General features: G+C 41.6%; 6 protein-coding genes across 7 annotated transcripts; 2 read left to right on the forward strand and 4 right to left on the reverse strand.

Annotated features, from left to right (window-relative positions):
* Nucleotides 1-20,886: 20,886 nt before the first annotated feature.
* Nucleotides 20,887-30,156, reverse strand: mfsd8l1 (major facilitator superfamily domain containing 8-like 1). Its single transcript, XM_084547914.1, has 12 exons — nt 29,877-30,156; nt 27,543-27,728; nt 27,261-27,323; nt 26,677-26,796; nt 26,438-26,517; nt 25,758-26,340; nt 25,545-25,618; nt 25,229-25,442; nt 24,804-24,926; nt 24,456-24,586; nt 22,283-22,402; nt 20,887-22,088 (listed from the first exon to the last, which is right to left on the reverse strand). Exons 1-11 carry the CDS (start codon nt 29,950-29,952, stop codon nt 22,322-22,324), a joined length of 1,731 nt encoding a protein of 576 aa, XP_084404040.1. The 5' UTR covers nt 29,953-30,156; the 3' UTR covers nt 20,887-22,088; nt 22,283-22,321.
* Nucleotides 30,157-32,167: 2,011 nt separating this feature from the next.
* polr2h (RNA polymerase II, I and III subunit H) lies at nt 32,168-34,276 on the reverse strand. Its single transcript, XM_084547615.1, has 6 exons — nt 34,104-34,276; nt 33,783-33,874; nt 33,280-33,363; nt 32,925-33,018; nt 32,705-32,788; nt 32,168-32,554 (listed from the first exon to the last, which is right to left on the reverse strand). The coding sequence occupies exons 2-6, from the start codon at nt 33,853-33,855 to the stop codon at nt 32,437-32,439; spliced, it is 453 nt and encodes a 150-aa protein (XP_084403741.1). The 5' UTR covers nt 33,856-33,874; nt 34,104-34,276; the 3' UTR covers nt 32,168-32,436.
* A 423-nt stretch (nt 34,277-34,699) lies between these two features.
* Nucleotides 34,700-57,877, forward strand: armc9 (armadillo repeat containing 9). Of its 2 annotated transcripts, XM_084548774.1 has the most exons (25): nt 34,700-35,265; nt 35,454-35,579; nt 35,999-36,169; nt 36,459-36,614; nt 36,728-36,820; nt 37,422-37,446; nt 38,065-38,222; nt 38,355-38,453; nt 39,074-39,109; nt 41,178-41,212; nt 41,307-41,418; nt 41,940-42,032; nt 43,533-43,623; nt 44,265-44,388; nt 44,855-44,994; nt 45,400-45,476; nt 45,914-45,988; nt 46,419-46,509; nt 46,766-46,818; nt 47,646-47,744; nt 49,790-49,905; nt 50,589-50,758; nt 51,400-51,505; nt 53,911-54,095; nt 56,763-57,877. In XM_084548774.1, exons 1-25 carry the CDS (start codon nt 35,191-35,193, stop codon nt 56,783-56,785), a joined length of 2,529 nt encoding a protein of 842 aa, XP_084404900.1. In that variant the 5' UTR covers nt 34,700-35,190; the 3' UTR covers nt 56,786-57,877. The 2 variants fall into 2 exon arrangements, with proteins under 2 accessions (XP_084404900.1, XP_084404899.1); XM_084548773.1 differs by lacking the exon at nt 56,763-57,877 and having other exon boundaries at nt 53,911-54,689.
* Nucleotides 57,878-65,220: 7,343 nt separating this feature from the next.
* On the forward strand, nt 65,221-69,733 carry b3gnt7 (UDP-GlcNAc:betaGal beta-1,3-N-acetylglucosaminyltransferase 7). Its single transcript, XM_084547505.1, has 2 exons — nt 65,221-65,438; nt 66,801-69,733. The coding sequence occupies exon 2, from the start codon at nt 66,802-66,804 to the stop codon at nt 68,053-68,055; it is 1,254 nt and encodes a 417-aa protein (XP_084403631.1). The 5' UTR covers nt 65,221-65,438; nt 66,801; the 3' UTR covers nt 68,056-69,733.
* Nucleotides 69,734-81,071: 11,338 nt separating this feature from the next.
* ncl (nucleolin) lies at nt 81,072-87,547 on the reverse strand. Its single transcript, XM_084547985.1, has 16 exons — nt 87,421-87,547; nt 86,286-86,384; nt 86,054-86,177; nt 85,593-85,718; nt 85,030-85,278; nt 84,657-84,794; nt 84,386-84,466; nt 84,079-84,202; nt 83,803-83,939; nt 83,596-83,722; nt 83,345-83,481; nt 83,071-83,203; nt 82,594-82,736; nt 82,333-82,459; nt 81,916-82,211; nt 81,072-81,837 (listed from the first exon to the last, which is right to left on the reverse strand). Exons 1-16 carry the CDS (start codon nt 87,436-87,438, stop codon nt 81,773-81,775), a joined length of 2,124 nt encoding a protein of 707 aa, XP_084404111.1. The 5' UTR covers nt 87,439-87,547; the 3' UTR covers nt 81,072-81,772.
* Nucleotides 87,548-93,692: 6,145 nt separating this feature from the next.
* nppc (natriuretic peptide C) lies at nt 93,693-97,219 on the reverse strand. Its single transcript, XM_084548049.1, has 3 exons — nt 96,745-97,219; nt 95,385-95,678; nt 93,693-94,128 (listed from the first exon to the last, which is right to left on the reverse strand). The coding sequence occupies exons 1-2, from the start codon at nt 96,835-96,837 to the stop codon at nt 95,406-95,408; spliced, it is 366 nt and encodes a 121-aa protein (XP_084404175.1). The 5' UTR covers nt 96,838-97,219; the 3' UTR covers nt 93,693-94,128; nt 95,385-95,405.
* Nucleotides 97,220-144,179: the final 46,960 nt, after the last annotated feature.

Consider the following 144,179-nt stretch of genomic DNA (forward strand, 5'->3'; position numbering starts at 1 on the left):
ACATGCGCTCAGACATATGTTCATACTCCAGAAACCTCACGCAGACATCTGTTCAGCTCCACGCGCTCGCCCAGGACACCACCACCATCTTTCCGCCCACAGACTGTAACATGCCCGCTGCATTTGTCAATCACTCTGTCGGTTATGCCGGGGTGTCAATCACCGCGCTAGCTGACCAGCCGTCGCGGTGTGCAGCCGGAGCGAACACTGGCCCCCCTGCCGCACTCCAGCCTGAACTCCTCACCCCAACCATAATGCATTTGGCCTCCCTCCAGGCTTCCTTCAGCCTCCCAGCTTTTACCTTTCTCTCTCTATTCACAACACCAGCATTTACGGACCCACGGATCCATCACTCAGGGTACTTTATGTACCCTCTGCCCTCCCCCCCTTTTGTACCCTCCCTGCATCCTTGTTTAGGCTCTTATCCAACTATTCCTGGTATTTAGCCTGAGTGACAGTGTTTAATAATGTGTTCAAGAATAAAAGGGCATTATTAAATGGGTGAAGGGGGAGGGAGGCTGCTAAAAGGCCAGCTTTGAGGGCGGCCAGGTGAGGAAGCGTGTTTGTATTATAGGCGCTCGTTGGAGGGTTGCAAATGGGTCACGCCGGTAGTAATGTATGCCAGCAAGCGTGTGCGGACGTATAATTACGAAGAAAGCGCACAGGAAGGTGTAATAGCTCGATGAATTATTAGAGAGCAGTTATCGCAACGAATGCCCCCCCAGTGTGCTCTGACAGACGGGTCCGCCATTGATGAATGCAAAGAGTAGCGCATGAACACGCTCCAGCTGCAATTCGGTGTGTAATTCTACGTGAAGTTAGCATTAAGCGAACATCACAAAAGGCATTACCGGCATGTCTAGGAATGTGCGCTGCGCGGCCGATCCTGGCCAATGATAAGACACCATCTGTTACCCATGAGTGGAAGTGGTGGGCCGTCCACGTACACAGATGCATATACACACAGCAGTCTCGTCACATCCAACGGCCTCCCTCTGCAGATTATGAAAGGGTCGGTTGGTTTTCGTTCTGTTATTGTAACATCTTTCGGCGTCAGACGCTGCCCTTTCTTCCTCTCTTCGGTTTCTACCGGGGATTATGAGAGGTAATCGGGGTGAAGGGATGGCTTTAAACCCCCCCCATCTTCGCTCCCTCTGTCTTCTATGGGCCCCGTAACAGCAGTTCCTTTCTCCACCCTCCAGTTTTAATTTGATTGGATGTGCTAGCAGGGAAGTGGGAGAGGCGTACAATGGGAGCGGAGGAGGAATGACAAGGAAAAAAGAAAGAAAGATCATGTTATATCATTTTTTTCTTCATGCTGTGTACGGTCCCCGTTGTTGTGCTTGGACGAGGTTCAGAGTGCGAGAGGGCTGCCATGGGGCACAGCAGCGAGGATAAGGTGACTCCGGCTTAGTAAAACGGTCACAGGATTGTATTTCCACAGAAAGCTTTTAAAAAGTGGCACTGCAATCTTTCTGACCTCACTACGGTTTAATTAAAGAGCAGGCGAGATGAATATCAGTCAAAACAAATGAAAGCGATACATTTTGAAAGCCATACATTTCGCCGGCCACACGAAAGTGCAGCGGGGAAAGCGTCCCTTCCAATAAAAGTCACTGATTTGTATTGTTCTGTTATCTGATAGTGGGCCAGAGTGAAAGTCTGTCGACAAACGGCTGGCCAATACCAGTCTGCGGCGGGTTTCTGTTGGAAGTAACCATATGACTCATATCTGTACTCGCTGCTGATATTTAAAAAGGCCTGCCTGCCAAACATGAGGATGGAGATGAAATATGAAAACAAATTAGGTTTCCATTCTTGGGCAGCCACATGTGAGAACATTAAACATAATACTAATAATGTATCACTGAAAGCCATATAAAACAAAGGTTTATTCTTTTTTGTAACTTTCTCTTTCTAATAGCGAAGTACGTATATATATATATACGATATAATGTACATTTAAAGGAGAACTATTGTTTTTTACAACCTGGACCTTATTTCTGGCATAAAATACGATCGTTTACTCACCCATATAACTTTTGTGTAATTTGTAGTCCTTCGGGAGATAATTAGATCAGCGTATATCCATATAGTGGGAGTGACTGGGGCACCGAAATGCAGCCTCTAAATTAATAATGCTATGGTTCGTCCACAACCTCAGAATCGGAAAAATACTCAGCCATGTTGCAAAAAACTAGCAGTAGCAAATTACAGGTAAACAAGCCGACTGTCGTGGGTGCGTGTGGTGCTCTGAGATGACATCATCCAGGTCAGCAGACATTATCCGGGGTTGTAGGTCAATCTATAGACCACGGATGATGATAACAGGTAACTCCGGACTCAACGGGGAATAGCACTAGCGTACAATAATAAAATATTGGTGAAATGAACGAGTTTCGCGGCAGATAATGCGTAATTTAGAGGCTGCGTTTCGGTGCCCCAGTCACTCCCACTATATGGATATACGCTGCTCTAATTATCTCCCGAAGGAATACAAATTACACAAAAGTTATATGGGTGAGTAAACGATCGCATTTTATGTCAGAAATAAGATCCAGGTGGGAAAAACAGCAGTTCCCCTTTAATAGTGCAAGAGATCTTTGTGTGTCTTGTCTTCACTTCAGATCTTTTCTCTGCTGTCTGCTTTCAGATGGAGTTTTTGATCCAAATGTTTCTGAACTCTCCATTATTGCTGTCCACAAATGTTTTTTTTCTCACTAGATTTTATGTTCAACCATCAGCGCTCATCAATCAATCTCGGGATTTCTAAACCATCTTCACCTGAAAGTTGCTTCCAAGTCTTCTCCCATTACACGGAACTTCCCATTTCCAACTTCTGCTCCCCAGGGTGGCGGCTGCCATCGCCTTCTGACAGAGGCAGCTATGAGTAGGTGGAGCAACAGGAAGCTGGCTGAAAACTCCACCAGGAGGTCGGTGGGGAAGCAGCGGGAGTCTCACGCAGACAGTACCCGTGAGAAAGCGGTGCAGAAGCAGGGAAGCAGTCAGAGGTCTTCAGATTTGTGGAACGATGCCAGGAGAGCCCTAGCGGGGGGTGTAATGAGAGAAGTCTGAGATGAGATATTTAACAAGGAAGATGTCAGGTCTACTCATCCAGCCAACTCAAAAGATCTGCGGAATGAATAAGTAATGTAGTCTGCTCTCATGAGTGAACGTTAAGTTATTTATGATGGTTATCAACCACTACTGAACTGCAACCACGGTAGAACTTTTTTTTTTCATGACCTGCTTAAGTCTCTGACACAACTTAGCCTCTCGTTTCACCTTCATTATCATTCATGGCAGTTGCGTTTCTAAACACAATAACACACTAAGCAGTTGGCCAACTAATCAAGTAAGTACGCTCTTTGGACATGCAATGGAGGGTTGCCTGCTTTTTTCTTGCTCAGTGGTTGGATTTTAAGAAGACGCAGCGGTGCAGTGTGCCTCGTAGTTACAACAGCACAGCCGTGTGTCCAGCTATCCCCCTTGTAATCTTCTACCCAAGGCCTTTGTCCTAAACAAACACGTGTTCCCGGTGAACTTGTCAGGTTAAATAATGGGTAAATCAAAAGAGAGGTGGGCTGAAACTGCCAAGTGTTTGACGCTGAAGCGTTGTCAGACTGTTGGCAGAAAACCCCATATGGCTGTCTCATATGCAGTGGCAACCTCCCAAGTGTTTGCTGCCGGTGAAGCCTGTGTGCTGTAGCGGGCACGCTATCGCTCCACTAGCCTAATGCCCACAAACCATCCTTCAGCCTCTGACAACAAGCTTCGTGGTGCGGTGATGTCCCTTGGGTAAAGGATCACACATTGTGTCCTCACATTTTTCTTGTTCTGTTTCTGCTACTGCTTTTTTTTTCATTCTCGTTGGACGCCATTATCTGTCTATCCAGCCCCAGCCCACTGCGCTGCCTCCGCAGTTTACCAGCTCATGCCACTTTGATAAAGTCGAAACAAACAGCTGCTCAGTCTGATCATAAAATTCTTCACTCATTTCACCAAACACACAGAAAACATGCTGCACACTGACAGAGTGCATTAATAGTGACACGTACAATTGTGTGTCTGGGTTTTATGTTTTTTTTTTTTTTTGCTTTGCGTGAGTCCGTGTACGTCAGTTTCTGTTTCTGGAGACCTTGAACGGAGGAAATAGAGCAGACCCGGCTCCATAATCCCCATGTCCACCCCGTTGCCCGTTAACCGCTGCTTTCTGTCCGAGCTGGTTGGTTCTTTCCGTCACACTGCAGACATCTCAGCTGTCCTGCTCCTTCACTGTCAAGGTGCTAACAAACCATGAAAGGTGTCAATACGGAGGTCCTCTGATCAGACTTTGGCTCGCACATGAAAGCTGTCGTACATGTGTGCGCTTGGAGCTCGTCTCGGCCCTGGAGCGCTGTGCGTGACGGCCGGCCCACGACTCTGCGAGGGGAAACTGATGGTGGGCCAAACAACTCGACGCACTCAGGTTCTCAACGCACAGATGTGAGCAATGCTTTGGCTCCGGCCAGCACCGTGCCGATCCAAACCTGTGAATCTGATACCAATTAGTGGCGGCCTAATCATGTGCCTGCCGGCCCTGGCTTTTGTTAGGAAACGAAATAAAGAGATGGAGAAAAGTAAAAGAGAGAGCCAAAAAGCAGGGGAGCTGAAATAGAAAAAAAAAAAAAAAGGCCAGAAAGTGCAGCGAGAACAGCGGGGCCAAGAGATTGTTTGGAGAAGTGATCTGGCAGCAAGGGGTTTAAATAGTCTTAATTTAATCTGTGAGGAAAATGCTCGCTGGCCTTCATCTGCAGGAATGAGTATGGGTATAACACAGTGGACACATCTGAAATGTTGGACGTGGAAGACTTCGTGTTTACGGCTCCGCTGCCCACATGTTAGCATGATTAACCACACCCGAAAAACTCACCAAATTCTTCTCTAGGGCCCCAACAGACAAATGCAGACACACACAAATGGGCACAGAGACTCACAGCCACTGACACGCATACAGATGCATCATTGTCATTGTTCTCTTCTCGCAGGTGGAGCGTTGGCATTTAACCAGTGAGCGCTGCCCTGCTGAGCTCCCGGCAGATTTGCAGTTCATCAGAGGGTCATATCTCTCTCACTCTCTTCCCTCTATCCATTCATTACTCCGCTCCTAACAGCAGCTTCTGCCAAACCGAGGGCGCACACTGCCCCCTAGTGGTGCTTCCCTGTAACATAACAAATAGCATCAGTCTGCCCTGACAATCTTTCAGCTAATTTGAACCAATAACCTCTCTGTGAACCCTGTGTCATTCAGAGTTCAGTGTGTCTGAGTTAACAGCTAAGCTTCTTTCCATTCTCTGATCGTGCAGCTTGCACACGGTGCCCGATACTCTAATTGATTTGAAAGCTTTTGTTTGTTCGTTTCAAAGCATCCCATCCTTTAGTGATGATGTCAGTGGAAGAAACAGGACACTGGTCCATGTATTTAGTACGTATTTTGTATTTTTCTAAAGGGATATTTCTATCTTTTTTTTTTACTGTTCTACTCTATTCAGTCTTGTCAGTCTGAGTGCAGCTGAATTATCTGATGCATTCAAGAGCATCAATAAAATTTGCTTTGTTTTAAATCTTTTATCAAAATATGGTCCTTTAAAACATGTGAATTTGTGTCATCATATATATATATATATTTCTTTGGCGTGTCAACTCTAGCTTTACTTTTAGTTATCTATGGTTTTTAAAGAGTGTGGTTACTGGTTCACTGGTGTATTGGGTAGATGTGTGATATACAGAGACTGGAGGAATCTGTATGGATTCATGCAGTATTTAAGTTGTGCAAAGTGACTGTATTATATTATTATTATTAATATTATTAACAATGTCACATGTACATTCTTAACGTGGTATTTCCTAGTTTTTAAAAATATATGTATTTAATCTACATATTCATTTTAGGCAAACCAAATCTTAAAGTTTATTTTGAAATAAACCAATATGTGTAATACATGAGAAATAATCAGAACAGGCCTCTGAGAATGCAGGAAAATAAAATTAATTTCGCTTTTAAGTCAATTTAAGAATCAAATTTGTTCTCTCTGCTTTTAAATTCCTGGAAGGCTCCCTGTGCCATCGGGGCAGCTGTCAGGTTGTGTAACGTACCAGAAAAATGACAGAGTGAGTGCACTCTTCGGAAATGCAACTCAACATGCATCTTTACATGACACATATTTCCACCGTGAGTCATGCATTCATTTATCATCTCGCACACAGAAGTTTATGTTTCTGCATCCCTGTAGGCAACTTTAATTTGCAACACTTGACATCAGAGTCGGTCCTTTTGGCCCATAATCTTTTTTTTTTAAATCCATGGGGGTCAATGCAAAAACTGATCGTTGTTTCTAACAAGTGGTTTTGGGTTTTATTACTTTTGCAAATGTTTACTCTTTTAAATGTAACATACATTTGCCAAACACTATTTTAAACCCTGACGAGGTAACTTTATTTTGGGGGGAAATAATAATTTGCTATTCAGCATGTATTAATATTTTATTTCCTATGTCATAAAAAAAAACAAGGGTGATTTAGATTATTTAAATTCTACTACTGCTTCAAAACTACATGTACATGCAGATGAATACACATGACATTTGTGAAAAAAGTACTACTTCTAAAAAAATATTTTTTCATTTTCATAACTGTTTAAAAAAAAAAAGAACATTTTACAGTACGTAACACTAATCTGGGCTAATAAAAATAAAAATAAATAAAAAGGATTTTAAATTATGATGTAGGCAAAACAAAAAATGCAATAATTATTAAATAGGAATATTCTAAAATAAAAATAAAAAGTCCAAAGACAATGAGCAACATAACGAGCTAACAAAAGTATGTTGATATTTACAAATTAGCCACACTGCAGGGTTTTTGTTTTTTTTCTCTATTTCTTTTTCAAATTTTAATGAGTGAGCTGACCCAGAAAACAGAACTTCTGTTTTCTACCTTCGAATTTGCAGGAACAGGTGTTTTTGGGAGTAGTTTGCTCTTCACACCCCATGTGTTATTTATGCTCTGGCACATCGGAACACAACAGCCCGGGCCTGTGTGTCAGTGTTTATCATTGTTTTGTTACTCCTGACATATACACACATGACCGGCAGCAATCCGTAGTAGCAGAAACGAATGATGCACTGGAAAGGCACACGGCTATTTACAGACAAAGAGAGAGAGGGAGGAAAAAAAAAAAATATGGGCCATTGCCTCTCGGCGGCCTCCCTGACAGCATGCTCACATCACAACTGGTCTCCTTTCGTGGACACTCTTATCTTAATGAGGCCCAATCCTTTGTTTAGCCCACAGTGGATCCACAGATAGGATTGTTTTTAAATAGGTCCACCCCCCCTTCCTCCCCTCCTACCCCACCCCACGTTCTTCTTGTACCTCTGTTGGCTTGCTGCCTACACTGCATCAAGCCCGGGCAAGGCCGCCTTCCCCCGTCTGAACTTCTAAAGGCAGGATACATCAGTGTCAAAGTTGTCATCTATTCTTGGACTCAGACGCTGTTAGGGAAGATCTCGCTGCTTGTCTTGAGGGATTGACAAAGAGATTTGGCACGACTGTCCCCCTCGGCCATCCCGATACATATTCAGGGAAAAGAAGGCAAGCGAACAGTGCAGCGAATGCTCCGTGAAACACCAATGAAGCCAAGTCTATAAGTCGTTCATGATGTTCCACATGAAGAGGAGTTTGTCAAATGCTATGTCTGTCTGCGTTGTGGGCTGATAAAAAGAGACTGCGGGGGCTGAAGATCAAGAGACCAGTGAACACTGCGCAGAATGGTAGAGGTCAGGAAAAGGCTACAGAGGCTCTGCCGACTTTTATTGTGACTCCAAAGGCCTGGAGGAGTTCCTCAGTGGCTGCACAAAGATCACCGATGTAACTAGGTCACAGAGTCATGCATAAGAAAAGCAGGGAGCTCAGTGTCATTGCTTGTGCATATGCTGAAAGTCACCACTAAGACTATGACCCCACTGCCCACTGATCCCAGACCTCTACAGAGCACCTTTATCTGTAAATTCTGGCAGAGGGTGGCTTAACCACTGAGAAAGCAGGGTGATGAGGTCACTCCATGTGCGGCACTGCTAACACGTAGTGAAGGTCGCAGCGAACAGTGCCGTAAACCAACTCCTCCTGTTAGTTCGAAGGCACTGCAGCACAGCAACAGATTTTAATCTAGTCACAAGGGGATACATAAATATCTGTTTGTGCAAGGAGAGCACACAGCGATACGTCAGGAGCCTCGCTGTAAGCGGAGGTTGCCTGTCTTGTACGGGGGCGGTCAAGTCCAAGGGTGGGAGCAGCACTTGACTTTCTACTTGCACAGCTCCGTTTTCAAAACTTCACGGCTAAATGATCAGGCTGCACGTAAAGTGTACCGCATTAAAAAGTTTGAATCTGAGGGAACTTCTCTCCGTTAACTGCGGATTGAGTTATGAGTACAGTAAAATAATGGAAAGTCTATATTCAAAGCTCGGTACATAATCCTGTAATGAGAACTCCCAACGTTTTAATGCACAGTGGGGATAATGCATATAAAAAGTTGGGTAGTTAAGATACACGTACTGCTATGAGTAGCACTGGTGTGTGTAATAGTATACCTTATAAAATACAAATGAATGTGACAAACATTATACAAATATAAATACTGACATACACCATTGCATTTAATGGGAATCTACAGTATTTAATCATTTCATTAATCTTATATTTATATATTCATTTATAAAATATTCTTTTTATTATTATTCCTATTGTGGGTTTTGAACCAGATTGCCTTACCATACATTATTAATTAGTTATGTAGTTGTTCATGCTAACAAAATATGTTGTAGAAAACCTATATAAAAGCCTCAAATTAAAAAAAAGCCTTCCTCTGCAGCTGTAAATATAAAAATTATAATATGTAATGTAGTTCTCAAAGTTACCATTTTTGAAGCCATGTTTTATGAATGTATTTAAAGCCCGACTTTTATTTCAGTTTAAATATTTTACTGTTTATTTAAATGCTAACAGAATACTGTATGTGTGTATTTTCATTTTACAGCTAATTATGATCAGTTGCCCTCAACCATCAATCTTTTATTTACATTTATTACACATTAAGTTCGCACATTACATTTATAATAGGTATACATTAGTTGTAATGTTAGTTTAAATCAATCAAATAGACCAAAACCTTCTTTGTTAATTCACTTTAACCTGGCTTCCAGAGAGGTCTGGAGAGAAACTAAAAGAATTTCTTCCAGCAGTAATTCGGTCTGACCTCAGGGACAGATAACCAAAGCAGCTCCTGAGGCCATAAAAAGTAATTTCAACCCAGGATTTTAACAATATATGGACTCCTATAATCTTCATATATGCACAGAAGGAACTAGTAAATGTCTACATAAAGTGAATACAAGAAGACACATGAGAACCAAAGGTAAAAACCAAGAGTTCGTGTTTTACAGTCTGTGATTAACATAACAGAAACGCCAAGATTGGAATGCAGATAATATAAAATTTACCTCTGTACATTAAATAGAAGGGCAACTAAAGGCAAATTTGATAAATGAAAACCAGACTCAGCATGGCCTGCATTCCAAGTTTGCATGTGCTTTCAAGATTTTTTTAATAAAATCAGTTAAATGAAGCCAATGCCATGTCAAATATGTATACTGTTTAATATCTAAGTGGAGACGAAGACCATTAATGGATCACAATATTTAATACAATAAATACCTTTCATTTATTGCACACTAACATAACACTTTGATAAGAATTTAAAGTTTAACTTGTACAACGGCAACTTCAAATGAATAATTAAAAACATTTTTTTAAGATTATCAAAACAACGGTGTGTTCGTTTTGCAGAGGAGCAGTTTCTATCACAGGCCTAACCTCTAAACTTATTCTCAGTTAAATAGTCTCCTTGCCTCGGAGTTCACTTTATATCAGCCTCGGTGTGTGTCTTAGCCTTGTTCCACTCCATTTAATTGAAAAAATCTGCAACCTGACAGATTCCCTATTAAATATTTACAAAGACGCTCAGAGGAACATGTTTCTAGCGTTAGACAAAAATGGATTTTCTGCAGGAGTTTGGGTTTATAACTTCTGCTATTATGGACATTATAATTACACTCTTAATTCAAGAGATTCCTCAGGAAGTTAACTGTTTGTATAATGTGAGTCTAGCCATCAGACTCTAAGAAGACACCATTCATTTAGCCAACATGAAGAAGGCCTACATGTTATAGAGCAACAACAATAAAGGAACTTGCAGGCATACGTGTAATTTAACTGTAATTTAAACTTGTGCCTGCATGACAATCTTCCCTCTCCCCAAGCACTGAGAGAAAAAGAAAACAGCTGGGGAGGGACTCTGCAGTTGATTAAATTTTTTATAGAGCAGCCACACAGCTAGTAGAAAATTAATCAGACAAAAAGTTTACAAAGTGCAATTTCAAATGTACAGTTAGCTTGTGAGCAATGACGCAGTCTAACACATGGGGAGCTAAGGTTAGCAGAAATGAATTTGGTGCTAGGTGTCTGCTTTTTTCCTTCTGTTAGATCTTATTAATGATCTTTAATTACATTTAATGCAGTTAATTTATCAACGAGTTATTTAAACATTTAAAAATTCTAACAAAAAGACGATTACTCTCACATTTGATACCACGTAAGGCTGTTTGCTATGGTGCACTGTAGCTCATAACTAAAGCTAGCTAAAATTTATTTGGCACTAATAAAGCAGACATTCATTTCAGTGTGTGTGCTCTTTATTTTCCCCTAATGAAATATTTTGTTAGTTATATAGGTATTTTATGACTTAGTAATGTGTACAGCAAATTCAGTGTTGTATATTAATTGGCTAGCTTTTTAAACATTTAAAAATACAAACGTCCAAGCTGTTTACCCGTCCGGTTGATACCTAGCTGTTGGCTGTTAGAAATGTTGCATGTTATACAATAACTACATATAATGCAGTTTAATGGTTGACTTTTTGTTTTTTTAAAAATGCGAATATCATGATGTTTACGCCTGCTCTTAATAGCTAGCTAGGTTGTTAGCAGTCATGCTAACCCTTTACCAATGGCCTGCGACACACTGAAACTCATGTATATATTCATTTGGCTCTAATTTTGCATTAATATTGACATTAATTTCAGTGTGTGTGTGTGTGTGTGTGTGTGTGTGTGTTTCTTCTTGTGAACAGCTTAGTGCTGTTGGTAATTTGTGTATTGATTATGTGCACAGAATTCCCATGCAATGTAGTTTACTGACTGACTAGTTATTTAAACGTGTACTGTATACAATAATGACACGTGATGCAGATTAATGATTTGCTTGTTATTAAAACATTTAAAAATGCACACGTTAAGATGTTTACTCTCATAGCTCGGAGTTAGCTAGGTTGTTAGCAATGATGCTTAGCTGTAACGCACCATAACTGATAGGTAGCTATGGGTATTATTCATTTCACATTCACATAGTGCATTAATTATTATTGTTTTATATATATATATACATATAGTTTACTGATTTATTATTTATTATTATTTAACCATTTGAAAATACTAACCTCAAGATGATTACTGTCAGAAGTAACTCAGGTTAGCTAGCATTTGATACCAAGATTCCCAAATGGAATACCTCAGGTTTAAAACTACAAACATACAAATATGTCACTCTCACAGATGTAGGCTAGCTAGTCTGTTGGTATTTTTTTGTATTAATAATGGATGCAATAATAACCTTGTTATTTAAACATTTAAAAATACAAATGCCAACAAAATTACTCTGTTAGCTATGGTGCACTGTAGTTCATAGCTAGTTCATAGTTCAAGTCTAGCTGAAATTCATTTGACAGTAATTTAGCCGATGTTAATTTCGGAGTGCATGTTTTTAACCATAATAAAATACTTTGTTAGCGATCAGGTATTTTTGCTTTAATAATGTTATTAGTTATTTAAACATTTAAAAATGCTAACAACAACATGATTAGTCACAGTTGATACCCACTCAGATTGTTAGCTATAATGCACTGTAACCCATAGCTAAGGTTAGCTCTTAATTAATTCAACACTAATACAGCAGCCATTAATTTCAGTATGTGTGCTCTTTATTTTCTCCTAAAGAAACACTTACAGTTAGTGATATTTTACGGCTTAGTATTATGTGCAATAACTACATTCAATCTATTTAAACATTTAAAAATACAAACATTGAGATGTTTACTGTCACAGCTGATAGCTAGCTAGGCTGTAAGTGATTTTGTGTGTTAATAGTGTGTACAATAACCGCACATAATGCAGCTTATTAATTGACTTATTTAAACATTTTAAAAAAAAACATACAGATGTTAACTCTTAACAATTTTGTTCTTCTGAAAAAGATACATTTCCACTGGGATTTTGTGTGTTCATAATGTGTATAAAACCTACGTGTACTACAGTTTTTTGAATGACTACTTATTTAAACATTAATCTCTCAAGCTAGCTGGCTGTTGGCAATGATGTTCTGTATAGATAGCTAATGTTAGCTAAAATTAATCTGGCACCGATATAGTAGACATTCATTTCCGGGTGTCTGCTTTTTTTGCCCTCTCTTATGAAATACTTAAAACTAGTCATCCACTATATTTATTTGGTATTTTGGGGGGTCAATAATGTGCACAATAACTACACATAATGCAGCTTATTAACTGACTTGTTATTTAAACATTTAAAAATGAAAAGATTCAGATGTTTACTCTAACAGCTGTTAGCTAGCTAGGCTGTTAGCAAAGATGCTAAGCCATGACGCAATGTAGCTCATAGGTAGCTCACTTGAAGAATATTTTTTTGTGCCATTGGTATTTCGTGTGTTTATAATGTGTAGAATAACTACATGTAATAGATTGACTAGTTATATAAACATTTAAAATTACAAACACCAAGCTAATTACTCTTTCAAGCTAGCTAGGCTGCTGGCAATGCTCTGCATAGGTAGCTAATGTTAGCAAAAATGAATTTGGCACTGATGTACACTTCTGGATGTCTGCCTTTTTTTACTCTCTTATGAAATACTTAAAACTGGCAACCCACTATATTTATTTGGTATTTTGGGGGTCAATAATGCGTACAATAACTACATTTAATGCAGTTTATTCATTAAATAAAGCATTATACAAGATGGATAGTCCATTCTTGCCAACAGTAAAGACTTATTTGGCCATTTTTACTAGTCTATACCTCATCAGCATACCGCAAGATATCACTATTTATTTTTTATTTATTAATCAGTATTTTTTTAAGAGAAGAAAAAGTATATAGATATATAAATACAGCCACCCTCCAAGTTGAATAGTTAAATTGAATTAGATTCCTTAAATAAACTGTGGCAGTGCCAACAGCTTTTGATTAAATAAAAAATAATTAATAATTGCTCTCTTGCATAATTTAAACTGTAAGGTTTGCTAAAAGTTTATTTCTGAAATCCTGACCATAGCCCTGATTCCAAGAAGATTTTGCCAGACAAACAGTAAGCTGTCCAAATGAACTGTAAAGTCCATAGACAATTACAAATAAACAGATTACCAGAGAATTTTTTGATTACAAGGGATCAACTTTCCCTATTTCCTGGATTTAGTAGGTAGCACACTGATGTCATAAGCCTTGCACTTATCAGTGTTCAACTGTTGCACCATGTAACTCGTATACAAAATTAGTAGATGTCCGAGAGTATTAATTTTTTTCATATTTTACCCAGTGTTATACAAGCAGTAATTTTTCAAACTGAGATCCCTGCAAAGACGGAAAAATACCTTTAACAAAGGGGCAGAAGATTGGGATTGGAAAGGACAGGCCATGCAGAGATGTGGCGCATGAGTCATAGATAAGGGACAAACAGTGGAATAAGAGTTGGGACAACAACCATGTTCACTGGAGCAGCAGTGTTGTGACAGTTTGAGAAGTAAACAAGGATGAACTCACAGATCCAAATGAGATTTCATGGGAAGAAAGTCGTCAAAGTCTCTTATAATCCATCCTTGTTTGTTTGTGCCTAAAACCACTGCACTAAATTCCTGAGACAAAATCCTTACAGAGCATGAAAACTGGAGAGAAATATTAAGTTGGGAAGAAAGAGAAATGGAGAGTGGGAGAAATTGCTGATGTTTTATTAAAGCATTTGTCTATGGTAAATTTGTCTGTCAAAGTTTAGAGAGAGGTTACTGAGAGGCCACAGCAGGGTGGTGTTACGCTGTTTAATTGGGTGGCATTTGTCTTGGCACTGCTCTGGTGTCACTACAGTGTCCCGGCACCACATGAGAACAACACTCAGACTGTAGTGTTTTTTAATTTGACAAGACATTAATTGGCTTGACAGTGAATTCTCCATGTAAGGCTGTTCAAACCAATTGCCCTTTGCTGCATCAGCTGCGTCGCTGAGCGTCCAGCACCCTTCACACCTCTGTGGCCGTACAAAGGCAGAGAGGTCGCAGGTGAAAGCTGTGAGTGGGCAGGCGGGAAAGAACAAGGGAGAGGAGGGGGGTGGAAAGAAGCGAAGAAGTGGGGAGTCCCACGGCTAGGTCAGGAGTTCAGAGCTGGAGTTTGTCACCTGCTCGGCTTGGCAAGCATTCCTCCTGAGGAGAAGCAAGACGAAAGCTCCTCTGGCCCCCTCCCGCCCCCTACACACCCCAGTTCTGTCTCCATCTACCTCCCTCTAATTGGATTTAATGAGCGATTTAACAACACAGCTCTGCCCAATCAAATCAAACTGCTACTGTCTTCTGTGGTTAATCCTGGGTCACTCCTTTGCAATGCAAGCATGTTTCAGGGCCCACATTTCAGCCGTCTTGCTGCCTCACACATTTTTTTTCTCCCTCACCCTCTTGTCTCTTTTTCTTAATGTTTACCACGTCTAACCCAGAATAAGCTGAGAGACGCCTTATCCAAAAGGTTGGTTGCACTTGAAAAATTACGTCCTCGGGTGTTTGATGTTGAGATCAGTGTCGTACACCTGCAGGTAAAAAGAACTCTGTTCTCTGGCACTGCAACTAAACTCAGCATGTTGAGGTTTCTGTGATCTTTTCTTTGTCTAATTTTGTTGAGAGCAACTTTTTTTAAAAAAATAATCCTTAGTTCATTATGCCATACTGAAGCAATAACAGGGTGAGAAACATGTTCCTATGAGACTCTTAACTTCTCTTGCCCTCGTTTATAAATCTGTTTCTTATACAGAGGGTTTAGATTTCGTTCTCAATCCTAATTAACCAGCATGTTCGTTCAACTCTTCAGAGTTTTGGACACTTTCAAATAAATCTGTTTCGACTTACACAAATGCACAGACCTCTCCCTGTAAATTGTGTGTTCCCATAAAAAACATTTAATATTTCTGTGGTCTGCAGCGGACTGCGAGAGCATTTAAAGCCAGAATAAATAGAAATGGAAATGTGAAACATTACAACCTGATTTGCACCAAGGTTAGCCGTAATACAAAGAATATGCGAGCTGAAGTAGATGGGCTGAAACATGCTCAAATAAAGGTATTGTCCGTTAAGCACAAAAAGCTTGTAGACACACAGTCCAATCATTGGGTTGTCAATCGTACATGTTGTTCTTCATCTGCAATTACTCCACATTTGATGACCTTTCAGTACATACAAATCTGACATCGCCAAAGCTGTAATTTTGCATAATTAAAATTACTCATTTATGACACAAATTCAAAAAGGGCTCATGAAACATGCGTAGCATTTGGACGTTGTCGTTTTCAGAGTTTAACTGGAGAGCTAGATAGCATCCATGCTTTGCAGGTGGTGGCCCCCACAAAGAACCGATCCGGCTGAGAGAGATTTGTCAGCGCAGGTTGGCAAAGCTGCTTCTCAACTTATAATGCCAGAAGCAGCTTAATTATTAGGTCAAAGGAGAAAGGTCTAGGAGCTAAGGGGGTGGAGGAGTCTGTTGAGGTCATTACAGCGCCTTTGTTTGGGGGTGTCACTGCGCATACACAAAGTATTATTGTCGTAAAGCGTCCTAATCCACAGCAACAACACTACGCGCAGGCAGTACCACAAAGCGATTTTTACACCTCTCATTTTATACAAGTATTTTTTTATTTAAAATGTTTTGGCTTATAAATTTATTAAAGGTTGTATAGAAACGACAATCTCACCCTGCTTTGAATGTACGGCACTGAGTATGACTTGACCTTTCAAACCGAGACGTTCGCAGTGGTGCAATTCTACGTACGTTTTTTGCAAATGCGTCTTGATATGTAAACAAGTAATGATTTCAGGTTCGTTTATGAGGAATACCCCCAAAGATTGACGAGCTGAAAAAAAAAAAGCACAGGATAGAACATAACCCATGCTGACGGGCTTACGAAACCCTCTACGTACAAATATGTCAGAATAAATGAGGATGTACCATTTTACGTGAAAAGCCTTGAGAAGCTGAGTTTCTTGCCAGACTAAAAGTCAAAGCAGAAGAAGTATACAGTAAATCTATTGTGCCTCGAGGATAAAACATGAATGACCTCTTAACTTATGGAGAAATGTGTATGCAGTTCCATATGTTCCCATCTTTAAACTATGCTCCAGTTCATGCTATGAAGCAAACATCTGCCCTGTCTCCTCTGTGTGATTATAATCTCACTGTAGTGGTTATGACTGAATCTTTAATGCCCTCTCTTGCAGCCAGTGCGTCAACAGAAGTCAATCTCATCGGCATGGAAAGTCATACCAATGTATGCTTTACTGCAGGAGCCTTCATTGTAACTGACATCCAGCTGCACTAATAAATAGAATGATATTTGTGCGCACATACATGTTCCCGTAAGATCTCTGGTAGAAGCTTTAATCTTCATGCCATCCCCAGTATCTCTCATTTTATTCTGTTTCCACTCATCTCTCTTTTTTTCCAAACTCCTGTTCCCATCCACCCTCCCCAAGTTTGCCCAATTCCGCCTCGGTTCAGCGGCAGGGCACTGGGTCACGGCACTGGCTTGATTTTCACACTGTTCCCTCAACTGAGCGCCACATCAAGTTAATCAGGGTTAACAATTGCGGCGGTGCCTTGCTGAGCAGGGCTCCCACCGGCTTAGCGTGGCCAGGCTCTGGTGATACAGATGGGCTAGTAATCTCTTCTTCTAAGAGCATGAGGGGACACATCGAGGGCGGAGGTAGGTTGTTGGGTGAGCGTGGGTGTGCGGCAATTCCGGCCAGAACGCAGGACTCGCACCAAGTTGGAGATAAAGTCTTAAAAACGTCCCATTTTTAAGATGCGGTTGTATTTCTCTGAGGCAGGGATGCGGAAACATAATGAAACCTGAACAGATATTGACCCAGAAAGAGTAATGTTTGAAAACCGACCAAATGAAAGTGCCTGACATGCACAGATCAGGCATAATATTATCACCAACTTCCTAATATTGTGTAGGTCTTCCTTGTGCCTCCAAAACAGTTGTGACTCATCAGAGAATGGACATGGGCCTTCTGATGGTGTCCTGTGGTGTCTGGCAATGTTGTTAGAGAGGGCCGTTGGGTCCAATGGATTGAGGTGAAGGGTCTCTGTGGATCGGGCTTGTTCCAGTGCATCCCACAGATATTTGATCAGTTTGAGATCTTGGGAAGTTGGATGCCAGGTCAACACTTTGTGCTGTTTGTCATGATTTTTGAGTTGTCCCTAAACCATTTTTGTGTGTGTGTCTGTGTCAGGCTGCATCCTGCTGGGGATTTTTGCTACCATCAAGGAGTGTCATTGCTATGGGGTGGGGTTGCCTGGTCTAGTCTTGGTGGCTGGTACATGTCTAAGTAACATCCACATGAATGCCAGGTCCAAACCCCAACCCAAACGCAAGATGGTCAATGTTATTTACTTCTCCAGTCAGTGGTTTTAATGTTGTGGTTGACTGCTGTGCGGAGCTCTGCTCTCATCGTCCACACAGGTCACGGCTTGAGAACTGAACTGGTTATGAAACCAGATCAAAAAGACCATCAGAATTACAAAACCAAAGTTTGTGTGTGATGTTTTAGGATCTAAGAGAGGATGTTAGAATAAAAGCTGCAGTACTGAGGATGACTGAAGCGTGACCCATTTGGAAAAAACAGAACTCTGTATGATAGCAGCTGGCTAGCTTGCACAACACAGCCCAGGGTGCCCCAGCTATAGGCTACGCAGACTTAATTATTCATTCAGTCAGAAGAAGTGTTACACAACCATGCTTTTCCGATAGAGCCAATGAAGAAGAAAAAACAGTCCCTTCCTGTCACACGGCCCCAGGTGACAGAAGTGGAGCTCAATTCTATAAAGGAGTGCAGTTTCTTACGGCAGCCAAATAAAATAGAAGTCTCCACATGACCTTTTAAACTAAAGAAACTAGGTTAAAGTCCAACTCTGGCATGAGCTTGTCTTGCATTTTACCCTTTGCTAAGGCAGACCTTCTGTCGCAGTTCATCCGTTTTTTTCCTCCGTGATACCGCTGCCCTAGCACTTTGCTTCCCCCATTTCTTTCTATAACCGTCGTGCGTTCGCAGTGTCGCACCTCTTCGGAGTGACACATGTATTATTAACACAGGATTCAAGTGCTATCCCTGCAGGGACACTCAGTGACTTTCACAGGTTTCTGTTAGTGCCACCATTTTGATTTGGCCGTGGCCGGGACAGTTTTTTTGTGCAAACATTAGGAATCCATGACACCAGTGCAGAAAGTAAATATTACATGCGCTTGGCAACTCTAAAGTTACCAAGCTGGAGCGTGAGAGCACTCCCATCCATTTATTGCCTATCTCAACCAGCCTCATGAAAGTCTCAACATCACGTTGAGTGTATTATTCTTTAAATACAAAGTTGTCACATGACGCGGGAAAGAGTCTTGTAAAGTGCACGTTAAAGGACAACAAAAAAGAGATGTGGGGGGAAAAATGGTCGCTGATGCTGCACTGTGGCTTTGTCCACGCTACCACACGTAAAATATTTAAATTGAACTAAGCTGCAGTGACCCACCAAGACTCCTGAGTCACAGTGCACGGCCTCAACACCATGCCAACCCAGTTTGTAATCAGGAAGACTCAGGAATGAAGGAAAACCAACAAGCAGTAATGCTCTACTAAACTCCACTTGCCCTCGTTGTCATTTTAGGTCGAGGGAAATACAGTTCACCAAAAGTTCATGTCCATTATCATCGTTGAATTCGGCTTTATATGCCTCAAACCCCCTGCAACTGGTGTGGAAAGAGGAGGAGCGATCTTACCGAATTTACCCCGACAATTGTTGATATGACACACAACGTGATCTGCACTTCTGACCCTGATACGCAGGGTCGTTGTTCGGTCAGACTGCCGCTGCAGGCCAACTGTGTTTGGGGATTGTGTGTGTGTGTGAGATAGATGGGGTGGACGGGGGGTGCAGTTAAGTTGGAAAAAAACTCAAAATATCTCCCGACGCTGTGTCATAACATTTCCGAGCCGACCCCGCCCGACGCCAAAACGGGTTCAGCTAGAGTTCACAGAAGAAGCCACGCCCCTTCGCCACCACGTCACCAGCCAGACAAACACGGTCGGTTTGGTTTCTGGTGATGCCAAGGTCACAGCGACCCCCAGTGGGGTCAAGACCACTTGCTATAAGCTTCAGCTTCAAAAAATGCTCTGGTTTAAAGTTGGTATTGGTGTAAAATCTGTAAGTAATTAACAATCTTGTCGATTTAACTAGTGGGATACCTTAATTGTCGGTATTTTTGTTTTTAAGAGATGCATATATCTGGAAAAAAAAAATCACTGCTGCCCATAAAGTTGAAATAATTCATTTTTTTACATCTTCTCATGAAATGAAAACAATGCGATTTGTATAAATAAGAATAAAAGGAGGAATGTGTCTGAAAACAAAATTATTCCAACTACATGGACAAAAGTGTAGTTTAACTGAACTTGAAGAGTTGACTAATAAGTTCTTTATTAGTTCATCAAAAAACATTGTTTTATCTATGTGAAATTATGGAAAAACTCAAAGGAAAATAATATTAAAATATTGTATTGTGTTCGTGTTCTTCATGTGTGATTTAGATATTTGTATGGACTTTCTATTTTATTTATTGATTTTTTTTTTTTATTTATTTTGTATGTTAAATTGTGGTGCATGAGAGAAGTAATATTTTGCAGCAATTTGAGCTTTATTTGATTTGTAAGACATGATCCTTATACCAGTTTGGTTATTTTCATTTCCCATGAACACAAAAAAAAAAAAAAAAAAATGAAAATGTTAACATTTCATTTTAGTAACACAACTATATTTAAATCCAACAATATTTTCCACATTAGTTGCGGAAAAATTGGGTTTATTTATTTTATGAAACACATGAATAAATATGAAAATCTGCAACTACACATGTACTGAGTTAATAATGTGTCAAACTGTATAAATAATATTGTATAGTCATTCATAAATTGAGTATTTTTTTTAATAAAATAAATCAGTTTATTAATCAGTTAAGTCAATGTAAAACTATTAAATGAATTTAATTAAAATGGACTAAAATAATTTGTTTGTTGGGCTTAATGAAAAGAAGGATTATTATATAATTTTTTACTTTTAAGTAATTTCACCAAAACATTGACAGTAGCACTTCTCTAAAAACATTCATAGGAGCTACGCTGGTTTGGTTTAATTACATTTGTGATAAATTTTCAATGTGAGGTCAGATTTATTAATTTGTTTCAGTCTGTAGGCCTCAAATGTGATATAATGCGTACATGAAATGAAATGAAATGTATAAAATGTATATTTGTATAGGGTATGGGGCATTTTTGAACTGCTTTCATATTTGCAGTGCACACACACTCACTGATTCTTGAGAGGATAAAATGAAACACAAGCCAATGGATAGAGTGGAGGTTTATCTTTCATGTTTAGAGACAAGAAATACAAAAAGTGATAATGTACATGTTAGAAAACGACAAAAATTGAATAAATACATGCATAATAAATACAGAATAAATAAGTCTTAGTGTACTGTGTAGTTTTGGTATTTGTCAGTGTAAAACCTGAACACATAATTAAAATACAACAGACAATTTGACTGTTAAACAAAAATTAAACAAAACGGTTTCAGTATTGCCACCTAAAGCATTAAAAGAAACTGTGTGACAAAGTTGTCAATAAAGCCAATTTTCCCTCAATGTGTTTCTGTACTGAGATCAAGTTGCAGCAAACATTGGGCTCATAAGCAATGAGGACCGATCACTTCAGAAAAAAGACCAAGGGCGCCCACGTGTGGTGAAAATGGAGATCACAATCAAACGTGTGTATTTCACTGTTTTCTTTTAAAAGCAGGAAACATTTTATTGCTTCGACTAAATGTAAAGCCAATTAGAAATTCTAACAGTGAACTTTAGTTAGCGTTTGACGAATACGCAAGATGTTTTCTTCTGAATTTAAGTGTTTGTAGAATCTATCAGCTGAGACGTGATGCTGTGAAAAAAATTTTAATCTTAAAATGTGACAATTTTATACTAAAAATGACACATATTCCGTGTTTCCCTGAGAAGTTTTTTCAGGTTGAATATGGCATTAAAACAACACTTTCATCAATTTGGTTCCACCTGCAAGTCAGATGCGTTCAAGGTCTGCTACCTAAAGGCCTGTGACAACTCTGCCTCTCGACAGACACAGAGATCCCCCTCTCCCACGGCAGGGTTGTCAAAAAAAAGAGGTCAACAGAGAGTCCGTGTTTGCAACGGTTTGCCTTGAAAAAATATTGTCAGCCAATAGCACGACAGCTTAACGATAGAAGTAAACTGAATCGACGAACATTTGGTTATACTGCATGCGCAAGTAGAGTTCACAATAAACCGTGTGGGTAAAGAGGATGGAATTAACTTCCTTCCAACTATTACTTATCCGTTATCAGCCGGATTCTATATTTCCATGGGAAATATACCTTACATATAGTACGTTGTAGCAGTCCTTTGATCAGCCTCTCCCTGGAAGAGTCCAACTTTTGGAAGTGAGTTGACAATGACACACAGACACTGGTCCAAATGCAGAAAAAGGCGACTTTTGAAGGACTGAAGGTGCAGGACGGGGAACTCCTATTGAGCTCTGACAATGACAGAAAAATGGAGAATTGCATGTAAAACCAATATTTACTTTCTGTTACACCTGCTAAAAGCTCCTAAATTTAAAGTTACCAAATTCTCTCAAATTAATAAAGAAGCCCGGACCTACAATAGTTTTGCATGAATATGGCAAAAGTAAACATGTATTACACACATCATGTTTGATCATCATTGTACCTTGAACACTTCTTTCTCCTGCGTCAGCCACCTGCAGTTTTAACCCCGGTGGACCGACTCGTCCATTTGCTCCTCTGCAGCGGGTTCCACCAGGCGGTTATATGAGAAAGCAAGCATCATCTGTAGCAGACGCAGATAATATTTGGTCCATGTTAATATTAAGGGCGAGGCAGGCAAATAATGGACTCTGATCTTGTATTTCATGTTCGTTGTTGTTCATCGCTACTTATATCAAAGATTGGTTTTCCTCTGGCAAACAACCACACATAAAATACTATTGAAACGTGAAAATAAGATGAAGATAACGTCTGGTTGTGATTGCCAGTAAGTTATATCTGGTGGCCTACAGTCTGTGTGCTTTTCTTTACAATGGCTCATCTGATCTGCTTCACTCTTGGCAGGGGAATTTCTAAGGACTCAATTAAACATCGCATCTGAAGTCGTTTGGATTAGTTGTCATCTGGCTAAAGTTTAGAGTATTTTCTTATTTAACGCTGCAACTGGCCCAAACTGATACGGTTTGGGATATTGCCTTATTTGCGGGAAATATGGCACATTGTCAGCGGGACACAGCTCAGTGGATGCTAAATCTTATGCAGGTTGTTTCAGTTTGGTTTTCCAGAAATCTGCAAGCGGCAATCGACAAGCCCATTTTCAACAGGGAGAGCTATTCAACTGAAAGGTAGGTATACCCTTTACAGATAAAGCACTATTTACTCAGTTGCAATCTGGATCCTGAAAACTGACTCGGGAGTGCGGTAATTGTTTAAACCTTTTTAAACAGTTGTATACTGTGAGCACTGAAAGCCCATATCATAGCTTTGAGAAATAAATAGCAATCCACGTAGCAAAAATAATGAAATGTCTGAGGAAAGGTTCCTAGTCGTGCAAGATGTATTTTGTATCCCCTGTTTGGACGTACACTCCCTGCATCATTCTCTCAAAGGCACATACCCAGGTTCTGTTTTCGTCTGTTTCCGTGATAGTGGAAACATTTGTTTGCCGTGCTCTGGTTTGCCCACGCTTCATTACAGGCATTACAAGCATTTTGTTATGCCTGTTTGTTCTCGAATCCAAAATGAGCTGCTGGCTATAGATGTCTACTTGAATCTCCTTTTCCCTTATTTGAAACCTTTTTTGTGGTTTGTTTGTTTCTTATTAGTTCCAATTAGATTATTACTGCAAATAAAAAAAACTATTTTTTTTCCCCCTGTGGACGCACAATGAAATGCAAAATGACACAAATTGTGGGGTCCAGTTTTAACCGCAGGATGTGCAGTGTCTTGAGCAATGAGGGCAAATCAAAACATATGCACTATTGTTATCCATTTAGGCACAAACACAAAACTGCTGGGTGACAGAAAGTGTCACATGTTAAAAATTAGTCAAATTTCAAATAAAGTTCTGAGATACTAAAGTTGAGCATGACCAAGAGTTTGTCTCCTTCACTCAACTACAGACTTGACGGCATGGCATAGACTGTAAATAAAGATGGACAAAGGAACAGCTCCTCTAAAGTGAATCCAAAGCATGTAGAGCTCCCCCTACTGGCTGGCTGCAGCATAGGTCATAAACTCCGCCTCCTTCATGTTAGTGGATGGGACTTGGGCCAAATTAAGACACTGAAGTACACATCAAATAAATGTAGGTAGTTAATATACAGCTGATGCCTGTTCAAGTGTCCATTTGTCTGATTAGTTTTAGTTAGTTATTTGACTCTATAGAAACAGGATGTGACATCATGATGAGTAACAGTTGCAATGCCAACCGCTCCATAAAGCGGTCGTGTAGGACCATGAAAGAAAGAAAGAAAGAAAGAAAGAAAGAAAAAAAAAAAGAAGAAGAAAGTGTACAAGCCAACATTTCTTTGCAACTGTTGGAGGTAGAGCAGAGCGCAGTATTAACGAGACAAAAATGCAAATGAGTCTGGCGGAAGTGTGGGAGGGTCATCAATAACGGTGCTCCATATGGCTCCACTCTCGGACCATACTGCGCAGAGTACGGCTCCAAACTCGCAAAATGGCACCGCCCATAACTTTGAAATTCTAGCCTCAACTTGACCAATGCAAGGGAGCTGGGACGCTTTGTCCATATTTATATACAGTCTATGTGACATAGAGATAAGATTAATTTTTTTGTCTTTTCTCTCACGGTCTCATTTCCTTTAACTTACCGTCAACAGCGCCAGCAGTCCCATCATCACCCCCATCATGATGTACATGTTATCTGTAAGACCGCCGGCCCACAGGGGGCCCAGGATGGTAGCTAGTCCGCCGACTGAGCGGCGTACTCCTTGACTGAAACCTGCAGTACCAATAGGAGACAGATGTGAGAGGTGGACACACAAAACACGACAGGGTACAGGGATTAAAATGTGAAGTGCATATCAGCAACAAAAAAAAAAAAAGACAAGCAAAACTGCTCATGAAACAACCCAAACAAGCTGCAAGAAAACAAAAAATAAATTAAAAAAATCCAATGTAGAGCATTGGCTTTTCCACTAGATGGTGCCATTTCTCACCTTGAGTTTTCTCAGACGTGACTTTAGAGAAAAGGGAAACCTGAGCAACAGCTACAAACGGCAAACCCAAAACCTGCAGAAATACTCCAATGATGAATTCTGTCAGCTCCCATGCATAACCACCTACACAAAACACAGAAAACAGAAAATTAAAAACACTGTGTTGATAAGCAAGATACAATTTCCGAGGATGCCTATATCCATTAGTTTGCTTGTCATATACTTCATACATTTTTATGCAGACTTCAGTATACTATATACTAGGCAGAACTGCTTACCTACTCATTAGAATAGATCCTACATTACCTCACTTCTGAAAAACGCACTCCCAGGAGCTAGACCCTGTCTTTGATTATAGAGTGCTTTATGTGGCAGCTACCGTTACTGTTAACTTTACACAGAGCTGGTTGTGAAAGGGCTCTGACCTAGCGGGTTTGCCAGAAAGATGAGGCACCAGACACAGGAGACGTTGCAGATGCTCAGACCAATGGCAAGGACCACCCGTTCCGCCACGTGGCCGCTCAGCCAGCGCACAAACAGGAAGCCGGCGATCACCACCACGCCGCCGAGACAGTACATCACGCTGTTCTCCAGTTCTCCGAAGTTGAAATATTTCTGAGTCAGCGGGGTCACCATGGTCTAAGGAGGTTGAAGAGACAGACAGTAAACATCATAATCCTCATCCTGATATGGTTTCACCAGTTGTATGTGCGTGTTTGTGTCGGTGTGCCTTTAGTGCACCTCCAGAGCTGTCTGATTGAAGAGGGTGATGAACTGAGCCGCCAGCAGCACAACCACCTCTTCTCTCAGGAACTCTGATAGAGAAAATGACAAAATGAGATAAAATAAGTCCACCATTTTTGCACAAATGTATTCTTTTCACTGCGAGATAAAATATCAAGATGAGTTCAGGATGAATTTAAAAGCCCACACTAGTCTGTACATAGCACCTACCTCGGGATATGCTGGAATTCTTAAAGGGACTGGAAGACTCCTGGGTTTCTTCTGTCACGGGAGAGGACGGTGGAGAGACATGATTCTGGATGCTGTTAGAGGCAGCAGAGAAGTGGTTCTTGGATGCCACCACTGAGCCGTAGGACCCCACCAGCTCCTGGGTTTCTTCTGTCACGGGAGAGGACGGTGGAGAGACATGATTCTGGATGCTGTTAGAGGCAGCAGAGGAGTGGTTCTTGGATGCCACCACTGAGCCGTAGGACCCCACCAGCTCCTGGGTTTCTTCTGTCACGGGAGAGGACGGTGGAGAGACATGATTCTGGATGCTGTTAGAGGCAGCAGAGGAGTGGTTCTTGGATGCCACCACTGAGCCGTAGGACCCCACCAGCTCCTGGGAACCCATTAGCGGCTTTTCTTCTTCGTCGCTCTCTTCTTCACCTTCCACTAGCCCTTGCACATTCTCCTCTTCCCTGCTCTTGCTGGCCAAACTATTCTTGGCTTTCCCTTTCTCCAGGGACGGGAGGTCCCAGTACATAAAGACCACCGCCAGTTGAAGGAGAATCCACAGAAGACACATAAACAACTGCAAAGAGTGGAAGATGTGTGTTACAGCTTTAGTTTGGAGGAGAAGAAGTTGAAATGTCTTCTTACTGTGCACAATGACATATTTCGATCCTTACCCCAGGGGCAGTGTATTTGTTGACCACAAAGGGACCCATGTGGAAATCAAACAACCTCAGAAAGATGTTAAATGCTGGACCTAAACACAGAGTTAAAACATGTATTTTAATCAATCATCCAATCTTTATACATAATATGGCTACAGTAAGGAGTAGATCAAAGTAATTTGATTAATGCATATAAAATTATTATGACTCAAATTAAATCATAGACATCAGAATGTCTTAAGAGCACAGACCAATCAGAAGGCCAGCTTGTCTGCATGCCATAACAGCAGCAAATACAGTGGCACGGTCGTCTGGGGCAGTGATTCTGGTCAGGAAGCCAAAGATGGAGGAGCTGGCGCCTGCACCAATGCCTACAAAAAAAATATATCACGTGAGCAGATTAAATTAAGCTATAACCCAGAGCTCTGCATCCAAGTTAGAGAGGAAGCAAATTCGTATAGTATCACACATACACCGATCAGTCACAACATTACAACCACTTACAGTAGACAAGGTAAATACCATTGACCATCTTGTGAGAATACAATGTCCAACTTTTGGACCTGGCATTTGTGTGGATATCCATGTTTTCAGATGAATTTATGGGTGCTATTGGGAACTAAGACACGGTGTGTATCTTCAAGGAAATCTTATGTTTTCCAACTCTAAATGTATATTTCCTTCTAATCATGAAAATATACATTTATATATTTGTTTTCGGTTTAAAACCTTGTGGCAATTAAAATATACCAAAGAGCATTTCCAGGATTCCAATTCATTCATTTTGTCAGAGTATGTCACCTTCTATTTTCTTCAGTATGACAGTGTTACTCACCTGCAACCAATCTGCTTGAGAGTAGGAGCCATTTGGAGTAGCCCATGAAGTACATTAAATTACCTGGACGGCAAAAAATAAGTAGAAAAACAATGCAGTTATGATAATCATATACTGTAAATATACACACAAATTCACATCAAAATTTAAAATAGTGTTTAGGGCATTTTGGGGGACACTGGAGAAGCTGAGTATTCAACGTGATTAGGGCTTAAACTTGAAAGTTTCTTGTTTGAAGGCAAGAATGAGCATGAGTATAAAACGTGAGAAGGGTAGGCTCACCAACTATCTCAAAAACGTTGGACAACAAGATGATCTTCTTCGTGGTCCTCGTTCTGTCGGACCAGTGGCCAAACAGCGGCCCTGACAGCAGCCCACTCAGACTGAACGCTGACAGGGTCAAGCCCAGGAAGTAAGGTGCTGCTTCTAAGGTCTGCAGGTACCTCCATATCGTGGGTAATATCACAGCTGGGTAGAAAAAAAATGAGTGAAGGAAATTCATTTTAAGTTTATTCCTGGTGTACTCTTGTCTGTCATCATATCAGCTGGTGAGCAGATACATTATTATTATTATTGCATAATAACAGACTTGAAAACTGGAAAGCTGCATACAAACCCCATCCATGTCTAACTTAAATACACAACATGCATGATGTGAAGATTGTCAATCTGTCGTTGTAAACCCAGTGATGATTGTCAGAGAAAGAGCTAAACATACTTCAACTCTGCTGAACTGCGTGTATGTAAGCATAATCACCTTGGCTGCGTTACTATGTCACCATTGTTTATTGCAGCCCTGTGACTCCTGAGAGGTGACATTTATCACATGCTCAATAAAAATGGTGCAATATCTCTAGTGGAAAATTTTGACTCAAGCTGTTAATATCCACCTCGATGACCAGACGTGTATGGTAAACTAAACTATATAGATCAACTATAATAGCACCCCTATAACAAATAGCTTATGTGCTTATGGTCTGCAGACATATGATTTAACTACGTTAAAACTGTAAGTAGTCATGTTGCATCTTGATTCGAATGAAGATCCAGAGACAGGGTGAGCTGAAGAGGAGAAAGGACGTGTTGTGATTGCAAATTTAAACCTTATCACGTCAAATGCTGTGAGATACCGACTGACTTTTAGCTTTGGCTGCAGCCACAGCTCTATCTCCCCGCCCCTGCTTTTCGGCGTCAGTATCTCGTAGACAAAGGATAGCACTGACCAAACACAATCTAAATTCAATAATTTGGTCAGATGACACACAAAACAGCACAGTTTCACAGAATTCCAGAGGAAATGTCTTCCCGGATTATCTTGTCATCTGGGAGAGTAGTTTAATCACCCTGGTAGTGTTAGTTGTGTTACAGGGATAAAACTGTTCTCTTGCCTTTTTGTGACAGTGTCTAAAAAATTACACCAACTAATGGATACAGCCCTCCTGTAACAAACACTCCATTTCAGTTTGAGAAATTAGTGATATTGGTCGATTGTATCCTATAGCCTCAAATTCACTTCCAGAGAACTGTGTCAAACTTGCAAGAACAACTACAGTTTAACTATACTCCTTCAGGATTATTTTACTGCATTTTACTGGTGTGTTTAGTGACCAATGTTTCCTTTTGCAGGTATTTTAAAAGTGGTTGTAATCCTGTAAGTGGTATTGCCAAAAAAAAGACTTAAACAATGTGTTCCTTTCAATTAAATATTAACCACCACGACTACAGCAGGATTCAGGTGAGCACCTGAGAGATTAGCTTATTTGGTTACTGGCCACAACCAAGGTAACCAGGTCTCCATTTAAACACAGCTGCATATCAGCTTATGGTACCTCATATATTCATAAATCATGCCAGCCTGCTCACCTTCAATGCAACTATATTCACTGACAGAGTCTTCGGCGTTGGTGCTCATTTTCATTCTCAACAGTAATGTAGCTTAATTGCTGGCTCTATCCATCCTTTATATTTGTCAGTAACATGCATCACCTAGCATTACGCATATGCTTGTGTTTATACTTTATCCAGATGCATGCATGACTTTATTTGTTTGCTCCTTTTTTTTTTATGTCCTTTTACCCGACAGTCCTAATTCACAAGTTTTAGGCTCTGGTTTCTGTCACACATCTTTAGATAGTTTGCATCGTTATTGATGCATTAGGCTATAAGTAATTCTAAAGCATTTCCATCCTTCAATAATGCAGTTTTCTAAACATGAGTAACAGTTCAACGGCCATGATTTAGGCAGATTCAATTAAGTAAACATGCAATGGAGGCCTTAAATAGTTTTTTTTTTTCTCCAATATGGGACGCTTGACTTAAAGTCTTGGTCAGATATTATTTCCTACATACTAGATCTTCTACAAAGAAATAGAAAACAAAACATATATAACACACTCTAAAATCAGTCATCTCGTCAAGAAGCCTATGTGACACAAAGAAGTGTTGAGGACAATCAGTGGTGAAATTCACTCTATTTCCCTTTCTTGTTTTGTGAAGTAATACAAAAGCTCACCTAAGACTAGTTTATCTGCAACAGCATGCAATGGAATGTGTCTGCAGCCCCACAGTCCTCACACTGATTTAGACTGTCAACAACAACAAAAAACAAGATCTCACCGTATTCCACACCGCTGAGAAGAAAAATGAGTCCGATGGTGAAGAATGTCAGCTTCTTTTTTCGCCGATAATCCATAATGTTTGTCTGTTTTAACCTTTATAACTTTTCACTGGTCATTCTTCCACACGCATTCCCATCCTCCCAGTCTTCTCTACGAGCTGAAGTAATCCCGAGTGCGGTGCTTCCAATTAGAGCCGATCATGCAGCCACATAACGAGAATGTCAGCGAGCAGTTGGAAAATATCTCAAGGAAGTGGCGCATATTCTTGCACCAAACTAAACAGGATGTGTGCACAGCGCCAGTTTGGATTAGCTGTTTACTCACCGGAGCAGGTATTTCTTGCAGCCGGAGACAGTTGCTCCAGCTAAACGTACCGGGGCTGCTCCTGCGCAGTTCAACCCAGCCTACATCACTTCCGGTGGTCCTCTTTAACACCTTGCCAAACCCTGGTCCCCACTCGGTCATACATTTATAAATGGATGTTACACTCTGACTTGTCAGATTGTGTATTCTGATGCATGACGACGTAATAATTGTGTCATTTTAAAAAAGCCACAGGTATTTGGAGTTTAACATTCAATAATAATACTTATTATTATTATCCCTTAGTTCTGCTGCGATAGGCCTAGGCTGTTGGGGGACGATGCACTGAGCACGTCCCTCTCTCCCATTCCTCCTGCTGTTCTCTTCTCTCTTTTCTGTCTCTACCCGGCCGGCTTAAGGCAGATGGGTCCCTCCATATGACCTGGGTTCTGCTCAAGGTTTCTTCCTGTTAAAAGAGTTTTTCCTTGCCACTGTCGCCTTCAGGCTTGCTCTGGGGGTTTCAGGTCGGGTTTCAGACCGGATGTTGTAAAGCGTCTTGAGACAATTTGTATTGTTATTGATGCTATATAAATAAAATTGAATTTAACAATAATAATTAGCTTTGTACTAATCCTAGAGTCAATAAACCTTTACAAATATGGCTTAGCCTCTATATAGACTAATAACACAGAAGGTGTCCTGGGGTGTCTGGTACTAGGACATTGGTATTGGGAGTCTTTGGGTCCTGTATGTTGATGGGAGGGACCTCTGTGGACCAGGCTTGTTACACGATATCCCACATATGCTCAGTCACTTTGGGTTATCTAGGAAGTTGGAGGCCATGGACTATTTTCCATGTTTTTGGGGTGTGGCAGGACTTATAAGCACGGTGAAAGGCTTTTACACTCAAGCGCAACCAAAAACCAAACACTAAAAACTGTTTTTAGATATCGTCACCCTGTTAAAATAATCACCTAACTCATTTTTTCAAGTTTTTCAGGAAACACGAAAAACTTCACCAAAAGGCTCACACACTTGCCATAGGCCATCATCTTAAAGGGGTAAAATCACATGAACTGATCAACTGAGGATGTTGGCGATTTTACCATAGGTGGCCGGCGTCATGAGGAGATGATTTCGGCAAAAAAAACAATTTTGACAAAAAATGACTTAGGCAATTATTTTAACAGTGTGACGATATGTCAAAAAATCTAACAAAAACTACAGAAGCTGCAGCTGCAATACTAAATCACTGCTACTGACTTATTAATAACACACAGCATGTCATGCTGGTCCTGGTGGGACTTCCAGCACTCAGCTGGTTCATTCGTCACTACATTCTAATGTATTTAAGGCTTTCTGTTCACGTATCAGCAGTCTTTGAGAGTCTCTGGCACTGTTCGTGCCCATCCTGTGACAGGAATTACCACTGACACTGAGAAGCCTGTTTTGCGTACAAAAGCTATCTCTTTGCCCTTTAATTCTGTTATCCGCCTCCTGAGTGTTCACATTTTAGTTTGCAGCTATGTTGAATAGTTGCTTATGGCATGCTGAGTAACGAAGTCCTAAGTATTTACACTTTCTAAAATGCCTGGAAGACTGTACAGTCAACACCTCAAACTAAAAATGTTGCGTTACATCTCAGAGGCTCACGCAAGCAAAACTGTAAAAAAAAAAAAAAAAAAATTCTTAAAAATAAATTATCATCAGTGTAAAAAGTTTTCATTGAAAATGTAATCAAAACACCAGAGACCAAGACCACTACTTAGAAAGTTGCAGCAGCTTCTTTAAAAATCTCTCAAAGCCTCTTTATACAGCACACAGCTACGGTGCAATATTGTTACAGCCTCTTCATTATTGCCGACAGCGACTAAACTTAAACCTAACTTACCATGTTTGAAAGCTGCTCAGAAATACAGTTAAAAAAAGAAGAATACACATGTCAAAAGAAAGCATGATTCAACATGACTGACCATTTATGAATCATGTCGTATAAAAGAATTCTTTATTTACAGTTTGCCAGCAGTTGCAGCAGTTCTTGCGTGTTACAGTCTTTAGTCCATCTCCTTTGAGGAAACTTTTTGAATCAAATAGAATAAAAAACTAAATACGTTTTCTACTGTCCTCATGTTCTTTGTGTCTGTTTGTGCTCCAGATTTGGGAATTGGACTATTTTCGGTACCCAGTTCAGTGTGACTTTAAGGTTGACTGCAGCAGTGGTAGAAACCAGGTGGGTGGGTGAGCACAGCTGGGTTTTAGAAAGCCAGCTTCTTCATGAGAAGGTAGACTCTGGAGTCCACCTCAAAGCCGTGAAGGTTGTTGGCATCTCCCTGCAGCCTCATGAGGAGGCCTCCGTAAGACACATAGGCTGAGCTGCAAGGAAGAGCACATTGATGGAGTACTTTTTAAAGTCTGATCACCAACACACAGATTTGCTCCAGCATTTTATGAAGTTCTTTAAATATAGTATACAAGTCATGTGAGCATTTGCTGAGAACTGTGCAGTGATGATAATTCACTTACAGACGTGTGGCAGCTTCAGTTGAAGTCTCATCGCCCTCAATCTTGTAAACCTTCCCATACATCACATAATCAAACTGGTCTGCTCTGGAAATTTAAACAAAGTGAAATGAGAAAACAAATCAGCCAAAAAAAATAATAAATTAGATAATTTAATAAATATGTCCAAGAGCCTGCTTTGCAAAAGTTATCTACATATAAATGTCAAGTGAAAATGTCTTACCTTGACGGCCGATCATCCTGAGGATTGTACTCTCCATCATCTGGTGTTCCATCTTCATATAACGTGCTGGCAATGACCAGTCTGAATTTGTCACCTTGATGAATGGACATATTAAAAAAAACACACAAGAGTTATCACTGTGCACTAGCTTTAGCAAACCAAAGTGAAGAAACATTCAAAACCATTATGCAACCATTTCACAAGTGTCTTAGATATTAACTTTACTTTTGAATAGTGCACATTTATTATAATGAAGTATTAAAAATAAATGATAACGGCCAAAATCATTCATTACATCCAATATTTTAGATGAAGTGCACAAAGACACAAAAGTACAAAAAGGTTATTTTCTTACCAAGATCAACAGGATAGATCTGAATGTTCACATCCAAGATGAGGTCCATCTTGAAAGATTCACTTTCACAATGTAGACGAGAGACTGCAGCAAATAAACAGGCATTGCCCAGTTTGTCTTTGTTAAATTACAATTTAAAACTTAAGGGCATTACATGAAAACCATACTGGATACATAAACAAATGTATATAAGCACATCACTCACAAGACAAAATCAATGACAACAACAAAAATGTAGATAACTGTAGCTACACTGATAAATGATAGCCTCCAAGCAATATTAGGCATCTACTTGAAGTCATGTTCACTCTGTACAATATTCACTCTGCTTTATCGGCTGCTTGGATTTCCAATAAGAAAAGCAACGTTTAGTTTGATGAATGCTAACCTGCACTTGACAACTGCAGCAGAAGAAATCAGAAACTATTGCAATCACAGACTGTATGATTAAAATATACAAGGGCTGGCTGTTCCAGCTTTATCAGTAACTACATTTCACACACCTCTGTCAAACTTCTTGCCGTCTGGATCGATGTCCTTTACATCAAAGATATCCTCAAACAGGATGCCAGCCATCTCTGTGCCAGTCTATGAACTTAAAAAAAGGTTCAAACATACGAGTTAACAAATACAAATAGGTGAAATAATTCACATACAATAAACTTCATGACCAATTGAATGTTTCTTGCACCGCACTGGCAATCTAACAAAGCTGCTACTAGAGTTTGCTGAAGTTATAAGATCTTGTCATTACATTAACTACAACCTATGCAGCCTATTCGGGCTAGCTGTTAGCTTTAGCACGACACATCGTTAGAGCTTACCTCAAATAAGATGAAGTTCTTTATATTATACTGTGAACACAATGGCGCCGCGGTCACTCAGTTTCACTCCGGGATAACGAAAGTTTAGTGTAAAGGCAGGAGATCTTATTCGCGTTAAAGTTCATTCATTATTATTTGAAAGCAACCATACCGCGCAGGAACAATGTGCTCAACCTCTGACAAAACAAGTACTTCCGGTTGAAAATGCGAAAGCCGTAGTTATTAAAGTAAAAGTTAAATATGGAAAAACTAGACGGATAAAATGTTAAATATCTGACTATGTAAAAAGTAAACAGAAAATAAACAACAATAAAATATTATAGCGGTATATTTGTAATGTTTAAAAACATTATTATGCTACACATATTACATATGAACATAATAATAAAAAAAATCACAATTTTGTGTTTCCAGTCTCTATGAAATAAGAATAAATAAACAACAACAACAACAACAAATTGTCACTTGGTGTGTAGAGTTTTAAGGACAAGCTAATTATTTACGACATTTGCCTCTACTTTCCATCCTGCTTTTCCCATCGGTTCGGTTGCTAGGTGTTTTTTAGCGTCCTCTCTGTGTACGGTTGCTAGCTAATGGTTAGCTACCAGACACAAAGTGTAAATTAACACCACAAATCATGCCGAAAAATGGACTTTATGACTTTCAGCTGCGGATAAATACACGGGAATGTTCATAGGGATATTTTCACCAAGTAAATGGTGTACGAATGGGGTAAGGATGTTGCTTATTGCCTCTCTTATTGCCACAAACGTTAGCCGTTGAGCTAGCTTATAAGCTATAAGCTAGTACTGTACTTGCTTGGCACATCTTCGCTTATGTTAATGTTGGCGGTTGACCTGTATTGCTACGTTACTTGAATTTTAGGCGAAGAAAATACTTGTAAAATCAACTACACCGTAGTAACCCTTTGTAATTCCGAGTGCAATAATTGCATATGACAATTTGTTGTCCCATGTGCTATTCTGTCCTTGCAGAGTGCAGAATGCTCACTGGAAGTACAAACTTTAATGTATGAAAGAAGAAGTCTTTGCAGTAAGTGGGTGTTTAAAAGGTTTTGGGCTCTCACATGAATTCCAGGGAGGCAGCCAAGATGGGAGACATCTTGGCAACTGAGGCCGATCTTCTGGGGATGATCAAGGAGGTAACAGATTCAAATTTCGTTGAATGATTAACAAATGCCCATTACATATTTTATTTTTAAAATATTGCAATAAACTGTCTGTCGGTGGTTTAGCATGTTATGGAGAAATATGTCAACACAATATGAGCAGAAAAGTTGCATTCTGTTCCGGTTAAGGTGAAGTTCACTTGTACTTCTGTCTTTTGTAGTATCTTAAGTTTGAGGAATTTGAAGAGACTGTACACAGTTTTGACAAGGAGTGCAAAAACAAAGGCAAGCTCGTCTCAAAGCCCAGAGGAAGTACCCTCAGAGACTCAAAGACTCGTGTCATAGAGGTAAATAATACAGTTTCTAAAACCTGTTGTTCCTATAGATTGGTTCATTATTTGTGGTGGTGGCAAGTGGGGATGGGTATGAAAAGAAGTAAAAAGTGGCAACCATTTTGCCCACACAATACTAGTGAGTCTGCAGTTGATACAACCTGAAGTTTTTGTCTGAAGATTCTCAGTCACCCAGTTTATGAATACAAATGGTTTTAGTACTGTGAAACCTTTCATTGCACAAAAAAACAATCATTTCTCTATGAAATTAGGATTTTCGCAGTTTATAAGTGTCATTTATTATAATGTAATAATTGTACAGTAAGTTTGTAGTAAATTATCCTTGAGTGATTTGTTATTGATGGTGGACGACGTATTTCCAGAGTTTGTATTTTTCTGCTATGCGCACTCCTCTGTAAATGTGACTTCTCTAGAAAGACCTCCTTAGCTCGTTTGATGACGGGGACCACAAGGTTTTCTTTGAACTGTGGGCAGAGAACATTCCCACCGAGGTAAAAGATACAGACACTGAGGCCCAGAGCTTGGAGTTCTACCTTCACATCCACTTTACCATCTACCCACTAAGGAGGCACCCAGGAAGACATGTAAGTAGATCCCAGGCTTCTTTCTTTCTTGAACAAAAAACAATTAAACTAAATCAATAAAAAAAAATCATTGCCTGCAGTTTTTTAAAATGTCCACTAAGCTGCGCCACAGGGTTTGTTTGACTATCAGATCTTGTCCTTGCGCTACTGAAGTAATGATTTCTAACCTCAGTGCTGTATTGATTACTGTGTAGGCCATTGCAAATTCAGTACATATATTAATATGGATGTAAAAGTTTTTCTATTGATTTGAAATAAAAACTTTTATTTATCCCAACTCTGTCTCCAGGACCGAGCTGAGTTTGAGGAGAGGATTTCCTTCTTCAAGCAGTACCTGGAAACTCGGGGGGCAGCACTGTGCCAGACCACAGAGTTTTTGCCTTACTATGCCTTGCCTTTTGTTCCCAACCCCACCGTCCACCCCTCTTTTAAAGATCTTTTCCAGGTGCTCAGATGTCACGTATTAGTTACATATGCAAAAATATCACTGAATACCATTATCAATGTGAATGTTGCCTTATTTCCTTTTTTCCCCCAATGTACGTGATGGGTATTTAGGATTCCTGGATGCCACGGTTGAAAGCGCAGCTGGAACAGTTCTTGTCAGTGGCACTAAAGCCATCCAACAGTCCAAGATTGATGACTTTATATGTATCCTTTTTTTTATGACTCGCTCACACGTCAATACTGAGCGCCAAAACCATCCATGTGCAATTGTACAAAGTATTATTTTCTTTATTGCTTTGCTCTTGCACAAGTAGCAAATCTAACAGGGCATTCATCTCTAACACTACAAGGCTTCCCAAAAGTTTCCCAGCAGAACACTGAATTGTCACAAGATGGTCAATGTTATTTACTTCTCCTGTCAGTGGTTTTAATGTTGTGGCTGATCAATTTTAGTGCATGTAGGCACACTGGATGACAGTTTTGCAAACACCACGGACTTGGTTAATGAGACTTTTTTTTGAAAAAATTCCCTCCTTTAAAACAAACATATGTTGAGTCTATACCCTCACTTATAGATTATCATACAATACAAGAGCTCAGCTTTTAGTCCTACACAAATAACTGTGACAGATTGACCCACTTCAAACAGGATGTTTGTCTTACGTCCTCTCAAACTTAAGACGTAGAATTTATACGTAAGGTTCCATTGTATGTATGTAACTCTAAAGTAAATCATCAGATAGGTGAACAAATACAGTAGAAATGTCTAAGTTCAAGTATATGTGCTTTAACATGCATCATACAGAAGGAAGGCGGGCGGAGTACTAAAGGTAAATATCTATCCTGTTTCAGTGTACTGCAGTTAAATCTGTCTCTCCATCAAACTACAATAATTGTCAAATTAGTCAGTGCCAGGTACTCAGTGGCTTCCTAAATAGGTGTTGTAAATATTTGTTTTCATTTCACGCTTCATTCTGTAATCTCGAAAGGCTCGAAAGCGTCCAGCACATAGAATAATTATTCATTAAGTGTTGTTGTGGTGGTGGACAAATATTCCGGATAAAGAAATATCTCTGTCTGTTGCCAATAACACAGTTGACAAAGTTGTAATGTTTATTTACGCTATCTGTTGCTATAATGAAATGTCTCATTAACACTGCATATATAATGAGTAAACCAAACAGTCAGTTTCTTATGAGTATGTAATGATGGAGGAATAATGGACAGAAGAAAAAAGGGGTTTTGCCAAAGATAAGCATTGGAAATGAGTTTTTGTCACTGTTTTGAACTGTTGCAAACATAAGATGGTGTGGGTTAGTTATTACCCAGTGAGCCCTTTTTAATTTTCCAACAAAGCATTTCAGATATTATAACAAACATTTTATCTCACTTGGCATGAGTGTAAGTTTATGCAACCTCGGCCCGTGTGTGTTTTTGTTGCCGTGCAGAGGCCATGCAGCAGCTCCAGCTCCAGCTGGCTGAATCGGACCGCCGCATCACCAGCTACGTACGGAAGTTCAGCAAGATGCAGGCCGACTACCACAACTTGATTGGGATCACGGCTGAGCTGGTCGACTCTTTGGAGGCCACCGTCAGCGGAAAAATGGTAGGCCGGGCTGACGGTGGGACAAACAAACACACACATTCTAATGTACAAATTACAGGTACAAACTGTCCTGCTCTTCCCCCCACACACAATCTTAAATCCCAAGGGGCATGCTGTGTTTTTTTCTCGCAGATCTCCCCTGAGTACCTGCAGAGCGTGTGTGTTCGCCTGTTTAGCAGCCAGATGAGGCAGAGCGTGGTGCACAGCACTGACTTCACCAGGCCTGGCACTGTGAGTTAGACCACACAGCCATCTCTCTTCTCCTGCCTCTCTTTCTTTCTCTCGCTTTCCTGCACACCTCAGTAACAGAAGAATACCGACACAAGCCTTCCAGGCAAGGTGATTTCAGTCACGGTACAGTCAATGTCAAGTAGAGGATAGCTGACAGGAGCGAGGGCCAGTCAGGGAAAACTTCACATTTAAATGACGCAGGTGTCCCTTTGTTAACTGTGCATTGTTCGGCCAACTTTAAGCCTTGCAGTAAAATTGAGTATCCTGGAAATAGCTGACCGGATCCTGGTGTTCTATTAACATTAAGTTAGCAATACACACAAGTGGAAAGTTAAATACACAAGGTACAATTCTGAGCAGAGATTACTGCGTCAGCGGCCGCACATATTCAGCCACCTTTGTAACTCTTACTGGTTAAAATCATCATGTTTTATACCAAAAAAAAAAAAACTGTACAAGTACTCTAAAGTGACACAAAAACTGCCCACAGCTTCGCTATCACGCTTGTTGTCAGTGGCCTTCATTGTGACGTTGAACTCTGTGCTCTTTTCTTTCTGTTTTGAACTGAACAAGCTTTTTTTCTGTGTTTTTTTGTGTGTGTGATGCTTTTGTCCACAAAGGGTTATTACTCTATGAGTCCCTATGATGATGGCTATGTAAGTTTTCATCTTTACTTCTCGTCATCGCTCAGGTCCCCACCGCTCATCATGCTTGTGCCTCACCCTGTCTCCTTCTCTTGTTGTCACAACGTACGCCCGCCCCAACATATGCTATATATGGCTTTTCTGTCCTTTCTTCCCTCTTTTTTTTTTTCCGTCCCTATTAGATTGTCCTAGTTTAACGAGATGCTTGGCCTCGTTTGTAGCATGAGTGACCCCTTTTGTCAGGCCACTTATGAAGTCAAACTAGAGCGTCTTTCAGGCCTTACCTCAACGTTAAATTCACTTGTTCCCAAAGACCCCCGTCATTGTTCTTCCTCTTAACTCTCAGTTTTGGCTATCTGTCCTTTTTACAGTCATCTGTCAGTTTCAGTTTTCTCCCTTTATGTTTAACGGTATAGCTTTAGCCAGACACCATGACAGGACAAGAATAGCCAACACAAGGCGCTTTGATGGAGAAGCATTTCTCTCACGCTCAGGTTGTCAAACGGGGTGGGTTAGGTTACAATCATTTGAAAAGAGGCAACCAGAACACTTTATACAGTTGTTATGGTTCTTAGCACTATTGTTTATAATACGCTATTATATTATTTAGCAGGCACTCATGTTAAAATAATAATTTGGATAAATGTCAGGTCAGGCCTTTTGACTTCTGAATGAGGAAAAGCAGCAAATGATAACAAATGGAAAAGCTACAATCGGAGTCTGCCTTGAATTTAATAATGATGGTTATTAGTAATTTGCCACTCTGATTGCAAAGAGCTGGTAGACAGTGGTTAACAATCTCGGTAGCTTGAATAAAACATTTGTCGGGATCATATTTGCCCTCACACAGGCAAGCACCTTTTCACTTCTCACAGTCTAATTCTGTAATTGACAATAATTATCAGGCTCTTTGTGTCCACATAATATTGAAATGGCTCTTGACAGTCGTTTCTTTTTTTTTTTATTATTACTTTATTCTGTGGTTTATTTAGCTCCAAGGGACAACCCTAGATGAGAACAGGGAGTAGAGCCTCCCAGTCAGACAATAGATGGTCTTCTGTAGTTGTCCCCGTGGTCAAGTGTAAATGGTGAGAATCCAAGCTAACGAGGTGAAACGAGTATCTCTTATGTAAACACTGTATTGTCAGAGAATCCGGGTCTTGCTCTTGCTTTGTGTAGGTGTCCAGCTGAACCATTAGAGTATGAATGAGAGATTCATATTCCTTCAGGCGTTGCTGCGGACCATTAGTTTTAGCTTCACCCCGCTGTTTGAACAATAGGCACAGCTTTATGCTTGTTAATAGATGGCGATGGTAAATAATTATTTTCTGCCTGTAACATAGCGCATGTGCAAATCCCTGGTTGGATGTCATTCTTAATCAGGCCTTCCAGGTCAAGACCCGCAAGTGTCAAATGACACAAGGAACATATTATCTACCACGCACCAAAGCAAATATTTGGCAGTACCAACCGATACCACAGACGACACGGATCACTTCCCCCTGACCTTAAGCTGCCACCGCTATAGGTCCAACCTCCCAGGCTTCAGATTGGATTTCAGGGCTCAAAATCCCCTTTCAAAAGAAAAAAAGAACAAATAATTAGTTTCACCCTTTCTCTACAAAAACACAACAACCGCCCCTCAATGGATTATTTCTCTTTTCCAAAGACTCCGTTTCGTTTTGTCTCAAACGCCTATGTTCAGGAGTTGTAACAAATGCAGAGGTACTAACCCACCTTTCCTGGTTCTTCTGGTAGTTGTCTTTTACTGCATGGATGATTTTACCAAACGGTACACTGTGTGTCCCGGTGTACAGCATGTACAAGCATGAGGTTTGCATGTCTCTACCATATACATTTGACTAATGACCTATTAAGACGGTAGCTAACATGAATGCTTTAAATGGAGGACTCTACTGCTTCGTAGGGGAACTGGACAGCAAGAATGATGAACAGGATTCATTTAAACACTAACTACTTTATATACTGTACTACTTAAATGTAGTATCACGTGATGAACGTAGGCTGAAATAAATTGTGAAATATATGTCCTTTTTTCTTGACTGTGCTTCTGTTGTAGGCCTCTTCCATGCTACGAGCATCTATTGCACCACAGTAAGTCTCACGTTTGGGGGGAAAAAAAAGTTCTACTGATCTGGTTTGTTATACAATAAAACATGGCCGACATATCATTGTTATTTATCTCCAGGAGGCCTAAGGACGTGCCAATGCTGCCCTCATTAGACTATGAGAAGCTGAAGAAAGACCTAGTTGAAGGTTCAGATAGACTCAGGTCTCTGCTGCTTCAGGCACTGCGCTGGGTACGACTACTACTTCCATCATTTCTAGTATTCCTATTTCCCTCATTGATGACATACAGTATGTCATGCCCTCAGTTGTCCCTAACTTGTACAGTCACTGTCATTGTCATCTCTGAGAACGCAACAAACCATTTTTTGCAAACTTTGGTGTTTGCTACTAATGTGACCCAACTTCCCTTGAGGGCTGATTAAAGTATAGCCTTACATTTGTTGCTAAATTCTGTCAGAGTATCAGACTCCCTTAATAGCCATTATATAATAAGTGTATCATAGATACTGAGATCCATGCAATTCTTAATCCTTAGTCAAGCCTTTGTGAATGATCGCTTCTATTCAGACTTCTATAGTTTAACATCTGTTTGACCCGAGAAGCTTCAGGCTAGTTTTATATGCAGCATAATTTGATATACTTTAAGATTGGCTGATAGGTAGAATAATAGAAATGCGATTTTATATTGGGGCATCCAGTAAGTAGAGTAAGAGCTCACTGTGAATACTATATCTGTTTCTAATGTCTTTAGAGGCTCACACGCTCACTTCCTGGTGAACAGAGAGACACTGTGCTTCAGGCCTACATCAGCAACGATCTTTTGGAGCGCTACAGTTCTAAAAAGGTGGGTGATTGTATTATATGATGTTCTCAGGACACTACAGAGTAATTACTAATGCAGATTTAGTGTTTTTCACAGTCTCATTCAAAGTGAAGTAAGTCTTTATCCTTTTGCCACTTGCCACTAATTAATCCCAAGACACTAACTCCATGCAGGACTGAGCTAATGAACTTCTCACCGCTGACTTAATGCTAAAGAAGTGGGTGAAGAGCATAGCCTGCAAGCACACATTTTATATATTTATTTTTTGTATTTATTGGTTGACCTGTCCGTATGATCCATACGGCTTGAATAAGCATTTCAGCTAGATACTTCCCCAACACAGGGCCTATTTATTTTATTATTTACAAATATGTTTATAGCAATATTGACAAGAGACATTTAGTATATATTTTCATATTTATTTTGGGTACTCATTGCATGTCTGCCATTTTTATATTTTCCGAGCTCATGATGTACTGGAATAGACAGAGCACAAACTGAAACCACATGTGTACCATAGTTAAGTCATAAGTTAAACTGTACTGACACATGATTTCCAGAAATATGATCTATATTAGTATATAGATTGATATATTTTAATAACTTTATTTTAATCTGACTGTATGCAGTTTATGAAATATTCCCAGCCCCAGATTAGGCATCGCTCTCTCGAGTAATTTCCCGTCTTCGCATAACAAAAAAGGCCGGAGCAGGAACTTCAGATTGTATTCTAAGCTTTCGTAAGGGGTTTGTTACACACTTTTTTCTTTTGTTCATGCAATCCCCTCAGCTTTCCTTTAGCTGTAGGCGCCAAATAAAAGACAGTCTCTTAAGAAGAAAGTAAACGATCCTGTCCTCACTGCTGGTCTCTTTTGTCTGTACTTGCCCCAGCGCCACAATACACCTCTTAAGTAATTTACTCTAAAGAGCCACAATAATAGTGGTTTGGTGTTGATTTCTCGTAATAAAACAAACATGAATGTTCTGTGTATGACAATGGCAAAAAGTGTAAATGATGAGAAGTGAGCTTTTCCAGGGTGCTGGTCACTCAACGTTCTCTCAACACAGATTTTTTTTCTCATTATAAAGGAACCTTTACGCAGAGTTCATAAACATTAGCCTTCATCCTTCTAAGTCTCATCTATGTATTCTAGTATCTGTATAAAGTCTCCAAATAAAGACTCCAAATGCACAATGTATTTCTAGCTGATCACAACATTGCATACTGTACCTACTGATTATTTTCTAAAAAAAAAGGGTTGGTCATGTGTGTAACCTTAGCAACGGTATAATTTACTGTCTGACATATACTGTATAATTCAAGCAATGCATCAATTGCAATTAACTGTGTATAGAGACAGGAAAGCCTTAAAACAGGGCTTTTTAAAAAAAACATATATATCTCAATCATCAGCAGTACTTACAATACATTTGATTCCTTTTCCAAATACCATGTTACTAAGTAACCCGAAAGCAATAGGTATCATTTTAAACTGCCCTACATTGTGTTTTTCTCCACAGAAAACTGTGCTTCACTTAATGAGGTCGGCGAACGAGGTCGTCCGCCAATACATGGCTCGTCTCATCAATGCATTTGCTTCTCTAGCAGAGGGTAAGCTCTCAGCTGCCATTAGATTTGGTTAAGCATTTGTATTACTTTGTAAGATGAGTCACTGGATGTCGGACTGGATGCACTTGGAGACGTGGATTGCGAGCCAAACTCAGTGGCTTTTCATTCTGGATGAAAACCGCTAATGATGCTATGCAGCAGCATGCCGGTAACTATGGCGGTCATTTTGTATATAGGCAAAAATTGTTTGTGCTGACACAGACGCTTGTGTATTAAGTGGTAAGAAACTGTGGTAAAAAAAATTTATAAGCGCAAGAAAACAAGAAAAACTCTTAAGTGGTGGTATCATTGAAACGTCTCTACCTGGGGTGCAGGTAAATTTTTGTGTTCCTTGGAACTCTACCTTTAAGGCTCATATAGGCGTGTATTTCTCTATCAAGATTAGCCGTTGCTGTGTGTCCAGTCAGTTTTTGATTTAGTTTAGTTTTATGCTTCATAATTATTTGTATTGTACTGTTCTCACTAGGGGTCTGTTGTACGTAAAATTAATTGATAATTTATGAGTTTTCATTTTAGGAACTGCTGCTTTAAATTAGGTAAAGCAGCCAAATATTAATGTTGTATGTGTAAGATGATCAATCAAGTGACACTTTAAAACTCCCTTGTCTTGTTAATGCTTACAGGTCGGATTTACCTCTCCCAGATTCCCATTCTTCTAAAACTTCTCACAGAGGCGCTCAGGAAGGAGGAAAAGGACTCCCTGACCAGAGAGCATGTGCTAGTGGCCCTTCAAAAACTCAGCCTCAGGTAAACTTTGTGTCACACGCAGGTAGGCGGTCAGGGCCGCCTACCTGCAACAAAGATTACGAGCAAGGAGCAGGCAAAAAAGGCAAAGTCTAAAAGAACTGGTTAGACATCCAAAAATAGAAACTTACTGTGGGAATAAAAAAAATAAAGTCAGGAAGAAAAAAAATCCAAACTTGCAATAATAAGAAAATAAGAGTGACTGGAATGCATGACCTCGGATACTACAAATACAATATGGTACCAAAGTGGTCAACAAAGTCAGGAAGTAAAAGAGACATGAGTGCATGTAGGACGTCAGACTTACAGTAACATGGATAAAGAACCTAATAGTGTTATCTTAAGTAGGAAACAGATTATTGAAACCACACGGTGGAGAATTTTCAATGTGAATTCTTATCCCGCTGAGAAGCATACGTGTTTGTGCTTATGTGTTTTTAAGCCATCATTTATTCTCATGTCTTGTTAGGAGGAGCCAGCAGACTGCCATGATAGCTGATGATCTGATCGGCTGGCTGGTGGATGAGCTGCAGGACTCGGACTGCCTCAGTGACTACACCCTGGAGTACTCTGCAGCTCTGCTTATGAATCTGTGCCTGCGTACGAAAGGTAACCGAGGCACACGTTGACACAGAAGTCATAAGTCATATAAATAAAATGTAGCCATATAGATACTCTCATCCCGGTTTATGAATTTTTTATGGGTAAAGGAAAGGAATTCACTGATCGGTTTGACCTTCAATATACAATTTCTTATCGTTTTTTTTTTACTGCTTTAGTTTCACATCATTATCTAGTCTGTATATTTGTCACCACCTTTACCGCACACGCACACCCCATGAGCAAAGATACACTCCCTTTTTGTCAGAGGCCGGCTTTTCACGACGATTTATTAACCAGCGATTGCGTTATTGTGATAAGAATTATTGATCTGAGTGATACACTAAAGCAAAGTCACAAGACATGGAAAAGTGTTGCTAAGTGTCTGTGTCTCGTATGTCTGACTTTATACAGGAAAAAGGAAGTGCGCAGAGAACGGCAAGCATGTGTTAAAGGTTTTGACTGACCTCCTTGGACACGAGAACCACGAGGTGATAAACACATCTGTCAGCAACTGGACGACGCATCCATTAATAAATAGCAGCATACATGAATATAGCTCTCCTATCTGTGGATATGTTGAATACAAATGTCAGCACCACTCTAATCCAAGCAGACACATCCAGGCTTGTCAAGAGGCTAAGTTTAGTTAAACCTTCCTGAATGTTTGTCAGCCTGAAGCTATGATAGAGGAATGTCTATAAAGCATAAGCAACACTGACTTTATTAATTCAAACTAAAGCTGCTGCGTCACTTTTATGAGCTTCCAAGTCATAAAAGCGTGTTCACTGTCATGTGTAAGCATTCTTTGATCTTTGAATCCATACTTCGTAATTGCACTGCATGTTCACACAAGCGCGTTTCCATTTGCACCAAGATCATAAAGATAGACGCATTGTCTGTGTCCGTGTCGATTTGCTTTCCACAGATTCGACCGTATGTGAATGGAGCCCTGTACAGTATCCTGTGTATTCCCTCTGTGCGACAGGAAGCCAAAGAGATGGTGAGATAGCAGAAATGTCTTCACCTGCTAGGAGGAAACAGACGCTGTTTGTGTTTTGCGCTGCATTTGTCTTCCTTTATGTCAGCACACAGCCAGCGTTTGGACAGGAAACAACAGGTGTCCAGTTATAAGACACAGAACCTCTGGTCACTGATACCAGTGAGTCAGTGAGTTGTGTTTCTGTCAGAGCATCATACCCTCTGGAAAAGGAAGTATAATAATCACTCATGGCACGAAATCTTGAGCCAATGTAGAGTTTAGTTGGAGCCGAACATATTCTACATTGCACTAGGATAACTCAGCAGCACAAATACGACCATATAACTACTAATTTTGGACAAACACTCAACGTTTCATATTGGTTTTGGCAACGTGTTCGCTGTCATGTCAGCTGTGCCCGGAAGTGAATGTGTTGTCCTCATGTGTGCAGAGCGTAGAGGAGATTCTCCGCTGCTACAGCAAAGAGGAAAACCCAGACCTCAACAGACAGATTGAGTTCATCATTAAACAACTAAACTCAGGTTAGTGAAGTCAAATTTACTGCCACAATAGAAAGATAATCCACTGGTGGTATGAAACAAAATGCTTTTATAGCCGAATAACCATAAAAATGAAGCTTGGTGTTTTCCTCAAATGTCAGTTCCATTTAGCTGTTTTCAGTTTCTTCAAATCAAATTATTCTTCCATCAGTTCTTCAGAATTATAGTCCATTATAGAGGAATAAGTGACCTTTGTTTTATGAAGTTGCTTTTAATCCTTCTGCTGTATCCCATCCAGCTGAGGAGGAGGGGCCTGAGTCAGATGATGAAGAAGAAGACGACGACAATGATGTAAGGCCCCCTTTTGGCCCGTTAGAAACTGATACGCTGAACTGCCCTGCTCCACATTAATTCAGCACAACCACAAAATATATTAACGAATCAAAACAGGCAGATGGAAAAAACAAGGGGGAAAGGCAGCATGACCAAACGTTATATTTGACACCTTTCTAAAAACCTGTAGATTGCAATCGCTACATGACACAGATATTGGGTGTCTCTCTCTTGTGTGTGTGTGTGTGTGTATAGGTGGTAGATGGGATTGAAAGATTGTAAACTATGGGAAAATGGGTTATCAAGATAAGGTATATGGTAATAAGTATTCATGAGTGGGGTCTCCTAGCTGTGTGTACAGTATGTGTGTACCCTATTCCCGACGTGGCCACATAAGAATTCCTTGAGTATTCGTGCCCTTGTTCCATTGCCTGTGATCTCGGGTTTGGTGTTATTTTTCACAGCTGCTATCCATTTACCATGTCCATAACGGTGAATCAATAAATGTTGCCAAAAAGTTCCAGAGAGGGCAGACTAAACTAGGCGCTTGTCGGAACCTTGTGGATTGGTGCCAGGCACTGTTTTACTGTTAACCCACTTTGCAGACTCACATCCATGTTTAATGGGAACAAACTCATGTTTATTATATGTGAGCGATTTTCACCTGATCAATATAGTCATTTATATGTTCATATTTAATGCAGGAAGGGTTTAATTAGTAATATGCAGAAACAAGGCAGAGGTTGTGTTAGCTATGTTTACTTAGTAATTTAGGTCCATGGTTCATATTCATCTTGTGTCAATTATTATGTTTTCACTGATATGTCACTATTATCTCATTACAGGAAGATTTAATGGAGACGGACCTTGATAAAGAGGAAGTACTCCAACCGCAGCACAGGGAGCTGTCTGGAGAGAGTCTTCTCACCACTGAGTATCTGGGAGTAAGTGCAAAATACACATTTTCACAGTGCATAACCAAAAAAAAAAAGCCACCACAAACAAAAAAGATTACACACTCTAATATTTCGGTGGACCGCCTTTAGCTTTGATTACAGCACGCATTCCCTGTAACAATGTTTCCATAAGCTTCTGTAATGTCACAAGATTTATTTCCATCCACTGTTGCATTCATTTTTCACCAAGATCTTGTATTGATGATGGGAGAGTCTGACCACTGTGCAAAGCCTTCTCCAGCACATCCCAAAGATTCTCAGTGGGGTAAAGGTCTGGACTCTGCGGTGACCAATCCATGTATGAAAATTATGTCTCATGCTGACCTCATTCTTTGGACAGATAATGTTGCTGAACCTAGACCTAACCAACTGCAGCAACCCCAGATCATAGCACTGCCTCCACAGGCTTGTACAGTAGACACTAGGCATGATGGGTGCATCACTTAATCTGCCTCTCTTCTTACCCTGATGCCCCCATCATTCTGGAACAGGGTAAATCTGGACTCATCAGACCACATGACCTTCTTCCATTGCTCCAGAGTCCAATCTTTATGCTCCCTAGCAAACTGAAACCTTTTTTTTTCTGGTTAGTCTCACTGATTAGTGGTTTTCTTAAGGCTACACAGCTGTTCAGTCCCAATCCTTTGAGTTCTCTTCACATTGTTCGTGTGGAAATGCTCTTACTTTCACTATTAAACATAGCCCTCAGTTCTACTGTTGTTTTTCTTCCATTTGAATTCACCAAACGTTTAAGGGATCGCCGATCACGATCAGTCAGGACCTCATTTCTTCCTCAAAGACGATGGTTCCCCACTATCCTTCCAATTTTTAATAATGCGTTGGACATTTCTTAACCCAATTTTAGTAGTTTCTATAATCTCCTTAGATGTTTTCTCTGCTTGATGCATGCCAATGATTTGACCCTTCTCAAACAGACTAACATCTTTTCCACGACCACAGGATGCATCTTTCGACATGATTGTTTAAGAAATGAGAAGCTGCTCATTCCATCAGTTGTGGTTAAATAACTTGTTGCCAGCTGAAAGATAATCACCCATGCAGTAATTATCCAATAGGAGGCTCGTACCTATTTGCTCAGTTAAATCCAGGTGGCAAGTTTTTTTGGGGTTTTTTTGGCCAGGCATTGTAGATACACATGTTGCCAGGAGCTGAGAAGGCAACAAGCTGAAATTTCAGCGCCATGCAGAGAACAATTTATATCACTCACACAATAAGGTTGCTAGTTTTTTTTTTGCTGAGGTCTGTCAGACAGTAGACAAGGTTGATGCAACAACAGAAAACGATACTTGAGATAAGCCAAACTGAACATTTTTGGCACTCCTGCGAATGCTTCTGTTACATTAGACATTCAATTTAAGCCCATAGATAAGTGCAATTTTGTTGAGTGGACCATTTCTGACATTTATAGGAATATCCTCCAAGGTATATGTTGGAGTGATGTTAATTTTCAAGAACATCCAGTAAAATATCTAGTAGTATCGAACCATTAATGGACACTAGTCGTGCCAGTTTTTGGCCTCAGCCATAGTGATAGGTTGAGGAACTTGGACATTCAGAGGGCTGCTGCTCCTTTCCCCAGAAAGCTACCAGTTGAGGTGGTATGGGCATCTGGAGGGATTCCTCCTGGCTGCATCCCCTTGGTAGCTCTGAGAGGAGGTCTAGTGTAAAGTCTATTTGCTGGAAGGATTATATATCTGGTCAGTCCTGGGAATGACTCTCAGTAACAGGAAACACTGTAAGGGAGAGGGTGCCTATAATACCTTGCTTAGTCTTATGTCACCACAAACTGACTTTGAATAAGCGGACAAAAATGGATTGATGGATGTGTATTTTTGTGTGTTGCTGTGATCGAAAGGGGCCAGCCGCCGGACACGAGACAATACAATACATAAGTAGTGTTGCACAAATTCAGCAAACACAGATTTGTAAAATAATGTAAAATGTGCTGCACATGCAATCTCATTTTTACTGTCCGCATGCTACTAATCCTGTGTGTGTCTGTGGTTACCTAGATTATGACCAACATGGCAAAAGTGAAAAGGAAATCAACCCCTCTTCCACAGCCAAGTGTTGATGAGCCCCTACAACGCCCAGTCACGCCTAGTTCACATCGTAATGTCACTGCAGGGTAAGTTAAATATCGTTAAAACCAAACTGGAGCTCTTACGATATGTATCCGATTCTACGGTAAGCAGTCATTTGCGAATCATTTGGAAGTACATTTTCAAAAGAACTCCTGATGTCTGGCCTATTTCCTCTCAGGGCTGATCAGTTTACAACATCATAAATAGCTCACTGTTGGAAATATAGATTATTTTTACACTGATTCTGATGCACCCTTTGATTAACCACAAGGATAATAATGTCTCAGTAGCCGTTTAAACTGGCACAGAGGTACAAGGCAAAAATGGTTTTCAGTATCATAACAAAGCCTGAATTGCAAAGGAATGAGTCAGCAGAAGCAGAATGGAAATGGAAACGCTTAGAACTGAAAGTAGACTATTGTCAATACGAACTGTGAGCTACACCACAGGGATAAAAGGAGGAATATTTTAAAGTAATGAATATGACAACTACCAGGTCTCTTATTCATGACCTGGCCCTGGAAATAATAGAGTATCTTGTCACAGCAAGTTATTGACACCATAGTCTTATTATTAAATAACCACAAACAATGGTAACACTAACTTTTATTTATACAACCATGGCAATATACAAAAGAAGAGCATTGTACAACCATGAAAGGTCAGTAAAATGAACAAGGTTAAGGTTTTAAGATTTAAGAAAACGAGTTGTGTTGTTTGTGTGTAGTGATTATCGAGGTAACAGCCAGGGAGGTGAGAATCGTGGCGACAGGGAATACCCTCTGAGCAGACAGAAGAGCGAGGAAGGAAGCCTGCCTCCTTCCCGATACAACTCCCGACCTCCCACGCGCTCTGGCAGCCGCCCCAGCACTGCTGATTCCCTGCGCCACAGCATCGGTGGGTAGTTTATCTTTGGTGATGTTTCTAAAAGAACTGTATTTATCACTAGTAATTATAAATCACACTTATTTTAACCCTAGCAGTACAAAGCACTACAAATGTTTTTCATTCACACACAAACACTCTCATTCTTATGCATGTACGCTGATGTAATATACATTTGATAACAATAGAATAATGCACCTTTGACCTAAATTCTGTGGCTGTTCATGTCTGCAGTCAGATTACTTAATACACACGTCTCATATTGAAAGTCAACTGCATTTTTGTGGAATGATTTCATTTCCCTTCCACCTGCTGCTCTTTATTTGGTTTCCTTATGATTTATCTGAACTGATGCCCAGCGTTCACAAGAAACATGAGGCGCTTACAGGCAAGGAAGCTCCAGCAACGTCCTCAAAAATCATTAGGGATAAAAATGAGCACCAAATATCTAATGAGCAATTTTAGCTTTCCATAAAAATGAAGTCAGCATGGCATCAGGGTATGCCATGTCTTTGTAAATGTTTAACAGTGCGGCTTGTTCATTTGGTTTTGTTGTATTCAAGTTTTGACTTCCTTGAAAGCCAGACGTTCTGGAATAATTCCAAATTCAGTGCCGTGAAGCTCTCAATTCACCTTCTGTCACACACATTCAGACTCAGAGTGCGGACGGTTGTCCCAGGAGTCAGAGTTGGACGGGCCGTATGAAGGAAGAGCCAGGAAAGGACGCTCCCAGGAGGAACGCAATGGACACTCTGCCAGGTAAACCGGCACACAAATGAATGTATAATGCGGCTCTGAGAGTGATAAGATAAGATAAGGTAAGGTAAGGTAAGGTATGATAAGATAAGATAAGATAAGGTAAGATAAGATGATCCTTTGTTTATTCTACTGCAGGTTGGTAAGTAAAATATCAGGTTGCGTAATTCCATTTATTTATGCCTTACCGTTTGGGTCCACACAGAATCACAATCACAGAGGGATTGTGTAAATCAGTTAGACAAATAAAATGGGTGCGGAGGCAGGAATAATGAAACAATAATGAAAGAGGCAAAGCAATAAAATGTATTTAACGGCAACATTGTTCAATGTACGTCAGCTGTAGGAACGAAAATACAAAAAGCACGTTGGCCAGATTAACTAGACCGGCTGACAATCCTTCCGTGTCTGCAATAAATGGAAGAGTGAAGTTCTTCAACTGGAGGCATGCTCCATGTTTCATGCTTACTATCACATGCATTACTAGTGCATTTAAGTTCAGTCTTGTGGCCACTGCCTCCTGCTGACACTTGACATTAAATGTACAATATACATGTAGGATTCAATGCTCATTGTAACTGGCATCGCAAGTGGAAGCACTGTCACTTCTGAGGAGGAGAGAATGCCCGCCTTGACCGCAGGCTGAAAGAAGTTGGTTGGAAAGTTACAGTGCAGTGGCTATACAGCCATTCTGAAAGAGGATTATGCAGACTGGCCATCATTCCATCAGAACCGCTAGTTTCAGTCAAGGAACAGTAGAAGGAGAAAAGATGTATTAAAGTATTGACAGAGTGTTTCTATCGACAAACGGTCACCCTTTTTATATGGGAGTTAATCGGAGCCAGGAATAATTTAGAGCTAACATCTAACTGTCATGAATGGTGTTGCAGGTTAAGATACATCCATGTTGGCAACAGGTTCAAACCGGGATAGTTGCGGTTTGAATAATCATTTATTTGGTAGGGACTGCATCTCATAAAATGAATCAGAGTTAAGAATGATGCTAACGAACAACATGCTTTTGCAGAGGTTCCTTTAAAACCCCGAGGTGTGTGACGGTGACGGTGCATGTGTTTGTCTGTGGAGGGAGTTGGCAGCGGCGTTGTTGGACACCGATGGGTGACTCAGCACTGCCAAGCTGGTCGGTGAGACTGTGACATGCGTTTAAACGAGCAGCTCCCACAAAGAGGCCCATTCAATCAAAACTCCCCTGCTTCTCCTCTCCTTTAAATCCCAGGGGAACTTGACTCCTGAACAGTAATAAGTCCCAGGAAACTGCTTCAGTTATCCCTCCACCCCCCCCCATCCACCAAGAACGTAAAACACCTCCACAATACAACCTGGCTGAGTCTGACCGCAGTAGCCTCATTTCACCCCAGTTTGGAAGACAAGACTTTTATAATGAGGTGAAAAAGTATTTGTACTGAGGTGAATGGCATCTTAGCAACATAGCAATTTGGCAAATGCCAAATGAGCACATGTACATTACTGCAATTGTTTTAAGGCCAATGAACACATTTTCTTCATCGTTTACTGGGACACAGTCTGGCCGTTTTCCCTTTGAACATTTTCCAGACATCGGTGTGAAAGACTAAAGTCCTGTCACGGTGTTCTTTCTTGAGTTGAGTTGTATTTGTTGGTAGGATTTTGGGGACCGAAGGCAATTTATGCAACGTGTGTGCCGAGTTCCCTCCAATGCTCCACAAGGCTTTTGCGTGCAAATATAGTGACTCCACCCAAGTTTACAGAAATACACCCAGTTACGGCTATACCAGACGAAATCAGAGATGTTCGGTACTACCCAGAGCAGAAAAACAATGAAATCCATCCATTTGATAAGGTTTAGGATTGCCTCACAGGATGTAGGTCATTTGGCGCTTGTCTGATAAGGTTATTTGCAGAGTTTGTGTGATTTGAGGCAGGAGAGCCCTTCATTCACTGCGATACTGTTTTTTCGGACTCACAGACACATATTGCCATCTCTGTTTTACAAAATGTTGTAAGTTTAAAAGCACCCACAGTGGTGGACATAATGATACTCTAATTAAGTCAATTTTAACCTCTTGCCTTATATGCATTTTATTTTGAAGAAACTGAATCTTGGGAAGGCAATCAAACACTAAATGTGGTATCTATAACAAAATGCTGTCAGCTCTCACACTGTAGCCAGAAATGGATGATATTGACTGAAATGGATACTATTAAATGTCAAGGTCAAGAGGCTTCCGCAAGGTTGATCTTGTACGAGACAGCCACGATTTCTTTGTGTATGAAACTCTTGTGACATTAGATCTCTCCATTTCTGCAGTATCTCCTGACGACTGAATAGCTTATGAGATAAAAAGATGACCCCTCTCCGAATGATCCGTCTAACCGTAACCTCTCCTTTTTTTTTCTCCTTCCGTCAGAGGTGATTATATCCCAGCATTTGTAAGCCACTCCGAGATTCCCCGTACGCCTGACCCAGGAGTCAACCAGCACAGCGCTCACCGCGGTCGAGGCCCGTCCCTGGCACCTCAGTTTTCACAGTCGGAGCCACAGCAGAGCAGCCGGCCTGGCTCTGCCGGTTCCACAGGAGGAGGGGGAAGCGGAAGTAAGCATATGTTAAGGGTGGAAAATCACCACCAGCCACAAGCCACCAGAACAGTGCTGGCAGATTTTGGCTCCAGTTGGTTACTTTGACGACTCTGCCAGCCGCATTGTGCGATTGCCAGCTATGATTTAGAGGTTCAGTGCCAAAAATCAAAACTAAGCAGTTTGAGTAGACAACTTTTTGGTACCTGTGTTGACCACTTTCCTGCATATATTTTGAATTTATTAAGGAAACTAATTTGCAGATCTCATAGAGGAAATGCCGGACAGTCTAACGCAGGGCTAACACAGATCGACAGACAACCATTCACACGCACACCTATGGCCAATTTAGAATCACCAATTAACCTAATGTCTCTGGATGGTGGGAGGAAGCCGGAGTACCCGGAGAGAACCCACACAGACACAGGGAGAACATGCAAACTCCCCACAGAAATGCCCCAGATGCAATCGAACCCAGAACCTTCTTGCACATACACTCACTTGACAAAACATTAGGTACACTAGTGAAAACAAGTGTACACTGTTTTCAAGTGCCTAGCCCACTGACTAAAATGGGGTTGTCAAAATAATAGAAACATGTGTCAGTACAACACAATACGATTCAATAGTGCTACAAACCACAGCCTCCAAAATGAAAACACAGTTGAGTCAACAGCTCTCTCAGCTTTTCTAAACAGATGCTGAACACAATAACCTTCATGAAGCTCTGTCTGTAAAACTAAACAATGTGTGGGAGGTACATTTTTGTTATTTTTAGGGCATTTACTACCAGCTCGAACCGCCTTCTTTCCCACTCTGCCTCACACGCATTTAAATTTTACATTTCCCGTTCTTTACCAACATTTTACCATAACCGTTGTCTCTATTGCAAAATATAACACAACAACAAAAGTGGACTTTACTGTAAAATGACAAAAATCGTGCTCAGGTTACCGTGAGCCCGTGTCTTCGGTTACACAGAAGAATTTCAACAGTGGAAGGCTGTAACAAAATCTGCCATTACTTGTTTTTCTGAGCTTTTACATAACTCTGTGTTTATAGAGTTTTGCCCGTGATGACACTCAGTTGTCAGGCAACGCAAAGTAGCACTTCAGGCTCTCTTTTTCGTTCATTCACTCACATTTGACTGAGCCAAAGATGAGATATCTTACTTTGGCTACACTGTGTTTCTACATATATTGCCAGTTTTTATATACCCCTGTGCCTTGTTTACTTTCTTCACAATTGTAGAGAAAATAATATGCAAAAAGTGCCCTGAGTCACAAAGATAGACAAGGAACTTTTGGAACAGTGGTAAGTACAAGGCTGGTTCTGATGTCTGCCTAGGTTGGGGAGAGGACCATTCTACGTAGAACTGAAGATAGAAGATAAAGATTTTACTAGATAGCTGCTAAATTAGCTAAATAAGACACATGGCAATTTCTATAAACCACATAAGACACGAGGCACTTACCAGATACAAAAAGTTGTTTAAAAAAATGAGAAAAGCAAATTGTGTTTTGTGTTCATTTTCACCGAACAAATGCCACTCCGTATTTATTTACTGTCAGTTTCACATCTTCCGCACAGAACTTGAGCCGCTGCAGAGAAGATCTGGTGCTCTTAGTTGGACGATAACATCTCTCCATGCGCTCATGCATCTTAATTGCATTTGATGAGCGATCACCTCCGGCTCTTATCCCGACCGCCCTTACCGTAAAGCTTATAATAGCATGTAATGGTCACTCAAAGCTACCACATCCTCTTGTGAGTGTGTTGCACTCTTAAGGTCTGGCAAGTGTCCGACCATCTATTGCCTCGTAAGGAAGTCACTTAATCATTGCTTAGCCTAAAGGCCATTAAGGAGACACACATGGCTTGGAAAACAAATGCAGTTGTAGCGTAGCTTTCATTTCTATCCAAGCAAGCAAATGCTTGTTCTTAAAAAAAGTCCCCTTAGTTCCCACTTTTGGTTATCGCTTTGGCTGAAAAAGATGCTCCCTTGGCGAGGGAGAGATAGAGGAGGCATTTGTGTCACTCACCGAGTGACCACTCATCCAGGGCAAACAAGGCCCCGTCACGTTGAGAGGGTGGAAAATGCTGCATTATCCTACCAAAGTCAGATCGGTCACGCTGGTTTCAGGTGATGACTGATCCCTGTTATGTTGCCATGCAACCAGAGAAGGCGAAGGAAGTGCATCAGTATCTCTGAGGACTCTCGCTCCAGTCCTCAGTGATAAATCTGATGAGGAAATCTGATTTTTTTCCTCTTAGGATGGGTCTTTTTCCTTTTCTTTTCCCACATGGTGGAAACTTGACGCCTCAATTGCCTCAATAACACAACTAATGGGCTTTTAGGTCAGTGGGAAGTATTGTGTCCGGCATGTAAAACTTTTGAGACCTAGAATTTTGTTTTCAGATTCAGGAATTTACAATAAGGCTGGAAGGATAGATGTCTTATTCAATTTTCATTTATTTTAGGTAATTCAACAGTTTTGCTTTTTATTTTAATCAGAGACTTTTAAATGTCTGGAGGAGAATGAATACATGTGTGATGGGAAACTTTCCTTCACTTTATTGATAAGCTGAAATCTGAGTGCCCTCTCCCTTCTCTCTCCCCCTTCTATTGCCCCACCCACCCCGATATCATCCCTTCTTGCCCTCCCCCTTCTCTCCCCACCTTCAGGCAGGCAGTCAAAGAGGAGGTGAAGAGGGAGCTGTCACCATGGGGTAGCACTATCTCCCCAGAAGCATCAGGCTTCCTGTAACATCATCCACCCCTCCACCTCCCCCAGGTTGCGATCGGGGTCAGGGCAACAGAGATTGTCGCGGAACAGCAGCGAGGGGAGGAGCGGGAATGCGTGGAACAATGTGTAGGATTGTGGTTTTCGCATTTTTTTCGTCCTCCTTCGGCTTCGGCACAGACTACTTCTGTAACATAATGCGGAGTCAGACGATTACCAGCAACCCCCAGCCACGCAGCCCTGTAGGCCCATGTAGCCTCATTTGGCCCTGAATTTCAGCCGTCTCTCTTCAGGGCGATACTTGACACAGCTAACATCCTCCAGCCACGATAAAATGTAGTAGTATAGTATAGTAAAGACCTGGGACTTTCCATTTCCTTCTGGCTTACTGGTTTCCATTTTCATTAAGTCAGTAGTTACAAATGGATTCTCACACATGCCGCCTTTTACTGATAAATCCTCAGTATGTGTGCATAAGTCTGAACACAAGGTTAAGTGTTCAGACTTAAGTTTCACTCATTATAAAAGGAAGTTTCAAAGTTTAAAGTAGTTTCTCAACTAACAACAGATAGCAAAATGCCAGTAAAGAATTTTCAAAGTTCTCACCTTGACTCTGCAAATCAATAGTCTTCTGAATTTCATAGTGTCCTGTATATATTGATTATTTTTTTTAAAACCGTGGTGCAAGATATCTGACCACATGAATAAATGATCGGCTTCACTTCAAATTTAATGCGTGCTACTGCCAGCACATACCATTTCAGAGTAGCTGCTCCTATTTAACTGACCCCAGGAAAGAAACACACGGGTCCTGGTGTGGCCCGTGAGGCTAGTGAATGTTTTTAAATTATATTATTACTTTTAATGTACTGTTCCATGCATGCGACGTCTGACAAAAACAACAACTTGAATTTGCGTCTTAAATTCAGGTTTGTACATTTGCACTGTTTCCAGACTTGGTGGTGTGTATTTATGTTAAGTGCTACGTTTTAGCTGTGACGCATTTTGATAGATAATAGTTTTTATGCAATTTTAAAATAAATGTGTCTCATGTTTTCCATCTGTCGTCCTTGACCGATACTTGACTCTTGAATTTTTATTTTAGCTTCATGCTGCATCCCAGTATGCAGCTGGTAAGTCTTGAATCATAAATCACTCACCCTTAGGTACCAGTCAAACCTGACATATTGTGCCAATGCAGTACTGCGCTCACCTTTGTACTGCCTGGACTAATGCTCTTTTGGTTCGATCAGGATGTCATTCATTGGGAATATTTCTGCTCTCATATTTTGTTGTATACCAAAAAGATACGTCTCCCTGCCCACATCACATGAGCGCTTCACCGTTACGTTAAGTCCTTCTTTAAATTTAAATTAGCACTCAAGATTATTCAAAGACCTCCTCTCCAAGCTCTCCTCTGTTTTTAAGTCTTCTATCTTTGGCCAGATAGTCTTCTGGTGTTCCCTCTGGCATTTTGGGACCAGTGGCTAAGGTCAACCCTTCAAACTGACAGGTTCATAATAGTAAATACCTGATCTCCATCTGTTTTTTTGTTTACGTCAGCATTTCTGGTCTCAAACATGTGATGTTTTCATAACCTGGGTTGGGACAGGTCTGACACACGTGTTTGAGTCTTTGGCTGTTGAGCTCCTGGTGTTCCCTCAGGTGTGCTGCATCAGTGGCTAATTATAAATCAGACCGTGTGACATGTTGACCCTCCAATAAGCCCTTGTCATGGAAGACAGAAAGTAGGAAGAGCAAAGGTGTAACTTAAAATAAAGGGTTACTGACTTAAATTTCAGCCGCTTTGGTTTCAGCATCCCCGGGGTTGTGCATTCTGGCCTACTTTTACACCACTGTGGCCTACTGAACAGATCAGAGCTATCACTGATGATAAGGGTAACATCCAGGCTATGATATGGTAATGCTGCCTTCAAATGGAACTCGCACTGCTTGGAAGTGTAACATGACTCATGAACCTGGATCTTATCGGACGTTTCCACTATTGAGGTTGCCACATGAAGGATGGAGTTAGCTTGGTAAACACAACCTAATATGAAGGCAACATGCACCGATCATATTGAAAAAATGGTCTGCACACTGTGTATGCTCCAAGTGCAATTTATTTATTTATTTTAAACAGGCAACGTTTCGATCCTATGGGATCTTCATCAGGCAACATGCACCGGTCAGCCACAACATTAAATCCACTGACAGGAGGAGTAAATAACATTGACCATCTTGTGACAATACAGTGTCCTCCTGGGAAACCTTTGGACTTGGCATTCATGTGGATGTTACTTAGACATGTACCACCCACCCCCAGTCCATAGCAATGACACTCCTTGATGGCAGCAGCCATCCCCAGCAGGATGCAGCCTGACACAAACACACAAATATGGTTTAGGAACAACTCAAAAAACATGAAAAACAACACAAGGTGTTGACCTGGCCTCCAAATTCACTAGATCCCAAACTGATCAAATATCTGTGGGACGCACTGGACAAGCCTGACCCACAGAGGTCCCTCCCCTCAACCCAAAGGACCCAGAGCCCCCCACTAACAACATTCTGTTGCCAGACACCACAGGACACCCTCAGAAGGCACATGTCCATTTTCTGATGAGTCACAACTGTTTTGGAGGCACAGGGGAGACCTACATAATATTAGGAAGGTGGTCATAATGGTATGCCTGACTGGTGTATATCAAGTATGAAAAAACTCTTGATTGCTGAATTTTCTTCCTAAACCGGCTGTATCACAAGTGCCCATTGTCAAAATTAACACCCCACATTACTAGGCAGGATATCACATAAATGGTCAGTTGGCCTCTGATTCAAAGATTAAAGGCTAAAAGTCTTGTTAACTCTTGTATGCCGTACCCCGAGAGATAAGATATTAAGCAATGGACACTGTGGACGCTGCCAGTAAGGAGCAGCACAATGCGAGGAAACAGGCCACACATGACGGCTGACGCACTTGCTGCCAGGTGGCTATGTAACCCTGATCCTGAGCCATGCTGGAACCATCCAGCTGTAACGGCAGCGGAGAGGAAGCTGCTGCTTTCTATCAAAACAAAAAGTGGAGAATGGAACAAAATATGAACGTGCATATATGGAACAAAAACAAAATAGGATTTGGCGACTTTCAGCCAGACCCAGAAGCTCTGATTTACTGTTAATGTTTACGTATATTACATACTAGATCACCTTGAGGATCTGTTTATTTTAAGACTAATAAATTGAGCTTTGTTCTCATTGGACTAGGATAAGCAAGGATGTGTCATCAGGATCACTGGCACTCCTTTGAGACTGTTTATCAGCAGGCAGCCATGTGCACTACTGATAAAAGGTGACGCCAACCAAGAAGAGACATCGTTTGAGTGTCTGTGTCTCCCAAACCTCCTGTTTCCTCTTGTCCAGTCGCTTTGAACAGCTAGATCGAAGTCCACCCCCACAGCTGCACTTTTGTTGTAAGCACTCTAAGCTCTGTCTTTCCATTCAGGCTGTGGTTTGGCCGCTTTGCTATGTACATCATGATCAGGCAAAGACACCAGTCAGTACATATTGACAGAAGCATTCTTGTCAAATGCTTTGTATATTTTCAAAAACACTGTAATGTTAAAGGTCAACGAGGCCGCTCATCAAACAGAGTAAAGATTTAAGCTTATTTGGAATTACACTTTTATATTTTTGACCTTCTCAGGAATGTTCTCACAAATTGTCCATTAACCTTTAGAATGAAAGCTCAGTGTGTACACTGGAACAAATCCCAGTTGTGGGCTAGTATGTTTAGGTGGACACTGGGTTTTGAACAACAAGTGGATAGAAGATTACTCACTGTCACAGATGACAGCTGCATCAGCTAGCCACCTTCCTCTGGAGCTTTTTCTGCAGACACAGAGTCTTTATCTGTGGGTGACACCTGTATTTCTGACAGTCCATTAATCACAGGCTTCGTTGTTTGCTTGATCACCACGTCACATTGAGTTTGCTCAGTGGTTATGCCGTTGAGCCGCTTCCATCATTGCAAGCACTTTTAGCAATTATTTAAAAGTAAAAAGCAAAGATATTGAAGCAACAAGAGCTTGTAAGACACATGTTGGATGACAGACTCCAATGATAAGCGTCATGAAGGTCCCAGATGGAGACAGGAGTCTAGATGCTGGGGGTGGTTGAGCAGATGATGGGGCTGATGGAGACTTTGGTCGAGACACTGGGATGAGGTAGAATTGCAAGGAACTTCAGGCTTATTGGCTCGGAGAACAGGTCAAATGATTGACTGGGGAGGTTGAAAGTGAGAACGAAGTGACGTTGACAGTGTGGGGAAAATAACCAGAAGCCTCATTTCTGTGTTGGCTTAAAAGTGGGTCCTGACACAGCCCAGGTCAGGTAGAAAGGCTAGGAAGTAGAAGATGTAGCATGTATGTGATTGACAAAACATCCAGTTAGTCAAACATTTAAAATTGAAATCACTCCAAACAAACGTTATGTCTCACAGTTTCGTTGAGAATGCTGCGTGGGGAAATACCCACTACTACTGAGGTTCACACCACCTGTCCAATTCCAAGTCAACCCTTTACAATGACAAGTGATATTAAGAAGCTTTTTTGCAAATGAATAGACCATACTGCATGTATTGTACAGTTATGTATTTTCTCTTCAGGTGGTGTTGACTCAGGATGCAAGTCATCTCTTCGTTTTGTGGTAAGGTTAACCACTCATATACTTCCAAAGCATTAGGTAAATCATTAATATAATTAATTTGACAAAATGGGAAGTTGTGCCAGCACTAGTGAAGTCTTACTGGAAACGTTGCTCAGCAAACTCAGCCCAGCAGGAAGAACATGGGTTTTGAAGTAAGACGCTGGCGCTGGTGACCTTATCAGAGTGTGAAAGGTGGCTGATGTTTACCTGCAGCCACAGCAGAAAAGGGCGGTCATAACACAATGTGATCACACCTTCTTTGTTCCATCTGCCTTTTCAGAGTGGAAGATGCTTATTTGACGACTGAGTGGAAAAGAGGGAGTGGGGAAGAAACCCCCTGAAGCCACTTTTTTTGTAAATTCTTTCATGGTGACTGAGGAGCTCGCAGCCATGTCCTCATACCTATTCAAAACGGGGGGTGTTCGGATGCTCGTTCATTCCTGTCTGTCAATTGACAAAAGTCAGACCAAAGGTAATCCTTTCCCAGATCCCTCAGGTGTGTTAAACCCAACAAAGGATTAGCGCAAACTTCCTCTGTGCAAAAAAGTATAGTGGCAGGCTTTTCCATTTCCTCTCAACAGTCTTGTTTTCTTACCACCTCAGATCCCCATCCCTTCAGATCACGTGTCTTTCTAGCGTAAACTACGTCAAGGGATCAAACGGAGCCGTTATCTCCGTTGAAGTGATTGTGACAGAGGTGGCGTTAAAATGTGCAATTTCCCCTGTGGAGAACAACGGTTTTACAACCGTGTTACGCTGAAATTTCTGTAGTTGTAACCCCATTAAATACCTTGGTCTTTGGACTTTGAAAACACTATCTGTGTTGAGATTTGCATGATTCACTCTCTGTAAACTCTGTTAGCGACGCAAATTTCGGCATGAAGGATAATGCCGGAAGTCACATCCTGACAAAGAAAAAAATAAATAAATCATGTCACAATGAGTCACTTCGCTCGCAGAGTGCAGTTTGTCTCATTGGCCCATGCTTCTGTTAGACCCCAGTGACAAACATTGCCTTTTCGGCCAATCAAAGACGAGCGCTGCGGCGTTCACGACCACTTCACTCCTCCATTCACCAGAACTTGCGGAGACCAAATCCGCAGAGAGGAAAGAAAATTTTTTAAAAAAGTCTAAACGGGAAAAAACACCGCCAGCAGGCAACAGGATGCACATGGCCCTGAGAAGGATGGCTGGTTGGATCCAGGAAATGGAGAGAGAAGGAGAGGAAGGAGAGATTTTGGATCGCAGCTGTGTTTCGGATTGAAAAATTCCTGTTTTGAAGCACAGAGCGACATTTTGCTGTCCTTTCCCCCCTTCCCCCTTAGAGCCACAGCTCGCCGCGGCAAGGGTTAACTGCGGCCGCGGTGGTGACAGCTGTGCAATCAGCATTTTCGACTGTCCTTGTTTTGTTTTCACGCTGGAAAGGCATCAAGCGTGAGAATCAGCCCACCGTATTCATAGTCTGTTGGTGATAGCAGATGAATAAGTTCTCAGACTGTATCGCTCAAGAGAAACTTTGATTTGCAGTAACTACTGTATATTCATTCATATTTCATGCAAAGTCAAATGTGGTCTGTAAGGTCCACCTCTGCATGTTGTCTACACAGCAATGTGATAATGTTGACAAGTGCCCACACTTATGTTCTAACGGTCTAAAATACATGTTTACATTTGTTTATCGCTTAAGGGCAAGGAACCATGTATGGTAAAAAAAAAGTAAAATGTCACAAACGTTAACAAAAAAAAAAAAAAAAAAAAAAAAGGCTACTTATGCACTACAATAGCACTCTAGGGTTGAAATTTTGAATTTCCAAGTCTGAATTTCAGTGAGTGCACGGCTGTAAAAGGTCAGTTAGCCAATAAAACAGCTTGCTTAAGGAACAGCTCATTAACACCAGGACCTCTTGCTGATGTCAGTGGCCTGTCAGGAAGTTATATCACTTTAGCAAATCATTGCCGCTCTGTTATTTATTTATTCCTCCTGGAGGTGAATGTTACAGACTCAAAAGCCTATATGGTGAACCTTTAGAAAATGAATTTGAGCAAACACAGTGAATTGACACCCGCTTAAACAAAATAAATAAAGAGCCACGCTGCAAGTCTTGAACTGTGGCCACTGGAGGACCACTAAACGAGACGACAAATGTGTAGCCATCGGCGTATTCGCACTAGTAGTTGTATTGTAAAAATCGTATCAATATATACATGGTTTATGACAACCTGAAGAATACTAGTCTCCTGTTTGTTCAGGTTTTGTCTCCACTGTTTGCCTGTGAAGTGTGTAATACAGCACGACTAATTCAGCCGTTCAGGACAAAAAATACCGGAGCCATTGTGCCATGTTGTTTGGCTTGGAACATGGTGTCGGGGTATCTTTATGAGTCATGTAGTGGTTATGGACGAAAGTAGCAGCAAAGTGTACCGTTTAATTGTGTGTTGGGATTCTGATAGACGATATCTTGGGCGTTTCGTGAGCGTAAAGTAAGGACCTTGACAAATAAGTTCTGATTCTTAAAATAGCCTTTCTTGAGAAATTGCACATTGGGTGAAAAGAACGACAGCGGTGTTCCCTGTAACATAATGAGAGTTTTGTTAAGTAAGACGATAACCTTGTTGTAAAGTCACGTTCAGATCCACCTGAGTACATTTACAATGTCCACGTAGCTACTTTCCCACCTTATCTCCTTGTAGCTCATAATTAAAATTAAATAAATTAAACATTAATAGTCCATACACAGAGCCAGTAAAATACTGCCTTTCAACATTGTCCAAATCAGGATATACAACATAAAGCAATAAGAAAACCATACAAATGCACAACAATTACAGGCATGGTAAGTTTTTAAGCCCGATTTGGGATATGGATTAAATTTGACTGGCCAAGTGTAGGAGATACTTGACCAGAATTGACCAGAATTGTATTCCTGCCACAACAGCCTTAAAAACAACCCTAGTATTGTGAACCACCTTCCTAATACTGTCTAGGTCTCCAGAACAGTTCTGACTCATCAGAGAATAGACATGGGCCTTCTGAGCGTGTCCTGTGGTGTCTGACGACCAAATGTTAGTGGGGGCCTTTGGGTCCTTATGGGTTCAGGGGAGGGACCTCTGTGGATCAGGGTTGTTTCAGTGCATCCGACAGATTGGCTGCTGCCATCAAGGAGTGTCATTGCTATGGAGTGGGGGTGCCTGGTCTGGTCTATGGTACGTGTCTAAGTAACATCCACATGAATGCCAGGTCCAAAAGTTTCCCAGCAGAACATTGGATTGTCACAACATGGTCACTTCTCCTGTCAGTGGTTTTTAATGTTGTGGCTGATCAGTGTATGTTTGACACTTCTTTGCAGAATTCCTGGGCGTTCATGTAAAATTATGTGATTCAAAGACATGGGAAACGGGTCATTTGACTCTAAAGACAATAGGAAGTCAGTGAAAACATTTTATTTTAGATGTAGTCGACTCAGTTTAGTTGGGGGTAGACTAATATCGTCAGACATCCATCACTATATAATGCCTCTTTGCGTATTTCATCAGAATAAATCAAACATTTACTTTGTCTCGTGGGTTCAAGATTGAATATCCTGCTTGTGTTCGTCCATCATTCACGTCCTGCGTGCGTGCGTCTACGTAGCTGCTTGATTCCGCCTTTAAAAGCGGATGCCTGCGCGTAAAGGAGCAGACCCTTCAGCGGCGCACGTCAGAACAGCGCACATCTGCACCGCAGCGCACAGAAGCCTCTCGGCTCTCCGCTCGGTTCTCACAGCCCTCATCGCCCCGACACTGTTCCGATGGAAAGGATTATTTAAGCATCTTGGCGCAAAAGAAGATTGCTCCGCTTTTCTGCTCCCGATCATCAGCCCACTTCATTGGTTCATACCAGTCTCTCAAGCAGTCTAAAGCTAAGAGAAAACGTAAGTGGCATCTTTTGTCTGTTTTCCTTTTTTTTTTTTAACATATTGGATTATTTATTTTTCTGACAGTATAATTAGAAACTATATTAGAGGACATCCTTTCAAAACGTTAAATTAAAAAAAAGGTTTAAAGTTACCAATTAAGAGTTGAATTTAAGGAATGTTTGGAAGGCTAAAAGTTCGTTTAAAGAGCTTCTTTAAGGAAAAACTAAAACAGTAAACAGACATAAACTAAGGGCAAATCATTCAGATTTCATCCCAAATTTCAGTTTGCTTCTGTGGCTCTTATAAGAGGATGGAGCTGAAACACTGAGCGGGATTTTTATCATCTAAATTTTATTATTACGCATCAAGCAACATTTCTGCTTCGCGGTGTCATTTGGGAACTTCCACTATCGAAAAGTGCACCTGCCTCTAATTTGAACACTGAACGTCCTTAAGATCACTGTTTTTATGTTGGCCCGTTTCCAGAATTGACCACGGATTACTTATAGTTTCCAGGTTAAAAAAAAAAAAAATATCACTCTTTCAAAGGTAGAGACGGGGGCCCCACATGGGAGTGTCTCAGGGGGTCGTGAATGTAACGAGCCCTGGCATGACTTGATGGAAATGTGAGAATCTGAGGCGCATTCCACGTGTTCTTGTAGGAGACACTTAACCCGGTTTAAAAGAGTCTTCTGATGAGTCCTATTTTAAATTGCTGTGATTCTATAAAACAAAACAAAACAAAACAAAAAACTAAGGAAACATGTCTCTTTTATAGATGTAAATTGATTTAAATCAAATAGAGGGAACATTTACATTTTAGAGGCTGCGTTGTGTTGTCTTTGTATGTGACACACTGAAAAGAGTGTGTTTACTGTAATCAGCCCTGATGACAACATGTCCTTAGGCAATCTTTTTGTTAGCAGTTCATACATGAAACAGCAAAAACACCTCGACAACGCATGTTATCACGTGGGACTCTGTTATGGCGACAGTTTGTCCTTTGCATCAATGTCTTTACAGACAGCAGAGGTTTCAATTTGGGTGCTTTAATCATGTAAATGCATTACTTTTGTGCATTTTTGGCTTTTATATTTAACTTAAGGCAATTGTTTTTAATCTTAGACCTATCACAGCTGTAATGGAAACACAGAAAGCAAGTCAAACTCGAGTAAATTCTTGAGTTATTGCTTGTAATGCATGCAAGTTCTGACCATTGTTTGCTCTCAAAGTGCTGTACACTGTATGGATATGAACTCAATCACAATAATGCATCATGATATAAATTCAAACCAGCACTTCCGTTTCACTTATTAAAAGACCTTAGATAATTTAATCCTGTCTGACTGGCTTCCTGTGATCACTGCCTTTCCCCAGAATGAAGAGCAGAGATCGCTGGAGGGTGTTGAAGAGTGTGAGCGTCATGTTTTTCCTGGCCGTGGTGGCGCTGACTGTTGTCCAGCGAGGGAACATCGGTACGGGGGCTCCCTTTGAACTCGAGAGGCAGGCGCGCATGCATGCCGAGCAGGGAGGGGAGCCCGGAGCTGATCTGGAGGAGAAAACTGACTCGCACCCGAGGATAAAAAGCTTCTGGAAGACTGGCAAACTCCAGCCGCGGCCTAAACCTCAGGCCGCCACGCCGGAGCCCCGAACCCACGAGAACAGCGTCCCCAGAAATTGGGATGTAACGAGCTCAAACTGCAGCGCCAACCTCAACTTGTCAAGCCAGGCCTGGTTCAAGGGCCTGGAGAGCAATTTCAAGCAGTTCATGCTGTATCGACACTGCCGCTATTTTCCCATGAACCTCAACCACCCAGAGAAGTGCGCAGGGGAGATAGATTTGCTCATGGTAATTAAATCGGTGGCCACCCAGCATGACCGCAGGGAGGTCATTCGAAAAACCTGGGGCAAAGAGCAGGTGCTGGATGGCAAGAGAATAAAGACCCTCTTCCTTCTTGGTAAGCCCTCCAATGAAGCGGAAAGAGCGAACCACCAGAAACTCGTGGAGTACGAAGACTACATCTACGGGGATATTCTCCAGTGGGACTTCCTAGATAGCTTCTTCAACCTGACGCTCAAGGAGACCCACTTCCTCAAGTGGTTCCACACATATTGCCCCGGCGTGCGCTACGTCTTCAAGGGGGACGATGACGTGTTTGTCAACGTGCAGAACATTTTTGAGTTCCTAGAAAGCAAAACCCATGAGAAGAACCTGTTTGTGGGGGATGTGATTTTCAAAGCTAGGCCCATCCGTAGAAAGGACAACAAATACTACATCCCCCAGGCTTTGTACAATAAGACGCAGTACCCTCCTTATGCAGGTGGAGGGGGGTTTCTGATGGACGGACCCTTGGTGAGGAGGCTCTACTGGGCCGCAGACACCCTGGAGCTCTACCCCATTGACGACGTCTTCCTGGGCATGTGTTTAGAGGTGCTTCAGGTCACTCCTATAAAACACGACGCCTTTAAGACGTTTGGCTTGGTTAAAAACAAAAACAGCAAGTTGAACCGAGAACCTTGCTTCTTTAGGAGCATGATTGTCGTGCACAAGCTGCTCCCGCCAGACCTCATGCACATGTGGAATCTGGTCAACGGCGACCTGGTCTGCGCGCGGAAAGTCAAGATCCTATAGCTAACGCCAGCGCCAAGAAACTGAGCTTTACCTCAAAGGCAAACTTCTCAGTAAGCTCTCCTTTATGTGGAGAGGGGAGCAGGACACGTTTTGAATTTGCTGCGCCTGAGCTGTTTCGCAGTTTTCGGAAAAAGCTTCCTCAAAAGTCAAGTGAATTATACAGAAACTTTACAGTTATGTATTTATATTTTGAAGGACTCACTGCGCACAGATTCAGAGACAGCAGCCAGGTAGAGCTGCAGTATTGATGGGCACACTACGGAAGATAGTTGCTTATTTTCTTTTAGGGGTAGATATACACCCTCCTGAACAACACCATGAACTCAGTGACCTGTGACCACATATCGTTAGCCTCAGTCATTTTTTGGCCCCTGTTACAATATCAATAAAAAATGTGCTTGCTAAAAATTAAACATTAAAATACGACGTAGGCAACTACGCTATGAGGCTAACGATATGCAATGATCCATTAATGTGAATACACATCAAACATGTCGCGGCAAACTTTTTGTGGTCGACAAAATCATCGGCGTGTTTGATTTGCCGCGCTTTCTGGCCGATCGGAGGGTAAATGTTTGGTTTAGATTAAATGCCAATTAGCATCAGTAGGTGCGACACAGTTTTGGGTTTGGAAAGCCGCTGCCCATGCTGCACAGCGTGTAGCTATAGCCAGCCGTTTGGAAGTGTTACACACTGCTGTCACTTGGACCAGTGTGTTGCGTTGGATACAAATGGCTTCAAGTCCAAGAAAGGAACGCCTGTCTCTACCTCAGTGAGTCTGCCAAAAAACTTTTATCATTGGTCACCTTTTGTGTGCTACCATGTTTTTTTTTTTTTTTTTTTCAGATGCAGCACATGTACCTAAAGTAATCACTCTTTGAATTGTAGAGGTCTTTTGCACTCACTGTTTCCGAATGTGACCCACTTGATCTGGACGTCTACCGCATTGTACACCACTGGAAAAATGTGCTGATATACTTGACGTGAAAATTAGGGGGTTTACAATGACACTGTGAACAAAATCTTTTGTTGGTACGAGCACATGTTAATTTAATCGCCCTCGATGAAAGGGGGGCGAACGTGGGATTTGTTCTTGCATTTAATTTAACGCAACGGGGCGAACATATATATGGGACGCCGGATGATCGTCGAGACGAAAATTGTGGCTGTAGAGGGTGGTGATCATGTCTAGATGATGTAAATATATGTAAAGGGAAGGAAATCAACATGTACATAGGATGTCATTTGTAAATAAATGCCTTGACAATACAGCCGTCTCCGTAAATCTGTCCTAGATCAGCGGTTTTTGTGTTCAGGCCTTATCGGCGTCCAACATCTGTGTGTGAAAATCTGCATCGGGTCAAGCGACAATGGCGTTCGGTGCTGACATGTGAGTATCAGTTACACAACTAAACAATAAAGAAAACACATATGTTCAACGGACAGTCAAGCAATAATGGTGCAGTCCAAACAATATACTGTATGAGGTGTTCTTTTTTTATCAGTACGATTTCATAAATAGCATCTGTATGTGATATGTTGACAATGAATTTCCACTTGCATTAGTCACGTCTGAAATATATAAGATTGATAGTACAAAACAGGAAACGGAGAAATGTTTGTTTTCAGAAAGCAGCGGCACATGCTCCTGATTGGTGTGACATTTCACACCGTTCCTCTAAAGTGTCCCTTTTATAGACTGATACGACCAGTTGAAGAGCAGAGACGCCGTTTGTGCGCTTTAAGTTGCCCCCGAAATGACAAAACACAGAAACTGGATCTCCTCTGCATTGTGTTTCTGGAGGGCATATTCACCGACACAGGAGCACAGCTTAAAGTTTATCTTGTTAGACTGGCCCCTTTGTTAAGCACAATGTAGAAGGGAAACCAGATGTGAAGTTGAACCTGTGAAGCAAATGAACCAAATTATCTCCATTGTGGGATCATTGTAACATTTATTGGTGCCGTTTATTGAACATGATCCGATAAAGGATGTACCTATCAGACTGTAAAAGTCTCGACGGAGGTCTAACATGACAAACCAGAGTAAGCCAACATGGCATAAAATCTTTTTCTGGCAGCTTTAAGCTCATTAGTTTACAGGGATCTGATACAGGCTGTAAACCCAGGTTGATAATGCTGGAAGTCGTGTTCCAGGGAAGAGGCAACTCTGTCTAATTATAGTACTGACTCACTGCTCTTCAGGAATTTTTTTTTATTTCACTTACTGTAAGCAGTAATATAATTATACACCAATCAGTCACAACATTAAAACCACTGAAAGGAGAAGTGAATAGCACTGACCATCTTGTGACAATTCAATGTTCTGCTGGGAAAATTTTGGACCTGGCATTCACGTGGATGTTACTTAGACATGTAGCACCCACCTAGACCAGACCAGGCACCCCCACCCCATAGCAATGACACTCCTTGATGGCAGCAGACATCCCCAGGCACATTCACAAAAACGGTTTAGGAACAACTCAAAAAACACGAAAAACAGCACAAGGTGTTGACCTGGCCTCCAAATTCACTATATCCCAAAGTGATCAAGTATCTGTGGGACTCACTGGAACAAGCCTGATCCACAGAGGCCCCTCTCCTCAATTCATAAGGACCCAAAGGTCCCCACAGGACACCCTCAGAAGGCCCATATCCATTCTCTGGTGAGTCACAAGTGTTTTGGAGGCACAAGGTAGACCTATGCAATATTAGGAAGGTGGTCGTAATGTTATGCCTGATTGGGGTATACAAGTCAAGGAAAGTTGCCACATATCATAAATTAGTGGTTTTAAAATATATGCATTGCAAAATATTCAGTGCAGCTGATTAATGTCCAATGACTTCAGGAGTTATCAGTCTTCTATCAGTAATTCAATTTTACCTTGGAGGATTGGTTGTAAAAAAAAGACTAGAGCAATTCCACTGTAATCACATTAGGACACATTGAGTTTTATGGTAGGAAGTAATAGTTTTAATGGCTCTTGTTAGGGTGTGAACTGTATGTGTATATGTGTGTTACAGTTACCCCATAAAAAAAAAAAAATACAATGGATCCTTGCCTCGTCTTCTTCCTCACACCTGTGGTTGTTAAAGCGGAGTGGAATTTAAAGACAAAACAGAACGATGCGGTATTAAAGAAGTTTCATTTTCAGGAGATAAAGTTGCCGCTCTGCCCTCTGAATGTTTCCCAGCTCAGGTGACGGGAAACCTCCCCGGCCGAGAGAGTCAATTCATCAAAATGCACCGTAATCTACTGTAAAGTTCCCACTTTAGTGACGATACGTGACTGCATGCTAGGACACAGCCACCTTTATAACCCGCCTGCGGACCAGGAGCTTCATATTTGCCGAAGCTAATTGGAGGAAGCCTTTGATGTCAGCTCGGTCAGTGGGTCAGCCGGGCGGGGATGCAAGCTTTCACACTAGCCCTCTATTTTCTTCAAAGGCCTCTTCAGTGCCAGCACTGGTCCGGTTAACGGCGGGAATGTCATTGCCCGGGCTAAAATTAAAAAGGACATTCCTCAACCCGCAGGCTGCAGAGAGGCCGTCCGTGCCTGCATCAAAATTTAGTGGTGATGTGGAGAAAAACAGACGCTCAATGATAAATTTACAAAACTTACAAATGCATAAAAATGTGAATCTTATAATATTCATTATGTATAATAAGGAAATTTCCCCATAAAAGTGTTATGCTGAATTATGCTCACTTAAATTTTTGTGTCTTTTTTTTTGTGTCTATCGATTGTGATTGTCTTTTTTTGGCTACTTTGTGCACTTTTTAAATTGCCCCTTGGGGCCAAATAAAAGTGATTTGATTAGTTTGACCTGAATCGAATTGAATACTAAATTCAGTGCTATCACCATTTGACAATTAAAAGCAGTTAGCAGAGAAGACCTGTAAAAAACGAAAATGCAGCTAGCTTAGCTTAGCACAAAGACTGGAAATTGTTGATACAATTGTGGAAATTGGAATACAATTGTGGAGGAGTGTGGGACTGTGTGGTTGTGCCAAATAATCAAAAAAAAAACACACAAAACTAGGCCTATACTGAGGCTACACTTGAAACAAAATGCAAAAGTGGCACCAACCCTAAAACCTAGTGTTTATATAGAAGGAAGTGCTACATGATTGAAAAAAATGTATAGAGTACTCCAAAACTTAACTAGTCACACTTACTCCACAAACCTACAGTCTTAAACTACAAAGTTTGCTAAATGAGGTACAGAACACAGAACACGAAACCAACAGTGCATGCAGGCAGAGAATAGAGAATGATCACTGCAAGCACGGTCCTTTTATACTGGAACCTGGGATGATTGGCCAGCTGCAATCCACAGGTGTAGGCTAATCGGGTTGATTTTAACTGAGAGGAGTGAGGAGGAGGAGGGGAAGAGGGGAACAGGAGGGAAAACACACATACACAAACAATTCTGCCCCCTGACCCTGCCTGTCACCTGTCCTGTACAAGAAGGGCCAAAGTCGTCTCCACCTGCTTAGACGACTGAGGTCCTTTGGAGTGTGCAGGTCACTGCTCAGGACTTTCTATGACTCTGTGGTGGCTTCTGCCATCCTGTATGCAGTGGTCTGCTGGAGCAGTGGGAGCTCAGAGAGGGACAGGAAGAGACTGAACAAACTGGTCAGACGGGCCGGCTCTGTCCTGGACTGCTCTCTGGACTCCATCGAGGAGGTGGGTGAGAGGAGAATGTTAGCCAAGCTGACATCAATCATGGACAACCCCTCTCACCCACTGCATCAGACCGTTTCAGACCTAAGCAGCTCCTTCAGCAGCAGACTGCTGCATCCACGCTGCAAGAAGGAACGCTACCGCAGGTCCTTCATCCCAGCTGCCATCAGGCTGTACAACACCAGTCTGAGTAAATAGTAACTTTTTTTCACGAATAAATAAATCTGCTCTTTTGCACTGCCTTTTTGCACAAAACCACTACCTCACCATCTCATAGTTTAAGCAATTATTTATTTGTAGAGTTTTTATTCCACTGTTGGCAAACTGTACATACAGAATGTCTTTATATTTCTAGTTTTTTTTTCTATATATATTTTTCAGAGCATTGTTACTTTGTATATATTTTTTCAAATGTGTATTGTGTTGTTTTGGTAACTCTTTTTTTAACCATGTCGAAGTCGTCATTGTTTTCTGTATATATATTTGCCAAATTCCGTGCTACTGCGACAAGGAAATTTCCCATACGTGGGATTAATAAACATATCTTATCTTATCTTATCTTATCTTATCTTAGATTAACAGGAATCATTTGGGTGTTCCATAGAAAAAATAGTGCCTGCATCAGCCTGGAAAGAGATGATCTAACTTCCAATACTAACTGTGTAACTTTACGAACATAAAAGTCTGTTTTTTATTTCTCTGGGAACTCAGATCAAATGCAAAATCATGCAAATAGGAATACTGTACAGCAGACATCAGACTCTATGTCAATTTACAGTAGCATGTCAACATTTGCAGTCCAAGCCTTTTGATCTAACCCCACAGACTGGAATTGATCAGAGTGTTTGTATTCAAGAGAAGAAATTGCAGGCAATGGATGAAGCCCAGCACAATGTGTTCACCATTACGAAGATCCAGGAAATGAAAAGACCACTCAGCAGAAGGACACTGTTGTTGAAAGAAAGGACGTGACATTGTGACTTTGTACAAGTACTACGCGCAAAAGGAAACCATGTAAATGAGAATGGCAATAACCTTCTGTGAAGGAAAACTAAGTTGGACTGGCCATTAAATAAACAAATAAGCTTCCGTGTTAAATGTCAGTATGCTGAAAATATATGTAAGTACTTTTCATACATGCTTCTGGGATTTGGACACCTCAGTTTTGGCCTGGATGCAGGATAAAAATGATACGGCAGCAATGAAATAGAGCTGAGCCGAAAACAGAGATCAGAGGTGAACTGAAAAGAAAGCACACGGGTCATTTTAGACGGCTGACATAACGCCACACTGAAAAGTTAGCATGACCTGTGTCAGTGTTCGGGGCGGGGCGGCGACAAATCTCTAAATGGAGGTATTCAGCAGTCCCATCATCAGTGCCTCCTGCCTAGGCACCTTCAGGAACAAAGGCGCCCGTTCAGCCAGCGGAGCCGCCGGATGACAGCGTGCTGCTGTCCCCCATCTGCTGGTGTCGCTGACAAGAGTGACCCGCACAAGATCAGGGTCAGAGTTAATCAAGTCACAGTCTTTTTCAGCAGCGACAGATCTCGAAGCAGAATGCAGGCACCTACACCGATCAGGCGTAACATTATGACCACCTTTCTAATATTGTGTAGGTCTCCCTTGTGCATCCAAAACAGTTGTGACTCATCAGAGAATGGACATGGGTCTTCTGAGGGTGTCCTGTGGTGGCCTATGGGTTGAGGGGAGGGGCCTCTGTGGATCAGCAAATACTTGATCAGTTTGGGATCTAGTGAGTTTGGAGGCCAGGTCAACACCTTGTGCTGTTTTTAATTTTTTTAAATTTGTTTTTTTTGAGTTCTTGATTTTGTGTGCCTCCTGCTGGGGATGGCTGCTGCCATCAAGGAGTGTCATTGCTATAGGGTGGAGGTGTCTGGTCTGAGTAACATCCACATGAATGAATGCCAGGTCCACTAAATTCACAGAAGAACATTGTATTGTCAAAATGTTATTTACAGGAACAAGCCTGGGGACGTATTCCTAAAGATTCTTAGCACATAAAGTTGCTCCTAGTGGCCAAATTCTAAGAAACTTCTTAGAATCATGCTGTTTTCTAAGAATTTCCCCTCAAAGTTAAGAGTAGATCCTGGTAAAGATAAAAGGTATTGCGAAAGAATCTTAGCTCTTAAGAGAGCTCCTAAGGTGAGATCTGTTAAGAGCAGGGAGGAGGACTTTTAAGAGGCTTAGGAGTTTCTTAAGCAGAGGAGAAAATGTCAGAAAAGGAGGCATTTATCCGTTGTTCTATATTCTATATTTTCCCATGCCTGCTTCTTGGGTTGTAGTGTGACATTGGGGCCAAATCTACGTCTCAAAACACTTTTATTCTCATTGACCAACTGAGCCAGAAGCAATCACTGTTCCTCTGTCCAGTTGGGTTTCCTACTTCTTTTCTTTTCCATTGCTTGTGGAAGATTTGAACGCCAACCAACAACCAGCATGGTAAATGAATGTAAGCAAATAAATATAACAGCATGTGAATACTGTGCAAGTGGGCCTGAGTTTAATCACACAATTTGTTGGATAATTTTTAAGTACAGCTTACCAGCTTATTTAACAGATTTTCTTTTTATGTAAAATATTATTTATAGAGATTAGATTCTGTGATTAAGTCTACTGATTTGACAGTCCATTCTATGCCCATTATCACCCAAAGTGTATTTGTATCTTTAGCTTTTAGGATCAACCAATCACACCTTTTGAAATGATGACTCATACCCAGCAACGGGGTCAATCACACCTCCTCACTAAGGTAAAGAGTTTCTGTCCATTCCTTGCTCAGAGTTCTCTGAGAATGTTCTGGAATCACTCCTAACCCTCTATGGCATACTGTTGCCCTCAGGCAACAAATCATATTTCTGGCCCTGACACTACCCCATTAAATATTTTTTTCATTTTTTTCCCCATAAAATCACCAGATAAGGACTGCTCCATGGGGGTGGAGCAGTCCTTTCAGGAAGCAAAGCCACATGAGGCAGAGTGCCAGCAAACGGTAAGATAAACTTACCACACTTCAAAGTGAAATAACTTGGTTGAAAAAAATATGTGAATGTGCATGAATATGTAGAAAAGCGTATTTGATTGTCTATATTTGTTTTTTGTTTTTATTTATATACTAAAACTGTGTTTTTTCATTCGTTGACCCAGGGCAACATCATGCAGTTGTAGCACCTTTGTTAGGGCAATATCATACTAATGGATTTATACGTCCTGAGATAGATAATTAGCACCATACTCAATGTATTTGCTGCACTCTCTACTATTGCTTGTAGGAAATGGATCCAAGGACATTTTATGGTCAGAAGCAGGAAAAAGTTAGGGTCATTCCATCCGACAGTGAGGACAGTGAGCTTGAGGAGGACAGTGAGGAAGAGTGGACCCCAGAATCAGGTTTGAGAGCCAGTTAGTAGGTCAGGGGCCAGTCAGTAAAGTAACATATATAATGAGTTTGTGTATGTCTGTGTGTGTGTGCTTGTATGTGCAATACATGTTTCCCAATGCATGTGTATGCTTTTGTGTGTGCCTTTTGTGTACATGTACATTTGTATGTGTATGCATTTGTGGGTGAAGAAAGGCATATGATCAATTCAAATGTTCAAATGTCAAATGTGCTTCCTGCTTTTTTCAAGGAGATGGTCTGGCTGCTGAGCCTGTTACTGAATCTGATAGTGAAGATGAGGAGGACAGTCACAGTGAGCGGGAAAGTGACAATGATGAGGATGACGTCCGCTCACTCCGGTGGAGAACAGTACACAGTGCCAACTCTCTTGATTATCCTGAATGGCAGGGCAGCCTCCCGACATCAGATGATGTCTTACCCCCCATTGAGTACTTCAGGATGTTTTTTACTGATGACATTTTAGAGGCAGCTGTTGAGCAGGCAATAGGCTACAGATTATATGTATTGTTATGTTATAATGTATTGTTCTCATGTACATTCAAGCCATTTATTGTCTGTTAAACTGTTTCTTTGAATAAAACTTGTTCTAATGTATCTCTTGCTTGCTTATTCTCATTCCATGTAGTAGTGAAAACCTTGGTGTTATATATCACACAGGCTTCGCCCTCTACTGGACTCTATGGGTATAACCCTCCTCCGTCAGTGACGAGGAGAAGCGGGAGGATGAGGAGGACGCCATGGAGGAGGAGGACGCCGCTCCGACATACACCACCACCATACCTGATGAAGCATCGCCGACCGGGCCCGCTTCAGCCTTCGTTGCCGGCCCGCTGACACGAGGAGACGAGGACGAAGAGCTCTCCCTATCTGACACCTCGGCTGTCTTTGGCGCCGCTTCAATCACGCTAGACTTCCCTAAGGTCATGACTAGAGCAGCGGAGTGTGTCGGGCTCCCCCTGCCCCCGCCGCTGCCTCCGAAACCAGTGAGCTGTCTCCGCCAAGGGTTTTACGGCCCGGCTCAACCACCCCGACCCGTGTTCGTCTCCCCTGCGCTTCCTGACATCTGGCAATGTGTCAAGGCGTCATGGCAGGAGCCGCTTAAGACCAAGGCAACGGTCGTGGGTATGGCTCCCTTCTTGCGTGTGCAGGGCGAGACGGAGACTGTGTTCCCCGGTGTGCCCCTGCTCGAAGAGGCTCTCGCTGCGCTCATTTTCCCGCACTCAGCCGGCTGGTCAGGGAATAGGAAGCCACTACCACCGCTGCCACAGGATAAAGACACCCTGGAATATTTTGGTAAAATATTCCAGCTGGGCGCGCAGCTGGCCGCAGCAGCAAACAATTTGGGTGTGCTGGGCGTTGTGACTGCGACTTCACTCCAGCAAGACGCCCCCCCTTCCCCTGACACGGTGGAATATCTCGGCCGTGCCATCGGTCAGATTAACAACCTCATACAGGGGGTCGCTACCACCGCTGGACGCGTGATGTCCCTGTCCATCGTCGGCTCACGCCACGTCTGGCTGGGCCTCACCGCCCTCCCCAGAAGGGAACGAGAGGATCTTCTGGCTGCACCAGTCTCGACAGAGGCTGGAGGAGGAAAAAGCGCAGCTGAGCCGCCATTTACCGCTCGCCGCCGCCGCCAAGCAGAGGGCAGAGGACAAACTGCCTCACCGTAACGCGATGGCAAGGAGGAAAGAGCGACGCCAGCGGAAAAGCTTCCCCACGGCGACCCCCTCGGCAGACACACGGCCGGCCTCGCCGGGCGCACCACAGCAACGCGGCCCCGGCCAGTGTAGCTTTCGCTGCGCCGTCCGACGGGCTGCCGGTAACATGTGCTCCACTGTTACACCCCCGCAGGGGGCCTTGTACTCGGTGCCCCTCGGTCGCGGTTACACAAGCACACTCTTACAACACACCCTCTGCCTCCCCCGTTGTGAGAGACTCGGCAGAGCGGAGCGCTGTTGTCTCTTTCAACCGGAAACGGTCTGCCGTTGTCCCCCCATATGAGCGCTACAACCGCCGGCGATGCATGAGAAATTATCGCTCCCCACTGGTTGTAGCGACCACACAGTTAGCCTCACGTGTTGCCAGCCTACACTGTGTTACTCCCTCGGTCGGGCTGGCACAGCGTGCTCACGGGCTGAGGAGTGATGATTGTCAATGCCAAGCCTGTGGCCACAACGGCGAATACAACCATTGCTCACGCCGGCGTGACAGGGCTATGTCTCCGAACAAAGAGAGTTGTCTCGCGTAATGCACGTCCGAACCGTAACATTGGCCAGCTGATCTCTCGCTCCCATTTGGCTATTCCCTGGCCCCCTGTACGTTCAGCAAGTGCGTGGACGCGGCTCTACAACCACTGCGCAGCCACGGGATGAGGGTCTTCTTTTATTTGGACAACCTCATTGTTATGGCCAGGTCCAAACAATGGGCCATTTTTCACACAACTCAGTTGATACTTCACCTGACCAAGTTGGGATTCGCCATCAACTGGAAGAAGAGCAACCCCCAGCCAAGCCAGCAGGCCGAGTATTTGGGTCCCCACGACATTTGTTGACCGGGACACCGCTGGGACGAGTGACCTCGTACACCTTGGTGTTCACAGATGCCTCCCTGAGGGGGTGGGGAGGCACCTGCCTGGGGAGGGCGGTAGGTGGTGTGTGGCCTCCGGGGGAGGACCGTCACATCAACCTCCTCGAACTACAGGCAGTGTTTCTAGTTCTCCAACACTTTGATCACTTGCTATGGGGGAGACATGTGTTGGTGAGGACCGACAACCGCACCACGGTCGCTTACATCAACAGACAGGGCGGTGTACATTCCGCAGCCCTGCTAGTGATGGCGGAGAACCTGTGGTTATGGGCTTCAGAGCACCTGCAATCTCTGAGAGCCCTCCACGTTCTGGGACTCGAGAACAGGGGGGCCGACATCATGTCTCTGAAGGACGAGTGGAGGCTGCAAACCGGAAGTAGTGCAGCAGATCTGGAGGCGATTCGGGAAAGCGACGGTGGACCAGTTTGCCAGCAGGTCGAACACCCACTGCCCGCGCTGGTTCTCCCTGAGGCCACAGGACCCACCCTTGGGGGTGGACGCGTTTGCACATGCGCCATGGCCAAGAGGGCTGCTTTACGCCCTGCTTTTATGATTGATATATTATTAGGGACCTAAAAGTTCTCAAAAAATGGAGTTAAATATTTTTTCCATCCTAAAATAAAAAGTCATGCCATAGAGGGCTAAGCTAAGACTCCTAACTCTCGCTAGGAATTTTTAGGCTAAGTTAGGAGCTCTCTTAGATGATTCTTAGGATGAGGCCCCTCCCCTCAACCCATAGGACCCAAAGGCCCCCCACTAACAACATTATGTTGCCAGACACCACAGGACACCCTCAGAAGGCCCATACTTTACAGTTTACCACCTAGTGGTGAGCTTAGAAAAGGCTAAAATTAGGGCTGAACGATTTGGGAAAATAATTTAATTGCGGTTTTTCCCCCCAATATTGCGATTGCGATTTAATATGCGATTTTTTATTTATTTATTATTTTATCCTTTTTTTCCCCCAACAAAACATAATGAATGATTTAAATATGAACAACACAATATTAGATACATTTAGTGTAAAATGTTCTTTCCCATAGACTGGGCCTATTTGTTAGAATTAAATTAAAAGCTGTATGACTTGAAATAAATGACATTTTTATTTAACTGCTCATTACAGAAACATCTGTGGCTTTTCCACTGTGCATTTAAAGGGGAACTACTGGTTGTAAAAAACAAGTGGAGATAATTAGATCAGCGTATATCCATATAGCGGGAGTGGTCAGGGCATCGAAACGCAGCCTCTAAATAACGCATTATCTGCAGCGAAACTCGTTCATTTCGCCAATATTTTGTGATGATACGCTAGTGCTATTCCCTGTTGAGTCAGGAGTTGCGTGTTACTCCAGATGATGTCTTCTGACCTCTGAGCGGCACGCGCACCCGCTACGATCAGCTTGTTTACCAGTAATTTGCTACTTCTATGGTTCGTCCACAACCTCAGAGTCGGGACAAATATTCAGCCACGTTGCAAAAAACTAGCAGTAGCAAACAGGTAAACAAGCCGATCGTAGCGGGTGCGCGCACCGCAGAGTCATCGTCCAGGTCAGAAGCTTATCCGCGGCGCTCGCATCACGTGACCACCTTGTAATCGCGCAAGTTGCGGTTAGAAAATCGCATTTTATCATATCGCGATATTATCGCAAATGCAAATAATCGTTCAGCCCTAGCTAAAATCTTGACAATACAACAACTCAGTTATACCAAACATGGGGACACTTTGTGAAACTATAATACCATAGAACATTATTCAAAAAGTATTCCTTTGAAGAGGCCTTCATCGCAATTATAGACAGCTGACACCTAGTCTAAATACACGGGGGGGGTAAAACTTCACGTGACCAACCACTTTCACACACTAAATCCATACTTCTTATTCTGTATGTGTAATGACAATCTCTTGTTGACAACCTTCAACAGCTTCACATGGAGATGCACAAGTCTGAGTCTGAAGTAGTAGATTCTATGGCCACTGCTATAACACAAACAGCCCAAGACTGCCCCCTGCTGGCAAACAAGAGTTATTTTTTCATCTGATGTAAGGATGAGGCATTTAATGCTACAACCACAAAATACTTGTTGTCAGAGGACCATCCTAGTGTACAAAGTCTGTCCATTTCCATTAATATCTTCTAGCATTTACATAATCAGAAAATCCTTTCAACATAATGCAACAGACTGCGGGGATGGCATTTGCATTAAGAGCAGCAGGCCGTGTTAAATGGTCAACTCAGTGATTCATCCTGCAGCCGCACAACAAACAGCAGCAGTTATATATCCAAATTCTTTGGTTGGGACTGAATATAATGATGCCAGACGTTTAAAAATCACCACCTACAAGGTTTTATTCAATCACGTGAAAATCTTGAGATGGGAAAAAAAAAAAATTAGTCAATGCACTACAAATATTTTATGTTACATAGATTAGAAGTCTTTCATCCATGACACAAGCATCAACCGTGCCTCACCAGACAAACATGAACACATCTGCAATTTTTCTTAAACACCCAACTCTCGAGCATGGACTCAAATCTATTGAAATATGCTTTGCACAGTACAGTAAAACTTGGAATTTAAAGCAAAAACTAAACGATGAACAAAATAAAAACATATGGATACAAGTGTATGTTGGTTTTTTTACAAAAAGGTAAAACAAAATACAAACTGTTTAAATTTACACAATGTATCTGACAAGACAAGCATATTTTTTTTTTTTCACAGCAAACTCAATTGCCAGACCCATTCCATTTTACTCCTTCAGAAAAGCAAGTAAACTAACGAGGGCGATAGGTGCAAGTTTGCGTTCGGGACATTCATTACTCACACGTAGCACTGAAGCTGAAAAGGTCTAAAGTACCATTCTGGCACAGACGGGTGTGGAAGGTTTGAGGGGTCTAAATAAAGGGCTAAAATGCCCATTAACAGTTAAATATATACCAATGACGCTTTCTGGAATGTCCAAAAGCTCTGAAAACTGATGAAACCAGAGTCCATTGAAAAAAGTAAAAGAGACTAAGGCTTTAGTCATCAAACTTGATTTTCTTCCCCTGGGGTTTGGCTCCGAATCCACCACCACCGCGTCCACCTAAAATGAAAACGCAGGCAAGTTAGTTGAGCAGCCAGAATTATCACATAATTGCCGTTTACTGGATTAATCATATACCTCCAAAACCGCCGCGTCCACCTCGAGGGCCTCCCCTTCCTCTGCCGCCGCCAAAACCGCCACGGCCACCTCTTCCGCGTCCGCCGAAGCCGCCACCGCCGCGGCCTCCGAAGCCACCGCCGCGGCCTCCGAAGCCACCTCCGAAGCCGCCGCCGCCTCGGCCTCCGCGGAATCCACCTTCGCCCTTGGGCTTGGCGTAGTCCAGGGTCACCTTGCTGCCGTCGATCTCGCCATCCTCCATCGCTTCCTTAGCTGCCTTGCAGTCGTCCTCATTGTCGAAGTCGACAAAGCCAAAGCTGCAAAGCGAGACGGGGCTTGGTTAATACGTGTAAGAATTTGAAACACAATTGGATGCTTTATAACAAAATGTACACCATCACTACAAGATGGAGCTAATTTATCACTTTTCAAACTTACCCTTTCGATGATCCAGTGTCTCTATCTGTAACTATCCTGGCTGCTACAGCGCCGTCAAAGGAATCCTTGAGGGTCTGGTCTGTTGTGTCCTCAGAGAGCCCCTTGACAAAGAGGGTTTTTGTAGGACCTGGTAGAAAACGATAAAATAAGAAACCATCACTAAATATCCCCGCTAATAAATAACCATTTTTAACAAGCTCAAGTCTCATGCAGAGACCAGATCAGGACTTCAGGACGAGAGTTTCGTAACGGAAGGCTTACCCGAGTTTCCCCTGCCGCCATCTCTTCCACCGCTGTTCTGGCTGAACTCCAGTCGGATTGACCTGCCTTCGATATCTGTGTTGTTGAGGTTTTCCAGAGCGTCCTTGGCGTCCTCTGTGCTTTCAAACTCTACAAATGCAAAACTGAAAAAAAGGAGAGAAACTAACTTATTCCCATGTGGAAAATGTGACAAGAGGACTATGTTCATTGTGTTGAATCCCCCTAAAGTAAAACACATATAACTAATATGTCAAGTGATTCCTCAATTAGACCCATTTGTTGCAGAGGAGACACGGGCAACACCCAGATGTAAGTAGGGTAAGCCTGTTCTGACTGTGCATTTCTCTTCTTCTCGTGCGAATCCATACATAATCACTGATGGGATTAAGAGGAGCTCATGAGAAGGTGCACAGTTGAGAGATCATGCATAAAGGCTTCCTTCGTCATATTTCCACTAAATCCAGATGCCACACTCACCCTTTGGGTCTGCCGTCTTTCTGTGGAACCCTTATGGAGACAGCCTTCTCAAATGTGGATTGTAGCATTTCTTCGGTTGCGCCGAAGGAGAGGTTGTTCACGACCAGCGTTTTACTGACTGCTCCTGCTGCTCCTAAAGAAAGAGATATGAAACTGGTGAGACAAAAGATCGAGGAGCCATTTTCTTTGGACAAGGTCCACAACAGATATTTAGCTTTGAAATATGGACTTATTAATTTAAACAAATAGACTCCCAGCTTCACAAAAGATTTACCTGAAACACGGGCACCTTTCTGGCTCTTCTCTCCAACATAGTCGACCATGATGGACCTCCCCTGAACATCTGTTCCCTGGGCCTCTTCCAGCATCTTCTCTGCTTCGGCCTCAGTTTTGAACTCGATGTAAGCAATGCTGCAATATTGACCAAAGAATGTCATTTACCGTCTAGGATCATTAAAGAAATCTCACATGGAGATTTATGTATATACTTCTGATCTTTACTAGCATTATATTACATGCTCTTACCCTCTGTTTGAACCGTTCTGGCCTTGAGGTAGCCTGACATCAACAGCGTCTTCAAAGACCTCCTTCAGGTCATCGACCGTCGCAGAGAATGGAAGGTTTTTTACAAAGAGTGTGCGTGCGTCCCTCTCTGTGGGAGATATCTTAGTGTTAGCATGGCTATTTGAACTTAACCATTTAAACTTTACGGGTATGCATTAAGTATCTCACCTTTCTTGCCCTCCTGTGAGCTGTCTTTGCTTCGGGCTTTGTCCAGCTTCACTTCCTGGCCCATGACCTTCTTGCCATTGAGTTCCATTGCCTTCTGCATGTCCTCCTCAGATGAGAACTCCACATAGCCGAATTTCCTGTTGAAGGAAAGTCAAACGTAAACCATTACACATTCCTGCACTGACGCAATCAGTCGAGCCGTAGTACTGGCAAAGACACAATACAAGAATCTGCTTAAAGTTTGAGGAAAAACACTTTTAAAAGTTGAATGCTTACTTTGATCCTCCTAATCTGATATCAGCCACCTCAAGGTCGTTCTTGGAGAAGAATTTCCTCAGTGATGACTTGATCTCGTCAAAGTCTTTGTTTGAGTTCAGGTTTCCAATGAACAGACAGAATCCTGAGGAAGAAGAAGCACATTTCCATTGAGTTTAATTACTTGTGTGTTTTTTTTTTAATTTAATAATTATGGCGCACAGATTCAGAATAATAAAAAGGTGACATCATGTATCAGTATTAAGTCCCTTTTTGATCATCATAAAATGGTGAAATCAGATTAAAAGGCCAGTAAATTCATTCTTACCTTCTCCATCTGCCTTTGCTTTCTTAGCAGGTGGTGTGTCCTTGTTCTCCGCCTTCCTCTTGCCAGGTGTCACAGGGGTTCCTGTCGAAACAGTTACATGTATCATCAAATCACTGTCAGTCGTCAGAGAAGGAAAGTTTGGTAGAGGCTTAAGCTAAGCTGTAGTATGCAGAATACCTATTCATGAGTAAGTATACAAGACACTGCCCACATTTGGTGTAGCGTTAGTCATCTGCCCTTTAAAATGTTCCGCCTCATCACCAAAACTTACCATCTTCCTCCTCATCATCATCTTCCTCCTCATCGTCGTCGTCATCCTCCTCCTCCGACTCTTCCTTGGCCTTAACCATGCCTGCTTTCTTTGCCTTGGTGGCGGCAGCAGGAGTCGTGTCCATCTCCTCCTCAGAGTCTAAAAACAAACATATTCAAGAGGTAAATTTGATGCTTAATGTATCTAAATTCAAATGTGTGATGTGCTGCAGTTAATGTGTCAGATGTGTAAAAAAAGGTGACATCACACATAATCAGTATTAAGTCCCTTGTTGATCATCATACAAATGCAACTGTAGCTTCAATGCCGGCAACCTGATGCCGACTTAATGACACAAATCCGAACAGATCCGATATCCGAGGCTAGATCTTACCATCTTCCTCGTCGTCATCCTCCTCAGATGACTCTTCTTTAGCAGGCTTGGCCTTTGCTGCAGGCTTGGCAGCTGGTTTAGCTGGTGCAGCCTTCTTGGGGGGCGGGGCCTCTTCTTCTGAATCGTCTTCGTCCTCTTCCTCAGATGACTCTTCTTTAGCGGGCTTGGACTTCACCGGGGGTTTGGCAGCAGCCTTAGCAGCTACCTTGGCTCCTTTCTTGGGAGGTGGGGCCTCCTCTTCGGACTCATCTAAACAAGAAATGTGAAAATCGGTTTCAGTTGTGGTACTTCAAGACAAAACGCCTTGTATTTAAAAAAAATACATATAAAAACAAGAATGTAACAGCGATTGAGGATAGGACCGGCAGACGATAAATACACACCGGTACCGAAGACATAGCGCTGCCTTTGTTTTTCCTCCGTACATTACACACACGGGTACTAAACAACCACATGTATGCCAAGAAATGGAGGGTGTGTGTGGATTATTGCTTAAACTCAAAGCAATGAATAAATAACTTTGAGAAATAAAAACTAAACACGACTAGTCTAACAAAACACACCATCATCATCTTCATCGTCATCATCCGACTCGGCTGCCTTTGCAGGGGCTGCCTTGGCTTTAGCTGGTGTCGCTTTAGCAGGTGTCTTCTTCTTTGGTGGGGGGGCCTCTTCTTCAGATGACTCCTCTGTAGATGATTGACAAATCACAAGACCCCATTATAGATTATGCTCAACTGGCTGCCCCAGATAAATCCATAAACCAGTATTTCTTGCTGAAATTTAAAGTTATCATTTCAGGTTCTGGTCTTAGGCTGCTCAGGTCACATGTGAGAATGTGCCTTTAGAGGACTGACTTTCAAGAATACACAATAAAAAAATCTGCATCAGTCAAATTCAACACCCTATGTATACACAAGGAATATGTTTAACTTATTTTTGGATCCGTTTCATGGCAATAAAATAATCTGAGAGTTACATAACTTGAAGCTGTACACCGTAAACTTTGAACTTCGTTGCTTACCAGACTCGTCGTCATCTTCACTTTCTGCTTTTTTGGCAGCTGTGCCATTTTTAACGGCTTTGGCAGCTTTGGCTGGGGTGGCTTTAGCTGGTGTGGCTTTCTTCACCACTTTAGGTGGAGGAGTCTGCAAATTGAGCAAAACAACTGTAAGCCTACTTTTCCAAAAAATAAATAAATAAATAAATAAACATAATGCATGGAAATACTTTGAAGAAAATCAAGTGTACTGTACCTCTTCTTCCTCATCACTGATTTCTTCTTCACTGGATTCCTCCTCCACTTCTTTAGGAGGCGGAGGGGCCTTTTTCTTCTGAGTTGCTTGATTTGCTGCCTGCAAGAAAAGAGAAAATGTAAAAAATAAGAATATGTAACTGTCTGTATTAGTCCAAGTACAGGATTAGCCACTTAAGATGCACCATTAACCACACCGCTTAAACGCGTTTGCTGACAAGATGGTTTACACCACGTGGGTCTTGGCATTTAAATACCCGATATATTTAATTACCTCTACAAAGAATGAGATTACACATTTGTATCAGTTAAATTACGTGGGTTTAGCGTGAGCTAGGTTAGCGATAGCGGTGGTTGTACACGCTGATGTGTCTCCCTCGGTTTTGGTTGCACACCTCGTGTGTCACTCAGAGCAGGCGCACAACCCACGTGCAGCTCAAGAGGTGGGCCAGCTAGCATGTTGGCTAATTTTACCGACCCACTTCTAAATCTATGCCGGGAAGCCACGAGGGAGAATTTGCAATTAAAGTTAAGGCTCGTTAAAGGGGAAACACTGTCGAGCATAAATATTAATGCTAATAAATCGACGGGATTAAGCGTCAGGTCTTAACATAGAGCGTGCTAATGCTAATAGGCAAATTAAGCTAGCACGGTACGCACATTACAAGATTTACAACACGATAGTTCACAATTAAATTTTGGTCCGTGCTAGTTTGACGTTAAAAGTAATCCCTTCCAGTCACATTTAAACTCGGTGCTTAAGTCGAGAGCGCGCATGAATGCCATTTTGCCTCGTCTGTTAGCGCTAGCAGGCCCGCGGACCAGCAGCAAGGAACAAACATGGCTGATCTGCTCCGAGAAGAAACGTTTTCAGTACGTGCAATTTACACATATCCTCTCGACCTCACGGACTCCCACGGAAACGTGATGATTTAAGAAATAAAAAGGTTATTTTTTTATAAAGGTTGCAACACACGAGTGGACATTTTTATCCGAGGCTAAATCCCCTTTTTCGCACAAACGCAGCAACTTCTGCGTCAAGGCCTCATGCGTAAACACAGCTTTATTTCTATGACGAGCGATTTAAAAATAAATAAATAAAAAACAAGAAAAGTCAAGAGATTATTTGGTCTTACCTTTGCTAATTTCACCATGGTGCTGCTGTGTGTTTCAATGAAACACGAGGAGTTGGACGTTTAGAGACAAGTAACAAAATAGCTAACACATGCACGTGGCTCTGCCTACTCGATGGGACATTGGACAGGAAAGACAGATATACCGACGCGCTCGTTACTCTCCTGCTCTGCGCGCTCCCGCCGACCCGCCCACATGACCCCCCTCCACCAATCACAAGTTGCGACATTTGCATCGTGTCCGCGCTTCGCCTACATGGGGGGAGGGGGAGGGGTGGCAATATCCGTGGTGGGGGGACGTGGGATTTATTAACACACAGAAACAAACGTTTAATTCTATTTATATAAATAATTCCTGAAATAAACAATTAGGTTGTAGTAGTAGGCCCTATTATAAAATGTTTAGTTTACAAGTCTGAAATCAGTAATACAACGTAATACAATGTATTTAAGAGAGTTTATCCTTCTACACATATTAGTAATTTTATTTTAAAATTTTATTTTTAAATGTTAAGATAAATAAAGAGTGTCAACACTTTCACTAACTCTTAACTGTGTTGTTTAGTACAAAGCGACGTTGTACCGCGTGCAGCTGTTTATATGTACCACGTGGTTTAGGCCAGTTCCCATATACCATCAAGCACATGCGGCGTAACACGTGGGACACTGCTGTAAACTCACGGAAATACTCTTAACATGCGAGCAACTTTTTGTTTGTTTGTTTGTTTGTTTGTAGATTTAGTGACCAAGCAGGAACATAAGAACATACATTCAGAGAACAAAGAAAGAAAAAGCTATGAATAAATTTAACAGATAATGCACAATAATGCAAATTATACAGTTGTTATAGAGCAGAAAACTAAACAGGACCAACAATGGGTACATATACGTCCAAAATGAATATTTTAAAGCCATATAGATTATTGTCCGAGTAGCTTTTTGATATAATAGTCCATTTAATGTTTCAAATGATATTCTCAATTCAACGTTAACCTGGTGAATATTGGGTTTCCTTTACGTCCATTGGCATTCATGGGTGTAAAACTTTCTATATAAAATAAAAAGTTTCAATGAGAAAACATGACTTCTGACCATATACTTTTTTTTTTTTTTTTTTTTAAGTAAAACATATATATTTTACTTTAAGGGAGGTTATAACCTCCCTTTTCTGCAGGTTAATCTTAACATAATAAGTGAGACCATAACAAATTTGAGTTATACTACTTTATTTAGTGGTTCCATTCACTCCACTACATCCACACATTGTTGTAAGACTGATATGTGACGTGTCATCATAAATTGCTTCGTGGTTGCAGGTTATTGTGAGCTACTTAATAAAATTGGATGAATAATAAAAATAATTTTAATTTACTATTTTACAATATAAGTACTCTGTCCCATTTATTTTATCTTACATTCATGCACTGGATTCTCAGGGGACATGAACGCCATGCACATTTGAGTAATTAACCCCGAACACCACACAGAGGCAGCATTGCATTTTACATCCCTCACTCACAGCAGAGTCTCAGCTAAATAAGGCCATACCCACCCTTTAATTAGCTCAGTTCATCATTTGTTTAATACAAACATAATTTGAATTGTCTTCTTCATCATCTTTTTCTTCTTCATATTATTATTATTTAATTGATTGTAAGCTTATTTTTTTTTTAAAAAAATCTTTCCCTGGAACTCTGTGTTAAGGCACACAAACTAATCATGATCTGACCATTAAATCTTGCCCAGACCCTCACTTTTCACCCTCTGTATTTCAGACTGCGGTAAAAACAAACAACATTTCTCATCTCTTATCCCTTTCTGCTCTGTGATTACTAATATCTGATAGTTACAATCAACTCACCATCGGCGTGTTTCAAGCCTCGTCAGAATAATTTCAACACAGTTTTGTCATATAATGCAGTACTGTGCAGAGGCAGTAAGAGCACACCCAACACCACTACATGGAATATGGTGCATTCACATGCTGAATAAAACAGTTCTCCACTTCAGCCAATCCCCATCTAGAGTCTGCACCTGTTATTCACTGCTGCCTTGCAAGGATGGATTAAACTGAGTGAATCCAGAAAACAGAAAACATAAGTGAGGGTAATAGATGCATCCTGGGATTTTATGTCTTCATTACAAGGAAATACTATTATCTCTGGGCACCTATCCAAAATAGCTAGAAAGAATTAAACTGGGCTGTTTTAACGCACCGAGTAATGTTTTCTAATATAGCCATATTTTCTTTTTTTTCCTTTTTTGTCAGTATCTGCATCATTGCTAATGGAGCTAATTACTAAAACAAAAAAGTCTGCTGCTGTGACGTATGGACTGCTGCAGTTTTGCAAACACTTGCCATGCAAGCAGTGTCACGTAACAAACTTGTCTACGTCACAATCAGAAAGAAACAGGGAGAAGAGTGCACTTTCATGAACATATGCAGTATATAAGCAACTGGTCATCTCCTTAGAAAGAAATATCACACGTTATGTATGAATGTATGCATTTACAGATCAAACATAACAGCATTAATTGTGAAGTCACAGTTATACAACCTTTTAAAATGAAGAGCCTTGTTTAAATAGTTGTTTTTAGGACAGCATTTTTCTTTTTGGCATTAAATCTAAAGCACAGGTGTCAAACATACGGCCCGCGGGCCAAAAGCGGCCCGCCAGAGGGTCTAATAGAAGGTTGACGCAGAGGCTACGGCGTTAACGCAGACACCTACGCAGAGCCTAGCATCGCAGCCTGGCGTGCACCTCTCCAGAAATGTAACTACGCTCCGCACCGACGCAGACCGCAAGAGCTGTCATCAGCCCGCTTGGTAGTAGTGTGCTTCCGCTTTAGTATTTCCGGCTGCTTCTCCATCTCCACAATTATTGTTTTGGATCAATAAAGAATCGGTTAGGTTCACTGAGGAGGTTTAGAGATACAGACATTTGTATGACTCTTTCAGTCGCCATCGTTGAAAGTGAAGCAGGAAGTGGAAACAAAAATTAACCCGACTGGCAAAAAAGACATAGCGCCGACTAGCATTTGGGTGGCGTTGTTACAGAGCAAAGGTTACTGCATCTAGGTCCTGCAGTTCTATATAAGAGCATTAATCTGGCCCAAATTTGCAAACTGCAAAAAATACATAATGAAAGTAACTGCTATTACTAATTCGTCCACTGTTTTAGTAAGAGAAGTGGACAGAACACAACACTGAGACCCAGGACTAAACAGGGCCAAATTGCACTGTGACGAAGAGCGCTTCGTCACTTGACTTTGTAAATATGGCACCATGCACTTTTGGCTGCTAGAGTATGGGAACACAAGCACTTTAATAATTGCACAAGCACTTTAATAGGAGCAACAGCACTTTATTGAAGATTTGCACAAGATATTTTATCACATTGCGTTTTCCACATTGGTATGGCTGTAGTTTGCACTGTTGAGTGTTGGAATATTTGTCTCCATATTGATTGTCCTTTTGTAGCCTTGGATTGGCTGGCGGGTGCTGTGTGGGCCACGCAGCTCCACCTGGAAGAGAGGGACACGGGAGTAAAACATGCAGCCATGTTTTAATTGATAAAACAATGAGCAAGAGCTAAGCTAAAGAAATGTGATAGTGGATGTAAAGTATAATATGTTGCTCTTTAGGTGTATGTAGGTGCAATGTGCGATGAGGAGGTGTATTTTGTACTCACCAATCTCTTTGTCTTCATGGTGTTCGGGCAAAAGGCTTCCCCAGAAAACGGACCCCGTGTTTTAAAGTTCCGGGGGTAACCAAGTGTAAATTGGTGTGGGGTGGGGGGGGGGGGGGGGTTGGATATGTGTGTTTTATTATGATGTAATGTGGTTTAGTGTGGGTTTGTTTTCATTAGTAACAGGAATATGAATATGTATATAGGGTTGTGAGGATGTGTGTTTATATAATTGAAGGAAAGGAAAAGTGTGTTAATAGCAGGCGGTGGATCCCTGTCGATGAAGTCTCCCGACGTCATTAGCAGAAACACAGTATAAAAAGGTGCCATTTTAACAGCTTGAGTGTTGCTGGTCTGATGCTGGGAGATGTCATGTGCTCCGGAATATGGATGAATAAAAAGCCTCATCTGTTGCACACGCCAAACCTGCCTGTGGGTCATTTTATTGCTGTATCATCCAGCCGTAATTGTGGTCCGTCTCACATGCACCTATATTTTTTAAAGGATAGTTCATTAAATGTAAGCATTCTCCTAATTTACTTTTTCTTCTTTGCACTAAAACAAATGGAAAAAAATCTGGAGTCGTCGCTGCTTGTCGTTATTGTGTTGTTATGTTACTGCTCTTTGGGCCGTACGTGGCCCCCGAACTAAAATGAGTTTGACACCCCTGATCTAAAGCAAACAGTTGTGTGTTTATAACATGACGAGGCAACTCTTTCGAGGCAATTTTTCGTTTGTTGGCCCTTAATGAAAACTTTCAATGAATGCCTAGTCGTGAGTATTAAGCTTAAAGAAGCTCATGACAACTGGATTTGACACAGTAGGGGGCGATTTAGTCCCCGCTGGTGTTAAGCACATGTGTCTTCTGTGTTTCTGTGTGTAGTAGGTGTTATCATGATTCCCCACACTGCTTCCTGTCTTTTTTTTTTTTTTTGAAACCCAGTGCTTTTGATGTTCGGAAACGAGCTACGTGAGACGTGCGAATGTTGCCTTTGTCTTTTTCTGTGTACACTTTACACAGCGCCTGCAGTGCCACAGTGTGAGCAAGCTGTGCCGTGGCACTGCAGTGTATCTGTAGCCTCCCACATTCAGTAAAAGAGATTTTACACTCCAGCGACAACCTTCAGTGACGAGAAAGAAGCACGCTAATTAACTGCTTTTTTTCAAGACTAAGACCTCGTGGACAAAAGCTGGATTATTATCATAATTTTCTTTTCTTTTTTTCATAGATTGGTGAGGAATGGAGTTTCTGCAGCAGGTGTCCTCTCTTTCTTCTGTTTCCACCGACTCTACGCTGCCATCTAGTGTGAGTGTATGTTCGTGCAAATCTCCAGCGTTCACCTCCATGGTTAATAAGATTTAAGATTTTCTTAAAACATTTGCAAATTTACAGTACAGTGCAGACACCCTTGAGTTGAATTTTTATTTCAGTTTATTGCTGCCCTACCTACCAATAAAGGAACAGTGTTCTGCTATAACTTTGTCAAGCTTCTCACATGCCATATCAAGATTTCACCCAATTCCTGGAAAGAAAAGAGCACGAAAACAAAACAGAACTTGCAGACGTTGTATCAGTACTTCTGATAGAAGACTGTGGAACAACCTGTCCCAGGAACCTCAGCTCGCTAACTCATTATCACACTTTCTCATAAATGCACTTTTACAGACTCGCTTTTATACGTTTCCTTCTCGTATTCCAAGGATTCTTGTGTGTTTTCTTTGAATATCTCACGTATCTATGTCTTTTTTTTCTACTTTGCCGTTTTGTTTTGTCTCTTTATACTTGGAAAATCTGCTTTCAGATTACGCGGCAACAACAGATACATGCATCATTATTATTATTGTTATTATTATTATCATAAAACTTGAAGATGGGGAAGCTAGGCTTGACTTGGATCCAGGTTTCACGCGTTACTGCAACAAAAGCTTTAAATTTACTGCTTCATCTCTTCTGCCCTCTAAATCTACCCACATAGTATTTATTCTTCATATTCCACTGGATGGCAACACTCTAAAGGATTAAAAATGATCTTGAGGCTTTGGCTCTCTGACATCTTTACAATTAGCGATCAACATGATTCATGATTTTGGAAGCACACCTCGTTGTTTAAAGTCTAAACCAATCTGGGCGAAATCGTGGATTGCGGCGCAAAGTCATATTTTGACTTTCCCTGTGACGTCTGTCTTAGCTCAGAATTAGACTTGCTTCACACCAGCTCTAAAAGGGGCACCCGATGAGGCCAGGGAGACGCCATTCATTCATGCATCTCCAAGTGCGTGAGGTGCAGGCTGAATGCAGGAAAAGGGGACGAACCGTCTATCTGAATGCCAGGTATAAAAAATGGCTAATTCATGCACCTGCATCGGTTCCGAAAGTTTCTTTTTAACTGTTTCTGCTAATGAAACCTTTTCAAATTCCAAACTACACCCCTTTTTCATGCAGAAGCCAATTTACCCATGTCGGCGAAAAACAAACAGCCAGAGAGAATAAGTGTAAGTGCACATGGAATGTTCTTTTTTATAATTTTTGAAAACATTTACAACTATTTAAGACAAAAGAAAAAGGTAACAAACAGAATTGACCTGCAGTTTGCATCCATTTTCAAAATGTTACATAAATAAAACTCATATTTATAAATATCTCTTTTATAAACATATAAATAGTTTTTTTTTTAAACATAAATACATTTATGCAGGGGAAGATGACGTACATGAATGTACAGCAGCAGCAGCAGCAGCAGCAGCAACAATATACAGCTTTGCGGTTTGTAGTTTTTACACCTTTTTCCGCTTTAGTATGCATCTGTGTTTGTATCTGATGACCATTTTTGTATGGTATACATATATGTATATATGTATATATACCTGCATATTTATTTTATATACTGTATATATTTATATGAAGATTTTGTAGCATTGTCATCCCAGTCTTTGTCTATGCTGGTCGTGGCGACTTTCGTACCGAAAATCTAGCACTGAGAACAAACTCAGATGTTGTTGTCCAAACCCATCGTCCAGAGATCTGGGGAGAGACAAGAGACAGAAGAGGATCGGTTAGATTTTCAGGAGGCAGCTTAAGACGACTTTGTGGAAAATTTTCAAACCGTTGCCCTGACTCTTCCCCTAACCACTCCTCCTCTTCCAAAGAAGAGCACATACCTAACACAAACCTCCGACTTTATGGGTGTCAGCGGATGAAAAACGTGTTAGTCACAAAATCGCACTCCCCCATCAGGATCTCACAGTTGGCCACAACCACAAAAAGGCTTCAAGCGTCAGGACTAATTGTGTGTCACCTAGCCTCCTCATTACTTCATTCGCCCGAACGGCCCCTTTGTTGTTTTTGTGCAAAACACTTGGGTAAAGGAAACGGGTTTCCCAGAAAGACCCCGGACACAGCAGGGCGCTGCGTCTGCATCTCTCCCTCTTTACTTTTCGTCTTAAACATGATGCATCAGTTTTCTTGATGAGACGGACGTGATCATTCATGGTGATGCACATAAATCCATGAGTGGACTTCCTAAACTCCCACCGGACTGTTTCCCATGCATCAGTTTATATACGTTTAAGTGGGCTTTCCTGCTGACTTCCAAAAGCTTCCTGTCCTGGGAGGGAACCCTACCAGACTATGAGCCAAGTTTTGATGATATCACTAACTTCTGCTTAACATGAGTACACCCACTTCTGAACAATGAGGAGTCGGTCTGACAGCTAATGTCAATGACCTATGGAGTAGCTAAATGTGATTTCTAACATTAAGTTGATCTCTCATCCGGACTTGAGTTCAAATCCTGGCCGAATACAGACATGTGTGATAAGTGTTCTCCAGATTCTATGCTTCAGAGCGCTAATATCAGATTTTATTCTTACAAAACTGTGAAAAGCACACCCTTTCTTAAATCATAAAAACTCTGTGCATCTTTTCTTTATTTGTTCTTCCTGCCTTGCTTGTTCACCGTCTCTTTTCTCTGTCCTTCATTCTTTTCCTCCATCCTATCGCCTGTGAACATGACCCATTAAAGATGAAAGCTTCTTCTGTCCTTCTTCAACTCTTTCATCCCATTGCCTAACTGTCACCTGAATGGAAAGCTCACATGACCACTTGCAAAAGTTCCAAATGACCTCCCATCTTTTCCACAAAAGTAAAATTACATCTGAGTGTCTGAGCCCCCTTCCTTTGTCTCCAACATTAGTGATTCCCCATTTGAGTGTCAGTAGGCTACGCGAAGTTTTAGTGAAAAATTGCGAAGTGGAACAGTGACATGAAAAGACACTCACCTTCGCAGCGGTGCTCCAGCCCTAGCAACCCATTCCGCTGATGGTTCCTATCCTGTCCATCTTGTGCCCGAAGCAGCCGCTCCTCGACGAAGAACCAGCTTTCTTGCTTCCCGTTTTGTGTTTCCTCGTCGTGGGTTGGTCGGTGAGGAAGCGAGCCCACATCCCTTTGGACCGGGTGTCCATACGTAAATCTCGCAGTAACCGTATCCGAGAGCGCACATCGTCTAGCCGCCTCTCCCTCTCCTCCGACTCCAGAAACTCGGCCAGCTCCTCACCCAGCAAACTTTTAAGAGACTGGAAGATTGAGAAAATAAAGAGGAGACGTCTCCTTTAGGCAAACGCGTTGTGCAAAAGAGATATGAATTTGATAACATTTTTAAATGCATGCTTGGAGTCTGTTTGAGCAGAGCAACTGGTTTGCATATGGTGTGAGGTAAACCTCAGCTGAGCGCATGTTTAAAAGCACCGTCCAACACCACTGGCCGAGATGGATATTGTATTTTGGCAATTTTTACGCACGGCGTTTTGAACAGTTGAGCTGGGCTAAGGGGTTCTGTCTGAACAAAAGCAACTCTGAAATAGGTCCACAAGATGCTTCAGTCCTTCGATTCAAATCTTAAAGTTATCCCCTAGTTAACTTGCCGTGATGGTTCCACAATTTTCGTTTTACTAAGTGACTCTTCTCTCTGAAATCCAAAGAATCGTGTAAGACAGGTGCCTGTAGCTTGTCCCTATGGTATGAACTGTGGCATCCACGCTCCGAAATTATGACCAATTAAACAAACAACTAAAACACTTTATCTGTCTTGATTCTAATTGTGCAATTTTTGTGTTATTCAGCCCATAATACGTGCCAGTTCTGTGCCCAGTCGTGAATTTTACGCACAAAAGTCTACTTACATTTAGGCAAAATCATTTGAAAAAGGTCGATGTTGATGGTCGTGTGCATTCGTGCATTGCTCAGAATTCTTATGAAATAAATGTTTTCCCGTAAATTGTTTAATTTCTTTCTCCTTTTATTACACCAGATGCTAAACTGATGCTGAGGAACGCGACCCCGTGAGTTTCGAGGTCCATCACTGAATTTAGAGCATGCTGTAGCTTTCTAAATAGAGAACGAAAAAAAAAAGAATGCTGAGAAATTTTAGACTACGGGTGTGGAAAAAAAAAATGTGTCCTGCTGAAGTGCTAAAAAAGACTGAAATTATGAAATAGGACGCGTAAAACAACAATCTGTGCGCCCGAACCACAGGACAGCTGTTCACTCCTGGAGCAGCGCAGAGATTCCAAGAGCCAATTAAAACAAGCGAATAAAGTGTTTTAATTCTCAGTAAACGACATGTAAGTGACCTCTTCTTACCTTCTGCTGCGCCTGAGATAAAGGTTTTGCCGCCATCCTCACTGAAAGCAGGGTGACCATAAGTCCACACGCTACCAAGTATGACAAATTCATTTTGACAAGTCTTGTATTCTGTCGGGGATTCCTCTGCGCCGAAGTTCAGAAAGAAGGACGGTCGATTCAGCCAATCAGCTGTTAAACACAAGAGGCTTGAGTCCGTCCTTTACTCCAATGCTCCTCCGGTGCTCATCTAACTCTGTGCATTTTGCCTCCCCGCTTTATAGCCAGCCCATGGTGATGTCATGACAACCTGCGTAATGATCCTCCTTCCTCGCCCTGTTTTCTCTACCTGCCTCCGAGCACGTCATGCCAGGGATTAATTAAATGATACAAGCTCCGGTCATCGGGGCTTTAGAGGAAACGATACAGGCTATAAGTTATCAAAAGGCGCAGTCTCTTAACTTTTAGACCTCTGGCTGAGGCGCAGCCGCTGAAACCAAAGGTGGTTTCAAAGTCTGCGCGTCAGGAGCTGAGGAGCGACTTTGGCAGAGAAGGGACTCCTGTGATGCCAGCCGGCTGTCCTGCGAAACATCTTAACAAGTCATACAATATGCTGCGCGTGAATGACATGTTTTCTTTGTAGAAGAAGTGAAAATCCAAAGGAAGCCACTGGAGTTAAAGAAATTAAGTCATTCTCTTTAAAATGCACTTTTTTTTTCGATGTGAACATCTCGAGAAGTCCCTCGATCACACAAAAAAAATCAATATGACTTGTCAGTACAATCACTAAAAATATATTTTCTGTTGCAGGACACCAGATTTAAGCACCACTTTTGTGTAAAGAAGTTACTTGACCTTCCGCAGACACCATGACATCAGACTTCGTGGTGCAAGTGAAATGGATCTGACGGGTCATACGACAGGAATGATTCATGTAAAACAGACAGCTTCTTACTAAATCATTATGCGCCTTGATGGGAATGACGCCGTGCGCAGAATCCCACACCTTATTAGGTCAGATGTGATTTTTGTCTGCTTTTGTGGATCTTGGAGGAACCCCTCGCCTGCTGCGAGACCTGTCGCATCAGCACGTACGTACGGAGAGGATTCGCAGAGGGAAACAGAAGTGCTGTGGCTTCAGCGCGGCGCAGTCTCACATGATCAGTGTTTTGACTGGATGTCTGTGTGACTCCCGTGTGAAGGAGGCTGATTGAGGCTCGTTTGCTTGGTAACTTCACAGCTCTGGCTTGCAGTGCAGCGCGGATATCAGAAAGGAAAACAGTGTCAATCCAAAACGTATTATTCTTAAACCAGAGTTGTCATATCACAGGGCTACTCCACTTATTTCCTACTCTCCTAAATGATAAGTCACTGTGCTTTAAATAGGCCTATATCCAAAACGTATGAGTGGTGAGTAAAACAAAGAAACATATTCCTTACTGCATGAAGCTAAAAGAGATTTAAAGAATCTTAATCATGTTTCTGTTGCACCAGAGAAGCCTTACAGATATTCAGAGATAAAAAATAATATTTGTTGCACCAAAGCAACTGTTTTATCACAGTGGAAGCAAGGAAGCACAACTACAAATTCCCATCTCATCTGATCCAGCACTCAAACTTGACACTGATGCTCAGTTACCTGATGGCACCTGTACGTACCTGTATATAATTAAATGTAGTGAAACCTGCAATTACACATAATGAGTCAAAATATTATATTTCCTGTCACAAGCCCCCACGGTTTGCAGGGCAGTTCTAAAAATATGTGGCAGTCAACACACGACTCAACCGGTGTCAAAATACTTCATTAAAGCGGCACCACGCCAACAGTCTTTCCTTAAAAAAACACCTTTGCACTTTGAGATATTTTCAACAGATGTGTTTTTTTGCAGTGTGTAAGTGGAGCTGGGGCAGTGTGGAGTTGTAATCTCCGGCAGCACCGTCTGTTTTGGAACACAGAGTGGCAGTATTTGCTGTGCCGAAAAGCGAATACCCCTTCGCAGTCAGATGTTTACTGGATCAATAGTGAACAGTGGAACCAAGTCATTGCTCAGCAGATCGTGAGCGCACGAGAAACCGCAATAAAACTGAAGGAAATCTGGCATGTGTGCAATGAGCATGCTTAATTTTCTGTTTTATATCATGTTTTTTTATTGTAAGAGTACAGCTTTGTCCGCCCTTAAGTATAAATCTAGAAGGTGTATTGGATGTGTTTTGAATTCTTAATGGAAATACGTTATGTTTGGGAGATAGACACCGGCAGTGCCGCCACTTGCTTAGGCCGTCATGTTTATGACAACCTTCGTAACAAACACTGCTTTCCATTTGGTTGCACGCCAGAAAGTGACCGGTGAGTCATCTACTGCAGGCGACCCGCAGTAATTGGCCGTGATTAATGATAATCTGATCCGGAGTGAAGGTATCCCAAGATGAGTACTCGGCACTGACACCCAGACTAATAAAACTGTCTTTGAATTTAGATGAACTACACGACTGACTAATAGCTGACATTTACTGTCACCAGGCAAACAAATTGCTCCCGTCCCGACACACACACACACCACACAAAATGAATAATAAATTCCACCGTTCACCCGCTTTGATGATACTGGAGACAAACTTTGCAATATGTTGCTCGTGAGCCAGGAAACACTATACGTGCAACAAGGCAGACATTTATGATATAAAGCTATGGCAAAGTTTAACTATGAATTATTATGTAAGGACAAATTAAACACCCAAAACTGTACATGCTCATCCACTAACAGCAGTAAGTCTGGACGGACAAAAGAGTTGACATAAAACAGATGATTTGAGGCAAATTTATCATTAATTCGAAGATGACACTGAACACGCGGACAGAGACATCTGTTTCTTGTTTTGTTTTATTCCTTGTATGATTTTTTAACACAGCACAGGGGCACGGTTTGACTAGACCCCTATGTTTGAGCAATTGTGTCACACTGTCATTCATTCCTCACCCAGACTTTCCAGCTGATTTTGGATTTTACTGATTTCTGGTTAGCACTGATGCATCACAGCAAGGAGGTTCTGGGTTCGACTGTTGCCTCTCTGTGTGGAGTTTGCATGTTCTCCCTGTGCCTGCGTGGGTTCTCTCCGGGTACTCCGGCTTCCTCCCACTGCCCAAAGACATGCTGGTTTACTGGTGATTCTAAATTGGCCTCCTAATTGTCAATAAGTCAATCGCGTGATGACATTTTTCACCACACCATCATTCGCTGACACGTCTGCCGATGACCGCCTGTCTGTTTTCGTGCCCTGCACAATAAACCGAAGTCACCCAAGTTATCCACAGATTGCTCCGTCCTCATGAGCAGATTGTTAAAAGGCAGCTGTTTTCTAAATCACAGACGACGTCTGACATGAGTCATACCTCGTGTACTTACACTGCAGTGGCTCCGCTCGACTCTGACTCACATCTTTGTTGTCGTACGCACGTAAAACACCGTACACTGCATGAAAATGTTTGTGTTTTATTAAAAATAAGTGAACGTACTGGAATTTAGCATCTTCCTCGAAGATAATCCACCCAAGGACGCTGATGTTGCACGGACCATGTTAGCAGAGCTTATACAGAAACCTGGGCACATTGTTTGTCAGCATAATTAATCTGATTGTGACAAATGAGGAAAGTTGGATGCAAAGTTATGTTAAGCAATTTTGTGCACCTTTTTGTCGCACTGCAGCACCAGATATCTGCTTGCTTTTCTTTGCCATTTTTGAGAAGACACGACATCTCAGTGAAGTCCTTCTCTGAACTGATTGAAGGTTTGCCTTTTTCAGCATCTGCAAAAAGCTCCATTCACAACGCTATGGTACCTGTAATTAGGATGTTCGGTGTTATAGAAGAGTCACTCTATGGCTAACTACACTCAGCACGGAGCCGCTGAACTTTGCTGACCCCCTGTCCACGACATCTCTGGTCTCTGCAAAACATTTTTCTGCCATGCCTAACCATTTTATTTTGACTTTTAACGAGTGAGTGACACATTCTTTCTTCATTCCACATGTGTAGTGTCACAAGTTTGTCTTTTTTTTTATATATATATATATATATAGTTTAACAATGTTACGCGCTTTTCCCGATGACATCACGCGGGTTACTGAGAGCACCTAGTTCGCTGGGTCCTTTTGTTCTCCCCCTTTCTCGCTCCGTCTTTGCCGCAGAATCTCATCCGCTTAATTTTCCCTAAATATTTTAGCTTTCATGTGGCGAAAAGAGAATGAAGCGGCCTAACTTATTTGCATCCTACAAACGTAGGCAGAGGCCATGTGTTGCAGTAGCCGCTGCTGTTGAGTGTCTACGAGAGGATTGGGTGTCTTGATTCCTCCTCTGGGGTTTGTGTAAGACAAACTACAAGGCTGTTATGGTCCTATAAATAAAAGTTTTATTGCGTGTGGAATTTTAATGCTTTTTACACAAGCGCTCTGAAGGCTTTCGCATGTGCCAACAACATGCTTGCCTTTGGTAGCGAAGGATGGATACAAATGTACACAAAACCATACCAAGGTTAGAAGTTAACTTTCTTTGCAGGAGGGAGGATTTTTCCTCTTGATCATGCCAGGGCACTTTATAAGAAAGGCCAGAGCAGACTCTACCTGCTGAGGACACTTAGGTCCAACGGAGCGTAGGGAGGACTCCTGAGGTCCTTCTATGACTCAGCGGCAGACAAAAAGACACTGAACAGACTGGTCAATAAGGCTGGCTCTGTTCTGGGCTGCCCTCTTGAGCCTGTGGAGGTGGTGGGTGATGGGAGGATGGAATCAAAGCTGTCCACGTCGATGGAAAACCAGTCGCACCCCCTCCGTGGCGCTCTATAGCAGCTAGACAACTGACTGCTGCCGTGGGGCTGTACAACCAAGCCTGCTCCCAGTAGACCACATACGTAGAACGTAGTGTTTAATTTAAACTGCTATTTTTGCATTTATTAAATGTTTTACTTCTTTTCCTTATCTTGTGCACTGCCGTTAACTATATGCTGCTGTATCATGGCAAATTTCCCCACTGTGGGATAAATGATAGGATTATTGTATCGTATTGTGTCGTATCGTAATGTATCGTATCGTATTGCATGGTATCGTATCGTAACATATCGTATTGCATCGTATCGTATCATATCGTATCATATTTTTGAATCAGGCAGTTATACTGAGAAGCTACACTTGTGGAGCAGAAGCAATCAATTTACTTAAATGCATTTAACAAGACAAGACAAAAAATTTCAATGTGATCCTGTGAATTTAAAACAGGCCTTACAGCACAGTCCGATGCTATTGTCTTCTTTCTGCAGTGCATGAGTCCATCATCAACAGCTTTTTATTTGTGACTACTATTATTTATGTGTGGGGTACACTTTAAATCACACTGTGTTGCAACAACAAGTTCATTCAGATATTCTTTGGTGAAAACTCGTAAATAACACACACATTTGACCTGCATTTAAGGACGTCTGCTTCCTCATGATTCATGTCAAAGTGAAAGCCAATTATATGGATGCTGCAGACAAAACGTGGCCCTAATGCAGGTGTAACAGTACGACAGATGAGTTTTCCTGATATATTGTCGAGCGCTGGTCATGCATGAAGTCAAACACAATGAAGGACGGAGAAACCACAAGTGGAATACAGTCATATGAACAATAGAGTTTTATTGCCCGTTCCAAAGCATGCACTTGTGCCGTTTATTGCAATTCCATAACCAAAATATACTGATGAGTTTTGAGCAGACGCTGCGATGACCAAAAAAAGTGGAAAAAGTCCGGTCACTGACAATTGAACATCTCATGGTATCACATGAAAGCACCGGCATTTAAAACCGCTGCTCAATCACAAGGGCTCCATAAGAGGAAGGTTCAGTGAACAATGATGCCTGAAGATTTTAAATTTAGAAAATGTTTCACTGCTTTTTAATGACGTGACATTGTTAACCGCTAGCCTAGTGTTCTTGTGTGCCAAAAATACTCAACGGATTCCTGTGTGTAATTTTTGTGCTCGCATGGCACATTGTCTCAGTCCCAAAATCATTCCAATCTGGAGGCAAGAGGACGGAACACATAAATGAAGTTGTTAGCTCAAAAGCTATTCTAACACAGAAATTTTGTTTTCTGGACCACAAGAGATTTTATCTGGATCTTAATTTAACGGGGTCGTCTTTAGCAGTTGAAATGACTGCAAATTGCTAACAGCGCCAAATGCGAGTGCTATCAGTGTGGGAGCATATCACCATTCATGACATCGTTTATATAATAGAAATGGTCAAAATATTGTTGCCAATATTGTTGCCAATGTTGCCATTACTATTAAAATCATAAAAGTGAATAATCTACAGGCCGCATTTATTCCAGTGTTCGCAGCATTACCGCACATACTTGGTGGTAGAAATGTTTTATTTGGTAGCAGCTCTAACACTGGTGTGTCACTGCTTCAAACCAAGTGGAAAAACGCGTGTTTGGGGTTTGAGTGGCACAAGCTGTGACAAAACCGCACGGAAACAGGACATTTCAGCACAGATATATAATCCTGGATCGAGCTCGCAAATAACTCGCTTGACTGTAAATGAAGTGTCCCATTGCTAGACAAATGCCACTGCATAAAAGCACTGTAACACACTGTTTCCCTAATTATTTTTTTATTTGAGGCCAGTATTTCCCCAGTATCTAATTTATGAGTAATTGCTTTTAAAATGTGCCGTGAGTCATGAGGATCATGCTTTTTTTTTTTTCAAGTAATAGTCATTTTATCTGAACTCAGTAGAACCCAGCTACTGTACTCAACTGCAGAGTTTCACACAAACCAAACACGGCTGAAGTGCATACACATTTAATAATCGTTGAGGTGTCTAAAATAAAGAGGGCATGTATTTCTGCAAGAATGTGAAAGCCCACATTTGTGACATGTAAATGAGTTATACAGGACTGTGCTTCAACAAAACACCATTAAAGGACCACACCAGTGATAATTCATATACAGTTTAAAATAACTGCAATTTTTCCACTCTCGTTTCTCCAAAACATCCCAAAATGTTTTGGTGATACAACAACCATGAAGTCCAGTGCAGTGTGTAACTTTTGTCTCCCCCTTCTGGCAGTGAGAGTAATTACACTTAGTGTTGATGTGCGAATGCGATGAGTTCCCACGTTGCTCCCCTTGTCATCTCTGGCAAACCAATTATTGCTGGTTGCTGTAAAACGCATTGCTAGGGGTGCGTCTGTGCGGAAATGTCACAGACTTCCCAGATCAACAAAATGACCTTTACGCAACATTCGGTAAAACTAACTGTCAAGATTATGGCACATTTCACGTATTTGCATCCCTTGTTGAATTCCACAGCTTCTGCATGTAATGAATGTGCTGTGGCAGCTGAATGGAGAAGCTCTCATCAGATTTTCACTTCAGTGTGCGAATGCCTGACCAGGATTGATTCGCAGTTCATGAGTACATGTGTGTCTTGTGTGACGTATCAGCTATGCTGAGCAAATTCCCAGTCTCTTTGAGTTGATTTTTATAACATACTGAAATTAACTGAAACCAATGAGTCCCTAAAAGGAAGGAAACACTTATTATTAAATTGTCACATGGCTGTCTGTAATGTAAACTTGAAAAACCACTGGAATGATCCTTCAAAGGAGAAAAAAAAATAGAACCAACTAAGACACAGAGGTATAGTGCAATAACTTGACCTAAAACTAAAAAACAAGGTACTCTGTGTGACAAATGACTTAAAAATTATTCCTGTCGTAACGTCTGAGGACAAACTGCGTGCAGGGAGTGATGTAACCGAACATCAGTTCAACTAAATATCCAGAACTACAGACGCTTCATGTGAGGTCACTACTTTACGCTTGAAAAACAAAAAGGAATGTGTGTCACCACAAAGGATATTCAAAGGCTCGGTACAGAGTTATAGAGCATCTAGCCGGTGTTTCTACGCAGGACCCGCTTAAAATGATTCAACAAGGAAAGTACTCCTGGGCAGAACAATTTACAAAATGGTTTTATAGAATAATGAAATCCAAGGTAACTAGACGTGAAAGTATCCAGATGGGCACAGCATGCCGGTGAGGCAACGTAGCACGGTTCAGAAAGGCCAGATTAAGTCATTGATCACTGAGTTTCAATGCTTATCAGATGCCGAAACAATGCTCAGTGGTAGTGGTAGTGGCAAAATTGACGCATTTCTGTTATAAAGTAATCTACAAAGAAGATGAGCTTGCACGCATTTGATCATTTTGCCAAAGCAATGTGGGGAATGTGATTTTTAAGCTGTATCGTGACAGATCTGACAGCACCATTAAAATATTACAGTTGATCACCATTTTCCACCTTGTCATTCATTGACCCCAAACCTTATTCAGAACACCTCCTAATACGATCAAAATGTGGCGCTGGTGAGCAGAAGCAATGTTGACTCAATAAAATGGCAAAAAAATACATGAAAGAAGTAAATATGATTTATTTTACTCACCAGAACTTAAGAAACACTTTGGAGTTCTACTCAGAGCCTGTTAGCTAAGGGTAGTGCTCATAGTTGCTGACCTGAATGTGGCGGACACACCCTTTCCCCCGGCTGGGTCAGGCTAGCTAGCTCCAGGGTTGGGTGACCTTTCCTCCCTTTCCTTTCCTTTCCTCACAATATCCAGCTTTTCCTTCGAAGTCTGCCAAGAAAATGGCTTTCCACGAAGATCTGCAACCGAATCGATAGCCTCTCCTCGTTCCGCCATCGTGGCTTCAACAAATCAAAACATCAACGGGGACGATTTGGTTGTGCAGCTCGCCCCAGATTAACATGAACTGCTAGCTTAAATGGAGCAGCTCACTGACCCTCCAATCAGAGGACGCGAAAACTTGAAATGTGATTGGTTAAAGGAACAGCATCATTACAATGTATTTCAAGCTGCCTGCGGTTTTAATTGTGAAGACCAAGGCAGGTTTCTTTGACGGCAACACATGTTGGCTGAAATATGACTAGATAAAAGCTGTAATGTAAAGTTACACTGCCAGAAGTATCACAGCTGAGAGACAGACAAGCTATAAAATTAAAAGAATAGCCTACTGGGAATAATTTAATATCATTAATGCGAAAATATTAAAATGTAAGCCAGTGATTTTGATAAAGTTTAGGCCAGCAGAGAAGGCTTTGCCCTGACGGCCCACCACTGCTACTGAAAACTCTTTCTTATTATTTTGGTTGTGGTTGTTGTCAACGGGAGGTCTGATAGAGGCATGTGTTTGCCATAATTTGGTCCAACAGCTGTCTAGTAGGAAAAAAACCTGCAGATTTAATTACATTAACAGAGGCTTGTTAATTTTGGAATGTACATCAATGAGAAGAAATGATTTGGTTTTCAATGACTGAACCATTGAACAAATTTTCATCATGTCACTAAACCCCCTTTGTCCAGATTGCCAGTGAAAAAGCTCTGTTGGAAAAGTGAGAGAAGCTCCTCGCTGACTTGAAAAGAGGTGCCATTATGACTTTACTTTTCACTAAAACCCACATTTAGAAGTCTATAGCTGCCCGCTCGGAGCTGTTATAGCCACTCGCACACCAGGGCAATTTCAAACCAGATGAAACGCTTGACAAGTGACGCGGCGACCATGTGAGGTCCAACCCAAATCAGACAAACCAAGCCAGTCTGGCAATGGGGTTTTCAAAATAACCGTCACTCCTAACTTCCATGTGCCTCCTATTTAGTGGGAGATCTCTGACGTCAAGTTAGGCAGACCTGCGCAAAGGCCACACAGGCCTATAATGAGGAATCTAATGTAGAGCAAAATACAGACTCTTTATATTTACAGTATGAATGTGATTTGCATATGCAGTAATTTTTGTGTTCTTTCGCGGAGTCAGTGTTTGTGTTGGTGACTACAACAAATTCAAAGTGTTTAGGGTTCTGGATTTGGCTCACAAACTCATTTTGCCTCGCCCATCATTTGATACGCCTCGATTTAACCTTGTATGACTTGCAGATTCAACATCGTTTGATCCTGTATATTTGACTTAATTTTTTTGATTCACGCAAGAGAATGGCTCATTTACCTTTGAGCGACAGCACACAAAGGCACTGGGAAAAAAAGGTCTGGGATCCGTGCATCAAGAGAAAGCTGTTGGCCGAAGACCTGAGAAAAAGGTTCCTCGCTTGATGGCAGTTAAGTTTATAGTCAGGAGCTAATTCAATAAAGGTCTTTTTTCACCCACTACTTATGACTGTGCCGAAAATGAGAGAGGATAGGAGACGGTAACCCAAGAGCTGTGAAAGGGTCTCTGATTTGCCACATTAAAGGCAAACTCAGGCGGCAGTCAAACAGCGTTAAGCACTGCTCTCATAAACTCCAATCGTGCGCTAGAATGGCTGCGAATGAAGTGCACTATAACCTCTGGGTAACCTCCTCATCATTATTATTATTAGGAGGTCAAAGATTTTATTAACAGATATTGTGTTTTGGTTTTTTTTTATGTCTGATGCGATCTGAGCAACTCAACCAATGATTGGATCTCAAATGCAGGATAACTGTAGCAAGGTGATGGGTATAATTAGACAACATTAACTGTGGGAAGCACCACTATAGATCAGAAGCAAGAAAACAGACTAAACCAGATGTGTTTATGTTCTGCTGATGATGTCTCCAGACTTCCGACTCCTTCGCCCAAAAACAAATGACAAAGAAACCATGACAAAAACTAATGGTTCCTTTGCTACTTTCAACCCACCGTTTCCTGTTTAGAGGTACAGCGCACTAACAAATAAAGAGTTATTACTGCATTAAAATGGAACTCGTGAGCTCATGATTTCACCATGGGAAGTTTACACAAAATGCTTGACGTTCAGCATCAGCTGTAAGTTGTGACAACACTGCTGCTAGGCGACGGTCTGCCCCTAGACGCCGCTGAGGCTAAAAGATCAAGCTAAACTGAGAAGCTGGTAACGAAATGTACGAAATGGAAAAGTGTAATGAAATGATGAGGCCGTTGGGAATGCCAACATTTTCCTCAGACACAGGCTCATTGTGAAGTTGCAAAGAAAAACTCTGCACTTCTAAAGTACAATGCACAAGTACAATCAACCACAACATTAAAACCACGGACAGGAGACGTAAATAACATTGATCATCTTTTGGCAATACAATGTTCTGATGGGAAACTTTTGGACCTGACTTTCGTGTGGATGTTACTTAGACATGTACCACCCACCTAGACCAGACCAGGCACCCCCACCCCAAAGCAATGACACTCCTTGATGGCAGCAGCCATCCCCAGTAGGATGCAGCCTGACACAGGAACACACAAAAAAAACGGTTTAGGAACAACTCAAAAAACTCAACCCATAGGACCCAAAGGGCCCCCACTAACAACATCCTGTTGCCAGACACCACAGGACAACCTCAGAAGGCCCATGTCCATTCTCTGATGAGTCACAACTGTTCAAGGAAGACCTATACAATATTAGGAAGGTGGTCATAATGTTATGCCTGATCGATGTATACGGTATTAACTTATGATCTACCAATGAAATGAAATGAACTCTTGGATTCTCTTAAACATGGTAAACAGAAGCCCAGTAAACACAAGCTAATAGCAAAGAGAAAGGTTAAGCTAAGCTCGATAAACCGCTATACTACCACCCAGGTAGTATATTCTGCACATATATTCAGAAAATTGAACCGACAGTACTGAGTATTGCTGAGACATTTGCTTTATTTGGAGAGTCTTCAAGTTCTGCCATAGCAAACGCACTGGGAACAAAGCGAGCCATTTCAAAATGATTAAGTTTTACAATATGAAATACAATATTGGGCCAGGGAAGTGCAAGAGGACTGTCTCTGGCGAGCCTGGTGTGACGCCTTTACCAGGCTTTTACAGTAGGAAGGAGTGAAGCACACCAAGGTTTACCGCCATACTGGGATCACCAGTTTAATGGAGGCTCACCATTGCCCACATTCAAACCCTGCATCTATTGGCTCCCTTCCAGTAGCCGGGGTATACTGGAGAGCGTTCTCATGGAAAAGCTGTTAAACTGGCCACAGCAGTGAGAATGAGAAACAAGTTTCCATCATGTTCTAACTAGCAACTAAAAGGTTCACATATTACTGTATGATAGCTTTATTAATGGTAATCCTTTGTGGTTTTGGAGGTCAGCTCTGGTTCCATTCTAGCGGAGGCAGGTATGCGCATTGTCAAGTCAATTTCCTCCCGATGTTTCATCGGACCTGCGAGAGGTCGGAGTGAGTTTGTTTTTGCATCATCTCCCTGTTGCCATGCAGACTTACTTTTCCTTTGACAGGATTTTTTTTACCAGTTGTCCTTAAAGACAAGCCTGGTACTGATTGTTCCCGATTGTACGCCGGAATCGAATTAGGGACTGGTAATGGCCATAAAATCCGTGTCTGAGGTACAGTACTCAAGGGCGTGGGCCCACCTCACATTTCCCATCCACGTTTCCTTTCATCCCAGTCTCCAAGCGGGATTGTCAGCTTTCTTTCATTACCGACTAATCTGGAGGATTTGTAACTAAAACAACAAACAGATCAAAAAAAAAACGAGGGCACAAATCAATAGGAGAGGGTGATGTTCCACACATCAGCTGTGTATTATCGGCCAACTCATACATCATGCTCGTTGTTCCATGAGCGGGCCTCGTGCTTCTGAGTTGTTCGTACGTTCAACGGTGTCCTACATCACGTGTGATGCGATCCAAGGTGCACGTTCTGCTCTGTTGTGAGTGTGTGTGTGTGTTTTTGGGAAATCCCATATAATTTATTAACTTCAGCTTTAATAATTATACCAAAGGTTGTGCAATAATTCCTATATTATCTTTACATATGGGTCTATCACATCATGTGGTAGAACACTAAACTGTATAATTATGTAAACAGTAGCCAGCGTACAATCACTAATTACTAACTGTTGACTGTGGCTATTGTTTGGTTAGTTTTATCCTCATGCAACCTCTCCTGTGGGCAAGTGAACACTGAATTATTGTTTGCTTTAAATATCAATTATAAAAAAGTGCCAGCAACCAATTTTGAAACATTTCCAGGCTCCACTCTTTTTATCATTACTTTTTATTTTATATTATTATTTTTTCTTCTCTGCAGGACCCTCGGGCTTTTAATGTGGCATTTAGCTGGCAGAGGGATAACAGGTAGATATCAATCTTGCATTTCTAAAAATGTATTCCGCACTCCTTCGCTTGGCCTTTGATGTGTGAGACCAGCACAGTAATGATTACCTTGTTGCTCAACATCTGCCGTTTCTAGTTTAGGCTCTTACACATTGTGACTTGCAGAACTCTCTTGGAAATAAGAACAGATAAGATCTCTGTTTATTTTGCTGACGCTGAGTCAGTGTCTCTGCTCTTACATGCCTTCCTAAAGGCATTACAGCAGCGCTCCAATTAAACATTCATTATTTCAAATTCTCCTCTCAGGACATTGCACTTACATCACTTTCAAGAAGCGATTCATTAAAATGTTACATTATTTTCATTTGATATGGACCCACTTGCTAATAAGCATAAATAAGGAGTCTTAAAGCAGTGAACAGACTGTTCATATTAAATCACTTTTAATTACTATTTCTCATTTTTGCTCTAAACTTAAACCTTAAAGCAAGAATACTTACACCCGATACAGCTGCTCATGTTCCTCCTTTCAGTGGGAACTAACTAACATCATGTACACTGTTTCAAGCATAACATTATGACCACCTTCCTAATATTGTGTAGGTCTCCCTTGTGCCTCCAAACCAGTTGTGACTCATCAGAGAATGGACATGGGTCTTCTGAGGGTGTCCTGTGGTGTCTGGCAACAGAATGTGGGTTGAGGGGAGGGGCCTCTGTGGATCAGACTTGTTCCAGTGCATCCCACAGATGATTGATCAGTCAGATCACTTGATCAGTTTGGGATCTAGTGAATTTGGAGGCCAGGTCAACACCTTGTGCCGTTTTTCATGTTTTTGAGTTGTTGTGGGGGTGCCTGGTCTGGTCTAGGTGGGTGGTACACGTCTAAGTAACATCCACACGAATGCCAGGTTCAAAACTTTCTCAGCAGAACATCGTATTGTCACAAGATGGTTAGTTGTTATTTACTTCACCCATCAGTGGTCATAATGTTGTGCCTGATTGGTGTATGTTCAGTCATACTGCTTTGTGTTTTCCACAGTTTCAAAGCTTCTCTGGATGGTATAACCTGAAGGTATGGATCTGTGTGTATGTGCTGACTACATGCATGTATACTGTATCATATACCTGCTTTGCCCCATTCAGTCATACACAACTCCAAACCAGATCCTATCTCGACAAAACATCTGTAAATGTGGATGAAGCTCTGATCACAGCTTACACACAGCATTACATTACAGTACTGACAGAGTTCAGTTAAACTTAACTACTCTACTGGCAACAAAACTCCTGTCAGAATTGTAGAAAAGTATGCACCCTGTGCAAATATTTATTTTCCCACAATACTAGAAACATTTATAGAAAATGTAAGGCAAGACCATGTCTGCTTTTTTGTTTCTGCGTGACATGTTATAAAGACATTATCGTGCTCCATCCAAACTGTGTTATTCTTCTTCCTACTCTGCAGCTGAACTTCACTTCCACAAAGTGTGTCTTTCTCATTAATGAGATGTGGTATGAATATTCGGTGACCACACGCATCGTGACAATTTCTTTTTGAGTGTGTATCTGCTCTGAGGCTCTGCAGGGACTGAAACTTTAGATTTAATCTAAATATTTAAAAAAAACACTTTATTCGTAGCATGTTAGCACGTGTCAGGCAGTCATATCCAGTGACTTCCAATGACCGAGTGAATGGTTTCAGCATCTTGCTGAAGGGCTTTCAGCCAGAACGTACGGCTGTTACTGCAATTGAACCTTTGTCCTTTACATGATGTGAGGGTCCCTGCAACCACTAGGCCACCCTGCCACCCTGAATCATCATCATTAGGTTCTCCAAATAAGTAATATACTCATGGAGCGGAAGGGAAACATTTCAGTTGACGTTGAGTGTGTGGTTGTAAAAGCAAGACTCCTTTACTCACGACCTGAAGCTGCCCTCACATTTGTGAGGAGCTTTTTCTAAAATTATTGCCATCATGTGTGGCTGCACTAGCAGCTGGCAGGGAGCGTTGGAAGTGGATGTTCCTAAAACAGTACAGCACCGGATGGTGGTGTCAAGCACTGGAGTAGTTCCTTTGGCATGTAATTAGGCAGTTTGATGACAGCATTGCTCCTTTGCCACTCCAGCCTAACATTAACTTTACCTTATGAGCAAGGAAATCGCATCACCGTTTACAGAGCTCACGTTAGATAAAGCTACTCCGTAACCTCCAATGATTGTGTGTCGCCTTGTGGGGGGGTGATCCTCACTTTACTAACTCGCTGCTGTGGACAATTTCCATCAAAAGTGAAAATACATTTGTCCTCTTTTGCTTTGTTAAGCTATCCTTTCTAAGTGTTATAGCCACTGTTGTAAAATGGACATCAAGAGTTTGCCCAGGTTACAGTTACCCATCTCCAAAAACCCTGCTGCCGAGGAGTCATCGGTTTTTCCCTGCAGCTTTAAATGTTGCAATTATGATGGGGGAAAAAAAACGCTAATGAAAATATTACTCTCCAGACAGCCAAGAGAAACATATTCGGATGCATCAGAGGTGTTTTTTCGACAGCTCATTTAAAACCACTGTCAGCATTGTCACCTCGGTCATGAATTATGTTAATGTGTTTACAGTAGAGTTCCCTTAAAACTCAAAGATTGATTCAGTCAAATGTGTATAATAATTTTAAGTAAATATTGCTTCTGTATCCATCAGAAGACGTCAGTCCATGTCAATTTTGATTTTATACATGCACGGTTGCAGGGAGTAATAATATGTAGCTTCACTAATATGTGCAAGTTTCCTCACTTTATTTATGAGCACTAGGCTAACAGTATGGATTGCAGTTAGCCATTTAAGAGAGAGGAAAAGGGTTTAGAGGTTCGGAAATGAATGCAGTCAATGAAAGATTTGACACAATCATGGGTCTGGGTGTGCGCCGTGTGTTTTTGTGTGGTCTGTCTAATACTGTCTGTGCTGGCATTGATTTTGTTTATATGGCACCACGGCTTGTGTTTGTGCAGCGCTTTACAAGCTTTATAAAGACCGCTCAAGTGTGCACATATTGGTTTTGTAACAGCACTGACAAGTCTGACTGTATCTGCCGTTGGTGCGTGTGCACCGTTTACACGCGTGAGTCTGGAGGAGCTTGATTCAGCGCAAAAGCCTTGTAAGCCTTAACCAAAGAGAGCTTGTGTGGCCGCTGCAGACAAGTGCTGCGTCAGCCGAGGTTCGCTAAACTACTCCTGGCAGCCGGCCATCTTCGAGTGTTCCCGCTGCCTTTGCCATGTTGTCTCCTGCCGTGCCGTATCCTCCCTAAGGGTGATTTCCCTCCTCCTCCCTATTCCTGCTGTTCTCTCACTGCGTCTGAGTGACAGCCCCTCGAGGCTGCACATTTTTGCACAATCATCATGGTTCTGAAATGAGTTGTAGTTATACAATACAACCATTTTAAAATATCTCAAGTCTGAATAAAGTGAGACAGCCAAATAATGTCATATTGGCACGTAGTGAGAAATGCCCAAGGGATCAGACAAAACCAGACGCTTTCATTTGCTAGTTCTTCTGAATTCACTACCTACTTCTACCACACTACTTCTTTGAATAATTTAGTGGCCATGCCCTGTGTATTCACTCTACATTTATATTATTATTTCATTTAATGTTTTTATTCATTCTGAATAAAAAGGATTCGGTCAATTGACTGGACAGGAAACCTACGTCAAAAAAACTAAAGAAAACTTCTGATCTGCCTGTGATCTGCTGATACGCTTGACGAGAAGAGGCTCCTTGGAGAGCTATCAAAGATTATAAGAAACGCGGCTGGAGACCTGGGCTCATCCTGTGTAATCTGTTTTGAGAGTCATCTGAGGTTGAACATTTGTTCTGGGTGGGGATGTTGATTTGAACTAAATAAAGGGCTTGAAACCCAATAGTGGTTCCTCGAGTAGGAAGAAACACCCAAAGGGCGTCTGGTGAGTTCAATTTAGGAAGGAATAAAATGGTCTCATTAAAAGCAAGACCGTATGCTAAGGTGACGTATTTTTCGACATCAAACATCAAAGTAAAAGGCGTCGGAGATATCACAGCTGAAATCGGTTGAATTGGATGATTCAGTAGAATCCTTTCATGCAGACAGACATGACTGAATGAGTTTGTAAACTGCCACAGAAATTGAATTTGTTAAATCTGTCTAAAGACATAAAGATCTGCATCCACCGTGCTGTATGTGCCATGTACAATATATCAATATATCCTATAGAGTTGAGTGGCTTTTTTGTGGATATTAAACATAGATTGCACATTTTCATTTTCCTTGCAAATAACACTGCAACTCGAAAATATCATTGAATGAACTGAAGCCCTGGGATCTGTTTGGATCATCTGTGGTAATGGTCAAATTCTGCCAACGGTGAAGCCAGGTGACACACCAGCTGGCAAAAGAGTGGCCAGCCTCAGTCTCTCCATTTTTTTTTTTTTTTTTTTTTTTTGCAGCTGAGGGCGTTGGAGCATGAGTCAAGAAGAAGAAGACTAGTGAACCTCAAAACAAACTTGATGTTTTAGTGGCTTACTGTTTGGAACTTGTTTGGAAGTAATTGCCAAACTAACGCCCCCCTTCTGTAATTTGTTTAGTTGTCATTGTCTGTTGGATTATTTTGCTATTTTGCAAATGTTATGCCAGATCGCCTCCTCACCATTTCAGTATCACATTTTGCAGAACTGAATATCCCTTAAAGTGCTACAGAGAGCAGAATGGAACAAAATTTTAATTTCAAACTTATCCTCAAAGGAATAAGAATACATATACAAGGTGAAATCAGTTGGTGAAAGTAGCTATCCCAAATAACTTTGGCTAACTGTCAGTATTTGATTTTCGTACACCAGCCATGTGGCAATGATGATGCCAAGCTCAGGTCTTATACTTTTGTCTGATATAATTTTTTTTTTTTTTTTTTTTCATAGTTTATGCTTGTGTTTGTGTTTTTACACGATCAGTCAGAGCAAATGAATCCGGAGTTTTAATTATGGTTAAACCAAAAAAGCCGTGGTTGACATCATCCATTCCCTTGCGTTAAATGTATTTACCTTTTGTTTTGATATTCACACGGATATTCTGCAGTGGTGCAGTCATTTAATATCTAAATGTCTGACTTCTCCTGGCTACTCAAATTAAAAATGATTGGCGACACAAGAATACGAATTCCTTAATGTCAAAACAGGCTTTTAAGTGAGCGCACATGTGTAAATCAGCACGTCGCTAAACCACCTCACTCTTGGATGACTACGCCATTCTGCATCCCTTCACTTGAGCCAGTGCCTTTCGCAAAGAAATTGAACTCTGTAGTCTCCCTGGTGAACCACAGGCAGCAGGAAAAAGCCCATCAAACCGCTTCTAACATCTTTGGAAACTGTTACTCAGATAATGATACTGGAGTAATTTGACTTCCCCATCACCACCAGCACATAACTGTACATCTTAGCAGGCAGCTCGGGCGCTCGTTCCGCAAAGACGTGGCCGCGTCAGGTTCAAATCACTTGCCGTGACACTAACCATACTTGTCACCGTGATTTGAGTGCAACTGGTGCGACTACCACAAGGTCTAGCCACAGGAGTGGCTACCCCGACTGGCATGAGCTTAACTGCTACCACATGTGTGTAATCCTAAAAAAAGTGTATCTGAACTCTGCATTCATGAGCATATGACCATGGCAGCAGTGACATAACATCCTGTAAGAAATGTCCTTCCTTTGGCAGTCTGTGCTCAGCTGGTTTAAAAGTTCAAATGATAATCCTTGCAATAGTTATTTTTGTCATTCTGGCAGCATCTTTTGGTGTGAAGCATTGGTTGCTGTGGTGTTCCTCCTCGGTACTTCCCAGAGCCCACTTGTCAATCAAATAGCGTGCCTTGTACTATAATGTCTCCTCCTTGGATTTACAGACGTAGACAGAGGCCAAAGTTGCTTCTGCAGGTGACTGTAGCACTGTAGATCTGTAGGTCCATATATGCATTGTATTCTTCTTTGTTGTTTTCAAGAGAAGCCCTACAACGAGAAACGTGAACAGCACTTCCAGCGTGCAACCTAGTTTGTCAAATTCTTTAATGATTGAGAAAGTAAAATATACTAATACTTGATTGTCAAGAGCCTGATGCAAGAAAGATGTCATTTTTACCCTAACCTAAACCTTTCTCTAACACGGTTATGTTCGTGCAATAACCCCACCACTGTTACAACATATTACTGGAAGCCACTGAGTTCTGTGGCAGACGTAGCAGTGTCACTGGCCGATCTGTGACCATTTAGACATTGCTTACAACTGCCTCATATGTTAAAGGGGAACTAGTGTTTTTTACAACCTGGACCTTATTTCTAGCATAAAATACCATTGTTTACTCACCAATATCACTTTTGTTTATTTTGCACTCGTTCAGGAGATAAGTAGATCAGCTATATCCATTTAGCGAGAGTGATCAGGGCACCAAAACGCACCCTCTAAATAACGCATTATCTGCCGCGAAACTTGTTCATTTCACCAATATTTTGTTATGATACGCTAATGCTATTCCCCATTGAGTCCGGAGTTACCTGTTATCATCATCCGGGGTCTGTAGATTGACCTACAGACCCGGGTGATGTCTTCTGACCTGGATGATGTCATCAATGAGCAGCGCGCACCCGCGACGGTCGGCTTGTTTACCTGTAATTTGCTACTGCTAGTTTTTTGCAACATGGCTGAATATTTTTCGAACCATACGAACCATAGCAGAGATAATGAGATAATGCGTTATTTAGAGGCTGCGTCTCGGTGCCCTGATCACTCTCGCTACATGGATATACGCTGATTTAATCTCCTGAACGAGTGCAAATTAAACAAAAGTGATATTGGTGAGTAAACGATGGCATTTTATGCTAGAAATAAGGTCCAGGTTGTAAAAAACAGTAGTTACCCTTTAAAGGTGAAGCGTAAAATGATAAATGTGCCAACCGCTTGCATTCTGAGAGCTATTATCTCCATCAAAGCATAACCTTCTTCCTTTTAACAGCTAACCCTTGATGGAAGCCAAGCCAGGCTGATTTACATGGCGACTCTCTGCTCACCTCCAGGTAAAGAAAACTAAGTTTTGTCAGTCCGTCACCATTTCTCATCATCATCTCATCAAAACCTCTGTCTCAAGATTTTTGTTTTCTTACTAACGTGCCATAACAGTGCGGGGAAACACAGAAATCCTGTAGCATACTGGCTGAAATTCAACTTTTCTTCCCGATGGATTCTGTGGGTCCGTTCTGAGTTGGTCTGTGCTCATGAGTAGACCCCCCTCCACCCCACCACCCCTCAGCCCTTCCACCAATCGCCCCTCCTTGTTGTTCTGTTCAGACGTTTCTGTTTTGTATCAGGTTGGTTTTCCATATATCTGCTTTTGCACAGATGTGTTGCCCTCTTTGTACATGGTACACTGTGGGCTCTGTGCTAATGTGTTTCAGAGAACTCTGTTCAGCTCCAATTATGCTTGTGTTCAACCCCCACACGTACACCAAACCAAATATACAGTGGCGGCAGTGATGGTGGACGTTGGTGTAGTGGGTGGCATGGAAGGTGTATGTTTCTGAGTGTACTGGGGGTTGGTTGGACAAACTGTCTTTGGGGAATATACTGGTTACTTTTGGCGACTTCTGAATAGCACAATTACTGCATGCAGTGAGAGTGTTTGGGTGTCTTTGCACCATTTGGGGCATTTTTACTTGGAAAAATTTACATCTGCCTTTCAAAATGTTTGCAAACATACAGTATTTTGAAAAGTTCATTCTTGACCTCGGAACGAGCAGATTGACAGGAACATTTATGCCATACACTTCAGATGAGTGTGTGGTATATTTTTTAACGTTCAACTTTTCTTTCTGAAGAGTGTAAGATTACTAACAACATACAATTGTAAAGTGAGCCTTACACAAGGGGTGACACAACCGAGTCCCAAAGAGCCTTGCCTCCACCCTGGAAAATAAACAAACTGCCGTCATCTCCCTACCACCAGCAGAAGCAGCATCCAACCCCCTAAGAACAACTACCCTTGTCCATGAGGGGACTTATATAACCAGGAGCAGGACTGGAACAAGACCAGTTGCCCTTGGGCTATGATTAGAAGATGCTGGTTCACACAGACCCCTCCAGAGATTGCTACCACCACCTCAAGGCCTGATTTGTAACTGAGGAACTAAGGGAAATGTCAGCGGACAAGGCTTGTAAGTGAAAACACCAACGCAATGCAAATCAAAGTCCAAACATCAAATCGGCAGACATCAAAGCTGCATCAGAGGCTAACCATTGGCGTTGAATGAAGGGAGAAAACCCCTGCTGGGTGCCAAAGTAGCAGGCCAGTACGACACAGAGGGGGTTGTTTCAGAACTCACTGTTGAGCACTCCAGACGCGTAGTGGGCTCACGGACAAAATGTCAAAGAACGGGGGGTGCCCCCCCTGTGTCAACCTCCCATCATCAAGAAGACTCGTTCTCTTGTGAGTGCTCGCACAAAGCGTACTGAGTGTTTATCACGTCACAGGCTGAGGGGAAATTACATTGTGATCCTACGGCACAACTCCTCAGGAAAAGTGACAAGGTAAACATTTGGCTCAAAGATAGGAGGGTGCTTTCTCACTGGCAGGGAGTGGCAGGGATTGGCTTCCAGGAACAGAGGACATGAGCTACATTATGTTCCTGTTCAATCTTAATTGAAGCATGAGCAGCTTCCTGTACGCTAAACCCTCCAGCTAAATATTCTATCAAAGTCATTCAGTTCAAGGATTTGATTGTTTTCAGAAGAAACAGCTGTGCTTGGAAAAAATAAAAAAAACACTTTGCTGACTCTTATCTTTTAAGGTCATATATTTGAAATCAAAAGTGATTTCCAGTCTGCTTCAGACTTTATAAATACACATCCTATTTGTTGCACAATGTCGATAGTTGTTTCTGCCCTTAATTTAGAATTCAACTTGCCAAGATATCAAGACCTTCTGATATTTTTGGGGCATTGCAAATACTTTAGGAAGTTTCTGGGCTCCCACTTAGAGGCCCTTACTCATGGTCTTACCAATGTCTGACTAAGAGCAAATCAGCATGGTTTCCCTTCTTAAGAGATACACGACAGGAAAAACTCCTTACGCATCAGAAACCTCAACAATTGAAGAGGGAGGGGAACCATGGTCCTCTCTGATAACCCCCACCTAAAGGTATGACCCTTTTCCTCATCCTGCCCCACCTTTTACTTGCATTTTTTCCATTATGCAGTTATTGTAATTGTCAGTAAAAAACTAAATTCATAGTAAAGCATAGCATGATCATTTATTTCAATCTTTCAAGGAAAAATTAAGCACTTTTATGAGTGCAACAGAAACCATGGAGCCATGAGAATGTGTAACAGTGTCAACGTCTGCGTCACATTTTCCCTTTGTGGCCTTTGTTGGACTGGGGTCTGCATTCGGAGTCAATTCAATCCTATCAAAATAAACTCTGGAAAGTGCCCTGACTTCTACAGCACCTGCAGCACTGTAGGTATGACTGGTCTGTTGTTCCAGATGAGAGTTTAATTGTCTCAAACCAGCCACCACCCATGTGCAGTATACATATTGTTTCATTTTTTGGGCTTGTCCACATGTTTACATGTCAAATCACTGAAAAAGTTATACAAGCTGTCATGCACACAAACCACAACTGAGAAGAAGTAAATCCATATCAACACTTTCTCCATTACAGAGTTTTGCATGGAGAAATGAAGCTTGATGCTGTTGAACTGACTAAGCCTTGAGGGCGAACAAAAGTGCACATCTGCAGCATGAAACACTATTACGGGACATAACAAAAGTTCTATAGGCTTCAAAATGCCACCAAACCATAAAAACAAAGCACTTCCCATTAAAAGCAATGGTCTGCACAGATACAGTCTATAAAAAATCTGAATAGTAATTTTATTGGACACCAAGTTGGAATTTAACCTGTGGGTTTGCGTTGTAATAGGTGAATTCATGTGGAAATGGGTGCAGGCTCTGGAATAACGAACCGGACTATTCAGGATCAAATCTGTGTAAGAGATGGGATATTTTAATGGGATCGGAGGGAGGGGGTGCGGCTCTAACTAACCTGCCCGTGGTGATTTTTGAATCCATGAGATAAGCCAAGGGGACATAATGTTTTCCTCCCCTCCTGACTCCAGCATAATAGCCAATATTCACTTGGAGGCCATTCTACTTCTGTGGCTTGACACAGAATATTGGAAAAGCAATGAAACAGAGGGGTTTGCAAATCACATCATAACGGCACATATTATTCGATCTAAGTTGCAGATGCTGCATCATTTTCTTTTTTTTTTCTGCCTCTAAACTTTACATTACAGATACCATAGAAATGTATTACCCAGCTTATCTAATAAACTCAATCACTTAAACAATATTTCGACTGGTTCATGACATGCTGTGAGCTGAGTTATAGCCTTACACATAAAATGTAGAAAAGAAACTGGATATAATTCAAATTTCCACATCATTCCCACACTGCCATACAGAATTTTTGCGTGTCAAAATCTATGGCATGCCTCAGACTGACAGCATCTGCATGTTTGTTAATTGCAGCAAGTATTTTAAAATAGAATTTAAATGTTTCTGTGCTTGACGTGAACAACCCAGAGATGCCTTCTAATGCCCATGTCATTTTTTAAACCACAAACAAACCTGCATCCCTGATTATGGCCGTACATTTTTGTTTAGCACTTAGCAGCTTATAACACTAACATGTAACTGTGGTAAAACCGTATAAATTGTTCTGCAGTGTTCAAATGTCAAATTAGGGACAATGTTTTCCTCCTCTTCAAAGCAGAGGATTTAAAAGGAGGTGGGGGGGGGGGGGGGGGGTCTCGACAGTTTGGTGAATTAGCTGGAAATTTCTATTGCTTTCTTTGGCGTTGGACCACTTCCTCTAGCAGTGTGTGTGCTGTGTCCCAGGTGTGCTGTTCCCGACCTCAGACCCCTGTATTAAAACACATGCGGCAGACCGCACAGAGCAGCAGTCGCCAGCCACTTAAAACTTCACTCAGACTCAGTGCTTTTTGGTTTTTGATTGTGTTCAAAGAGAATATCTCACTTCTCTTTGCTGGTGTTGTTGCACTGAACTGCACATCATATTTGATTTATGATCTTGAAAAATTTACTTCCATATGGCGTGGCATGTCAGTTTACGTGATTTATATCTCAGGTTTTAGATTATCTAATGTTATAGAATGTTTCTATATCACATATTTTATATAAATGTGGTTCTACCGAATTCTACAAAGAAATGTCCAATATACTCCTATCAGCCACAAAATTATGAACACTGACAGGAGAAGTAAATAACATTGACCATCTTGGGACAACTCACATTCTGCTGGGAAACTTTTGGACCTGGCATTCGTGTGGATGTTACTTAGACATGTACCACCCACCTAGACCAGACCAGGCACCACCCACCCCATAGCAATGACACTCCTTGTTGGCAGCAGCCATCCCCAGCAGGATGCAGCCTGACACAAAAACGGTTTACAATTTTACAAGTTTACAAAACGTTGCACAATTATATAATGACAAATTAAGCACTTTACCTTACTTTTACCTTTACCTTTAGGAACAACTCAAAAAAACATGAAAACAGCACAAGGTGTTGAACTGGCCTCCAAATTCAAACTGATCAAGTATCTATAGGATGATCCACAGAGGCCCCTCAACCTCAACCCATAGGACCCAAAGGCCCCCAATAACAACATTGTGTTGTCAGACACCACAGGACACCCTCGGAAGGCCCATGTCCATTCTCTGATGGGTCAGAACTGTTTTGGAAGGTGGAAGGAATATTAGGAATGTGGTCATAGTGTTATGCCTGATCAGTGTATATTAATTATTTGACAAGAAGTTGGTTAACAATGTGTAACACCGAATTAGGTGGTACATTTTAATTTTGGCTTCATAAATCATCAAACGGGCCGGATAAGTTTTGACCTGGGAGGAGAAAAGTTGCATGGTTGACGGGAAGACAATAAGAGGAGTAGCTCGCCATCCCACCGTTGCACCTGTTACAATAAACGGCTAGTTGTGAATAATAATGGGGCTGTTGTGAATCTGCCCCTTCCACTGCTTTGTCGTTTCGAATGGTCCGAGAACTGTAAATCAGAGCCTAGTGTTTTCCAGACCTGCATGTTAATGAATGGGATAAGCTCAAAACCCAAATTATGTCCAGTATTTACATCTATAAACATTATTCCCTTTAGCCTCAGCAGTAAAATAAGAGATAATAGAAACTCCATCCATGGTTTAATACGTATAAGGCAGCCAATCAAAACTGAGTGTCTGGATCAGGTTTTCCGTTTTGGAGGGCATGTGCTCTGGCTCGAGATGTTTGTCCCCTTGAGTCAGAGACTTGTGTCGCCAATGGACAGTCTCCTTGTAATCTCAGTTCCAGATTTCAGTTTTACATCACAGATGTTAATTGGCATTACCGATGGCCAATCAAAATCAAGATTTGCCCTCCCTGTTGACGTAATGTGCTCCACTGGGAAAATGTGTTGGTCTGATGAAACAAGTCGTTCCGGTATTGGGGGCGTTCCGCAGAAAAGCAAGCACTGAAATGTACCAAATCTTTAGCCAGTAAACCAATATGTTGTCCACGAGTTTTTGAAATGTTGTCTGTCTCCATAGCCATTTCAGCAGATGAGTAAAAGCTTCCTGCCTTGCAGCGTTACGTCGTTGTTTGCTTTAAGGTTTTTTTAACCGTACATCGTCAAAGAATATCAAACACGTCTAAACATTGTGTACAATTATAGAAGCATTGATGAAGCAACACAATGCGTCAACCCTACCAAAACCAAAACAGTGCGCCTCTGTTTGTGGTTACCATTCCTGTCATCTGCTAAGTCACTAATGACTCATTACGTGGCTCGAGATGTGTCAGGATGTGTACTTCTTCAGCAAACATAAACTCATGAGATAATCAAACCACCCGGTCACCATGGAACCACTGGAGGTGTGGCTTTGGGTAGACGCAGCGTGTTTTGGAACACCACACTGATAGCTGTCTCATCTTCCAAATGTATGCTGTTAAGTGACAAATGTAAAACAGACCAAGGCTCTTCCCCTGGAGACCGTTCCAAGAATTCCTCTTGTTCTTGTCACTTCTTGACGCGATGGGTTGAGGAGAAACAACCGGCTGCCTTGGTACCACAAGCAAGCAGAGCTCCAGCTTATGGAGTGGTTTGGTTTTTGCATTAGGCTTCGGTAATAAAGCTGAGCCGAGGTGGCTTAAAGTTCTTATCTTGGGGTTTTAAGTTCTGCCCTCCGCCTGCCCAACAGGAAGGGAATGGTGACACAAATTCCCAGTCCGCACTCCCATGACGACAGCCTCTGCGCTTGCCATTAGGTGAACACTGCCCGTTTCCTTCCCCACAAAACTGGAAGAAAGGTTGAAGTGCTATTTTTAAGCCTGAGTGGAGTTTTGCACTAAAAGGACCACAATTTTCAGTGACCCGCAGTCATTGGAAAAGGAAGTGAGTGTGAGAGTGTGTGGTTGAGGAACACTTTATCACAGCTTATTCAGTGGTATGCATGGTGGCCAGTAAACCGAGCCTTCAGCTATGACTACTTTAGCACTTGATGAAAGAGTGACCTCAGATTATTCCAAAAAAACAGCTAGAACTTATTGACTGTGACCTGAGATGTCTCTAAAAATGAGCTAGAATCTTGTATATAAATATAATTAACCTTTCTGCTTATTAACAAGGTGTTTATTTGTAAAGCTGTCAGTTTGCTTTAAGTGTTTCACTACTGTACAGCTAGATTTTTACTGTGCTTTATAAATCTAATCAGAAGAGCAGCTACAGTTTTAAGACCAGTCATGCAGAGTTATTGTGCTCAGATGAGTCAGTGGAGAAAAAAACAGTTCTGTGTTGCATTTGCTACAAATTAAAACGTGAAATTATTAGGAGAACAGAGCTAGCGAAAGATGTGACTGTAATGTCCATGCCACAGTTTGTGTTATATAGTGATCCTGGTCTGATTCAACGAAGTTAAATTTCGGCAGGGTTTCCAAAACAGCTTATTCAAGTGAGCTTGAACTTAACGGCTAACCATTTTTATATTTACGTTCAGGCAAGTGAATAGAAATCCTATCATCTGGAAATAATAAAATCAGCCTTGTGGCAGCAAGTGTGTTTTCAGAGTCACGCTGACCTGGAGGTATGGGGACATGTTGCTACTAAATGGCTTGCGATAAAACTGATTTCTCATTCAACAAATTTTCATGATTATGACTTAATTTTGGCCAGAGAATAGGAACAAACATCAAAATAATACAGTTGTTGTACATGTTTTAAACAGTCTGACTTTCCTTAGTTTCCCTTTCTGATGCAATGTGAGGTTTGTGTCCCGAGAGAGGCATGACATAAGGCGTTACGCTTTTTTTTCTGAAAGCTGATTCATATAAATGCCACCGAACAGGTTGTCTGCCAACTATGGCAGCGTATTGACAATGGTAGCCTAGAAACACAACTGAAAACAAATGGGAACATTTGGGAATGGGAACAAAACAATTAGCACGATATAGGTGTTCGATTGAGCACTGGAGCGGAGATTTCTGACCAGCTTTGTTTGATTCATACACCCTTTGTCACTTGGACAAAGGAAACTGTAGCCACACACAAGAACTGACCTTTTGATATGTACAAAAGGCTTGAAACAAATATGCCATATGCAAATTTGCATAACTGGGTGTAGTGAAGAAATCAAGTTAACAGGGAAAGAGTTTCGTCCGGAAGTTCTCAAGGTTTTATTTATCTATGATGTGTGTTGTTGGACAGTCAGTAAGTTGTGGACCGCTCTTCTTTGCTGCCCCAAGTAATTAATTGATTGGGCATCCACCAGAACTTACATAACTTATTATAATGGTTTCAGAGCAGTGGGCTGGCACCTGTGGAGCATCTGAGGAGAAGTTTTGGGGGTAAGGTGCTTGCTCAAGGCACCTCAGCCATGGGTGCAAACCTGTGACACTTCGGTCCAAAGGCTGCTTCCCTAGCCACTACTCCACAGCTCCCCGATGACTCGTCCTTGACTATGATAATTCATTCATTCATTCATCTTCTGTAGCCACTTGTTCCTGTGAAGGATCGCTGGGGGGACTGGAGCCTATCCCAGCTGTCATCGGGCGAGAGGCGGGGTACACCCTGGATAGGTCGCCAGTCTATCGCAGGGCTAACACAGAGAGACAGACAACCATTCACACTCACATTCACACCTACGGCCAATTTAGAATCACCAATTAACCTAACAAGCATGTCTTTGGATGGTGGGAAGAAGCCGGAGTACCCGGAGAGAACCCATGCAGACACAGGGAGAACAAGCAAACTCCAGGCCCAGGCCCATGGATTCCAACCCGGGACCTTCTCGCTGTGAGGCTATGATAATTCTCCATCCATTTAAATATTTTCTCATTCTCTTCCCCTTGCATCCCCTTGGAACATGTATGTCCAGAAATAATGTCACTAAGGTCGCCATCTTCCTCAGTTTCATCCACGTCCAATTTTCCTCAAAGTCCACAACAACAAAGAGCAGGAAACTATAACATGGTTTCAGCCATCTGATTAGGAAGCCCCTCATTCACTGTCATTCACCAAAGACAAATCTTGGCATTTACAAAATGCTCATAACAAATATGTCATGTGCAAATTTGCATAACTTGGTGTTGTAAAGAACTTGATTATATGCTGATGGATAAGGCTAATAACCCTAACCCTAACCCTAATACCAAATTAACTGACAGTAAAACACTGGTATAAACAGTCTTGAACCCTCTGACCTCTTAATGATAAAGCCTAAAGGAGAATTGTGATAGTGAGATGAGGTGCTTAACAATGAAAAAAGGCTCAGTAATTGCTTCCATACCCAGATTTTTTTCTTAGCGTTGTAAGAGTACACTGTAAAAATTAATTATTCAGAGAATCTCCTTCAAGAGGAACTTCAAACTCAGTCAAATTTTTCATTAGCTACAGTATTGCAATCTACTGTTCGTCGAGGACGGTTCTTTTCCTTCAAATATCATTCAGGAGCTTAATTTAGGCTGCAGCCTGAAGAACACTTAATTTTCTTGATTTCCCCTTCAGCCTTTTAGAGTGCAATGACCAATGAACTCAAGTACCAAGAGTTCACAGTAAATTACAGGCCTGATAAAAAAAAAAAAAAAAAGGCACAGTCTGGGGTCTTTTCTCACTAGATTATGGTAACAAGACCTCCTGGCTGTGTATGAGTAAGCCCGTTTTAGATTGAAGAACGATTGCGAGCAAAACGCCACTATCATAACGATAAGAGCCGTCCCAAGTTGGCAGCCATCCCCGTATTGTTTTCACTCGTGGTGTGCTTTGATGTCTTTGCAAGTGCGAGAGACTTCTTCAGGCCCGTTCTAAAGACTGACTTTATTTTTGTTTTGCTACTGACTCTGCACTTTTCAGGCAATTAGTGTTCAATGGAGGAGAGGACCGCAGGGAGTTTTCACTCAACAGCATATAGACTGTGTAGGGGTGCTTACTGGAGACCACTGTGAGTGAAGTCGGTTTAAACTTGCTCTCATGCTACGTCCCGAAAACTTTATGTTTAAAGCCCCGTCAGGGTTAAAACGTCTTGACATCACGCGCTACACATCAGAATCATAAGAAAAACAAGACACATGTCTCTATGGACCTCCACTGTGTGTGTGTATGGAAAAGCTTCTCAGAAGTCTGCAGCATACATGGATCACCAATCATAACATTATGACCACCTTCGTAATATTGTGTAGGTCTCCCTTGTGTCTCCAAAACAGTTGCGACTCATCAGAGAATGGACATGGGCCTTCTGAGGGTGTCCTGTGGTGTCTGGCAACAGAATGTTGTTAGTGGGGGCCTTTGGGTCCTATGGGTTGAGGGGAGGGGAGTCTGTGGATCAGGCTTGTTCCAGTGCATCCCACAGATACTTGATCAGTGGTCCTTAAAGGCCTGGACACTCCACAAAATGGAGTCATTAAGCAATGAGGATTTTGTGGAGGGAAATACCGTGCACATTCAGTCCAGAGATGTATAACGGTCTGAGAATTTCACCTACTGGTAAAGGATGATTTAGAAGTATATTTCAGGACGTGGCCCTATTTAAATATGCAGCTAGGAATACTGGAACCACACATTAAAAAGGAGACCACCAATTTCCACGAACCAGATGATCCTAAACAGCAGCTCGGGGTTGTATTACAGAAAAAGTTGTGTTACTGGTGCGACTTCACCTGTAAACCTAGGAGATGGGAGGAGGAAAAGAAACTGTAGGAAGGTCAGGACTCCAGCAGCACTTGAGGGAAGACCCTGATGAAGGTCACGAGCCAAAACACGTCTTAAAATCTAATAAGAACCTAACAGTCTTATAAAGTTGTTCCACATACTACAAGTGCTGCTGGAGTCTTGACTTTCCTGCAGGCTCTGAGCGGTCAAAAAGACTTTTGACGCATCAAACCTGTTCCAAAAACTTCCATAAACAGTTGGTGTGTAAGCCTGAGTCACAGAATGTGCAACAATTTCAGAAGATAAACACAAATTTTACAAAAGCGATGTAGCACAATTGTCTTCACTAACCTTGCTACATGTGTGTTCATGTTAATCACCAGAAGAGCAATACTGAAACTATTCTCAATTTAAGGCTCGTCCTGTTTTAATCTGTGAGCAGTTCAAGATACCATTGACTTACTGGTTGTTTTTGAGTGGTGAGTCATGCGCACACTTTTCTTCTCCACTGTTTTGGTCCCAAGCCCATTAATTTAACCTCCCACTGTCGTCCTGTTCAAATGCATTCCTCTGCGTTTAGGTTAAACGGATATACAGTGCAGCCTGGCATAAATTGCATTAAAGTCTTAGTCAGCCGTGTGACTGGTGAATTAAATTATGTTTACGACGTACATTTCAACCGGGCAGAAGTCTGGCTCTGCTGAAGTCTGAAGTCTGAATCCCACCTTTTTCCAACTTGAACACTCTAACGTGTCACTTTGAATCTGTTCCAGTTAGCGGAGCGCGATAGACAGATTACCTATTTGTCTTTCCTGAAAGATGGCAAAACGATGCCTGTTAGGCATTAAGGGCAATTAAACAGCACAATTGTTTTTGTCACTCCACCACATGTCTCTCTCTCTCTCTCTCCTTTCTCCTGCATAACGACTAATAATCCCAAAGCTTTGGCTCGTCTCTGTCCTCACTTCATGGAGGTTGTTCGTCAACTGAAATGACAATGAACAGCGACAAGAGTAATCTGTTTGTCTATATCGGAAATCAATCTCTCTCCGTGTCTTTGTGACATTTGAAAGCACACCATAAATCCACGATTGATGCCGTAATAATTCAAAATGCCTTTTTCAATCCACGAAGTCTGCCGAACAGCTGGCATGCTCTCATTTGTTGTCCTAAACACTGAAGTTGGGGGCTCAGTAAGTAGCCATATCTCCCTTTAAAGAGTGTTTGTAGGTAATATCATTACGCTAAACGACAGCAGGTAATTAGGTACAATGTGGCTAATTGCTCTAATTACCTGATGTGAAAAACGATTGTCTCCGAGGGGTATGCCAGTCTCTAGCTCTTGGAACGAGACGCAGCTGTCGGCGAATGTAGCTTTATAAAAGATAGGCCTAATTACAGAGCAATTCACACAAATTACTGTCTGTCTAACGCATATGCAGCCACGCAGCCACGAGAGGGGAGGAAATCTGGGAAAGGGGGGATGACGTGTGAGAATCCAACCGCGTTAATGCTCAAGAAAAATCCTTAAAAGGGAACATCAAAGGGTTCCTCCTAACCTTAACATACCCGGGGCGATGCCGTGGATCACAACCACTCAGTAACAGAATGCTTCAATTACTGACAGGTAATAGTTTCTGAGCATTGTCGTGTTTTTAGCTGTTGACGAAGGAAAGGGGTTAGTTGACCGACTTCCCTGATTCACCATTTCCGACAGTTACTGCTTAGCCTCATTATAAAAGTAGTGGCTGGTGTGATAAAGGTTAATCTATGGTTTTATGGGATAGCACACTGATGGAATATTCATATCCATATTAAACATTTATTATACTAGTATACTAGTATTGTTTATGTCATGACGTTTTCATGCAAAAGAGGTGGCAGCTCCATCATTTTATACTCCTATACTCTGCTAGAGTCAAGGAAAACAGCTGATTTGGATATCTCACAAAAACCTGTATCCCTTTTTCTTCAGCAGCTGTTACACATGCGGCCTAAACACTTTTCTAATCACTTCTTTTTTTCTTTTTTTTTTTTTTACAACAAAACAAAGTGAGATCAATGCGTTTAAATGTGGAGTTTGGGGCGGGAGCCTGCCTTTAATTCCTTTAAGGATGTGACCTCAGACACCAAAACATTGGAGGCATGTTGAGCCATTTAACCACTGGGTAACTTCGGTGACGCCGGACTGTTGAGCACATTATTAGAGATTTCCCTATGGACTGCAGCAACCGGTGACTCATTCAAAGCCGACTGCCTCCGTTTGTGTGTGTGTGTCAACGCGGTGTGTGTCCTGTTCTCGTGTTCAGTTTACCAGAAGTACAGAAGGAATATGCAGACCGGGGTCAGTCCGTCATGCTTGTCTGCGTCATGTGTGTGATCCAAGAACCTCATCAGGCCAAGAGTCTTAGAATATCTTCGGGATCTGCGGGCATTATAGGGCGCAGTAATTTGTTCCATGCAACCTCCAAAGTAGGAAATTTCTCGTCAGGCTTCCAATCTGCCTTCACTTAATCCTCAGGTAGTGCTCCCTGTGGCTGCAATACTTTTGAATGCAAACAGACACAAAGCTATCAAACAGGTCTGATAGCTTTGTGAGTGTCTGTTTGTACGTTCACGTGTTTGATCAGTAGAGCAGACACACGGAGGAATCGTTTTTGATCAAATGTTACTTAGTAGATTTAGTATTTTTTGGAGGAATTTAGACGAACACTGTCTGCAGAAAATTACCACAGCTTTTGTTTTCTTAAGGCTCATTTAAAGTACTGCAGGACATAGACGCTGTAACCTACGTACGTAGCCTACGCGGTGCGAGCCACAGCCTACGCTAGTCGGTGTCTTTCTTTCTAGTCAGGATCATTTTTGTTTCTACTTCCTGCTTCACTTTCCACTTCTTGCCCCACACTCAACAATGGCAACTGAAACTTTCGGCAAAAGCTTCAGATGAGCCTTGCAAATGCTTGTACCTTCGAACCTTCTCAGTCAATCTTTCTCCAGTGTGTTCCATTTTAATTGATCCAAAACAATCAATTCAGAAATCTCACAGCTCTTGCGGTCTGCGTCGCTGTGATGCGTAGTTACATTTCTAGGGAGGTGCACGTCAGGGTATGCTCTCAAATTGACGCAGAAGCATAAACCACCTATTACCCCTGAAAACTACAAAGTACAACTTTTATTTTCTACTCTATATTGACCTGCATAATTAGAGGAATCCACACCATCACAAATCTGCAGAATGGCAAGATTCAGTTGTGGATTCAGTGCAGCTAGATATGTTTCATTGGGCCCTGAGGTAGAGATCTGAAGTGCAATGTATTAAACTAACATGGCACATATGTGAAATCTGTTTCCTTCACATATGGAATGAAGACATTTCTCAATATGTATTTCATCCATTCTCGTGTAAGAGGTCTATTTTAAGGCTCGGCCATAATCACAGCCAGGCTTCCCTGGCATTGCTTGTCCTTTCATTCACATTCAGCTCTTTATCATGAGAAAATATTATCTGACTCACAATGGCAGAAATAGTGACAAAGGTAACTAAATTATACCAAATGCGTACATTAGATATGGATACTAACAGGTGATGACATGTCTAGATGATGCCCATGTATCAGGTTCGCGCTGTGGCAAGATGTAACCCAAAGCTTTACAGCATCTAGGTTATATTTGCTTTCTGTGGTCCTGAATAGGTCCTTTATTTTGGGTCTGCATGGAAATCAAATGTGGAGGGGCCTTTCTTTCTATTTATGTTCTGGTATACTTCATGCTTTTGTTTTAAGATATTCAATTGTGATCATTAAAAGCCTGTACATCACATTTTCTGAGAACAATGAAGGGATTCCCTCAACTTGCTCCCCAATTCCTCCAAAACATCACTCTTCGCTCATTAATTACTTGGCCAGGGGTGTCTCCTTGCACTTATGGTGCTGAGAACCTCCTTCCTTGCAAGTTCTTGAATACAACGAAAGAATGGGGGTAACGTACTGTAGCTCCAGATCCGGTGGTACTAGAGAGGCTTCTGCTGCTCTGTGTTTGAATGTTCCAGTGGTACTCACTTTAGATACAGGACGGCTGATGCGAAAAAGAAGAAAAAAAGAAACACAGGCGCACTACCGTTTGTTCAATCTTTGCATTCTTTCCAAGCACCTTCGTGCAATGTTTGGGTCTTACCTACCATTTGTTGATTACAGAGTCAGCGGCTTAGTTTATTTAACAGGTGATTCCCGTGCAAATGGTTTCTGTTTAACCGTGTTTGCACAATTTCTGTAATTCAGTTAAGGCGACGCCTGTGATTTGCATGCGAGGAACTGAAATTTGCATGTAAATCGAATTGCTCAGAATCAAAGCCGCTTTTTCGTTTTATAATTATCAGAAAATACTGAATATATTCAAGCAAAGTCACAGATTGGTCTAACTTACTGGTTAGCTTAATGGTTTTCAGTTTTGAAGCTGTAGCACTTCCTCATTAAACAGACCGGTGAGTAACATGTCATGAGTCTGACTGCCCACGGTGGAGACGGTATTCGATTTTTTAAAATTTCGCTGTCAGCGGCGAATAATGCGAATAATGAAACACAATCGGACTTGGCAGGGGTCGATCTTTGATCTTTCAGTGAGTCTCGACTGGAGGCGCAGTGCGAGCGGTGGCTTTCAGGCGAGCCATGTTGGTTTTATCAGTTTGCTGCCTGCCAGCTGTGGAGCCGTCTTTGTCTCCATCCCCGTCTTTAATGGGCCACAGTGGCACTGAGGAAATAATGAATCATGCTTTTAATTGATGTCTTTTATGGAGGACTTCAGAAATGCTTGCTTCTTTATTGGCTGGCTGGAACGCGCGAGAAACAGTGGCATCCTGCTGCTGCCTGGTGCGGTGAAATGCTCCAACGTGTACGAAACATTGTCTCTTTAAATGCCACACATTTTGTGGAAATACAGAGGACACGGTCACTTTCAGGCATGGGTAGGTTACTCTGAGCGTGTGATATTTAACAACATGAAGAAACAGGCGTGAGTTACAAGTTCCCCAGAAGTAACAACTTCAAAGTGCATTCCCCTTGGTGTGAAGTCTGTAGTGCTATTTAATTGATACCAGCACTTTCTTTTTTAATAACCCATCTGAGATTAGAAGGAGCCTTAATGGAATCACCCTTTGGCTTCCAAGGGAAAGAATTTGTTGGGCTGAAATCTGTTTTTGATACGGGAAGACAAATAATCAGGTCATTAAGGATAACCGTAAAGTGTGTCGGAAATTTGAGCAAAACACGTGGAAAAAAAGACTGGAAGAGACTGGAAGAGGCTGTGTGGCAAAGAAACTCTTAAAACAAATTAAGCTTCTATAAATAGTGCAAGGTCGAACGAAAAAAAAAAGAAGAAAAAAGATAACTGAAATATCAGAACATGCCAAAATAAAATAATAAAACTTTTTATTGTGAGTTGGCTCATAGGATTAATGCAGAACTGGAACGGTGCAACATATGAAACATCATCATTTAAGCGGCAACAGCGCGTCTAACTGTTAATATCTTTGTTTTCTGTTCTTGGAAACCCCTCTCTCTATTTTTGGGGCCTTGTTCTCCTTACAAGACTGACACAGCGTTACTGGGGTTTGGTCTCTCCAGCCCTTTGATAAGTGTATCTGTAAGATTACAGCATGGCAAGTCACGATAAAGGTAATGAATGCGTCCGATCCACCCTCGCGCTCATTATCCGACCACTGACAGCACAAAGTCAGAAGGTCTTGGGTGTGAACTGGCTGCCGGAGAGGACAAAGCTTTCAGAGGGAGGGCGTTATCTGCTCGCTCCACTTCTTTGAAACACGCGAGGCCTTTTGTCCTGCAGCTTTCAAGCCCAGTGACTATTTAAAAAGGTTGTGTTGACCCAGATTAACCAACATTTTATTTGTCTCTCTGAAACAAATTTGCTTCATTCTCTATTTTTCTTATAAATCCGTCAGGGTAGAGGTCATGGTTGGTAGTTTCCATGGCTGGAGCATTGCGTTTATAACAGGAAATTCGATTTTCCTAAAATTTTTGTGAGATGGTGATTGCACAATGCGGTGATTGTAGTGCTTATTTTCATTTTGTCAGACCCAGTATATTTTAAAAAACCACACGCATGCATTTCAAGGAAGGATTGGAGATATTTTTGGAACTGAAAGGCAATTCAGAAAATTTATCTCCGCAATACCTTCTGATAATGACTGAATCTTAATGACTGAATAAAACAACAGCACATATGTGCATCACCGGGAGATGTTAGCCTCAGACATCTGCTAACGGAGTTACTCAATGGAATTTATTACCGTTAAAGAAAAAGGGTTCCAGTGATTAACCGTGGATTATGCAACAGATCGTTAAAGCCGAGCGATCTAATTCTTCACATAAACAGACGCTGCGCCGCAGACACACACACGGGAAAATGCAGGGAGAAAAAAACAAAAAAAAACAAAACAAAAAACGCACGTCTTGTCCGTGATCTTTTATTGCAGCGTTTTGATAGAAAGACGGGACAGCTTGTAACTTTAAAGGTCATGTGTCAGATTCACGGAGCAACAGGGAAAATCGGAGCAGGGAGGGAGGGAGGAAACACAACAGGATGTGATTTCCACTCTGTCAGTGTTAAGTTGCCCTTGAGCAAGGCGTTGTTAACTGCTTAAGTACTAAGTAAGTGGCTGACAATGCAGCTCGCATCCACATGTGCAGATTTCTTGATTCACTACAGATATAGCCTTTTCAAAACACTTTGTTGGGCATAAATTCTTCTGTGCACTGGGTTTTCGTGAAAGTGGAGTGGATTACATGACTCCATAAAAGGACTTTAAATGCATCCCCTTATCGCGGAATCACCCAGTGAATCTCTGGAATCATCTAGTTTAACAGTATGCGAACCAATTCATTCCTTGTGGGGAGGACTTTAACAGACCTATATTAAACTGATAAAACTCAGACACCACTTCATTATGGATATTTTAAGCCTGCTTAATTTTTGCAAGAATTAAGGAGGCATGCACACGTTACGCTGTTAAAATTAATTCACCAAAACATTTGAATGTGATCAAGGCTAATTTCCTCTCAAGAAATTGTTCCCCCCGCTGCGGCATCTGCCACTTTCCAAATCAAAACCACTGTACCTGTAAAACTTTTAGACCTTTCTGGTCATGGTTTTAACAGTTTGAGCTGCTCGGTGTGCGAATGCAAAAAAAAGGGAGTCCTGGGCAGGCTGTCAAGCAGCAACGGGGTACGTTTCCATTCAAGTTTCATAAGTGTCTGTTTATGGTGGTGTTTCCCAGTGAGCTTGTAGTGCCGCCGAAGGACTGTTTTTTTGTTTTGTTTTTGTTCTGGATATTGGAAAGAATGTGTTTCCAACATAGATGAGCCATGCCAAAGACCCCTTGATGATGCCTCGTCCTGCACAACCACTCCCAGATGCTTAACAGCTTTTACGAATACACTTTCCTCATTATTTGGGGATTTACTTGTTTGGAATCACCCTGGCCTTGTTCATCAAAGTACAGAAATGAGTAGTTCTTTATGGAAAAATGTGGGAAAGTATAAAAACTTCAGATATGGGCCCAACTTAAAGTTTGTGAGCTAAGCAATGTCATAGAAGATTGGATGTGAAATCAGCGATGCCAAAGAAGAAAAACTAATATAAGAGCACTTTATGTTATGTCTTTTCTGTGCTCGTGCTTGCAGTTGCGAGTTGGGTCAATTTACCTTTAAACAGAAGAAAAACATCTTCGGCTTTGGTCAAAATGATGGTATGAGGTTTATTTGTGCATCTCAAGGCAATTTCTTCATCATACAAATGTGAATAATACCAATTCATGTTATGGAAATTAGGGTTTTCCTTTAAGCGAATCTCAGACTTTGAAGCCGGCTTATACACCCAATAATGCCCTCCTTTCGCCCTTGCATGTAATAAAATAGACAGTTTAATACATTCAAAGGCAAATGATGAGAAACACCAATTTCCCTTTAAAGCTTATCCCACGCTCCCCGTTTGTAAACAGCGTGGCTCAGACGTTGAAATGGTCGGTGCACATTTAATGACGTAACCCTTTTAGAGCGCTTGGTTCTACTGGTGCCTCTTCAGCCAAGTGGGATATCCAACCCGAATAGTTGTGGGTTTGGGGGTAAAAGGAGAAGTGTTTCTTTGCATGCAGCATTAATTTGCACTGTATGAAACACGCGGCTGTAATTTGACAGCTTAAAATAGATCCCGAGTGTGGAATAACTGTGGGAAATGGAATTGTTATAAATTCAGTAGCGTGTTTTTCCCCCCTTTGCTCGTTGTCTTAAAGTGAATGCATTCAATACATTTAATAGTAAGGAAGCTATTTGAGCTTAAAAACTATTGATTCAGAGATCAAGATCGGTTTGTCAAGTGGCCCGATTTTCAGTTTTATTCTGCATGTGATATATCAGATATTCTGTTATGCCAGCTATTCTCAAGTTCTCAAACTCAAGTATAACTCCCCTTACTGGGCTTCATGACACGAGTGCAATTAGACTTACATCAAATGCCAGTCTATCAGATTCTGTGGTATCGTCTGTGTTTCAGTACTGCATTTCCTAGAAATCACCTGTGTCCTAGAAGTTGACCTGTGATGTTCTCAATGTCCTTGGGTTTACTGGATTTATATAAATCCAGGAGAGGTTTTAAATTGCCCCTCTGGGATAAATAAAGTGCTTGAATTGAGCTGATTCGAATTGAAATTGTATAACTTCAATACATGTGTGTTCTAAAGGATTTTCCCACTAAAGTCAGTTCATTATATGTTTCTTGCAGAAATTGAAATCGAGTTTAACTGTGGTCAAAGAACACACACATACAAAAAGCAGTGCAATTCAGATTTTGCCACTTAGAAGCTATCTTTGTGATCAGTTGGTCAAGTTGGAATCGGTACAGGCTCGATCATTAAGCTTGTTTGATCTCAAACCCCAACACACCGGCACAGTGTCTCCCGACATGTACTGGGAACTGGGACTTTCACAACAAACAGGTGATTAGCATCGGAGGGGAAACAAATGGTGGACCCGATTCGTGGACCAGCGCTGCTGCCTTATAGGGAAGATTACTGGCAGGTGGGGCCAATTGGCGAACAATGATCCAGTCCTGGGTTTGAACGGCAGATGATTGCTGACAGATGGACGCCTCCGAGTCTAAGAAGAAAGCAATCAGGTGGGAGAGCGGGACAAGAATGTTGGGGGGTCAGTCAGAGGAGGGCAGTGCCGCGGTCGCTACCAGGCAGATGAAAGACCAGCATGATGTCAGCCTGACTCAGCGTACACATCCACACTTACCTTAGCCTCAAGCAAGGCTGAGGTAATGCTCCCACTCCCCCCTTTTGCAGGTTGGAAGGATCACAAAAGGCAACCGTACGACTACTACTACCTGACAAGTGCAGATGGGCGCCACCAGAAGCTACTCAGCTTGAAAACAAAGCATGCTGTCATGATGTTTACAGCCTGTTCTTTGACCTTCTTGTGTTGCTTCTCTCTTGTTTACTTTCATAATTAACGGCAATAGATTTTATTTTCAGATTTAAACACTTACAGCTCATGTAACTGCACTGAAAAATGTCCTGTGAACTGTAACCTTATAATACGACTATTAGCAGTGTAGAGACACCACTATATTTTAGCACTCCAGTGCAACCAACCAGGTCTAATGGTTTTTCGGCAGAGTATTGAGCTGACCGAGCTGACTGTTGACTCCTGTATGAGCAATAACATGCGCAATAACAGGAAACAGGACAAAACTTCATCATGTTACAGTCAGAAAATTAGAAGAGAATAAAGCAATTAAAGCAATTACACTCAATATGTCAGGTAGTCTGCCTCTGAGTCAGTAACTGAGCGAGGGAGGAGTGGTTTCAGGACCACTGTGTGGCCTCTGATGAAATATTTAGACTCAAGAATTATGTTAGAGCCTCTCCAAAGAGGAATTATATGGCTGACAGTAAACTTTTAGATATTAGATTGCAGCGTAGTAAATCTTTACAACTTGTTTTCCATTGCCATATATATATATATATATATATTTTTTAGAAATACTGAAAATGATTTACGCAGTGTGGCAAACTTTCCAGTCGGCACCCTGCCTCTCCCAGTGTGTGTCTGAATAGGTTCCAGCCCTAAGCAATCCCGGACAGTAAAGTTATTTATAGATGGATATGTGCACAATGTGTAACAGCATCAAGAAATATAACAGGGATCTTTTCACCTTTGTTAGGTTTTTAGCACAAAAACAGTTTAGGGGTCAGGTTCTGGGTTAAAACAGAGGACCATTTACAATAATACACATATGTTTAGGTTATGGGACGGTCATTGTTAAAAGTAACAGTAGCTATTGCTTGAAACAGGATGAGAACAGCTCTCCCAATGTTTTATTGTGCCATCCATCCACCCTGAGCTCCTGAAGCGTATCTGTGGGTTGTATGAACTCCCTCCGCAAACGACGGGGTCTTTTCATTGGGAGGTCAGTTTCGTTCAGACCACTGTCTGCAACCTGGCTTTTGACACGTCGTTCTTGTCCTGAAAGTCAGGATCAAGAGGAGTTCATACCATTCAGTTGATCAGCCGAAAATGTTCGCTAGATAAAGTAGGCCGGGCAGCACCGCGGCGAGTTGGTTAGCACTGATGCCTCACAGCGAGAAAGTCCCGGGTTCAAATCCATGGGCCGACTGGGCCTTTCTGTGTGGAGTTTGCATGTTCTCCCTGTGCCTGCGTGGGTTCTCTCCGGGTACTCCAGCTTCCTCCCACCGTCCAAAGACATGCTCATTAGGTTGACTGGTGATTCTAATTTGGCCGTAGGTGAGTGTGAATGGTTGTCTGTCTCTCTGTGTTAGCCCTGCGATAGACTGGTGACCTGTCCAGGGTGTACCCCGCCTCTCGCCCGATGACGGCTGGCATAGGCTCCAGCAGACCCCGCGACCCTTAACAGGAATAAGCGGTTACAGAAGATGAATGAATGGATGAATAAAGTAGGCCATCAGAATATTATGTAGCTAGCACAGAAGTGGCACTAAAGTTCAATGAAATTTCAAAACAAGTCACCAGACTTGGCTGTTACGATACAGCAGCTGCTCGTAGTTGTGGAACTTCATCCAAGGTAGCTGAGTGAAAGCCGTACTTTTGATCGGATTTCCTGCTTTGGGGTTTTATTCCTATTAGTAACATATCTGGTGTTGTTTTTTTCTTCTTAGAGGTAGTATCTTGGGACTTCTCAAATGAAATTGCACCCTTGCTTTCTAGTCCAATTTACCCAACTGCATTAAGTTGTACAATCAAGAGTCGGTCTCAGGATTTGGTTGCGATTAAGCAAGTCTTTTATGCACCTATTTCATATATTTTCAAATATGTCAGTCTCTGATTAACTCTGAGTCTGTCTCTAGATCTAATAGAGCATATGAGTCAGCTTTGTGACGTTAATATATTTCTGAACACGCTCTGGCATGTGAAAACAACGGCTCCACTCAGCGCGTGCTGCACAACGTCCAGTCAGCGATGCTGAATCAAGGATGTTCCGGGAAATGTGACAGAGACATAAATGCAATTATACATTGTGATGCAGCCATAATTGCAGCTATAATTAAACATTTCCAAGGGAGTGGTGGTACACCTGGAATGCCTCCCAAGTGGAAGTAACACTGAGAGCCTCATCAGCGTGGCGCCATAATGATTTTAACATTGGGCTTTATTCCGGCTGTTACCATAGCAGAGTCTGGACCCATGCAGCTGGCAATAAGTTTATACAGAGACAGACCAGAATAGATAGAGTGAAACACACAGAGAGGGGGAAAGATAGCTTGATAGTCGAAGTAAGACAGAGGCCAGAGAGAGAAAGAGCATAAACCTAACTTACAGGTGTGAAGAAGTGGTTTAGGAACAATGCAAAAATTCTTACCCTTATTGTAAGAGGTAAAAAAAATTAATGCAAGGTAACACAAAAGTTTTCTGAGAGAACCCGACAGAAAAAAAAAATCAAATAAAAAAAATCAATTGAAGATTCCAAAATAATGACCTCACCAACAGAGTACCACCAAAACTGCGTATGTGCTTGTGTTACAATGAGGTTACAAGATAAAAATAGTGACACACAGTGAAATATAACCCGCTTCCCTCCATTTCCATCGGCGCCACCACTTTCATTTGTCAAAAAACCAGAAGATGTCCAACAGCAATAATTTCACAGATTCACATAAATGTATTTTTAGAACATGATTACGGCAGTCGTCCTTGCACAATTTCCACCGAGTCAAGAGGGTCTGCGCAACAAAGGGGGGGTCTGCACTTCTGCGAAAAAGTTTCTTTTTCTTTGCGCAAAAAAAAAAAAAAACTGTGACCATATTCTAACAGGTCCCGCTGTAGCTGAGCAACATGCAAACACACAAAGCCTCATTTGCAAAGCAGACGGATCCGTTATACGATACCCCTCCTACTTCAGTCATGGTCTGGGTTCCTGGTTTTCTTATCCATGGCAGGAGGGCAAAAATGGAAAGTATGAATTCAATTTGTTTTATTTTTTAGCTTCTCTGTATCCCAAAATAACTTAAATATAAAATAAATTTATCATGCCATTATATATTACTAATGCTATTGTGTATTTTTTAATCTTAAAAAGTGGCTTTTTAAATTAAACCCTCCACTTTCCAGCCTTACAGATTGAATATTTGTTGGCCTGTATGGGATATTCCTTAATGTGATTGGCTGAGGATGATTAATCGACATAGTTTGAGTATTTCTTATGCATTAGTGACTTAGACTTAGACTTAGATAGACTTTATTGATCCACGAGGGAAAATACTTGGTCACAGTAGCTCAGTCGCACATAAAAAAAACACAGCTAGTAAAGAAAAATAAGCAAACAGCAAACAAAAAATTAATATATATATACATATATATACAAGATTTGCATATCTACTAAAAAATAGACTCAACTACGACAGTTTTCCATTTTTTAATATTAAATATCAGTTTACTGTATTTCCCAAACCCCACCTGTCAGTCAATGTGCATGAAAAATACATTTGCATTTTTCTCCTTGGATTTAATTCATTATAGAAGTTTTTTTAGAAGTTAGTTGGTGCCCTTTATCTCTCTTTGTAACATACAACACATACTTTATGCTGTTCTCCGAGCATTGCCAAAGAAACCTAAAAAACTCAAAATTTTGTTATTTGTTCATAGTTTTCATTCAGTATTCAATAGACTTTACTGCATTTCAGGTTCACATTTAAGCTCACCATTTTCAGACATTAATGTCCGCCACATTTTGGGTTTTAATTCCACCTTAATTTAAGTATGTGTGTGTGTGTGTCTAAGCTGCACAATTATCCTCCTGACGTGTGTGAATGTGGGTTAGACACTCAGAAAGCAGGCATTCTGAAATTTAGTTTAGCCCAAATATCTGAAAAGCAGAGCAAATTAGCAAGAGAGAAAAAACAAAAAGGGCGCAAGAGGGCATGAAAAAGAAAGCAAATCTGCAGCAATAAGAAAACTGAAACCAATTCGGCAAACACTCTGCGTATCAGGTAACTCTGTTTAGACGGTTCTGCGTCCATGTTTTCCATGTCGCTGAACACCGACGAAACTGCGTGACAGCACTGTTCTGCAAACCACCATCACACTGAGAGGGCCAACGGAACAATACCGACAGAGCGTGTAAAAGTTCAAAAATGTCTTTACTCGTAGAAATGGGTCGATATGCGGGAAGACAATCCAATAACAACAACTGCACTCTGGGAAAATGCTGTAATGTTCAACGCAAGCTGCAAAGACAACCTGGCAGAGAGGGAGCGGGTAAAGGCACAGAACATGCAGTGCCGCTTAAAGTATTTGCACTCCTCAGAAATTTCGACATTACTGCATAAAAATTACTCAAAACATCAGCGGACTTTCACACAAGTCCTCGAAGTAGACAAAGATAATCCAATCAAACAAACGAAACAGTAATATTATCCTGTTCATTTATTCAAGAAAATTAACCATTTCTACATGTCTGTGAGGTGCAAACATACGTGAACCCTTTCAGTATCTGGTGTGACCCTCCCTTGTGCAGCAATAACAGCAACTAAACATCTCCGGTGACTTCTGATAGGTCGTTCACGGTGGCTGGGAGGAATTTTAGCCCATTGTTCAGTACACAACCGTTTAATTTCTGAGATGTTGGTGGGTTTCCTCACATGAACTGCTTGTTTCTGGTCCTTCCACAACATTTCTATTGGATTAAGGTCAAGACTTTGACTTGGCCTTTGAAAACATCAATTTTTAATCATTACTTTGCAGAGCGACTTGTGTGCTTGGGCTCGTTGTCTTGCTGCATGACCCAGTTTCTCTTCAGATTCAGCTCATGGATAGATGTCCTGACATTTTCTGTTAGAACTGGTTGTTATAATTGAGAATTCATTGCTCCATCCATGATGGCAAGCCATCCTGGCCCAGATGAAACAAAACAGGCCCAAACGAGGACATTACCACCCCCATGTTTCAAGGACTGGATGAGGACCTGATGCTGGAATACAGCGTTGTTTCCTTTCCAAACAGGGGGAGCCGAAGGGTCCCAGGTTCACCTTCCAACATATCTATAGCTGAGGTGCCTTGGTCAAGCACCCAACCCCAATTTGCTTCCTGGGCGCGGCACCCTAGAGGCAGCATCCCACTGCACTTAATGTATACACTACTATGTGAATGAATGGATGGGTCAAATGGTAAAAAAAAATCCCCATGTGAGATAAATACTGTATAAATTATTATTATTATTATTATTAATAAACATGAGCCTCTCATTTAAGCAGGGGTGGAAGTAACGAATTACAAATACTCACGTTACTGTAATTAAGTAGATTTTTTGGGTACTTATACTTTTCTGAGTATTTTTTTAAAGTGTGTAATTTTACTCATACTTGAGTACAATTCGCAGCATGTAATCTACTCCGCTACTTTTAGAATTAAAAGTCGCTAGTGAGTACGCCCCCAATCCGCGACCGCGCCAATTGATTAACGTGATGACGTAAGGAAAGGACAACTCCGCAGCTGCGGCAGTACACAGCCAGAGAGCGCTTAACAAAAGATTCAGAGAGTGAAGTGACAGAATGAAATGCTAGTATGTTAAAGAGTTAAAGACCTGCCTGTTTGCAGTATATTGAGAAAAAGAGAGTTTAAACTGTTCTGCCAGAGTGGAGGGACAGATGCTGACTTTGTTGTGTTTACAGATGTGATTTGAGTACAAGATGCTTTTGAAGTCACTCTCTGGACTGACTTTATTTTGACTTTGATTGGTTACATGTGACCACGTGTGACATGTGTGAGGAATAACAAAAGGTTTGATTTTGTTTTATCTATCTTTTAACAAAAGAAATATTTGATTTTGTTTACAAAAAAATGTTCTGCCTGCTATCGATGTAATAAAACATCTGGTTGAAAAGTAATTAATACTCTGAGTAGTTTTTGAGAAGAGTACTTTTTACTTTTACTTAAGTATTTTTTTAAGACCAGTACTTTTACTTGGAATTGAGTATAATTTAAGCAATGTAATGGTACTTGTACTTGAGTACAAATTTTTAGTACTCTTTCCACCTCTGCATTTAAGCCAAATAATTCTACTTTGGTCTCATCTGTCCACAAAACTATTTCCCACTAGTCTTCTGGCTTGTCCACATGATGTTCAGAAAACTGCATGGTGGATTCAGGAACATTAACATTAGCCCATGTGAGACAGGCCTTTAGTTGCTTACAAGTTACCCTGGGTTACTTTGTGTGTTTTGAGCTTTTGGAGTGATCCTTGTTGGTAACAGCTACGTGGAAGTTAACAGTCATCTTAAATCTCCTCCATTTGTTCACAATCGGTCTGTTTTTTTGTTTTTTTTTAAACGGGACACTGAACTACACCTGATTCCCATTACATTGACTGGAAACACTTCTGAACGGATGAACTCTAATTTGGCCTTGAAGGGAACGTGTAAAGCTGTAGGATTACTTTAGCGCCTCACGTATATGTAATATTGGCTCATTTTCCTGAATAAACAAATACACAAGTATTATATTTGTGTTTCATTTGTTTGACTGGATCCTCTTTGTCTACATTCAGGACTTGCATGAAAGTCATTTTTATGCAGGAATGTAGAAAATTCTGAGGAGTGCAAATACTTTTAAGTGGCATTGTATACATATGGGTTAATGAGACATAGTTGAAAACACACAAGGGTAGGAAGATATGTCTGTAGACAAGAAGTGAAAACAAACATATGACCAATAATGCACGACAAACAAAAATATGCATTTAAGGCAGTGGTGTCAAACTCATTTTAGTTTGGGGGCCACATACATGATGTCAAGCGGGCCGGACCAGTAACATAACAGAATAATAATAACCTATAATGTCAAACTCTAGACTTTTTCCATTTGCTTTAGTGCAAACAAGTAAATTAGGAGAATGTTTACATTTAAAACTGTTCATTAAAAAAAATTTAATTTGCTGTTTAGTCCTGGGTCTCAGTGTTCTGTGTTCTGTTCTCTTTCTAAAACAGCAGACAAATTAGGAATAACTGTTATTTTCATTGAAAAATTTTTGATCTTTACAAATTCATGCTGTGGGCCGGATTATACTCTCTGGCGGGCCGCTTATGGCCCGCGGGCCATATGTTTGACACCTGTGATTTAAGGAGTATAAGAGAAAAATTCAAATGGTTCCATCACATGAAGGGAAACATGAACGGGTTGAAACTATAGGGCCCCAAAAGATGGTTTAACTCTACTATTGCACTCACTGCAAGCCCAATTACTAGCAAGCAGAATACACGAATAGATTCTTCACACATTATTACTCCAGTAAATCCACTATATGTCAGGATGTATGTAGGTTGTGTGCGTTATTCAGCAGGCCCTTAGAGCCCCGTTTGATCTTTTGAGAAAAGGAAACATTACCTCAGTCATTCACCAGAAAAAAACGCAGACTCTGGTCAGTTGTTTACATTAGATTTTTTGCTGAAAAGGTGAAGAAATGAGAGGGAGAGCGATTGTGGTTGAAAAA

Source organism: Chelon labrosus, assembly GCF_963514085.1.
Source record: "Chelon labrosus genome assembly, chromosome: 7".
NCBI classification, from domain to species: domain Eukaryota; kingdom Metazoa; phylum Chordata; class Actinopteri; order Mugiliformes; family Mugilidae; genus Chelon; species Chelon labrosus.

Bases quoted from the DNA above. Each gene is read 5' to 3' on its own strand.
- ncl (XM_084547985.1), bottom strand. The intron at 86,178-86,285 runs GTACAGTACACT...CTCAATTTGCAG, and splicing joins TCAGTGATGAGGAAGAAGAG to ACTCCTCCACCTAAAGTGGT. The intron at 83,204-83,344 runs GTAAATCTTTTG...CTCTTTCTTTAG, and splicing joins GAAAGGTGCCCGTGTTTCAG to GAGCAGCAGGAGCAGTCAGT.
- polr2h (XM_084547615.1), bottom strand. From the start codon at position 33,855: ATGGCTGGCATCCTGTTTGAGGATATCTTTGATGTAAAGGACATCGAT. The intron at 33,364-33,782 runs GTGTGTGAAATG...TATTTGCTGCAG, and splicing joins CGGCAAGAAGTTTGACAGAG to TCTCTCGTCTACATTGTGAA. The intron at 32,555-32,704 runs GTAAGTGAATTA...TCTTCCTTGCAG, and splicing joins ACTGAAGCTGCCACACGTCT to CTCAGCCTATGTGTCTTACG.
- mfsd8l1 (XM_084547914.1), bottom strand. From the start codon at position 29,952: ATGGATTATCGGCGAAAAAAGAAGCTGACATTCTTCACCATCGGACTC. The intron at 26,797-27,260 runs GTGAGTAACACT...TTTTTTTTGTAG, and splicing joins CTCAAGCAGATTGGTTGCAG to GCATTGGTGCAGGCGCCAGC. The intron at 26,518-26,676 runs GTCTGTGCTCTT...CTCTGTGTTTAG, and splicing joins ACAAGCTGGCCTTCTGATTG to GTCCAGCATTTAACATCTTT.
- b3gnt7 (XM_084547505.1), top strand. From the start codon at position 66,802: ATGAAGAGCAGAGATCGCTGGAGGGTGTTGAAGAGTGTGAGCGTCATG.
- nppc (XM_084548049.1), bottom strand. From the start codon at position 96,837: ATGAATTTGTCATACTTGGTAGCGTGTGGACTTATGGTCACCCTGCTT. The intron at 95,679-96,744 runs GTAAGAAGAGGT...TCAATCTTCCAG, and splicing joins TATCTCAGGCGCAGCAGAAG to TCTCTTAAAAGTTTGCTGGG.
- armc9 (XM_084548773.1), top strand. From the start codon at position 35,191: ATGAATTCCAGGGAGGCAGCCAAGATGGGAGACATCTTGGCAACTGAG. The intron at 44,995-45,399 runs GTAACCGAGGCA...GACTTTATACAG, and splicing joins TCTGTGCCTGCGTACGAAAG to GAAAAAGGAAGTGCGCAGAG. The intron at 46,819-47,645 runs GTAAGGCCCCCT...ATCTCATTACAG, and splicing joins AAGAAGACGACGACAATGAT to GAAGATTTAATGGAGACGGA.